The 144179-nt window shown below is 43.5% G+C and overlaps 4 protein-coding genes and 1 pseudogene across 18 annotated transcripts in view; 3 read left to right on the forward strand and 2 right to left on the reverse strand.

Annotated features, from left to right (window-relative positions):
- Positions 1-14020: 14020 nt before the first annotated feature.
- Positions 14021-46782, forward strand: LOC112301438 (adhesion G protein-coupled receptor E2). Of its 4 annotated transcripts, none has more exons than XM_045192606.2 (16): positions 14021-14185; positions 16047-16100; positions 18040-18189; positions 25676-25729; positions 26021-26155; positions 29906-30058; positions 30312-30434; positions 30607-30714; positions 31722-31771; positions 33875-34072; positions 34333-34568; positions 38172-38238; positions 38650-38741; positions 39718-39886; positions 39972-40082; positions 46326-46782. In XM_045192606.2, the coding sequence occupies exons 1-16, from the start codon at positions 14155-14157 to the stop codon at positions 46332-46334; spliced, it is 1740 nt and encodes a 579-aa protein (XP_045048541.2). In that variant the 5' UTR covers positions 14021-14154; the 3' UTR covers positions 46335-46782. The 4 variants fall into 4 exon arrangements, with proteins under 4 accessions (XP_045048541.2, XP_045048542.2, XP_053766434.1 ...); XM_045192607.2 differs by having other exon boundaries at positions 30342-30434; XM_053910459.1 differs by lacking the exon at positions 29906-30058.
- Positions 46783-59756: 12974 nt separating this feature from the next.
- LOC112301379 (adhesion G protein-coupled receptor E2) lies at positions 59757-84695 on the reverse strand. Of its 4 annotated transcripts, XM_053910454.2 has the most exons (19): positions 84630-84695; positions 81516-81569; positions 81096-81230; positions 80754-80909; positions 78745-78891; positions 76028-76174; positions 75302-75345; positions 75137-75214; positions 74052-74229; positions 73864-73971; positions 73474-73697; positions 72557-72736; positions 69623-69820; positions 69118-69353; positions 66080-66146; positions 65721-65812; positions 64251-64419; positions 64058-64168; positions 59757-60140 (listed from the first exon to the last, which is right to left on the reverse strand). In XM_053910454.2, exons 1-19 carry the CDS (start codon positions 84658-84660, stop codon positions 60132-60134), a joined length of 2364 nt encoding a protein of 787 aa, XP_053766429.1. In that variant the 5' UTR covers positions 84661-84695; the 3' UTR covers positions 59757-60131. The 4 variants fall into 4 exon arrangements, with proteins under 4 accessions (XP_053766429.1, XP_053766428.1, XP_053766430.1 ...); XM_053910453.1 differs by lacking the exon at positions 59757-60140 and having other exon boundaries at positions 63592-64168; XM_053910455.1 differs by lacking the exons at positions 59757-60140; positions 78745-78891 and having other exon boundaries at positions 63592-64168.
- LOC112301388 (small ubiquitin-related modifier 2 pseudogene) lies at positions 62579-62867 on the forward strand (annotated as a pseudogene).
- A 9064-nt stretch (positions 84696-93759) lies between the features above and the next one.
- Positions 93760-111867, reverse strand: ZNF333 (zinc finger protein 333). 7 transcript variants are annotated; one of them, XM_045192602.2, is made up of 12 exons: positions 111697-111867; positions 108898-108941; positions 107735-107858; positions 107188-107283; positions 106499-106581; positions 103203-103319; positions 101201-101288; positions 97972-98060; positions 97231-97357; positions 96738-96851; positions 96129-96205; positions 93760-95252 (listed from the first exon to the last, which is right to left on the reverse strand). In XM_045192602.2, the coding sequence occupies exons 2-12, from the start codon at positions 108934-108936 to the stop codon at positions 94158-94160; spliced, it is 2049 nt and encodes a 682-aa protein (XP_045048537.2). In that variant the 5' UTR covers positions 108937-108941; positions 111697-111867; the 3' UTR covers positions 93760-94157. The 7 variants fall into 7 exon arrangements, with proteins under 7 accessions (XP_045048537.2, XP_045048540.2, XP_045048536.2 ...); XM_045192605.2 differs by having other exon boundaries at positions 111523-111867; XM_045192601.2 differs by having other exon boundaries at positions 96753-96848; positions 111523-111785.
- A 17507-nt stretch (positions 111868-129374) lies between these two features.
- The window catches only part of LOC112301382 (adhesion G protein-coupled receptor E3-like), a 51977-nt gene continuing 37172 nt past the window's right edge, over positions 129375-144179 (forward strand). For all 3 annotated transcript variants that reach the window (XM_024556831.3, XM_053910457.1, XM_053910458.1), the window contains exons 1-4: positions 129375-129480; positions 133062-133112; positions 134842-134964; positions 141096-141251. In XM_024556831.3, the coding sequence (XP_024412599.3) occupies positions 129435-129480; positions 133062-133112; positions 134842-134964; positions 141096-141251 (376 nt within the window). In that variant the 5' untranslated portion in view covers positions 129375-129434. The remainder of the gene's footprint in view (positions 129481-133061; positions 133113-134841; positions 134965-141095; positions 141252-144179) is intronic.

Consider the following 144179-nt stretch of genomic DNA (forward strand, 5'->3'; position numbering starts at 1 on the left):
AAAATAAAAAATCCAATTAAAAATTGGGCAGAGGACCTGAACAGACTCTTCTCCCAAAAAGATGTACAACCCTATACAAAAAGATGCTCAACTTCACCAGCTGTTAGGGAAATGCAAATCAAAACTGTAATGAGATATCACCTCACACCTATTAGAATGGCTATTATCAACAAGACAAGTAACAAGTGTTGGAGAAGTTGTGGAGAAAAAGGAACCCCCATTCATTGCTGGTGAAAATGTAAACTGGTACAGCCACTATGGAAAACAGTATGGAGGTTTCTAAATAATCAAGACTACAGTTACCCTATGACCCAGCAACTCCTCTTCTGGGTATCTACCAAAAAAAAATTTTTTTTTGAAGCATTTACTCCCAAAGATATGGAGACACCTATGTTCACTGCAATTTTATTCACAGTGGCCAAGACATGGAAATAACTGAAGTTTCCTTCAATAAATGATTGGATAAAGAAGATTCCATTGTATATATGTGGGACATGTATACAATGGAACACTATTCAGCCATCAGAAAAGATGAAATGCTGCCATTTGCTACAACATGGATGGATCTTGAGAATATCATGCTAAGGGAAATAAGTCAGACAGAAAAGGTCAAGAACCACATGACTTCACTCATCTGTGGGATCTAAAACTGAAAGCTACAAGTGAACAAACAGTATAAATAAACAGACAAAAACTCATAGACACGAACAACAGTATGGTAGTCACCAGAGGGAAAGAGGCATTGGGGGAGGCAGTAAAGGGGATCAAATATACAGCAATGGATGGAGACATGACTTTGGGTGGTAAATGCACAATGCAATATATAGATTATGTATTACAGAATTGTACACTGGAAACTATACAATTTTGTTAACTAATGTCACACCAATAAATTTAATTTTTAAAAAGTGAAGGCAAGAATACAGATACTGAAATGCAAAGTCTGAGACATGGGATATTCCAACTTTAATTCCTAACTTGTGGACTGCCTGGAACACTTCTTGAAATTCCTTCTGCATACAGATCATCTTGTATCTTTTGTTAAATTGATTCAATAACCACTGGGCCTTTCCCTTTGGTTATGTAGCAAGGTTTACTGTGCGGCAACCTCATGGTCCACATGTTAAATATTCATTTCAAAAACTCTCAAAATTGATACCTGAATTGGCTCACAATTCATCATTCCACCTCCCATATCAACCCAATCCAATGAAAAAGAAAAAAAGATACAAGCAACAAAAAACAGTTATTATTTGCAAAAGGCATCATTGACTACCAAGAAAACTTCAGAGTTCACCAGAAAATATCGAGAGTTCTGTAAGATGTCTAGATAAACATCAACATTCAAAGAGCAATGGTTTTAAAACAAAAACAAACTCATAGATACAGACAACAAATGGGTGGTTACCAGAGGTGAAGGGCTGGGGAGAGGACAAAATGGGTAAAGGAGGTCAAATATATGGTGATGAATGAAAACTAGAATTTTGTTAGTGAGCACACTATGGTGTATACAGATATTACATTTATTTTAATTTTGAATTGAAATTATATTTTTATTTTTGTTCAAGTAAATTGTCTCCATTTTCACCCCATCACACCCCACCTCACCCCATCTCCCACCTTCAAACCTACCTCCTTTGACTTTGTCCATGTGTCCTTTATACGTGTTCCTTGATGGCCCTCCCCCTATTATCCCCTATTATCCCTCTCCCCTTCCTCTCTGGTTACTGTCAGTTTGTTCTTTATTTCAATGTTTCTGGTTGTATTTTGCTTGCTTGTTTGTTTTGTTGATAAGGTTCCACTTATAGGTGAGATCATATGGTATTTGTTTTTCACCGCCTAGCTTATTTCACTTAGCATACTGCTTTCCAGTTCCATCCATGCTGTTCTGAAGGGTAAGAGCTTAATGTTGCACACTAAGAATTATATAATGTTATTAACCAATGTTATCTCAATAAAAAAATAAAAACCAAATTTCTTATTTAAATTTTTACAAAACAAAATGTGATGATGTTTTATCAAAGAAAAACCCACAAACAAGCAAAATATAACCACAGACATTGAAATTGAGAACAAACTGGCAGTAACCAAAGGGCAGGTGGGAGGAGATAATGGGGGGACAAGGGAGAAGGGTCATCAAGGAACATGTATAAAGGATGCATGGACAAAGCCAAAGGGGGGTGGGATCAAGTATGGGTAGGGATGCCTGGGTGGGGAGAAGTGGGTGGGGGAAAATGGAGACAACTGTACTTGAACAACAATTTTAAAAAAGAGGGGAAAAAAGGAAAACCCAATTTTAAAACACAATAGGAAAGCCATTTAAAATTTTAAAACAAAACTTCAACAATACCTAGCAACATTCTACCAAAAAAAGCAGGAGAAGGAGGTGGGGATAGCTGGGCTGGTGGGAAGGGTTGGGGGGGAAAAGGCAGAAAACTGTACATGAACAACAATTAAAAATAATTAATTAATTAATTTTTTAAAATGCATAAAATTCTCAAGGACAATACTATGTAAAGTACCTGCTTCTCAAACTACTTCATAAAATTCAAGAGGAAGGAAAGCTCCCAAACTCATTTTACGAAGCCAGCATTATTCTTACTACAAAACCAGATAAAGATACTACAAAGAAAGAAAATTATAGGCCAATATCTCTGATGAACATAGATGCTAAAATCCTCAACAAAATATTAGCAAACTGAATACAGCAATGCATCAAGAAGATCATACACCTTGATCAAGTGGGATTTATTCCAGAAATGCAAGGCTAATACAACATTAGCAGATCAATAAATGTGATTCACCACATAAATAAACTGAAAGATAAAAACCACATGATAATATCAATAGATGCAGAAAAACCATTTGTTAAAATCCAGCACCCATTTATGATAAAAAAAAAAAACCTCTCAGCAAAGTGGGAATAGAGGGAACATACCTAAACATAACAAAGGCCAACATGACAAACCCACTGCCAGCATCATACTCAAGAGGCAAAAACTACAAGTGTTCCCCTTAAGATCTGGAACAAGACAAGGATGTCCGTTCTTATTCAGCATAGTACTGGAAGTCCTAGCCACAGCAACCAGACAAAAAGAAATAAAAGGCATCCAAATTGGACAGGAAGTAGTAAAACCGTCTTTATTCACAAATTGCATGATTCTTTACATCAAGAACCCCACAGAATCCTACTAGAACTGATCAATGAATTCAGCAAAGTAGCAGGATACAAAATTAATATCCAGAAATCAGTTGCATTTTTATATGCCAACAATGAACTAACAGAAAGGGAAATCAAGAAAACAATCCCATTCACAATTGCTTCAAAAAGAATCAAATACCTAGGAATAAACTTAGTCAAGGATGTAAAAAACCTGTACTCAGAAAAATATAAGACACTGAAGAAAGAAATTGAAGAAGATACAAATAAGTGGAAGCACATACATATTCATGGATAGGAAGAATTAACATCATTAAAATGTCCATATTACCCAAAGGGATCTATAGATTCAATGCAATTCCTATCAAGATTCCAATGACATATTTCATAGAACTAGAATGAATATTTCAGAAATTTATATGGAACCACAAAAGGCCCTGGCATAGCAACAGCTATCCTGACAAAGAAGAACAAAGTTGGAGGAATCACGCTACCTGATATCAAACTACTATAAAGCCATTGTAATCAAAACAGCATGGTACTGGCATAAAAACAGACACATAGATCAATGGAACAGAATACAGAGCCCACAAATAAACCTACATCTTTATAGTCAATTAACATTTGGCAGAAGAAGCAAGCACATCCAATGGGCAAAAAAATAGTTTATTCAATAAATGATGTTGGGAAAATTGGACAGTTACATGTAGAAAAGTGAAACTAGACCACCTTTTCACACCACACACAAGAATAAATTCAAAATGGATCAAAGACTTAAATGTTATACCCAAAACCATAAAAATCCTAGAAGACAACATAGGCAGCAAAATCTCAGACATTGCTCATAGCAATTTTTTTATCAGATATACCTCCCCAGGCAAGGGCAACAGAAGAAAAAAATAAACAAATGGGACTACATCAAACTAAAAAGATTTTGCACAGCAAAAGAAATCATCAACAAAATAAAAAAACAACTCACAGAATGGGAGGACATATTCATTGATACACCTGATAAGGGGTTAATATCCAAAATTCACAAAGTACTTACAAAACACACAAAAAAAACTAAAATAAAAAATGGGCAAAGGACTTGAATGGACAGTTCTCCAAAGAGGACATACAGATGGCCAATAGACATATTAAAAGATGTTCAACATCACTAATTACCACAGAAATGCAAATTAAAACCACAATGAGATATTATCTCACACCTGTCAGAATGGCTATCATCAGTAAATCAACAAACAAGTGCTGGTGAGGCTGTGCAGAAAAGGGAACACTTCTGCACTGTTGGTGGGAATGCAGACTGGTGCAGCCACTGTGGAAAGCAGTATGGAGATACCTCAACAAATTAAAAATGCAACTGCCTTTTGACCCAGCAATCCCACTTCTGTGAATATATCTGAATGAACCCAAAACACTAATTGGAAAGAACATAAGCACCCTCTGTTCCTTGCACCATTATTTACAATTGCTAAGATGTGGAAGCAGCCCAAGTGTCCATCGGTAGATAAATGGATAAAGCAACTATGGGACATTTACACAATGGAAAATACTACTTGACTGTTAAAAAGAAGAAAATTTTTCTCTTTTCAACAGTATGGATGGACCTGGAGAACATTATGCTAAGTGAAATAAGCCAGTCAGAGAAAGACAAATACCACATGGTTTTACTCATATGTGGAATCTAATGAACAAACAGAACTAACAAGGAAAATGGGGACAGACTCATAGATGGAGAGCAGGATGACGGCTAGTGTGGAGAGGAGGTTAGGGGATGGAGGGATTGAGCAAAAAGGAAAAAGGACTCATGGACATGGACAACAGTGTGGTGATTACTAGGGAAAGGGGGTATAAGGGGACTAAAAGGTAATGTAAAAAAAAAAAGATTAAATTTTTAAAAAAGAAAGGAAGAAAAATCATTACCCACCTAAAGATAGAATTTTTCCAATGGGGTGGAAGAATCTCAATGTTATATGAAAGCTATTAACTCCAAAATAGTCTACACAGGCAATGCAATCAGAATCAATGTCCCAAGACATTTTTTTCATGGAACTTAGTCACCTACCTATAAAGTTCATGTAGAAGAAAAATGTAATAGAAGAGACAGCACAATTGTGGAGAGTAGTAAGCGATCAAGTGTTCACAAATGCCTATTTCTTACCTTTGGCTTACCCCCAAGTCTGAGCAAGCACACACACACACAAAGTGTGTGAATGCTCCTTTCACCAGCAGCTGTTGGGAAAGAGCTGACCACAGAGGCACCCATTTGCGTCACCACCCTGTGGCAGTCCCCCACTTGTCCAGTTTCCCCTCCAAAGACTCTGCTCATCTCTGCCTGTTTCCTCCTTCACCCTGTACAGGAAATATCTTTTTCTCCACAATTTTGAGATACCTACAGATTTCTGAGATCAGAGCATTCTCCCTATTAAAATAGTTTTTCTAATTAAAGTCTCTTCTTATCCAAGTCCAGATTTGAGTTTATATGACATAAAATACAGATTTGCCTTATAACATCTATAAAAGCTCAACCATGGCATTTTAAAAATATAGTATTGTTTCAGGAATTAAAAAAATGGATCAATGAAAGAAAATAAAAAATACATCATATATAACAATATAATATTTAACAGAAATGGCATTTTGAATTAATGTGTGAAACTTTACATATGAAGTAAAGAAAGACAATATAGTCTACCCCCAAAATGGCGTCAGGGAAACACTCTACTCATTTAAAAATAGTATTTAGTAAAAGTTCCAGGCATATTAAAAACCTACTAAAGTTAGTTTCAGGTGTACAGCTTAGTGGTTAGACATTTATGAAAGCAGGGGAGGGGAGCCCAAAAACCCAGAATTTATTTATAAAAAATCGTGTATTTATTCTTAACATGTTCAAACTTCAATCACCTTCAGAGTACTCTCCATTTGATGTAACACACCGGTGGAGACCTTTTCTCCACCACTCAAAACAGTTTTTGAACTTTGTTGCCTTGTAGTGTTTCTGCCATTTTTTGTTTCACTTCTTTCACATAGGCAAAACGTTTCCCCTTTGAGGATTTTTTTCACCCAAGGAAACACATACAAAAAAGTCTCTCAGGGTGAGATCAGGTATATAGGGAGGGTGTGGCACAGGGAGGGTGTGGCACAGAGGTCATGCCATTTTTTATCAAAAACTGCTGAACACTCAGTGCAGTGTGGGCAGGTGCGCTCATAATCACCTGTCATGAAATGGGCAAAGATGTTGAGTCTCCAAAAACAATTCACTGAGACCAAACACAGCCTCTCACAACACCACCAGCTGACACACTGTAACAGATGGTTTCCCAGAACACTCACGTAGTGGGGGAAGCCTGTACTACAAGGGGTCCACCCTCCAGAAGATAATTCCAGGGTTTTGGGGGCCCACCCCTCATATATAATTTACAAAGTGATACCACCATAAGTCTAATATTCACCTGGTACCATACATAATTTTTACAACATTATTGACTATTATTTCCTTAGCTATACTTTAATCCTCATCACTATTCTGAGACTACCAATTTGTACCTCTTAATTCCTTCACCGTTGCACCCAGTCTCCAAATCCCCCTCCCCTCTGTCAACCATCAGTCTGTTCTCTGATTCTGTGTGTCCATTCCTGTTTTGTTTGTTCATTCACTTCATTCTTCAGATTCCACATCTAAGTGAAACCACATGGTACTTGTCGTTCTCTGATTTATTTCACTCAGCATAATACCCTGTAGGTTTATCCATGTTGTTGCCACAGTCGGATTTCATTGTTTCTGTGGCTGAGTTATATTCCACTGTATACATGTACCACATCGTCTCTGTCCAGTTGTCTATCGATGGGCACTGAGGTTGCTTACAGTGCATGGCTATTGCAAATAATACTGCAATGAACACAGGGGTGTATATAGCTTTTTGAATCAGTGTTTGGGGTTTTTTCAGATCAATACGCAAAAGTGGAACTTCTGAACATAAGGTAGTCTTATTTTTAAAATTTTAAGGACCCTCTTTACTGTTTTCCACAGTGGATGGACCAATTTGCAATCACACCAGCAGTGCATGAGGACTTCCTTTCCTCCACATCCTCGAAACATTTGTTTGTTGATTTATTGATGATAGAAATTCTGACCGGTGTGAGGTGATATCTCATTGTGGTTTTAATTTGCATTTCTCTGATGATTAGTGATTTTCAGCATCTTTGCATATGTGTAATGGCCATCCGTATGTCCTCTTTGAAGGAGTGTCTATTCAAGTCTTCTGTCAACACATATAATAAAATGTCACACAACTAAATGCACACATTGTACCAATACCAATTTTTTTGTAAATATTTGATTCTCATTACATAACAAAGTAACCTTTGCAGAAAACTGGGTGAACAGGAAACACGGCATCATGGTGTCGTTTTGCAACCCCCTGTGAATCTATGTTATTTCAAAATAAAAACTTAAAAATGTGAAGGTTCCAAAATTAAAAATAAAATTATCATATCATCCAGCAATTCCACTTCTCAGTAATGATCTGAAGAATATGAAAATGCCAGCTCAGATAGATACATACACTCTAATGTTCATTGCAGCATTATTTATAACAGACGGATGAGGAAACAATCTAAGCATTCGTCCAGGGATGAGTGGATTTTTAAAATGTGTTACACATACATTGGAATATTACTCATCAATTAAAAAATGAAATCTTGGACTTCGGAAGATGGCGGCAACATAGGTGGGAGCGGAGTCCACTTCCCCTCAACGCCAGGGAAATACCTAGCTGATCTGAGGAGCAGAGCGAACAGCCAACAGTATTCCAGCATATACGAAGATCAGAGACCAAAGATAGAGGACACTGAAAGATCTGACGGTGAGACAACAAAACCTGGAGTGCTGAAAAGACTAGAGTTAGACCGTGTTAAACACATAAACGTCAGCTCAAGACCGGTGAGCACAGGAGAGTAAGGAGACAGCACCACCGAATCCCATTGGCATTCTACCATAGAAGTTCATATCATAAATCCAGGGAGTCAGAACAAAGCAATTTAAGACACAGAGGCCAACAAGAAGAGCCTCACAAACAATGGGAAGACAAAGAAACAATTCCCAAATGAAAGGAAAGGAGGAAGCCTCAGAAAGAATACTAACCGAAAAAGAGGCAAGTCAACTATCAGATACTGAGTTCAAAGCAATGGTCATCAGGAAACTCACTGAGCTCTCTGAGCTCAAAGAGAACTACCAGAAACTACAAGGAAACTACAATGAACTCACTGCAAACTATATCAACATGAAAAAGGAAATAGAAAATATCAACAAGAGCCAAGAGGAAATGAAGAATACAATTTCTGAATTGAAGAACACAGTAGAAGGAATTAAAAGCAGACTTGACGAAGCAGAGGATCGGATCAGCGAGCTGGAGGACAAAGTAGAAAAAAATACCCAGAAGGAGCAAGAAAAGGAAAAGAGGCTCAGAAAGAATGAAGAGGCAATCAGGGAAATGCAGGACAACATGAAACGTAACAATATCCGTATAATAGGAATACCAGAAGGAGAAGAAGAAGAGCAAGGGATAGAAAACCTGTTTGAAAAAGTAATGATGGAAAATTTCCCTAATCTGAGAAGAGAAAAAGTCACCCAAATCCAGGAATCACAGAGAGTCCCAAACAAGAGGAACCCAAAGAGACCCACTGCAAGACACATCATAATTAAAATGGCAAATTTCCAAGACAAAGAGAGGATCTTAAAGGCAGCAAGGGAGAAAAAGGAAGTAACATACAAGGGAGCCCCAATAAGGTTAGCAACTGACTTCTCAATGGAAACGCTCCAAGCCAGAAGAGAATGGCAAAAAATATTCCAAGTACTGAGAACCAGAGGCCTGCAACCAAGACTACTTTACCCAGCAAGGCTCTCAATCAAGATAGAAGACCAAATAAAGAGTTTCCCAGACAAAAGAAGTCTAAAAGAATACAGCTCCACCAAACCAGCTCTGCAAGAGATGCTAAAGGGACTGCTTTAAGGAAAGGAAGGAAAAGAGAAAGACAGAGGAACACAGGTAGGAAATAATGGCAATGAATAACTACCTATCGATAATAACCTTAAACGTAAATGGATTAAATGCTCCAATCAAAAGACATAGAACAGCTGAATGGATAAGAAAACATGACCCACACATATGCTGCCTACAAGAGACCCATCTCAGGACAAAAGACTTACACAGACTGAAAGTGAAGGGCTGGAAACAAATCTTCCAAGCAAACGGACAGGAAAAAAAAGCAGGGGTAGCAATACTGATATCAGACAAAATAGACTTCCAAAGAAGGGCCATAAAGAGAGACCCAGAAGGTCACTTCATAATACTCAAAGGAAGAATCCACCAAGAAGACATAAACATTGTAAATATATATGCACCCAACATAGGAGCACCCAAATACATAAAGAAAATCTTGGAGGATTTCAAGAAAGATATTGACAGCAACACAATTATAGTAGGGGATTTTAACACCCCACTATCAAAAATGGACAGGTCTTCCAAACAAAAGATCAACAAAGATATTGTGTCACTTAACAATACCTTAGAGGAAATGGACTTAACTGATATATACAGAGCTTTTCATCCCAAAGAAGCAAAATACACATTCTTTTCAAGTGTCCATGGAACTTTTTCAAAGATAGACCACATGATAGGACACAAAGCAAGCCTCAACAAATTCAAGAAAATTGAAATCATATCAAGCATCTTCTCTGACCACAAGGGTCTGAAACTAGAAACCAACACCAAGGGTAAAAACCCAAAACACTCAAAAGCATGGAGACTGAATAGCATGCTATTAAACAATGAATGGGTCAAGAACGAGATTAGGGAAGAAATCAAAAACTTCCTGGAAACAAATGAAAACGAACTCACAACAACCCAAAACCTATGGGACACAGCAAAGGCAGTCCTGGGAGGGAAGTTCATAGCAATACAGGCCTACCTTAAGAAGTTAGAAACAGTTCAAACAAACAACCTAACCCTATGCCTACAAGAACTGGAGGAACAACAACAAAGACAGCCCAGAGCAAGCACAAGGAAGGAAATAACCAAGATCAGAGCAGAACTAAATGACATAGAGACCAAAAGCACAATTGTAAGGATCAATGAATCCAGGAGCTGGTTCTTTGAAAAGATAAACAAAATCGACAAGCCTTTAAGTAGGCTCATCAAGAAAAAAAGAGAGAGGATCCAAATAAACAGAATTAGAAATGAAAGTGGAGAGATTACAACTGATACCACAGAAATACAAAGGATCGTAAGAAATTACTATGAAGACCTGTATGCTAAGAAATTTGAAAACCTAGATGAAATGGACACATTTCTAGAAAAATATAATCTTCCAAAACTGACTGAAGAAGAAGCAGAAAACCTGAACAGACCAATATCAGCAAAGGAAATTGAAGCAGTCATCAAGAAACTCCCATCACACAAAAGCCCTGGACCAGATGGTTTCACAGGAGATTTCTACAAAGCATTTAAGGAAGAACTAACCCCTATCCTTCACAGACTATTCGAAAAAATCCAAACTGATGGAAGACTCCCAAACTCTTTTTATGAAGCCAACATCATCCTAATCCCAAAACCAGATAAAGACACAACGAAGAAAGAAAACTTCAGGCCAATATCGCTGATGAACATAGACGCTAAAATTCTCAACAAAATATTAGCAAACCGCATCCAGCAATATATTAAAAAGATCATCCACCATGACCAAGTGGGATTCATCCCAGGGATGCAACGATGGTACAATATTCGCAAATCAATAAACATAATACATCACATCAACAACAGCAAAGACAAAAATCACATGATCATATCAATAGATGCGGAGAAAGCATTTGATAAGGTACAGCACCCATTTCTGATAAAAACACTCAGCAAAGTGGGAATAAAGGGAGCAGTCCTCAACATAATTAAGGCCATATATGAGAGACCTACAGCCAACATCACACTCAATGGACAAAAACTTAGAGCTTTCCCACTAAGATCAGGAACTAGACAAGGATGCCCTCTCTCACCACTCCTATTCAACATAGTATTGGAAGTCCTAGCCACAGCAATCAGACAAGAAAAAGCAATAAAAGGCATCCAAATTGGAAAGGAGGAAATGAAACTGTCACTGTTTGCAGATGACATGATAGTGTACATGGAAAACCCTATAGACCCCACCAAAAAACTACTCGACCTAATAAATGAATTTGGCAAAACAGCTGGATACAGAGTCAATACCCAGAAATCAAAGGCATTCCTGTACACCAGCAACGAAACTGCAGAAACAGAAATCAGGAAAAAAATCCCATTCGATATAGCTACAAGAAAAATAAAGTACCTAGGAATCAACCTAACCAAGGAGGTAAAAGACCTGTACTCAGAAAACTACACAACATTGAAGAAAGAAATTAAGGAAGACACAAACAAATGGAAGCATGTACCATGTTCATGGATTGGAAGAATCAACATTATCAAAATGGCCATACTACCCAAAGCAATTTATAGATTCAATGCAATCCCTATTAGAGTACCCATGACATATTTCACAGATATAGAACAAACATTGCAGAAATTCATATGGAACCATAAACGACCTCGAATAGCTGCAGCAATTTTGAGAAAGAAAAACAAAGCAGGAGGTATCACAATACCTGATATCAAACTGTATTACAAGGCCACTGTAATCAAAACAGCCTGGTACTGGCATAAAAACAGGCACATAGACCAATGGAACAGAATAGAGAGCCCAGAAATAAACTCAAGTCTATACGATCAATTAATATTTGACAAAGGAGGCAGGAGCATAAAATGGAGCAAAAACAGCCTCTTCAACAGATGGTGTTGGGAGATCTGGACAGCTACGTGCAAAAAAATGAAACTCGATCACCAACTTACGCCATACACGAAAATAAACTCAAGATGGATAAAAGACTTAAATATAAGCCATAACACCATAAAAGTCCTTGAGGAAAACATTGGCAGGAAAATCTCAGACATTCCACGCAGCAACATCCTCACAGACACATCCCCTAAAGCAAGGGACATAAAGGAAAGAATAAACAAATGGGACCTCATCAAAATAAAAAGCTTCTGCATGGCTAAAGAAAACAGCACCAAATTACAAAGAGTACCAACAGTATGGGAAAACATATTTGACAACGATACCTCAGACAAGGGCCTGATCTCCAAAATATATAAAGAACTCACTCGACTCCACTCCAGGAAGACAAACAACCCAATTAAAAAATGGGCAAAGGACTTGAACAGACACTTCTCCAAGGAAGACATACAGAGGGCCCAGAGACATATGAAAAGATGCTCAGCATCACTAGCCATCAGAGAGATGCAAATTAAAACCACAATGAGGTATCATCTCACACCAGTCAGAATGGCCAACATAAACAAATCCACAAACAAATGTTGGAGAGGATGCGGAGAAAAGGGAACCCTTGTGCACTGTTGGTGGGAATGCAGACTGGTGAGGCCACTGTGGAAAACAATATGGAATTTCCTCAGAAAACTAAAAATGGAACTGCCCTTTGACCCAGCAATTCCACTGCTGGGATTATACCCTAAGAACCCTGAAACACCAATCCAAAAGAACCTGTGCACCCCAATGTTCATAGCAGCACAATTTACAATAGCCAAGTACTGGAAGCAACCGAAGTGCCCATCAGCAAACGAGTGGATCCAAAAACTATGGTATATTTACACAATGGAATTCTACGCAGCAGAGAGAAAGAAGGAGCTTATACCCTTTGCAACAGCATGGATGAAACTGGAGAGCATTATGCTAAGTGAAATAAGCCAGGAAATGAGGGACAAGTACCATATGATCTCACCTTTAACTGGAACATAAGCAATAGAAGAAAAAAGCAAACAAAATATAACCAGAGACATTGAAGTTAAGAACAATCTAACAATAGCCAGGGCGGGGGTGGGGGGTGGGGGCGGGGATAGTGGGAAGAGGGTATTACAGGAACTACTATAAAGGACACATGGACAAAACCAAGGGGGAGGGTGGAGAGGGGGGAGGGAGGTGGGTTCACCTGGGGTGGGGTAGAGGGATGGGGAGAAAAGGCATACAACTGTAATTGCATAACAATTAAAAAAAAAAATGAAATCTTGCCATTGTGACAACACAGATGGACCTCAAGATGCTAACGGAAATAAGTCATGTAGACTAAGAAATATAAAGTATGATCTAACTTTTATGTGAAATCTAAAAGATAAATCAAACCCACAGATACAGGGAACAGACGGTGATTGCCAGAGGCAAGGATAGGGGGTTGAAATGCATGAAGGGAGTCAAACCTACAAACTTCCAGTGATAAGATAAATAAATCATGGGGATACAGTGTAAAGCGTGGTGACTACAGTTTATAATACTTCATTAACATGTTTCAAAGTTGATAACAATCTTAAAAGTTCTCATCACAAAAAAAAATTTTATAACTCTGTATGGTAATGAATGTTAACTATACTTACTGTGTTGATGATTTCAAAATATAAACAAATACCCAATCATTATGTTGTACCCCTGAAACTATATAGTGTTGTAGGTCAATTATAACTCCTTTAAAAAGTCTGCTAATAGAACAAATAGATAATTCTGTTCACTCTGACTTAAGATCCTCATGTGGGCATAAAGTGAAGTAAAGTGATTCTTCATTTGGGGAAGTGTTGGAGTGCAGGGTATCACATCTTCCTATGTAAAAGCATATAAAATTGCCCACAAGGAGGGGAGGCTTCCAGTACAAATACTTGTTACTAAGCAAATCCTTAAAAAGAAGAAGTGGTGTCTCTAAGAAGTTCATTATTGGGCAGATTTGGGGAAGAAAGCACCCAGACCAGAGGTTTCCTTAGCCACCTCCTCCAGGGCACAACACATACTTAAAACAGGGAGTGTGTTTAACACACACAGACCAAGATCAGACGTCCTCTGTGGCTGGGCTTGCTGGTGTCTGAACCATGGGAAACCAATGTCTAGGGCTGCTGCCAGGTAGGTAGAATTATAACGGTGATGATAGACAGTTAAAGCTATCTGGGAACTCTCTACCCAGTTTGAATATGTTCCCTGTTCTTCTTCATATCTAGCTTGTTTTCCCACTGTTTTTATAAGAAACAAAAGAAAGAAATTTTAAGAAGGGTATTGGCTCATTTGTATTAACTCTCAAAGGAAAAGTCAGTGAAAGCCACTCCTAGGGGAAGGTGGGGATGTAAGAGTTCTGATTTTACTACCTGTATTAGCTCAGTTCTCCAGAGAAACAACCAATAAGATGGAGGGCATGCAGATTTACATCACCATGCTTCACATTGATTTATATCCCCATGGATTTAAAAGCATTGGTTCATTAAATCTGCAGGACAGGCTGGCAGGCTGGGAACCCAGGGAAGAGTTTCACGCTGAATTCAAATCCAAAGGCCGTCTTGAGGTTGAATTCCCTTTTCCTCAGGGGAGGCCAATCTTTTTTCTCTTCCACTGATTGGATGAAACCCACCCAGGTTATGGAGGGTGATTTGTTTTATTCAAAGTCTACTGATTTAACTGTTGATCTCATCTAAAAGGAAAAACCTTCACAGCAACATCTATCTACAATAGGGTTTAAACAATTATCTGTGTGCTTTGGCCTAGCCAAATTGGAACATAAAATTAACTATCATACCACTTATATTATTTTCTTCAGAAGAATAAACAACAAAACCATATGAAAACTCTACTACACCAAGAAAAACATCATCTTTTGGCCTATAGATTTTGTGTGGGTCATGGAGTGATTTAAAGGGCAATAACAGTGAATCGGTAAAACCAGTGTCAGTGAGATCAGCTGGATTCTGATTGGTGTTTATTTCCTTTAACGCTTACATGTTACCTAGTCAGTTAGGTGTTCTTTCATATTGTCTTCATTAGTTGTAATTTGTTTCCTGGTTTTTATAAAAATAGCCACATTTCTTATCATCTGAATTTGGAACATTATCATTGTTTTAATGCTGGGCAGGTTTGAGGAAAATTCTGTAAAGACGCACAGACCTAAAAAGACTTTCCTGAGGTTCATGGCTCACCAAAACGGGCACAGGCTCTAGTAAGTGCTCCATTCACTGCCTGTAGGGAACATTTCGTTCCTTTGCACCTGTCATGGCTTTCACACCACAGGGGGTGAACCAAGGCTGAGCCCTCCGTGCACCATGGGGGGCCAGGAGCTCATCTGGAAGGAGGCATAGAAGCCATGGTACCATACCTGGAGAGGCCACTGACCCAGGAGATAGTGGCTCTACCTGCAGGGGCCTTAGTTCCCCCTCCTCACCTCTCATCAGCTCCCCTCTCTCCATTCCAGGACCCAATGCCCTGCTCGTCATCATTTGAGGACTCACTTTAGGCTGTATGACTCTAATGCCTATGCTATCTTTGTATACTCTGAAGCTGTGTGGTAAACAGAAGTGATCCTGGAAGAGAAATCCTCAAAACAGATTTCTGTCATTGCCAGAGAACACAGAACCCAGGTCTAGGCAAAGGCACACCAGTCTGAGGACTTTCTCCTTTAAGGTGTAGCACCTCCACTGGGAAATATTGGAGTGTCTAGGATATGTCCCTGTTACCAGCCATGTGTGTGCCTTTTGTCCCCTTACCTGTAGCACCTGATGTTCCATGAGGACTATGTATGTTAATGACTCCTAAGGGAGTCTTGGCACATGGAGGGGAAAGGCCTATTCCTCCATTCCTGGCAAGGTCAGGAGCCTCTAGGAGCTGCTGGGAGCTGCAGGGCCAGAGCCACCTACTATAGGGGCAATGGCTGGGCTGACAGGGGTTGATATTGGAACTCGACTGTCCTCTACTTTGTCATCTCTCTGTGTTTCTCCCCCAGGACTCTTGGTGCTGCTGTTGTTGACACCAGGAGCTGCAGCCCTGAACCCTGGAGGTGAGTCTCCCCAGGCATCCCGTTGGTGACATAATCTGGGGAATCGTGCTGGGGTCTGGGGCCTCTAACCAACCAGTGAAAGAAAGGAGGCTTTTTCTGCAAGTGAGGAACAGAGATGGTCTTCTGGAGACAAGAGTGCATAGTTGTTTCTTCCTCCCTGAGTGCCCAGAGTTTTGTGCCATTTTCTCTTCCAGTGGCATCCATCTCTTTCCCTCCTCTACTATGGACCCCTGGCTGACAGCTGGCTTCATCCATTCCTTGAGCCTTTGACTATGGCCACCATTCACACTGCCTTTGTCCCCACACCCATGCTCCATGGACCCCTCCAAACTTTATATGTCAGTTCTGCCACATTCCCAGATTCAGCTCTTGACCTGGGCACCTGTCAGGTTGAGGAATTTCCCATCCTCGTTTCCTCCCATTCCATACACCTTATTCTCAACTCTCTTCCGCTCAACTCCACCCCATCCAATCAACCTTTAAGACTGATCTCCACTCATTGCCACCACCTGAGAACAAAAGAAGAAGCCCTGTTACCCAGGTATGGACTAAACACGAATCCCTCAGATATCTATCCCTCCTGCTTCCTCTCATGTGCTCATGCTGACACCCACAGCCAGGCTCTGGCCCTTAGAAAGGAAACATACAGGTGCAGAGAAGAGAACTCTGATCTGGGGAGACCAGTTGCCTGCCTTGACTCATCATGACGCTGGAGACCTTTCAGGCTCTGAAAGTCTTTGGTATGATCTCACCTATAAGTGGAACCTAATCAACAAAACAAGCAAGCAAAATATAACCAAAGACTTTGAAATAAACAACAAGTTGACAGTAACCATAGGGGAGGGGAGAGGGGGGTATGCAAGGGAAAGAAGGGGAAGGGTCATCAAGGAACATGTATAAAGGACCCATAGACAAAGCCAAAGGGGGGCAAGATTGAGGGTGGGAGATGGAGGTGGTGGGGGAGAGTGGTGGGAAGAAAATGGAGACAACTGTACTTGAACAACAATAAAAAAAAATAGTTTAAATTGAAAAAGAAAGTGAAAAAAAAAGAAAAAGAAAAGAAAAAGAAAGTGAAAAAAAGAAGTCTTTGGTCCCCTGATTGGAATGTACAGGACCATACATTCTTCCCTTCATTTTGATTCATTCTTGTGTTGCTGATTCTTATTAAGCTGTTGTGTAAGCCAATAGTGTCCAGCCTCTGCTCTGGGGGTCTCTGATCTATTCAAAGGGGACCTGGGTCATTGGCATCTCTCTTTCTCTCATGTTTAGAGAACAGGGAGGTAAGATGCCAGAAGCACTGCTGTGAGCAGTTTTGTGCCACTTCCTCATTACACATCTACGATGGGTTCTGATAAGGGGTAAAAGTAGCAAGACTCCCCCAGAGACAACTTGGGGCATCTGGAACAGACCCGACATTAAGAGCTGGGGGAGTGCCTGACGAGGAGTGTGGGGTGTACTTGGACTGCTGTGGGATGGAAGCCATCAATGGACAGGAGCTCAACCACCTGGCTCTAGCCTTGGGTGTGAATGACAATGTCACCCTGGAGATACCCCAGCCATGACTCCCCCTATTATCTCAGCATCAAAGAAGGACTTCAATGCCTTGTCATACTGACTAGAGCCCACCCCTAAGTCCCCAGTGGTGCTGTTTGGAGCTGAGTCAGTGCTTCCATGTACCCCTCAAGGCCTGGGAAGAGGATGCAGCCCTCCTCCCCACCCCATCAAGACACAACAGAGTGTCTGAGTCTAGGTGCCTTCAGGGCAGCCAGACAGCAGAGATGAGCAGACAGGTCAGAGTGCTCTGAAGCAGCTGGTTCTGACCAGCTCAGCCCCAGGAGTGCCACTTGGAGCTAGTTCTGTTCTGTCCCCATGGCAGTGTCAGGCTGGAGGACAGGGTTTCTGCCTTTTGGAGGTGACACTTTACCTTGTTGTGTTCCAGACATCAATGAATGTGTACCGAACTCAACAGCGTCCTGTGGAATGTACGCAGAGTGCAAGAACGGAGAGGAAAGCTACTGCATGTGTAGCCCAGGATATGAACCTGTTTCTGAGGCAGGGTTCAGGAATGAGAGTGAGAACACATGCGAAGGTAAGAAGGACACTGCATCTTCTGTTTCCTCATCTGTGGTGTTTGGGGCCACTCACCCCACTTTCCCCAGGCATCAGAGGACTGCCTGGTGTCCCAAACCCCAAGGCTTCACACCTTACACAGATTGCCAGTTCTACAATTTTGGAACATTCCCCTTGCCACCTGCACCTTATTTTGGTAAAACAAAGAAAGGGGTGGAACTCAAGATAGTTCTAGAACTTACAGTGCACTGCATTTCAACACAATATTCATCCTCTCCTTCATCACTGACTGTCAGAATTAGAGCTTCCCTCACTGGAACCCCCACGGGCTTGACCATGCAAGGAGCCCTCTCAGACCCAGGGGCCATGATGAACCCAGGAACCCTGTGCAGAAATGTGAGAGTGGAGAGATTGGAAGGGGGGTCCTACCTTATCCAGGCTGCCTTGCCACTGGCCAGCAACCCCACCTGGAGAAGACACCTTCTGGCTCCCCAACCTGGTTCCTTGGCTGCTAAGCCTCCAGTTATTTTCCCTGACCTTCCCAACAATTCAGTTCATGGGCCTGTGGGCAACTCCAATGAGTGGGACCCAGGAGGATGTTGTGTCAGGGGTGGCAGGGTGACGTGGATCACCCCACATACACTCAAGAGTAAGATGAATGGAAGATGCTCCCATCTGGGCCAAGCAGAAAGAGAAGGCATCATTGCCCCAGGCTGGACCCTCTCCCAAGGAGGTCAGCCCAGGCCCCATGATGACCCAGGTGACACAGGTACAGAGATGAAGGCTAAGCCCCACTCAGCAAGGCCCACAGGACTGCATCCCTGATGAGAGGCCATAGGCTGAGATGACAGTAATGCCTGCCATCCGTTCCCACAAGCACATGCTGTCCCTTCCAGCCACCCAGCCCTCACCCAAGGTTGGCCTTGCTCAGATGTAGATTCTCACCAACTCCTGCCAGTCCAGGGGATGTCTTTGTAGGGATCAGGAAAGCACCTTTACAACCCCAAGCCTGCAGGACCAGATGTGAACCTCCCTGTTCATTCCAGCCTCACATTCACTGTCTTAGTGGCCATTGCCTATCTGGCTTATTGGTCACTCTCCACACCCCTTGAAGGGCCTTTGTCAGGAGTGGGTTTTGGTACAGTTCCATGGATGGGAGAGCTCTGCCTCCCAGAGTCTCTGGGATTACCAGGGCTCAGGCAGTGATCAGCTTCCCTGGGGAAGGCAGGACACAGGCCATCACTGGGAGCCAAGATGGGTATTGCTCAGGGAACACAGCATTTCTCCTGCACTTGGTTCCAGGAAGACCCACCTTGGCCTTTGTCCAAATCCTCAGGCTAGGACTAAGGTGGCCATAATGTCCCCACCCCACCTGGGAGTTGCCCAGGTAAGCTGAGGGTAATGGGGTTGACAGGTGGGGAGACTCAAGCCACTTTTGGCCACTTCTAGACAACACAGCATTGAGGCCACCACATTCACCCATAGAGTGGATCTCCCTGTGAATAAGAAAAGGCACTCACTGGGGAAGAGAGAGTAGAGTGGGGCTTTCACAAAGCAGACCTGTGCCATTGCCAAAGAACAAGAACCTGGGTCTGGGCAAAGACACACCAATCTGAGGACTTTATTCCTTCAAGATTTATTCCCTCCATTGGGAGAGTCAAGAGTTTCTGAGATGTGTCCTTGTCAGCAGCAGTCTGTGTCACACGTTTAAGTATGACCACACATATGATGGTGGTCCCATAAGATTATAACGGAGCGAAAAAGTTCCTATCACTTAGTGACATGGTAACTTGTGGTAACATCACAGAGCAACGCATTACTCGCCTGTTTGTGGCGATGGTGTAACCAAACCTACTGCACCTCCAGCCATGTGAAAGTGTAGCACGTACCATTACATAAGTACATTATACTAATGGTGATAATAAACAACTGTTTCTAGTTACGTATTTACTAGTCTATAGTTTTTATCATTATTTTAGAGTGTACTCTTTCTACATAAAAAAATGTTTGCTCTAAAGCAGCATGCCACGTTATGCCGGCAGCAGCCTCGTACATCTCGTGTTCAAAGTCCCTTGACTGCACCATTAGCTCTGTGCTTGATGTAATCCCGTGTTGTTGTTTTGTTCATCGTGGTCCCTAAGTATAGAGGATTCACTGCTCATGTTGTCAGTAAGAGGTCACCTTGAGTGACAGATCTGGAGATGAAATTAAAAGTCAATAAGGACTAGGAATGTTGAAAATCAGTGATGGTTATTGCTCGCCAGTCAGGCATGTCCCCGTCCACCATGGCTATGATCTTAAAGAGCAAGAACTATGTGATAGGAAGCTGTTAAAGGATCTGCTTTATTGAAGGCAACAAGACTAACAAAAATTCAAGAAGGGCCTGTATCAGACACAAAGAAACTTCTAAAGACTTGGTTTGAAGATCAGACAAAAACTGTATCTCTCACAGCACTCTGGTGTTCGTGGACAAAGCAAAAATTTTGTTTGCAATACTGAAAGAAAAGGCTGGACTGGACTTCGATGTTAAATTTGCTGCCAGTTGTAAGTGGTGTAAGTGCTTCCAGAATCACTATTCATTATGTGACGTAATAGCAAGTGGTGAGTCTGAGTGCAGATGTGAAGGCAGCTGAAGAACATTTTGGAGACCCCAGATAAACTGACTGTGGAAGAAAATTACCTGCCAGACCAAATAGGCAAAATAGATGAAACCTCCCTGTTCTGGAAATGAATACCTGAAAGGACATTTATCCATAATAAGACCAAGTCAAGGTCAGGGCTCGAGGCTTTTAAGGACAGGATAAAGGTCATGCTTGAGGGCCATGCTGCAGGCTACCCTGTGTGACCTGGCAGTGAGAGAACCCCAGGGCCTTCCAGCACATCAGTCAGCACACACTGCCAGGGCACCGCAGGCGGTACGAAGTCACGGATGACCCAGCTCCTCTTCCATGACTCCTTCGTAAATTGCTGTGCCAGTAAAATGGAGGAGTATGTTAGGAGAATAATACTAAAACAGTAATAGAATTTAAGATTTTGCTTATTGTTGATAATGCTCCTGGGCATACCATATTTTGCCATGTATAATGCCCTCCCATGTAAAATGTACACCCATGTTTTTGGCCCAAACTTTCAGGAAAAATATCTTTCATTTTAATTTTTAATTCAGTTTTGTATTTATTTATATTTAGAAACAAAAGCAATTATTGCATTCCAGGGTATCATTTTGCATAAGGATGTCCTTATGGTTTTCTAGAGTTACACTTTTAACACATAAGCATAAGTAAAAGAATTAAAGACATTTAAATAGATACGGAATTAGTACTATCCATGTATAATGTGCATCCTTATTTTTCCCTCAAAAATTTGGGCAAAAAAGTACACATTATACATGGCAAAATACAGTAGTCCCTTTAATGGTGATCTTCTTAAATTTAATGTGATATTTTTTCTCCCAACACCACCTCTTTAATTTAACCAATGGATAAAAGAGTTACAGCAGCTTTTAAGCCTTGCTGCCTGAGGAGGAACTTTGCCCAAGTTATTGCTGCAACTGAGGAAGACACTAAGGAGACAACGATGCAATTGTAGAAGGGATACAACACCTGTGACTACATCGAGAACCTTGCATGGGCTTAGGGTGATGTCACTAAGGAGCGTATGAATGGCATCTGGAAGAAGACATCAAGAGGTTTGTGTATGACTTCAAAGGACTTACCAAGAAAGAGGAGGCTGCAGAATCAACAAGGCTGTGAATGAAATGGCAAACAACTTAACCTGGGTGTGGAAGAGGAGGACTTGGGGGAGCTCGGAGCTCCTAGAGGTAGGTTCCGAGAACTGACAAATGAGGGGGTTGGGGAACTGGAACAGTAATGCAGAGCTGAAAAAGAGTCAAGAGAAAGGAAATGGAAGGAGAAAAAAAAGAAGAACCCCTAAGAAGATTTACATAGAAGCATTTAGCAAAAGATTTTACAGATCTCAACAGCTTTTTATTTTTTTAATTGAGATATCTTTTTATTTTTTTATTTTTTTTAATTTTTATTGTTATTCAATTACAGTTGTCCGCCTTTTCTCCCCATCCCTCCACCCCATCCCAGCTGAACCCACCTCCCTCCCCCACCTCCACCCTCCCCCTTGATTTTGTCCATGTGTCCTTTATAGTAGTTCCTGTAATCCCCTCTCCCCACTTTCCCCTCCCCACTCCCCTCTGGTTATTGTTAGATTGTTCTTAACTTCAATGTCTCTGGTTATATTCAACAAGCTTTTTAAAAATCTTTGAAAATATGGACTCCCAAGACCAAAAGGTTTTCATCAATAGAGAGCAAAGTTCAAGGTGAATTTTCTGTTACAAGCAAATCTGGAATGAAAAAAGAAACAAACCAAGCAAGCCACTGAGAACATATTTCTGAACAGAGTGACACCTCCTCCAGAAGACCCTCAGGCAGGTCCTTCAGGAGGTGCTCCAGAAGAGGACACTGTTATCCCAGAAGATGACAACTCCATGCGTGTCATTTCCCCTGAAGACCTCCCAGTGGGAAGGGATGCGGAGTTGGAGGCAGTAGTGTTGATGATCCGGACCCCGTGCAGGCCTAAGCTAATGTGTGTGTTTGTGTCTGAGTTTTATAAAAAGTTTAAAATAAAAAGAAAAATTATTTAAATAGAAAAAATGTTTATATAATAAATATATAAGAAAAAATATTTTAACAGAGAAAACCAAGATGGCGGCGTAGGTAGACACACTGCGCCTCCTCGCACAACCAGAACTGACAGAAAATGGAACAGCAAGGAAGTCCAACACCAAGGAAATAAAAAATAAACATTCATCCAGACCGGTAGGAGGGGCAGAGACGGGCACCGGGGCAGAGAGGACTCGTGTTGCCGTGGCGGGACCAAGACTGGCGGATGTGGGACCAACAGGGCAGGCAGTCTGACCACTAGCAGACCCTGCGGCCCCACATTCGCACAGATAAACCGAGAAGGCCAGACTCAGAGTGGCGGAGAACGGGGCAGGCAGAGCGGCAGGTAGCATCCCGCACCCCACATTCGCGCACAGGTAAACTGGACAAAGGGCAGGGAGCAAAGCAGACTGCACAACCCAGGGCTCCAGCGTGGGGAAATAAAGCCTCAAACCCCTGATTGAAAACGCCCATGGGGGTTTGAGCAGCAGCAGGAGAGACTCCCAGCCTCACAGGAGAGGTCGTTGGAGAGACCCACAGGGGCCTAGAGTGTGCACAAGCCCACCCACTCGGGAACCAGCACCAGAGGGGCCCAGTTTAATTGTGGGTAGCGGAAGGGAGTGACTGAAATCCGGTGGAGAGTGGAGCGAGCGCCATTGCTCCCTCTCGGCCCCTCCCCCACATACAGCATCACAGCACAGCGACCAGAGTTACCCCGCCCTGGTGAACACCTAAGGTTCCGCCCCTTAAAGAAACAGACAAAAAACAAAAATGCCCCAAATGACAGAACACTTCAAAGCTCCATAAAAAATACAACTAAGCGAGGAAGAGATAGCCAACCTATTGGATGCACAATTCAAAACACTGGTTATCAAGATGCTCACAGAATTGGTTGAATTTGTTCGAAAACCAGATGAAAAAATGAAGGCTATGCTAAGAGAAACAAAGGAAAATGTACAGGGAACCAATAGTGATGCGAAGGAAACTGGGACTCAAATCAATGGTGTGGACCAGAAGGAAGAAAGAAACATCCAACCAGAAAAGAATGAAGAAACAAGAATTCAGAAAAATGAGGAGAGGCTTAGGAACCTCCAGGACATCTTGAAACGTTCCAACATCCGAATTATAGGGGTGCCAGAAGGAGAAGAGGAAGAACAAAAAATTGAAAACTTATTGGAACAAATAATGAAGGAGAACGTCCCCCATCTGGCAAAGGAAATAGACTTCCAGGAAGTCCAGAAAGCTCAGAGAGTCCCAAAGAAGCTGGACCCAAGGAGGAACACACCAAGGTACATCATAATTACATTACCCAAGATAAAACAGAAGGAGAGAATCTTAGAAGCAGCAAGAGAAAAGGCGACAGTTACCTACAAAGGACTTCCCATAAGACTGTCAGCTGATTTCTCCAAAGAGACCTTACAGGCAAGAAGGGGCTGGAAAGAAGTATTCCAAGTCATGAAAGGCAAGGGCCTACATCCAAGATTACTGTATCCGGCAAAGCTATCGTTTAGAATGGAAGGGAAGATCAAGTGCTTCTCAGATAAGGTCAAGTTAAAGGAGGTCATCATCACCAAGCCCTTATTATATGAAATGTTAAAGGGACTTATCTAAGAAAAAGAAGATAAAAAAATATGAACAGTAAGAATGACAGCAAACTCACAGTTATTAACAACCACACCTAAAACCAAAACAAAAGAAAACTAAGCAAACAACTGGAACAGAAACAGAACCACACAAATGGAGATCACATGGAGGGTTATCAATAGGGGAGTGGGAGGGGGAGAGGAGGGGAAAGGTACAGAGAATAAGTAGCATAGATGATAGGTGGAAAATAGACAGGGGGAGGGTAAGAATAGTGTAGGAAATGTAGAAGCCAAAGAACTTATAAGTATGACCCATGGACATGAACTATAGGAGGGGAATGTGGGAGGGAGGGGGTGGGCAGGATGGAGTGGATTGAGGGGGGGGGAATAGGACAACTGTAAGAGCATAATCAATAAATATATTTTTTAAAAAGAAAAAATATTTTTGTACAGCTGTACAATGTGTGTTTGAAGCTATGTTATTACAGAGAAGTCAAAAAGATTTTAAAAAGTAAAAAAGTTACAGTAAGCTAAGGTTAATTTATTATGAAAGAAAGAAAAGAAATTTTATCATTGTAGTGTAGCCTGAGCGTACAGTGTTTGTAAGTCAGCAGTAGTGTGTGGTGATGGCCCAGGCCTTCACATTCTCTCACCACTCACTCACGGACTCACTCGGAGCACCTCCCAGTCCTGCAGGCTCCACCCATGGTAAGTGTCCTCTTCAGATGTACCATATTTTTAGTCTTTTATGTCATATTTTGCCATACCTTTTCTATGCTTACATCTGTTGAGACACACAAATACTAACCAATGTTGAATGTATTGTTTAGTGTAGTAACATGCTGGACAGCTTTGTAGCCTGGGAGCAATAGGCTGTGCCATGTAGCTTAGGCTGGACCATCTAGGTTTGTGTGAGTGCACTGTATGCCATTGACACGACAAAGTTGCCTAAAGACACTTTTCTCAGTGTGTATCCCCATCTTAATTGGCACATGATCGTATCCTGTCCCCATATTTGTCCCACCTGAGGTTCCATGAGGGCTGTGGCTGAGAGTAGAAAGTCTGGGATGAAGGAAAAGGGCTAAGTATTCAATTCCAAGTAAGCTACAGGAGCCTTGGGGAAGCTGCTAGAAAGCTATGAGATGCAAGTCCAGAGCCATCTACTAAGGAGGCAATGGCCAAGTGTACAGGGCTTGAAATTAGAGCTCAACTCTCCTCTCCTTGTCACTTCTCTGTCTTTCTGCCCCAGGATTCTTGGTGCTGCTGCTCTTGACATTGGGACCTGCAGACCAGAACGCTAGAGGTGAGTCTGCCCAGCCAGAGGTGTTAGTGATGGAAGACAGGGAGTGCATTCCAGGGTGTGGGTCCTCTCACCCAAAAGGGGAGAAGGGAGACTGTTTCTCAAGTGAGACTGAGATGGTCCTCTAGAAATGTGAGAGGCTATTTCTTTTTCCTTATATGTTCAGATTTTCTGGAGCTCTCTCACTTCTAATGACAACTCTCTCTCTCCCCCAACCTCTACTCTTGAACCTCCAGCTAACAGCTGGCTCCCTCCATTTCTTGGGCCTTCTGACTATGGTCCCTGTCCCCACAGCCTCTGCCCCCACAGCCTGTGCTCCATGGTGCCCTCCACACTCCATATGTGTCAACGCCACTGCCTGTCACTGCCTTCCAGGATTCAGCTCTTCATCTGGGGAGATCGTCACAGACTCCATGGAAACCTGCGATGGTACAGAGCCTTGGGGGGTGGAGGGCATGCAGAAATTGTGGGAGGAGGTTGTGGGGCACTCAGAGCCCTCATCCCTGAGAGCAGCACAGGAGCACTTTGTCAAGGATACAAGAGAGGCAGCAGGGCAGGGGAGGGGGGAAGTGGGCAGTCAGGTTTTCATGATCAGTAGGTAGAGTGCTGAGAGCTCACACAGTGGAGCTGGGTGGTGTTGATTTAAAGTCTAGCTCTGCCTCCAACTAGCTCTCTGACATTAATGAAATTATGTGTCCTCTCATTGCTTCAGTTTGCTTGTCTGTAAACTGGGGATATCACTGTACCCTCCCTACATACATGGAGATTTAGTATTTACCTGTGTAAAGAACAGGTAAAGACTTGTACAGAGAAAATTGTCAACAAATGCAAGTTATTATCACTGTTACTCTTATTATCACTGCACCACAAAAGGGAAGAAATAATGGAAGCAATGGGACGAGAGAAACGCCAGGGCCTGGAATCTCAAGCTCCCCCACCAGCTCAGGCTCACCAGGAATCCTGCCCACTCACGGTCATGGTTGCCCACTCAGACTCTTTTTTAGATCCCACATGTGAGATTATATAGTATTTGTCTTTCTCCATCTTATTTCAGTTAACATAATGCTCAAAAAAATGTATCCATGTTGTTATAAAAGACAGGATTTCCTTCTCCTTTATGGCCGAATAATATTTCACTGTATACATATACAACTTTCGAGTTATCTATTCACTCATCGATGCACACTTAGGTCGTTTCCATGCCTTGGCTATTCGAAATAATGCCGCAATGAACATGGGTATGCAGGTATCCTTTTAAGTTAGTGTTTTGGATTTCTTCAGGTAAATGCCTACAAGTGAAGTTGCTGGATCTTGTAATAGTTGTATTTTAGTTTTCTGAGGCATTTCCATACTATATTTTCCACAATGGCTGCACCAGTTTACAATATACTAACAGTGCACAAGCGTTCTCTTTTCTCTACATCCTCACCAACACTTATTATTCCTTGTTTTTTTTTTAATAACAGTCATTATAAAAGGTTTGAGGTAACAAATATGTGATTATGGTTTGGGGTTTTTTTATTGATGTTCAAATACAGTTGTCTCCATTTTCCCACCACCACTTTCCCACGCCCACCTCCCACCTTCAATCCCACCCCTCCTTGGCTCCATCCATGGGTCCCTCATTCATGTTTATTTACGTCCCTTTCCCTTCTTTCTTATGTTATTATGGCTTTAATTTGCATTCCCCTAGTGATTAGTGATGTTGAGCAACTTTTTATTTACCTGTTGGCCATTCGAATGCCTTCTTTGGAAAATGCCTATGTGATCCTCTGCCAATTTCTATATTGGATGTTTAAGGATTTTTCTATCGAGTTATATGAGTTATTTATATGTGTTGAAGGTTAACAGTTATCAGATATATGATTTGCAAATACTTTTCTACCAAATTGTACATTGCCTTATCATTTTTTGTTGGTTTTGTTGCTGTGCAGAAGTTTTTAATTTGAGACACTTCCACTTGTCTATTTATGCTTCTGGAGGTAAATCCAAAAAATTCTTTGCCAAGACCAATGTCAAGGAATTTAACCCCTATGCTTTCTCCTAAAAGTCATACAGTTTCAGGGTAGCATCCTTTTTAAAAAGATCATAATTGGGCTCAAGAGATTGAGTGATTTATCCAAAGTCACAGAATTAAGAAGGTGGTACAACTCAGATGTCAGTCTAAAACTAAAAGGTTTTTACTCTTCAACAGCACGGCATCATAAAAGGAACTTATGTTATTAAAAATGGTTACAATAGTCTTCCCGGCTAATGTGGCTCAGTTGGTTGGAGTGTTGTCCTATAAACCAAAAGGTTGCAGGTTAAATTCCTGGTCAGGGCACATGCCTAGGTTACACATAGGAGAAGCAACTGATTGATGTTTCTCTCCCTCTATCTCTTCTTCCTCTCCCCTCTCTCTAAAATCAATTAGCATGTCCTCAGGTGAAGATTTTTTTTAAATGGTTATAATAGTAAATTTTATGTTATGTGCACATTTTACCTCAACAAAAAAAAGATGGAGGGGAAGGAAATTACATGATTTTTACACCAGAAAATACCATTGGTATACTCAAAAAGGTCTTAGGTAAATATTTACTACTAATAAAACATTCCTAATATATTTGAAGCAATGAGAAAAAAAATCCCTAAAATTTCCCAGGACTCTGTGTGGTGGGCTCATGGGTAATTTTTTTTTTTGTCTTCAATTTGTATATTTTCTTTGTTTTTCTAAGTATCATGTTGTTATTTAACAGGAGAAAAGTTGATTTATCAGATAAAAAGGTGGTGTTGTGACTAGTACCCAGCCCATCGGTGACCCTAGAGATATTCCTAAAGGTCCTTTGTGTATTCGCATGTGTGCGTCTCATGGAAACTGGTAGACTGGATGCACATGGAGAGGAGATCCTGCTACTAATGTGCCTGGGTTCCACCTCCTTGCTGGGAGCACACTTATTGGGTTGAGGAATTTCCCATTCTCATGTCTTCTCCTCCACAAACCTCATTCCGAGCTCTCCTCCACTCTCTTCCACCCCATCTTATCAAACTTGAAGACAGATCTCCAGCCATTGTCACCAACTGAGAACAAAGGAGGGAAGTCTTATTGCCCCTGTATAGAATGCACATGAATCCCTCAGGTGTTCTTCCCTCCCACTTCCTCTTGTAGCCTGGGCCTGGGGCCTTAGAAGGGAAATCTGCAGATGTGGAGAAGAAACTCTGACCTGGAGGAGACCAGTTGCCTGCCCATCATAACACCACGAGAGTTCTCAAGCTCTGAAGTCCTTGTCCCCTTGATTGGAATGTACAGGGTCAAACATTCTGTCCCTGCGTTCTTTATTCATATTATGTCCCTGGTTCTTACTGAGTTGTTGTTATTATCGTTACCCAGTGGTGTCCAGCCCCTGCTCTGGGGGTCCCAGAGCTACTCAAAGGGGACCTGGCTCATGGGCATCTTTCCTCTCACTTTCAAAGAGCAGTGGAAGGTAAGATGCCAGAAAATACACCCAGTGACTCACCTGTGAGCACTTTCATGCTGCTTTGCTGTTTCCTCATTTCACATCCATGATGGGCTCTGATAAGGAGGGACTACCCTCAGGGGTAGAGATAGTAAGACTCCCCATGAGACATCTGGGCATCTGAAAAGGCCTGACATTGGGAACTGAGGGAGTGTCTGGTGAGGAATGTGGGGTGCACTGAGGTAGCTGTGATTAAAGGAGAATGGGAGCCATCAATGGGCTGGTGTCTGGCAACCTGACTCTCCCCTCAGGTATGAATGTTGATGTCACCCTGGACAGCCCCCAGCCATGCATGACTCCCTGCTCTACCTCAGCATTGAGGGCATTCTTCAATGCCACTGCCACCCTGACTGGAGGTGATGCCTATGGTCCTGATAGTCCTGCACTGTAAGGGATGGTCTGGAACCTGAGTCAGTGCCTCTGTCTACCCCTCAAGGCCTGAAGAAGGGGATACAGACATCCTTCCAGCCCCATCTTAACACAGAAGGCTCCAATCAGAGAGCAGATATAACCACATAAGTCACCAGGCTTTCTGGAGCATCTGGCTCCAGCTCAGCCCAGCTTCCAAAATGCCAGGCAGGATCTGAGTTCTGTCCAGCCCCCATGGTGGCATCAGGCTGGAAGCTAGGTTCTCTGCCCTGTGGGAATTCATGACTTTAGGATGCTACCCTGTGTCCTGTTCCAGACATCAACGAGTGTGAACTACCCTCGGTGTCCTGTGGAAAATTCGCCAACTGCCAGAACACAGAGGGGAGCTATTACTGCAGGTGCAACTCAGGATATAGGCTTCATTCTGGGGCAACAGTGTTCTGGAATGAAAATGAGAACACATGTCAAGGTAAGAACTTCCCCATGTTTTCCACCTGCTTGTCTGTGAAGTTTTAGGTCATTTGCCCCCCTTTCCACAACAAAGAGAGTGGTCCTACTTAGTCGCCTGCCCTCTCCAAAATCCAAGGCCCAAAACTCTCCACAGAAAGTCATTTCTGGAAGTTCAAAGTATCCCTCCTGCCTTTCTGGCACCTTATTTCCATAAAACAAGAGAGGGATGACATTCAAGACTCTTCAGGAGCTCATAGTACGTTGTGTTCCAGCACAATATCCATCCTCTCCACTGGTACCAGTGACTGCCAGACCGGGACCTTCCCCTACTGCAGCACACGTGAGCTCGGCCACACTGTACAGACTCTCAGACCTCCTGGCCTCTGATAGACCCAGTAAGTTTGTCCAGAAACACAAGAGTGGGGGTTCTAGGGCAGGCCCATCTTCCCTGGCCAGCTCTGTTCCTGACCAACAACCCCCGCACCCTGGCCCCACTTCTCAGCTGCTCAGACTCCATTTACTTTACCACATAAGTGACTCCTTGACTCCCCACCCCAATAATTTCAGCTCACCACATGAGGACAACGCAGATGATGAGGACCCAGAAGAATGTTGGGTCGGGTCTGGGCAGGACAACATGGACCCCACCACACACAAGCAAACTTGAAGAGTCAGGTAAATGGAAGAGGTTCCCATCTGAACCAGGCTACAACAGAGGGCACCATTGGGGACAACTGCCTCACTCACAGGGATAAACAGGTCTGTGTCCCTGGTGGGAGACCAAGGGGCCAGAGCAAAAAAACGTCTGCCACCCATCACACCCACTCCCCTCTCCAGCCAGCCAGCCCTCACTTCCATGGATCTTCCTCAGACATGGATTCTGGCCACTCCCTGCCAGTCTAGGGGATGTCTTCTTAGGAATGAGAAAAAGGCACCAGGGATGCCTGGCTGGACATCAGCCCCCCATGACCAACCAGACTTGGTGCCACTGTCTGAGTGGCCCTGTGTTGTCCAGCAACTTCTTCCTTCTCCCTGCCCCTGTACTATAGCCTCATCTGTGGAGGGCTGCCTCAGGGATGGTTCTTGGGCCATTTCTCTTGAGATTTCTCAGGGTTGGCATTGAGGTGGAACCACTGTCCTGACAGCATCAATGGGAATCCAAGGAGAACACAGCCAGTGAGCAGCCACTCTTCGGGAATTAGGACAAAGGCCATTATGGAAACCCAAGATGGGTCCTGCTGGTGAAATGCAGCATTTCCTTTCTAGTCAGTCCCCAAGAAGACCCACTCTGTCTCTGTCCCCAACCCCAGCTGGGAGCTTCCCAGGAGAGCTGAGGGCACTGGGGGCAGCAGACAGGTAGGACTCAGGCTGATTCCAACCACTTCCAGACAACAGAGCATCTAGGCCACCACATTCACCCACAGGACGCTAGGAGAACTCCGTGGAATAAGAAAAGGTGCCAACTGGGTGGGGGAATTTCCATATTCTTCTATTCCTAAACCAGGGTCCCTGAGCTACCAAATGACAGTCTAGGAAGTTACCTGGCCTGACCTGATCCCAGTCCCCACCCCAACCCTCTGTCTCTCTCTCTCTCTCTCTCTCTCTCTCTCCCTCTCTCTCTCTCTCTCTCTCTCTCTCTCACACACACACACACCCCTAACAAACCACTGTTTTGTCTGCAGAAGGATTCTCCTTCCCCACCTGGACCCCACCCTCTGGAATGAAGAGCAAGGTGAGTTGTCCCCTGAAGAGACCAAGAGGCAGGAAATACTGAAGCTATTTTCCCCAAGTTTCCCCACCATCTGTGAGGCTCTTTCACCCCCTCATTTCACCTCTCCCCAGTGGCTTTCCTGCTTCTTTAAAAAAAAAAATTGTTAATCTGGGGAGACTTCACATCAGCCTCAGCCCAGGACATCATCCCTGTAAGCAGAGGACCCAGGGAAGGAAGGTGGAAGAGCCCTATAGAGCATTGGTCCCCAACCCTTTTGGAACCAGGGATCTGTTTTTCTACAGACAGGGCAGGGGTGGAGGGGTGGGGACAGGAGGCAGAGCTCAGGTGAGCTTCCCTGGTAGCCTGGTTCCTAACAGGCCAAGGCCCGGTACCATCCTGCAGCCCGGGGTTTAGGAAACCCTATCTAAATCCCAACCCCAGACACCTAATTCTTCTTGCTTCAGACACCCAAAGTTGTTAGTTTCTCCTGCACTTTTCTATGGATATTTTATGCATATAAAAGTAATGCATATATTATATTTGCCCTTTGTCCCTCTTCTTTTCACAGACATACTGTTTTCTTCAGTGTTATGCATTTTGTGTTTTTATTTATTACATCTAAGAAGTTATTCTATCCCAGTCTACAAAGAGACACTCCATTATTTTTATTGCCACACAGAATATCATTGTGTGGATGTGCCATAAATTATACATCAAGGCCTCTCATAGTGAGTGTTTTGTTGTGATTGTTAGTATACATATAATACAAATAATGTTTCAATTGTTTACACACACTTCATTGTTCTCACACTTGAATATGCAGACAGGACAAATACTGAGTTTAATTCATAATTGTATGTTGGTAGATATTTCCATATTTCAAAATATAGATATTGTACCTGTGAACACTTCCACCAGCATATTATGAAGATGAGTGATTCCTCACACCTCACTACAAGGTTACTATCAAATTTTTGGATATTTACCTGTCTGAGAGGTGAATATGGAATCTAGAAAAATTTTTATATCTTTTTATATATGAGTGAAATGAAATATGTTTAAGAGTGGTTCTTATTTCTTCCTCTGGAAACAGTTTGTTCACATTCTTAGTTTATTTTTCTATTGGCCTGTTGGTATAGTACACATGGATTTGTGAGAGTGTTTTTTATATAATAAGGAAATTTGAGGGTTTTTTTTATTACACCAAAGATTCTCAAAATTTAGTATGTATCAGAATCATTTGGAAGACTTGTTATTTATTCATTAAAATTTTATTAAGAATCAATTATAAACTTACAGATAAGTTGCAAAAATTAAAAAGGCAAATAATATATATTGCTTTTTATTTAGATGCACCAACTTTAAACACTTATACCTGCACTTCCTTTATCATTTGCACATTTCTCTCTTTCTTCCTCTTTCCTCTCTCCATTCTCCCATCCAAGTACTAGCCAGGCCCAACCCTGCTTAGCTTCCGAGATCAGACGAGATCTTCTCCTCCCTCCCCTAGGTACACTGAAGTGGAATTGGTGGAGAGGGTGAGGTTCCTTCTCCTCTTGAATTTATGATTGGTAAAATGAGGCAGAAAATATGAATTTTAAATTATCACTATTAAAGACATAGTAGCTTTCCTTCATTAACTCAGGATCAAGCTATAAATCTGTAAACATTAGTGACCAGCAAGAACAGGTGTTGGAGGGGTGAGGTGAGTGAAGTCCAAATGGGGAGTTGATACCGGGACATCGAGTCTCCAGGTACAGAATCAGCCACACAGCATCACATAATGGGGATGGCAAATGGTGCTCAACATGGAGCTTCTGTGCCTCAGTGATCCTCACAGGGTAACGTATGTGCTTAGTCATGCCCAAAAGTCTAAAGGAAAATAAACCCTATGAGTTCCAGGAATTAGTCTTGAGTAAGGACTATCCTATTCCTCAAATTTTTGAGACTCTGAATCAGTTAAAAGCCCCATAAAATTCTACCATTACCCATAAACATCACAAATCTACATGGCTCCTCCATTCCTGATTTTGTTACACCAAAAAATTAAAGTAAAAATGGTGGAAGGGTCATTACCCCAGAGCAGGAAAGTGTGACTGACATCTCCTCTTTGCTGGGTCCCAGAAGGAGGATCCTGCCCTGGCTGTGATCACCTACGTGGGGCTGAGCCTCTCTCTGCTGTGCCTCCTCCTGGCGGCCCTCACCTTCCTGTTGTGCAAAGCCATCCAGAGCCCCAGCACCTCCCTCCACCTGCAGCTCTGCATCTGCCTCTTCCTGGCCCACCTGCTCTTCCTCACAGCCATCAACAGAACTGAGCACAAGGTACTGACACTGTCACAAAGGACCCTCTGAACTTACAGGGGATGCAGGTTCATGGGGGTGTGCTGTAACCCCTTAATAAAATGTCCTTGGGTTATGGGAAGGTTAGAGGGGTGAGCTGCCAACTAGAAGACACACCCTCTTTTGACAATTCCTTCATATACAACACAGGTCTTCCCAATGGCAAGGTATAGGACAGGTCCTAGGGCCATGCTCCCCCTTGAAAATCCCACCTGGTGACTCTGACACCTGGTGACCCCCAGGTGCTGTGTGCCATCATCGCGGGTGCCTTTCACTACCTCTACCTAGCCTCCTTCACCTGGATGCTGCTGGAGGGCCTGAACCTCTTCCTCACTGCACACAACCTGACTGTGGTCAACTACTCCAGCATGAGCAGGTTCATGAAGAAGTTCATGTTCCCTGTGGGCTACGCAGTCCCAGCTGTCATTGTGGCCATTTCTGCAGCGTCCAGGCCTCACCTTTATGGAACACCTGCCCGGTAAATTAAAGTTCACACTGGTCTTATCTTCTCCGCATGACCAAGGCCAGCAGAGAACCCATGTAGCACTGTACTTTCACTGGAATATGATAAACACAGAAAAACACAGTAATCTCCCAAAAACATCTTCCTGGTTTCATGATTGTATTCCTTGAAAGAAATGTTTCTAAGAACTTAAAATTTAATTGTTGTAAATATTAGTGATGTAGTATGTTAGTTATAATTTATATAATGTTGATTGTATTATATTAAAAACTAACACTATCATAATAATGAACATTAACAATTATAAATAATATATTGTTAAAATAAATTAGCTGATATATATCTTTTAGATTTAATTATTTTAAAAATCAATTCTATGTGAGTGACTCTATTACATTAACAAACATGGTACATAATATTAACCCCACCTTATGTATTAGTAAAAGTATATTAATATAATATTCATTGCATTTAATGTTTGAAATCATCCAGAAAGCAAACTGGAAATGAGGGAATGGCATTGGTTGGTGTAACTTACTTCTCTCTTTAATTTAAAAGAAAAACAGGAGGATGATTTAGAAAATGAAACTGTGATGACCAGAGCTAAGATTTAGAGATCGCTTCTGGCATGCAATCATTGTTCTGGACAGTTTTCACATATCAACTCAAGTCGTCCTCCCAACAGCCCACTGGGGTAGAAACCAGGGTTGTACAAGTTTCACAGATGAGGAAACTGGGGCACGGAGATGACTGACGTGACCCAGATCACACAGCTGGTTAGTGGAAGAGCTGGGACCAAATCCAGACAGTGTGTCATTTACATACTCCTATGCTGATAAAATTAATGTTTGCTGACATCAGAGGAGTCCTGGTCAGCTGGTCCTCCTATATAACTTGCATCAAAGTCAGCATATTTAATCTCCAAAGGACCACAAAGTAAATATTGCAGCTTTGTGGACCATGTGGTCTCTGTTGCAACTACTCACCCCTGTCCTTGTAACACAAGAGCCACCGTAGACAACATGGAAAGAGAATGAGTGCAACTGTGTTCCAGTAAAACACATTTACAAAGTCAGGTGGTGGCCCCATTTCCCCACAGCCTCAGTAGTGTTCGCTTTGAGTCTTCTGGTGAATCCATCTAACTCCATGGTCCTCACACATCCCAAATCATTCACAAGCATCTCACTTGGGATCACTTCCACTTCCATCATTTCTACCACTGTGGCCTTGAGTTACTATGTTTTCTTAAGCATCATATGCCAACCTGTGATCACTTGAGTCTCAGTGTTGTCATGAGGAATAAATTATACAATGCACATGAGCCTGAATTAATACTATCAGTTTATTGTTATATTTTTTATTGTCATTTGGCATGTCCCCAAATTTTCTCACCTTCTTTATACCTGCTCATCCTTCACATCTCAGAATGAACACAATCGGTTTTCTCACAGAACCTTCCCAACTACCTGAACATCCTATAGCCCAGACTAGGCTATTGCTCCAGCTACCTGTTCTCATAGCTCCTCACACTGGATCACAAAACTCATCATCTTGATTGTTCCTATTGTCCAATTGGTGACCTTCCCACCCAGCTGGGGCCTCCCTGAAAACTGAGACCAGTCTATCTTAATTGCAATTGGTACTTCACGTCAATCACAGGTGCTAATACAGAGGAGACAAAATATTCATCCAATAAATTATAAATTAATTTATTGATTAATTCTTGATTTTTCATTTAAAAATATGTATACTTTTCTGCCAGCATATCTGGGGTCCAAGACTTAAAAAATCTTTTTGAAAGCATGAAACCTGATAAGTTTGAAGAGAGGTAAACAGCCAGGAACATCACATACATCGAGGGCATACCCAAAGTTTCAGTTATGAAAGATAAATAAGATAATGAGATCTATAGAACATGGTGACTATAATTAATAATACTGTACTCTATACTTAAAGTTTACTAAGAGGGTAGGTCTTAGTGTAAATGTTCTTACCAAAACAAGAAATATTTTTTATTATCAATTCCCTTTTCTTTTTTCATTATTTTTAATATATCTTATGATTATGTTATTACAGTTGTCCCATTTTCCCCCCTTCACTCCCCTCTGCCCTGCACACCCCCTCCCACACATATTCCCCACATATAGTTCATGTCCATGTGTCATACATATCAGCTCTTTGGCTTCTACATTTCCTATACTATTCTTACCCTCCCCCTGTGTCCTTTTCTCTTGCTGCTTCTAAGATTCTCTCATTTTTAATATTAGGTAATGTAATTATGATGTGCCTTGGTATGTTCCTCCTTGGATCCAGCTTCTTTGGGGCTCTCTGAGCTTCCTGGACTTCCTGCAAGTATATTTCCTTTGTCAGATTGGGGAAATTCTCCTTGATTATTTTTTCAAAGAAGTTTTTAATGTCTTGCTCTTCCTCTTCTCCTTCTGGTACCCCTATAATTCAGATGTTGGAACATTTAAAGTTGTCCTGGAGGTTCCTAAGCCTCTCCTCATTTTTTTGAATTCTTGTTTTTTCATTATTTTCTGGTTGGATGTGTCTTTCTTCCTTCTGGTCCACACCGTTGATTTGAGTCCCAGTTTCCTTCTCATCACTATTGGTTCCCTGTACATTTTCCTTTACTTCACTTAGCATAGCCTTCATTTTTTCATCTAATTTGTGACCAAATTCAATCAATTCTGTGAGCATCCTGCTTACCAGTGTTTTGAACTGTGCATCTGATAGGTTGGCTATCTATTCATTGTTTAGTTGTATTTTTTCTGGAGCTTTGATCTGTTCTTTCATTTGGGCCTTAGTTTTTTTTGGTCTTGGCACTCCTGTTATGTAAAGGGGTAGGACATAGGAATTAACCAGAGCACGGTAACCCTCATGGCTGATCTGTGACATTGTATATGGAAGAGGAGTCCTAGAGGGAGCAACGGCACTTCCTCTACTCACTGCCAGTTTTCAGTTACTTCCCCCATTACCCACAATCAAATTGGGCCCTTCTGGTGCTGATTCCCAGGTGGGTGGGTTTGTGTACATTCTAGGACCCTGTGGCTCTCTCCAGTGAACTCCTGTGAGGTTGGGAGTTTCTCCCCTGGCACCCCAACCCCCACAAGTGTCTTCAATCAGTGGTTTGAGGCTTTATTTCCCCACACTGGAACTCTGGGTTGTGCAGTCTGTTGCTGGGTCCACCAGTTGCTGCCTTGCCAGCCAGCTGCAGCCTTGCCTGCCCCACTCCACAATCCCCCGCCTCGCTGGGTCCACCAGCCACCACCTTGTCACGAGTCCTCTCTGCCTGACTGCCCATCTCTGCCCCTCCTACTGGTCTGAATGAATGTCTTCTTTATTTCCTTGGTTGTCGGACTTCCATACAGTTCAATTTTCTGTCAGTTCTGGTTGGTTTTTGTCTTTAAATTGTTGTTGTCCTTCTTTTGGTTATGAGAGGAGGCACAGTGAGTCTACCTACACCTCCATCTTGGCCAGATGTTTCAAAAAAACGATATTAATATTAATAATAAAGGAGGCAGAAGAAACTGTGGGACGTGAAGTTTATGTTAATTTTTTCATTGTTTATCCACAACAGCAAATACATTCTTCAATCCCGTTCCTTCTCTCTCCTAGATGCTGGCTCCACACACAACAGGGATTTGTATGGACCTTCCTTGGCCCCGTCTGCATCATCATCTCTGTGAGTAAAGGATGGCATCAGAGCATCCTTCCTGCTCAGCTGAGGGTCAGTCAAAGAGCAGGTGTATAAAAGGGTAACGGGCAGGATGAGCAAACATTATGATATTCCCAGGACCAAAGGGGCTTACAGAAGGCAAAATTTCTGGTTTAAAACAAGGATGCAAAGGTTGCCTGAGACATTGGACTTTTAGTGCTGAAATGTGGAAATTCTGCTGTAAACTGTATAAACTGGAAGTTGGTCACCCCAGTTACAGGACAAGAAGGACCAAGAGTTACTGGATGGTTGGTCACTTTTTCTGTGACTGCTATGAAATGCAAAAGCTTCTTACCTGCTGGGTTAGGTGTTCCATGACCTAGGAGGAAGCTATACAGATGTGGAATGTATTCAATATGCCTTGTGGGGTCTCTGCAGATTAACTTGGCTTTCTTTCTGATGACCATCTGGATTCTGAAAAGCAAGCTCTCCTTACTCAACAGTGATGTGTCCACCCTCCAGAACACGAGGTGAGATGGGCCAGAGGGGCACACTGCCCCATACAAAGCAGGGTCCAGGAGCAAGGCCCTACGGTTCCAAGCACCTGATGTCCTTTCACAGGGATCCTGAGGGGACAGGCGGAGAAAGGTGGCCACCCTCCCTGGAAACCTGCTCAGATACTGTGCTTTGCTGCCAAACGCAAGCCAGAAACATGTCATTTCTCCATAAATCCAGCATGAAATTACCTCACCTACAGAGAGCTGACTTTGTTCTCTTAAATGTGGATTACTTCCATTGCCCCCTATGAAAATGTCCAAAGAATGTTTACATCTTTATAAAACCCTTAGGGTATCACCTACCTGTTCCCAGAACCCAGCACACACCTTCATGGAGGCTCTTCCCTCTGTCCTCTTCACTCCTACACCTGCTAAAATCAGGTGATTTCATCCACATGTCACATCTCTGAAAGGCTAGGGGTGTCCTTTGCTTTCCTCAACTTTGCACAGAATGAATGGCCTCTATTCTGAGCAAAGCATATCTGGGGGCAGTTCACAGAGAGGGAGAAGACAGGACCAGACCTGGATGGGACCTGGCCAGAGGTAGCTCATACATCACAAATATTATAAGTGACTGTTTCAGTCTTTCCATGAGACTGCAAATTCTGTGAAGACAGAAATTGTCTTTCCTGTTTTTAAACCCAAGACCCAGCACAGAGTCAGGTACATCTTATTGTTATAGAACATCTTCAATAATGTCAGTTGAATGAAATTAGGGACATTCATGACACATCACGATCATTTTGAAACCCACATTATGAATTATCACTACTTCAGTCCAAGTCATAATACCATCACAGTTCCTAATAGCATATTTTTAAAGAATCATTGAGAATAAAAACCAAAGTGGGTCACAATTCAGTCACATGTGTCCATGGGGTGCAGATGAGAGTGGCCTTGATTCTGTTGCTCTTGGTGCACCATGGGTCTCCTTTCTCCTCCTACCCAGGACTCTCACATTTAAAGCAATGGCCCAGCTCTTCATCCTGGGCTGCACGTGGTGTCTGGGAATCCTGCAGCTGGACCCAGCTGCCCATGCCATGGCCTATCTCTTCACCATCATCAACAGCCTGCAGGGAGTCTTCATCTTCCTGGTGTACTGTCTCCTCAGCAAGCAGGTACCACAGTCTGACTCCCAGCCAGCACCCTTTCCATTCTCACTCCTCTCAGTGAGCTGACTCAGAGCATGCTTTGTCTCTGCAGGTCTGGGAGCAATACAGGCAATGGTTTAAAGAGATCAAGAAAACCAAAGTGGACTCTGAGAAGTACACCCTCTCCAGCATGGCCATGTCTGAAGCTTCCAAAGACAATGTGGTAGGTCCCACATTGCTCTCAGAGCCCTTCATGAACTGATCCACTCAAGTAGCTCATGCCCATCACACTGGACAACCTGCATGTATAGCAGGAGATGCCCTAGCATGGCTCCCAATGCCCTCCCTGGTGGACTCACTCCAAGGCATTTCCTTCTCATGGATAGAGGTCTTCCCGTACTTTCACTGTGTTTCTGTGCTCACCTTAACCTTGCAGACGATTATCTTCTCACTCCCCGTGTGTGTAGAACACCCACTTTGTGTGACTTGGTGCATGTTGTTTTTAATCTTACCAAGTGAGAAGACACAAAAACCTCCTCATAAGCAGAGAGAGAAGCTGCAGTCAGCTCAGCAAGTGGGAACTAGTGATGTGAAGCTGTGATGCTCAAAGTGCAGTCACAGCACCACCCTTTGTCCCAAGTCATTCCAGGCTCCTCTCTATAGAAAGAACAACAAACACGTGGTACACATCGTCCTAACAGTCAGGGATGTAAGTGTTAGGTTGGATTTCAGACTTTCCATCAGATTCTGCTACCATTTCTTGTGTTTTCAACACACACAAATAATGCAAAGCCAGGAAGGAGAATCACAGAGGGCTGAGGGGAGATCCTGGCAATGACAATGAACATTTGTACATTCTGGTTAACAAAGCCTTGTCTCATGCTTTCGTTCACATGTTCCTCATATCTACACTTGGCAATAAGTATTACTATGTTCCCACTTGGTAGGTGAAGAAAGTGGCACTCACAGGGTCTATATGAATTGTGCGAGGTTTTCAGACAATTCATTTTTTCTCCCAACTTTCATGGGCCCACCATGATGCCTGCCAAGCCTTATGCATTTTTTTAAATATATTTATTGATTATGCTATTACAGTTGTCCCATTCCCCACCCCCTTCACTCCACTCCATCCTGCCCATGCCCCCCTACATTCCCTGCCTTTAGTTCACATCTATGGGTCATACATATAAGTTCTTTGGCTTCTACATTTCCTATACTATTCTTAACCTCCCCCTGTCTATTTTCTACCTACCATTTATGCTACTTATTCTCTGTACCTTTCCTCCCTCTCTCCCCCTCCCACTCCCTTGTTGATAACCCTCCATGTGATCTCCATTTCTGTGGTTCTGTTCCTGTTCTTGTTGTTTGCTTAGTTTGCTTTTGTTTTTGTTTTAGGTGTGGTTGTTAATAAGTGTGAGTTTGCTGTCATTTTTACTGTTCATATTTTTTATCTTCTTTTTCTTAGATAAGTCCCTTTAACATTTCATATAATAAGGGCTTGGTGATGATGAACTCCTTTAACTTGACCTTATCTGAGGAGCCCTTTATCTTCCCTTCCATTCTAAATGAAACCTTTGCTGGATACAGAAATCTTGGATGTAGGTCCTTGCCTTTCATGACTTGCCAGTGCCTTCTTGCCAGTGCCTTCTTGCCTGCAAGGTCTCTTTTAAGAAATCAGCTGACAGTTTTATGGGAACCTCTTTGTAGGTAACTGTCGCCTTTTCTCTTGCTGCTTCTAAGATTCTCTCCTTCTGTTTTATCTTGGGTAATGTAATTATGATGTGCCTTGGTGTGTTCCTCCTTGGGTCCAGCTTCTCTGGGACTCTGAGCTTCCTGGACTTCCTGGAAGTCTATTTCCTTTGCCAGACTGGGGAAGTTCTCCTTCATTATTTGTTCAAATAAGTTTTCAATTTTTTGCTCTTCTTCTTCTCCTTCTGGTACCCCTATAATTCGGATGTTGGAACATTTCAAGATGTCCTGGAGGTTCCTAAGCCTCTCCTCATTTTTTTGAATTCTTGTTTCTTCATTCTTTTCTGGATGGATGTTTCTTTCTTCCTTCTGGTCCACACTGTTGATTTGAGTCCCAGTTTCCTTCTCATCACTATTGGTTCCCTGTACATTTTTCTTTGTTTAACTTAACATAGCCTTCATTTTTTCATCTAATTTGTGATCAGATTCAAACAATTCTGTGAGCTTCCTGATTACCAGTGTTTTGAACTGTGCATCTGATAGGTTGGCTATCTCTTCGTTGCTTAGTTGTATTTTTTTTCTGGAGCTTTGATCTGTTCTTTCATTTGGGCCATTTTTTTTTTGTCTTGGTCCGCTGTTAGGTAAAGGGGCAGAGCCTTACGTGTTCACCAGGGCAGGGTAACACTGGTCTCTGTGCTGTGACGCTTTATGTGGGGGAGGGGCCAAGAGGGAGCAATGGTGCCTGCTCCACTCTCTACTGGATTTCAGTCACTCCGTCCGCTACCCACAGTCAAATTCAGCTCCTCCAGTGCTGACTCCCGAGTGGGTGGGCTTGTGCACGCTCTAGGCCCCTGTGGGTCTCTCCAACGAACCCTCCTGTAAGGCTGGGAGTTTCTCCTGCTGCCACCGCAACTCCCACGAGTGTTTTCAGTCAGAGGTTTGAGGCTTTATTTCCCAGAGCTGGAGCCCCAGGTTGCACTGTCTGTTTCACTCCCCCACCATTCCTCCTGATTTATCTATGCGCGAATGTGGGGCCACAGGGTCTGCCAGCCACCACCTTGTGGGGTCTGCTAGTTGCAGCCTGGCCTGCCCCGTTGCACAATCTGCCACTTTGCTGGGTCCACCAGCAAACCTTGCCGTGAGTTCTCTCCACCCAGCTGCCCATCTCCACTCCTCCTACCAGTCTGGATTAATGTTTCTTCTTCATCTCCTTGGTTGTCGGACTTCCATACAGTTTGATTTTCTATCAGTTCTGGTTGTTTTTTGTTTTTAGATTGTTGTTGTCCTTTTTTGGTTGTGCGAGGAGGTGCAGTGTGTCTACCTATGCCTCCATATTGGCTGGAATCCTGCCTTATGCATTTTTCTCATCCACTTCTTTGTCCAACACTCTACCACTGCTCCTTCCAAAATTCTTCACTCCTCAAAAAAGCCTCATTCCTTTAATTCCTCTTCCCAGCAGAATTCCTACGAGCCTCTTTCACAGCAAATCAAGTCAGCAGGATGAAGCAAGTCAACTTTGTGCTCTCAAAACACCAGGCACTTCACACCTGGTTCATTCTCTCCTCATGCAATCCTATTGCCAGACAAAATGTGCTTCCAGATATTAAGGCCAATCTTTCTATTGCATTTTGGTTCCCAACATTCTTGACTTCTCCATTACTTTATTTTACTGTTAATACATTCTCTCTCTGATCCTTGCACAATCTCACATTCTCAACAGCATCCTTTCCACCTTTATTGCAACACAGGAAATCTCTCTTATTGAAAATTATTAAAGTTATACATTTGATTCCTCCCTCTCCTTCCTTACACACTCAAAACTGGCATTTTCCTCCACCATTCCTGCAAAACAGCGTTCTCTTAAGCCTCCGATGATCCTCAGATCATTGGATAAAATAAATATTGTTTGTCCTCTTGTTACTGGAGAAACCCTGGTTCTTCTCACCAACACAGCAAAGAATTACAGGTCAGTGAGCCCATTACCTTGCACGCAAAGTTTATTAGTGCAAAGTTCTAGTGGGAAAGCAAGAACAAGAGTGCCAAAAGCAGGGTATGCAGAGATTGGGTGACTGGCACCCAGGTGTCCAGAGGCCAGATGGCCAGGGGCCGGGTAGCCAAAAAGGGTTGAGTCTTTTGTTCTTAAGATTTATATAGTTGGCAGGGTGGGGGTGAGGGTGTTACATTTCAACTGGTGGTAAAACTGGTTCCAGTTTTCTGTGACTACCCAAACGTAGGTATGGGTGGGGACCTGTTAGCCTGAATCCTTATCTTGCTCTAGACTCTATTTGTTCCTTTTATACATGATGGGAGGCAGACAATTAACCAAAGTGATTTTAGGGGCTTTTGGGGGGCACTGTAGTTCCCTTCCCCTTACCCCTTCTGGGATTTGGGATGAATACACAGTCTCAAGGTTTTCCTTTTCCCAGTTAGTGGAGATGATACACACAGACTTTCAAGGGCTCCCCCCTGCATTATCATAGTTTACTTGTGTTGTTCAGAGTGCCTGGCAGCCTTATTGGACCAGACTCAGGATTACTGGGTTATAGGGTGAGACACGTCTTCCTTTGCTTTTAGCCACCTGTGTTAAGTTCTTTGTTAGATTGCAGCAGTGAGGGCCCTGCCTTTATTTACCCTCTGGCCGCTCATTCCACCTTAACAGTACTATCGGGTGTTGTGGTCACTGCCTCTACCACGGAACTTCTCTTTTGTCCCTAGCTCCTATATCACAACATCCCTGGCATTCTCCATTTCTGGATGAGCTTTGTTCATCTTCTTTAGATTGCATTTATTCTACCTAACTTTGTTTTAGTAGCACTTCCATTATCACCTTATACCCTCCTTATAGACAATCTTGTCTACAACGCAAGGCACTCAATGAGCCATGAGGAAGGAAATGATGGCCAAATAAATATACTTCTGTAGCTCTGAATTACCTAGATCCCCAGACCACTATTTTCAACTGTCCGCTTGACATCGCTACTTAGATATCTCAGAAGAAGCCCAAACTGGTAATGAAAGAATTGATCTTTTTTTTTTTAACCAACTTACTCCTCTTCGGGGTTTCTCATCTCTTTGAGTGGCATCTCCATCCATCTCATTGTACCAGTCAGGACCTGGAAAATCCTTACCATTATCCTCTCCCCTAGCCTGTTCTGCACCAAATCGATTCACTGCTAAACTGTGCTAGTGTTTCCTCCTCAGCAGTCACCGATCTGCCTTGTTGACACTGACTCCAACCCTCCTCCCTAAACCCAGCTGTCATCTCCGCTTGGCTGGTCTCCCCCATCTACTCTGCTCCTTCCTCTAGTAGTTGTCCACATAAAACTCAGAGTTATCTCCTCAAAAAAGAAATTTGATATTCTACCATGTTGCATAAAAATCTCCAAAATGGTTCCCAATTCTACTAGGAGCAAGATAGATATATAAGGGTTCTAATTTCCTCCACATCCTCCTCAAAACTTCTTGTGGTTAGTTTTTTATTTTTTTAATCTTCACATAAGGACATGCTTATTGATTTTACAGAGAGAGGAAAGGAGGGAGAAAGAGAGGGAAAGAAATATCATTGTGAGAGAGAAACATGGATTGGTTGCTTCTCTCACATGTCCTGACCAGAGGTCGAAACCACAACCTTTTGGTTTACGGGACATTTTAATCAATTGAGCCGCACCAGCCAGAGCTGGTTTAGATTTTCATCCCTTAGTGCATGTAAAGTGTTTTTTCATGAGGCTTTTGATTTGTGTTTCCCTAATGTCTAATGATGTTGAGCATCATTTCACATGGTTATTAGACTTTTACATACCTTCTTTGGGGAAATATCTATTTAAAGTCGTTTGCTATTTTCATTTGAGTCATTTATCTCTATTGATAAGTTGTAAATATTCTACATAGGTTCTGGATGCAAATCCCTTGCCAGACATATGATTTTTAATTTTTTTTTATCATTCTGCTGATTGATTTTTCATGTCATTGATAATGTCCATTGATACACAAAAGTTTTTCAAATTTTAGTAAAGTCCAATTTATCTTTTCTTGTTTATTTGCATGTATGTATTATATTTAAACAAGAACTGCTTAATAACTATAAGATTAATACATGTTTTCTTTCTAAACACTTATAGTTTTAGTTATTACATTTAGGTATATGATTTATTTGGAATTAATTTTTTTTAATTGTTTGAGGTTTTAATATAGTGTGAGGTGTGGGGTTTTTTAATTGTCTTTTTGTATTGTTCTTCAAGCACAGTTGTCCCCACTTCTTCCCCCATCACCCTCCCTTCTGCCTCCCATCCTACCTCCCACCCTCAATCCTACCCACCTTTGGCTTGTCCATGGGTCCTTTATACTTCTTCCTTGATGATCCTTCCTCTTCTTCTTCTTTTACATTTGGATATTCAAATGTCCCATCATCACTTATTGAAAAATTGTTCTTTTTTTTGTACCAAGTTTGAAATTGGGGCAGCAACTTTACAAATTTGTTCTTCTTTTGCAAGATTGTTTCTGCTATTCTACACCCTTTGAAGTCCCATATAAATTTTAAGATGTGCTTGTCAATTTCTGAGGAAAATTTAACTGAGATATTGATAAGGATTGTGTTGACTCTGTAGATTGATGTGGAGGTACTGCCGGCACAACTACATTAAATCCTCTGATCCATGAACATGCAGTATTTTTTCCATTTCTTTTGTTGCTTTGCTGTGTTTTGACACTGTTTTCTAGTTTTCATTGTACACGTCTTGCACTTTTTAACACGGTATCATTTTTACTCCTTCCTTCTCAGGAAGATTAAATTAACAACTAAACCAGATGATCCTGTCTCCTGGAAAATGAGGAAAACACTGAGCTGCCATCCTTTGGGCAAAGAGTATAGAAAATACTTTTGTGTCTGTTACAAGTAACTGATCCTGGCACCATTGTTGGAGAGAGCATGCACAAAATGTTTGACATTCAATTGCGACAGAATTGGGGGTTTCTGATCCACACAGCATGCTCAGCTCACTCCCAGAACAGTCAGGAAGCTATGACCCAGTTCCTCGGTTTTCTTGGGTTAAGCCCTGCACTTCAACCTGTTTTTCTACAAAAATGTCCCTCAAGCATAACAAGGAAAGCAAGCCATCCTCAAACATCTTTCTTATAACAGCATGAACAAGGAAAGTAATGTTCAGTAAAATACCTGTATTTGTCTCCCTACCTGCATGCCTTGACTTCTTCACTCTTCATGTCTAGAGACTTACTGATTTCTCACTCAAAATGTAGTTTTCTTACTCACCACATGCTTCACAGAGATCCCAGTTCCTGATTTCACTCAGCTTATATGTAAAAATAATGTTAGAGTAAAATCAATAGAGTCTCTACATCCTTACATTTTACAAACAGAGCTGTGGAAAAGGTGTATATTCCTACAGCACATCATGTAAGATGTATTTATACATATTAATGCATCCAAAGCATGTGATCTAGGCAAGATCTAATTCCAGAGCAATATACCTGAAAGAAATGTCCTGTGACTTTCCACAGACCACATTTGTATAATTTGAACACCATAGAAAATGACTGTAAATGGTTATAACATTACAAACATTCAAGAGGCCATAGTAATACATAAAAATATCAGCCAATAGTTGTAAAAGACGAGATAGAAGTAGAAATTCGTGGTTTTTCAATGCTGAGTAAATGGCACCAAACACAATGTGAAAGCTACTGGAGAACAGGCTAGTCCCACAGTGCCAAAAAAAACACCTCACAGATGACTAATTACAAGGGCCAAAGTGCACATTTGCAATAGGGAGATCTGAACTTAATGATGAGCTGCACATTGTCAGTAGTGGGAAACCTTACTTTGTATATCTCCTGATGAGACGTGAAGTTACAACACCCCATGTGTGGTAAATAAAGAATTATGTGCAAATCAGTCTACCCTAAATCTAACCCAGCCTTTAGACCAAGGGTTGGAAAACTATAACATGCAGGCTAAATCTGGGCATCTGCCTGCTTCTGTAAATAAAGTTTTATTGGAACACATCAGTCATTCACTGAGGAGTTGTCTATGGCTCCTTTCATACTACAATGTCAGAGAGGATTGAGAAAGTCACTGCAAGGCCACTGCAAGAAAAATGTTTACTAACTAGCGCATTATAGAAAAAGCTTGCCGGATCTGTTCTTTCAGACCTAAGTATCAGTCAGTACACCTGGAATATAGGGAACAGAATAAGAAGTTAACTGACATCATGAGGAAGCAATCAGGCAAATCACCAATGTAGGGCATTCAACAAGCCAGGTGGTGATCTGGACTCTTGCTAAATCAGTATCATTTTAAAAAGTAGTTACTATCACTTGAAAAAGTGATTACAGGCTAGTCTACAAAACAGACAAAAGCAATATAACAATCAAATTCAACGTCAGTTATATTGGGATCTGATTTAGAGACACAACCATGAAAATATTTTGGAGGCAATTGGGAAATCATCTACATGTATCAGATATTACAATTATTATCAATAAATGTCTAATCACTATATTGTACACTTGATACTAATATTGTATGTTGACTATAATTTAAAAATAAATTATTAAAAACTTATTACAATTGATAATTTTCTTTGGTGTAATAATAGTATCATAGTTATGTAGAGAATATTATTTAAATTCCTCAATATTTGATAAATATTAAAAAATGAAGTGTCATGGTATCTGCCACTGTCACAGCAAGAACGTGTATACTTGTGCATAAACATTAAGAAAGAACTTCAGTGTGACTCTAAATTGTTGCAATTGTTGACTCCAGATGAAGAGCATATGTGTGTTTATTGTATTGGTCCAAATTCATCTTAATTTGAAAATTGTAAATAAAAGGTAATAGAAAAGTAAATAAATCTATCAATGGGTTATATATTTATTAACATAATCCCCCCATAAATTCCTACATGTGGAGAAAATGCCTCTTTCTCTGCACAAGTCTCTTCCAATGCAAGTCAATTCCTATCAAGTCCCCTCATCATCTTCCCAATTTTCCCGTCTTCATTCACAAAATTTTCCACCCAGTATTTTCCAGACCCCTGTCCCAGTCTCCCTATCAGTCTTTCAAATCCCCACCCCACAATGCCCCAGGGCAAGACTGACTTGGCCCAGCTCAGCTCCGAGCCACCCCTAGAGGTCCCTCCATTCATTCCATCCCTGCCTTCTTCTCCAGGGTGCCTGCCAACGTTTTACCTGAGGCCGCCCCTCTAACCCCGAGGAACTTCCATAACCCAGACTCACTCCAGAATGCTTGGACCACTAGGACCCAGATCCATCTTCTGCATATCAAAGTCACCCCTGGGACCTGAGAACTCCAAGTCCGCATGTTCCCCTGTTGGTAGTTTTGGGCCCCTGACCTTAACCTTACTGTTCTGGCTCTGTGATGGGTGGCCTCCTGACTTTGGGTTTCTTGTGAGGCACTCCTGGCGTCCAGATCCTGTGTTCTCCACCAGGGGGCTCAATCCTGAATGAGTTCCTATTTGCTCACCCACACAGTGACCATCAGGTCCAGAAAGGGGGCCCTCGGTGCGATGAGCTATCATAGCAGACCACCAAAGAGCAGCTGGAGGGAGAGGCCTCTCCACCCTTGTGCCTTAGCCCCTCCCCGCTCCTTTTGATGTGCATGGGATTGTACTGGGGCCCCAGTGTGAGAAGTAGAACTGCACTTCAGAGCCGTGTCTCATGGCAGTTTCTCACTGGGTGACACAGTTCTGGAGCAATGAGCTGGGAGATCCCCAAGCCCACTTGCCCTGGTTAACTCTCGTTTGTCTTTGTGGCTCACACTATAACTTAATCTTTATTTCCCTCCCTTCCCCTATCTAAAAATAAGTAAAATCCCTTTTTTAAAAAGAGGGCATTTATTTACTCATAACTGGCAAAGCCAAGTGGGAAAAAAAATGGTAAAATGCAGGCTTTTTCAAAAGAACAAAATCTAAGCACCTTTACTGCTCACAAACTCTCTCTGGGGAACATGTAACAGATAAACTCCAGGAAGAAAGTAATCAGATTATGAGCTATGTAATGAGACCCAAGAAAAACTGCTGTTCAAAGAAAGTGTTAAAATTTCATTAACCCTCAAGAGAAAGACAGAATAAGACAAGGCTCTTTATAAAGACTAATTTAGGGAGGGGTTTTTTTTGTGTGTGTTTTTTATTGTTATTCAGTTACAATTGTCTGCATTTTCTCCCCATTCCTCCACCCCATAAATTTAGGGAGTTTTAATAAAAATACGTAATCATGGCTTTTGGAGGGAAGATGGTGGCAACATAGGTGGGAGCGGAGTCCACTTCCCCTCAACGCCAGGGAAATACCTAGCTGATCTGAGGAGCAGAGCGAACAGCCAACAGTATTCGAGCATATATGAAGATCAGAGACCAAAGATAGAGGACATTGAAAGATCTGACGGTAAGAAGAATGCTTAAGGACAATAAGGTCCCCGGGACCCGGGACCCGCGCGGGGACAAGGGCAGCAGAAGCCCTAGCCCAGGTGCAGGGGCTGCTGCAGGAGTCTTCGGAGAGGACCAGGCTGAGCTGCGAGCAGCCAGGTGCTTGTTTGGACCAGGGGGGCTTGACTAGGAAGAATTTCTCAAAAAGAAAAAGAAAATAGAGGCACTCAGGGGCTAGTTAGAGAACTCTCGGCAGCAGCCACGGCCCCTGGCGCCCCTCCCCCCTCCGCCCCTGGACTGCCAACACGGGATAAGCAGCCCCTGCACTCACCTGAAGCCCAGTTGCGCACACGCAGATTAGCGAACTGGGGGCCCACACATGAAACCCCGGTGGGACAACCACACCTGAAACCTCAGGTGGGACAGCATCTGGAGCAGAGGCTAGCTGCTCCACCCACAGGCCCAAAACAGCGGACCCAGGTGCCACGTGACTCAGTCCCAAAGCGGCCCCACCCGCCAGAGAGACTCAAGCCCAAAGTGGCTGGATTGGCTGATCAATGGCCTGGCTGCCTGCCAGGGACCACACCTACAATGCCTACCTAACACCTGCACACAGAGCCCTGCAGGGCCTACTGGCTCTCTAGGACAAAGGCAGAACACCCAGCAGAGGGGAGCTGCAGGGCTAGGGGAGACTGCATTCCCCAGAAAGACTCAACCCAGTAGGGGGCTGAACTACCCCATAGCAGCACCCAGAGCCCCTAGCATCTAAGACAGCAAAGAACAAGAAGGTAGAGTGTGAATTGCCCCTAATTGGTGCAACTCAAGGACAGCACAACTGGTGAACTAAAGGCCTACTGGGGAGCAGAAGGACCATGAGGAACTGGACTGCAGGCTGAACAACAGCGAAGAGTGTGGCCCAGGAAGGGAGAAAAGTGAAACCAATCCTTCCAACCACCCCCTCCCATTCCACAGACAGGACGACCAGCAGAACTAACCAGACCAGTTTAAAGCCAGCAGAAGATTTTTTTTCCCCCCTTTCCTCCTTTCCCCCTGAATTCCTTCTTCCTTTCTTTTTTTTTCATTCCTTCTTCCTCCCATCCTTTACCTTTTTTATGCCTTCTTCCTGCCTTCTTTTATTTATTCCTATGTTTTAATTTTTGTTAAAATTCCTTCTTATCTTGCCTCCAATCTTTCTTTATTCCCTCTTCCTTCCTTCCTTTCCTTTTCTATTCCCTTTTTCCCTCCTTCCCTTCTTTTTTTTTTCTTCCGCCCTTTCTCTTTTTCCCAGAGGTGAGACAACAAAAACTGGAGTGCTGAAAAGACTAGAGTTAGACCGTGTTACACCCATAAACGTCAGCTCAAGACCAGTGAGCACAGGAGATTAAGGAGACAGCACCACTGTATCCCATTGGCATTCTACCATAGAAGTTCATACCATAAACCCAGGGAGTCAGAATAGATGAATTTAAGAAGCAGAGGCTAACAAGAAGAGTCTCACAAACAATGGGAAGACAAAGAAACAATCTCCAAATGAAAGGAAAGGAGGAAGTCTCAGAAAGAATGCTAACTGAAAAAGAGGCAAGTCAACTATCAGATACTGAGTTCAAAGCAATGGTTATCAGGAAGCTCACTGAGCTCTCTGAGCTCACAGAGAACTACCAGAAACTACAGGGACACTACAGTGAACTCACTGCAAACTATATCAACATGAAAAAGGAAATAGAAACTATCAACAAGAGCCAAGAGGAAATGAAGAACACAATTTCTTAATTGAGAAACACAGCAGAAGGAATGAAAAGCAGACTTGATGAAGCAGAAGATCGGATCAACGAGCTGGAGGACAAAATAGAAAAAAACACCCAGAAAGAGCAAGAAAAGGAAAAGAGGCTCAGAAAGAATGAAGAGGCAATCAGGGAAATGCAGGACAACATGAAACGTAACAATATCCGTATAATAGGAATACCGGAAGGAGAAGAAGAAGAGCAAGGGATAGAAAACCTGTTTGAAAAAGTAATGATGGAAAATTTCCCTAATCTGAGGAGAGAAAAACTCACCCAAATCCAGGAAACACAGAGAGTCCCAAGCAAGAGGAACCCAAAGAGACCCACTGCAAGACACATCATAATTAAAATGGCAAATTTCCAAGACAAAGAGAGGATCTTAAAAGCAGCAAGGGAGAAAAAGGAAGTAACGTACAAGGGAGCCCCAATAAGGCTAGCAACTGACTTCTCAATGGAAACTCTCCAAGCCAGAAGAGAATGGCAAAAAATATTCCAAGTAATGAGAACCAGAGGCCTGCAACCAAGACTACTTTACCCAGCAAGGCTCTCAATCAAGATAGAAGGTCAAATAAAGAGTTTCCCAGACAAAAGAAGTCTAAAAGAATACACTTCCACCAAACCAGCTCTGCAAGAGATGCTAAAGGGACTGCTTTAAGGAAAGGAAGGAAAAGAGAAAGACAGAGGAACACAGGTAGGAATAAAGGCAATGAATAACTACCTATCGATAATAACCTTAAACGTCAATGGATTAAATGCTCCAATCAAAAGACATAGAACAGCTGAATGGATAAGAAAACATGACCCACACATATGCTGCCTACAAGAAACAATTCTCAGGACAAAAGACCTACACAGACTGAAAGTGAAAAGCTGGAAACAAATTTTCCAAGCAAATGGACAGGAAAAAGAAGCAGGGGTAGCAATACTCACATCAGACAAAATAGACTTCCAAAGAAGGGCCATAAAGAGAGACCCAGAAGGTCACTTCATAATACTCAAAGGAAGAATCCACCAAGAAGACATAAACATTGTAAATATATATGCACCCAACATAGGAGCACCCAAGTACATTAAGAAAATCTTGGAGGACTTCAAGAAAGATATTGACAGCAACACAATTATAGTAGGGGACTTTAACATCCCACTGTCAAAAATGGACAGGTCTTCCAAACAAAATACCAAGAAGGATATTGTGTCACTTAACAATACCCTAGAGGAAATGGACTTAACTGATATATACAGAGCTTTTCATCCCAAAGAAGCAAAATACACCTTCTTTTCAAGTGTACATGGAACTTTTTCAAAGATAGACCACATGATAGGACACAAAGCAAGCCTCAACAAATTCAAGAATATTGAAATCATATCAAGCATTTTCTCTGACCACAAGGGGCTGAAACTAGAAACCAACCCCAAGGGTAAAAACCCAAAACACTCAAAATCATGGAGACTGAATAGCATGCTATTAAACAATGAATGGGTCAAGAACAAGATTAGGGAAGAAATCAAAAACTTTCTGGAAACAAATGAAAATGAACACACAACAACCCAAAACCTATGGGACACAGAAAAGGCAGTCCTGAGAGGGAAGTCCATAGCAATACAGGCCTACCTTAAGAAGATAGAAACAGTTCAAACAAACAACCTAACCCTACGCCTGCAAGAACTGGAGGTACAACAACAAAGACAGCCCAGAGCAAGCAGAAGGAAGGAAATAACCACGATCAGAGCAGAACTAAATGACATAGAGACTAAAAGCACAATTCTAAGGATCAATGAATCCAGGAGCTGGTTCTTTGAAAAGATAAACAAAATCGACAAGCCTTTAAGTAGGATCGTCAAGAAAAAAAGAGAGAGGATCCAAATAAACACAATTACAAATGAAAGAGGAGAGATTACAACTGATACCACAGAAATACAAAGGATTGTAAGAAATTACTACGAATAACTGTATGCCAAGAAATTTGAAAACCTAGGTGAAATGGACACATTTCTAGAGAAATATAATCTTCCCAAACTGAATGAAAAAGACAGAAAACCTGAACAGACCAATAACAGCAGATGAAATTGAAGCAGTCATCAAAAAACTCCCAACACACAAAAGCCCTGGACCAGATGGTTTCACAGGAGAATTCTACAAAGCATTTAAGGAAGAGCTAACCCCTATCCTTCACAGACTATTCGAAAAAATCCAAACTGATGGAAGACTCCAAAACTCTTTTTATGGACCCAGCATCATCCTAATCCCAAAACCAGATAAAGACACAACGAAGAAAGAAAACTTCAGGCCAATATCTCTGATGAACATAGACGCTAAAATTCTCAACAAAATATTGGCAAACCACATCCAGCAATACATTAAAAAGATCATCCACCATGACCAAGTGGGATTCATCCCAGGGATGCAAGGATGCTACAATATTCGCAAATCAATAAACATAATACATTACATCAACAACAGCAAAGAGAAAAATCACATGATCATATCAATAGATGCGGAAAAAGCGTTTGATAAGGTACAGCACCCATTTCTGATAAAAACACTCAGCAAAGTGGGAATAGAGGGAGCATTCCTCAACATAATAAAGGCCATATATGAGAGACCTACAGCCAACATCATACTCAATGGACAAAAACTTAGAGCTTCCCACTAAGATCAGGTACAAGACAAGGATGCCCTCTCTCACCACTCCTATTCAACATAGTATTGGAAGTCCTAGCCACAGCAATCAGACAAGAAAAAGCAATAAAAGTCATCCAAATTGGAAAGGAGGAAATGAAACTGTCACTGTTTGCAGATGACATGATAGTGTACATGGAAAATCCTATAGACTCCACCAAAAAACTACTCGACCTAATAAATGAATGTGGCAAAACAGCTGGATACAGAGTCAATACCCAGAAATCAAAGGCATTCCTGTACACCAGCAACGAAACTGCAGAAACAGAAATCAGGAAAAAAATCCCATTCGATATAGCTACAAGAAAAATAAAGTACCTAGGAATCAACCTAACCAAGGAGGTAAAAGACCTGTACTCAGAAAACTACACAACATTGAAGAAAGAAATTAAGGAAGACACAAACAAATGGAAGCATGTACCGTGCTCATGGATTGGAAGAATTAACATCATCAAAATGGCCATACTACCCAAAGCAATTTATAGATTCAATGCAATCCCTATTAGAGTACCCATGACATATTTCACAGATATAGAACAAACATTTCAGAAATTTATATGGAACCATAAACAACCCCGAATAGCTGCAGCAATTTTGAGAAAGAAGAACAAAGCAGGAGGTATCACAATACCTGATATCAAACTGTATTACAAGGCCACTGTAATCAAAACAGCCTGGTACTGGCATAAAAACAGGCACATAGACCAATGGAACAGAACAGAGAGCCCAGAAATAAACTCAAGTCTATACGATCAATTAATATTTGGCAAAGGAGGCAGGAGCATAAGATGGAGCAAAAACAGCCTCTTCAACAGATGGTGTTGGGAGATCTGGACAGCTACGTGCAAAAAAATGAAACTTGATCACCAACTTACGCCATACACAAAAATAAACTCAAGATGGATAAAAGACTTAAATATAAGTCGTAACACCATAAAAGTCCTTGAGGAAAACATTGGCAGGAAAATCTCAGACATTCCACGCAGCAACATCCTCAAAGACATGTCCCCTAAAGCAAGGGACATAAAGGAAAGAATAAACAAATGGGACCTCATCAAAATAAAAAGCTTCTGCATGGCTAAAGAAAACAGCACCAAATTACAAAGAGAACCAACAGTATGGGAAAACATATTTGCCAATGATACCTCAGACAAGGGCCTGATCTCCAAAATATATAAAGAACTGACACGACTCCACTCCAGGAAGACAAACAACCCAATTAAAAAATGGGCAAAGGACTTGAACAGACACTTCTCCAAAGAAGACATACAGAGGGCCCAGAGACATATGAAAAGATGCTCAGCATCACTAGCCATCATAGAGATGCAAATCAAAACCACAATGAGGTACCATCTCACACCAGTCAGAGTGGCCAGCATAAACAAATCCACAAACAAATGTTGGAGAGGATGCAGAGAAAAGGGAACCGTCGTGCACTGTTGGTGGGAATGCAGACTGGTGAGCCCACTGTGGAAAACAGTATGGAATTTCCTCAGAAAACTAAAAATGGAACTGCCCTTTGACCCAGCAATTCCGCTGCTGGGATTATACCCTAAGAACCCTGAAACACCAATGCAAAAGAACCTGTGAACCCCAATGTTCATAGCAGCACAATTTACAATAGACAAGTACTGGAAGCAACCGAAGTGCCCATCAGCAAACGAGTGGATCCAAAAACTATGGTATATTTACACAATGGAATTCTACGCAGAAGAGAGAAAGAAGGAGCTTATACCCTTTGCAACAGCATGGGTGAAACTGGAGAGCATTATGCTAAGTGAAATAAGCCAGGCGGTGAGGGACAAATACCATATGATCTCACCTTTAACTGGAACATAATCAACAAAAGAAAAAAGCAAACAAAATACAACCAGAGACATTGAGGGGGGGAACAGTCTAGCAGTGGCCAGGGGGGAGTGGGGTGGGGACAGTGGGAAGAGGGGATTGCAGGAACTATTATAAAGGACACATGGACAAAATCAGGGGGGATGGTGGGGGTGGGGGAGGGAGGTCGGTTCAGCTGGGGTGGGGTGGAGGGAAGGGGAGAAAAGGCATACAACTGTAATTGAATAACAATAAAAATTTAAAAAAAAAAAAAAAAACACGTAATCATACAGCCAGACCAAAATATCTTGTATGGGAGGAAGGGTTTCAAGTTAAAATATTCTAAGATTGTTTAGGGGATAGGCTGTCATAGTGATTAATGTTGGCTTTGGAAGTTTCATAGCAATGTTTTGAAATGATGAAAAGTAACTATTATGGTAAAGAGCCAGATATAGAATGTAAAATCTCCTTTTAAAAAAAGGAGCATATAAACACTTGTTATATCCAAAGGAAAATTAAACATAAACAGCAAATACAAAAGAAGGAGCAAAAAGGAAGATGCTTAAAAGCCATCCAAACATACCAAGAAACCCAACAACTGAAAATGAACTAAAAGTACTAGTTAAAAACAGACATTTTAAGAATAAGTAGAAGAAAGTATTAGACAATAATTCACCTATATGAGAATTTCCTGAAACAAAGGGTGAAGTAACCTTAAAAACATTAAAAAGGATTAGTCAGGACTTCTGGCCAAGATGGAGGTGTAGATAGATATACTTTGCCTCCTCACACAACCAAAAGAAGGACAACAACAAATTTAAAAACAAAAAATAACCAGAACTGCCAGAAAATCGAACTGTATGGAAGTCCGACAACCAAGGAGTTAAAGAAGAAACATTCATCCAGACCAGTAGGAGGGGCAGAGATGGGCAGCTGGGATGGAGAGGACTCCTGGCAAGGCAACAGCTGGCAGACTGGGCAACACAGTGGCTGGCTGACCAGGCAGTCCCACATTTGTGTACAGATAAACCAGGAGAAACAACTGGGGATCAAGACAGACCTCGCAAACCCAGAGTTGCAGCACGGGGTAAAATAAAGCCTCAAAACCTCTGACTGAAAAAATCCGTGGGGGTTGAGGTGGCAGGAGAAACTCCCAGCCTCACAGGAGAGTTCACTGGAGAGACCCACAGGGTCCTAGAATGCTCACAGAACCACCCACCTGGGAATCAGCACCAAAAGGGGCCAAACTGCTTGTGGTAGGAGAGGAAGTGACTGAAAGCCAGCCAAATGCCAAGCAAGGGCCTTGTTCCCTCTTGGACCCCTCCCCCACCTATAGCACCACAACACAGTGACCTGGTTGCCAACCCCTGGCAAATACCTAAGGCTCTGCCCCTTACAAGGCAACAGGCGCACCAAGACCAAAAAAAAAATGGTCCAAATGAAAGAACAGATCAAAGCTCCAGAAAAAAATATAAGCGATGAAGAGATAGTGAACCTATCAGATGCACAGTTCAAAACACTGGTAATCAGGTGCTCACAGAAATGGCTGAATATAGTCACAAAATAGAGGAAAAGGTGAAATAACGAAAAATTTACAGGGAACCAACAGTAAAGAGAAGGAAACTGGGACTCAAATCAATGGTTTGGAGCAGAAGAAAGAAATTAACATTCAAACAGAACAGAATGAAGAAACAAGAATTCAAAAAAAATGAGGAGAGGCTTAGGAATCTTTGGGACAACTTTAAACATTCCAATATCCAAATCATTGGGATGCCAGAAGGAGAAGGAGAAGAGGAAGAGCAAGAAGTTGAAAATTTCTTTGAAAAAATAATGAAGGAGATCTGGAGAAGGAAATAGACTTCCAGGAAGTCCAGGAAGCTCAGAGAGTCCCAAAGAAGTTGGATCCAAGGAAGCACACACCTAGGCACATCATAATTACATTAGCCAAGATTAAAGAGAAGGAGAGAATCTTAAAAGTGGCAAAAGAAAAGAAGACAGTTACCTACAATGGAGTTCCCATAAGACTATCAGCTGATTTCTCAAAAGAAACCTTACAGGCAAGAAGGCGCAGGAAAGAAGTATTCCCAGTCATGAAAGGCAAGGATCTGCATCCAAGATTACTCTACCCAACAAAGCTATCATTAGAATGGGAGGACAGATAAAGCACTTCCCAGAAAAGGTCAAGTTAAAGGAGTTCATCATCACCAAGCCCTTAATATATGAAATGTTAAAGGGACTTATCTAAGGAAAAGAAGATCAAAAACTATAAACAGTAAAATGACAAGAAACTCACAACTATCAACAACCGAACCTAAAAAAAAAAAAAAAAAACTAAGCAAACAACTAGAACAGGAACAGAATCACAGAAATGGAGATCACATGGAGAGTTATCAGTGGGGAGGGGGTGGGGGGAAAATAGGGGATAAGGTACAGGGAATAAAAAGTATAAATGGTACGTACAAAACAGACAGGGGGGAGTTAAGAAGAGTATGGGAAATGGAGAAGCCAAAGAACTTATGCGTACAAGCCATGGACATGAACTAAAGTGGGGGAATGATGGTGGGAGGCAGGTACAGAGCAGAGAGGAATAAAGGGGAAAAATAATGGGACAAAATTAATAGCATAATCAATAAAATATATTTTAAAAATTAAAAAGGAAAAAGATTATAACAGAGCAAAGTTTCTATACCAATTAATGTTTAAAAATTAAGATAATTTTAACTAAAAATATGTTATTTCATCAGTCATCTCCTGATTTTATATCTAAAGAACATGTTTCAGAGTGAGAGAAGCCACTGCTAATAATTTCTCAGGACAGTAAGCATACACCAGGACTGTCGTTGGAAAATCAGAATTATGGGAAGTAAATAAGATCATTACAAGAGACGAAAAGGAAAATTTTAAAAATCTAAAGGTGTGTGAACACTTCTTTTTCTTAGCTTAAAAATACAAACAATAGGATTATATTAAATAACCAAGAAATACATCAATAATATTGCTTCAGAAAACCATAATGAACTAATACACTGGCCCACAAAGGCTAACAGGGGTGTGCAACCTGCAGCCCATGGGCTGCATGCATCCCAGGATGGCTATGAATGCAGCCCAACACAAAATTGTAAATTTATTCAAAACATTGAGATTTTTTGTATGATTACATGTTGCAATGTATTTAATGTGTGGCCCAACACAACTCTTCTTCTTCCAGTGTGGCCCAGAGACACCAAAAGTTTGCACACCCCTGGATGACCTGAGTTGTAAAACGCCTGCATTTTGAGGTGAGGATGAACGATGGAGTCTGTGCCATGGTTGACATGACAGTGGCTCAGGGACACGGACCTTCCACTTCGGAGGCAACTCTAGCACCAGAAATTACTTTAATTCCCCTGAGAGCTTCATAAAGGCAGGACCTGGGTCTCTCTTGATCTCTGTTTAGACATGGTAAGTAAATAATTTTATGGAATGAGTAAATAATTAAACCCATAGAGATACTAAACAAAAAAAATAAGAAACCCAGACAATGGTGTGAACATGCCATTGTTTTTCACATTGTTGGCATGAAAATCCTTCAAGTCTGGTTTTTCTCCTCATACTTTCAGTCTCTGGAAGAGTTTAGCAGAAAGGAGAGGCATCCTGGTAACTTATTTCAAAGTCCCCAAGAAACTGGGCCACCTTCACATTTTACATGCCCAGTTTCCCAGGTACACTGCAAGGCACAGAAAAATTCCAGATTTTGCAGGAACTGAGTTTCCGGCATATCCACCACGACTTCTTTCACGTTGCTGATACAATGAACTTCTTGAAACACACCACAAAGTCGTTTTACCCTCTCTCAGTGGCTCACAGAATGACAGTTCTGAGTCTCCATGGGATAAAAGGAGATAGATCGAAAGATCTTTTCAATTAACCTAGAAAGAGAACATTGTAGAAATGAAATATAAGACTATAGAAAGACAACTTAAAACTTTCCTCTGATGAAAGAAATAAGAAATTTAAGAAGATTTTAATCACAAAATTACCTTGCCAGATGGATTGGTCAGGGTAAGAAAAGGCCATATCAATTGTACTAGACCTGGGCTTCCTCAGAAGTTTCATCTCCCTATAGTTTCTAAACCCCAAATAACAGAGGATAGAACAACTAAATGTGCTACAAAAATGGTCTATCTCTTTCAAAATATGTTCTGATTCCTCTGCTTCAACATTTGTGAAAGGTTACTTTATGTTTGGAATAATAAAAGAGGGCAGGTGGGAAATTAATGTAAGGGCAGAAATGTTATCTATTTTCCATTGCCAAGGACATAAAAGAAGCAGCATTGAATTCTTATGTTTTCCCTTATCCTTTCCATCACCAATATGAGTTACTTATTCCTAGGTCTAGAGAAAGCTCAGTGTAATTGCTAGTGCTTGAGAAGGCCAACTTCATATGCCTCTCTCTACTCAAGAAATTTATAAATGTTGTGCTTAGGAAATTATTCAGAACTGAGCTCAAGACAAAGTACACGTAACAGGTTTCACACAGGGGTGACATGACTTGTGTTTTTTGTTTTGAAAAGATCCCTCTGACTTCTGTGTGAAGAGGAGTTGGAAGGTGAAGAGAGTGGAAAAGAGTGGTCAGTCAGGGGGGTGTAGCAGTAGTTCAGGCAAGTGAAGATGTCAGCCTGGCTCAGGGACGGGGTTCGGATTGGGGAGGTCATGGAGATTGAGTCAGCTGGGCATATTGGGGACATACTGAGAAGATATGAACAACAGGATTGTATAATGGGTAGGTGGTGATGGGAAATAATTAATGAGAGTAACTTTCAGGTTCCAAAGTTGGGCCACACGATGAATGTAGTGCCATTCAGAGAGAGAAAGACATCGTGGAAAGGGTAGGAATAGTGTAAAGACTCTGAGTCTTATATTGGATGGCTGAGTCAAGGTACCTTGGGGATCTCAATGGGGTCAGGTAAGTAACTGGAAATGCTCTTCTAGTTCTCAGAACAGAAGCCAGAGCTAGAGAAAAACATACATGGCCATCATTGGCATCTAGAATGTGATTGAATCTAAGAAATGAATGCTATTGCCTAGGAAGAAAGAATTTAATGAGAATTGATGTTGTTCTGGAACCAATTCATTGAATGGAGGGATCAAGGAAACAAAGAGACAAAAGAACAAAGAGATGAAGGAGGGTCTTGGAAGTTCAATCAAGGCAGGATAAGGATGGAGTGTTTCATGAGAAAGCAGTGATAAATGGTGTAAGGAGTTTCTGGGAGGCCCTTTAGGGACATGGGGATCATTGTAACCTAAGAGATATTTGCTTTGGTGGAATGATGGGGGCAGAGAAGCCATATTCACATGGGTTGAGAGAGTAAATTTAAAGCAAGGAAATAGAGAAAAGTCAAGTCTTGGTAGGTAAGTAGCTACAAGGAAATGGTAGGCCAAGTGGTACATGTTTGTAAGATAGAAAAGAAACAAACATGTTTCTATGACAATGGGAAGAATAATTCTGAGAAGGTGAAAGAAGGATGAAGGGGGAAATGGATGGAGAAAGGGAAGGAGAGAAGAGAGAGAACGTGTGAGAAATATGTAAGGATAATTGATAGGGCACGAATAGGCTCGAATGATGGGATTCAACATGCCGCTGGAAGCGCTGTCTTCAGAGAACAGGAAATAGAGTTGATGATATGGCAACGTGGGGAGGATGCACACTAATGGTGGTGAGGTATGGTTGAGAGCATGCAGTTCACAGTCATTGTGATGACTTGGGTATTCTCTGTGAAATAGGTGGTAAGAATATTTGCTGAGAGAGGGAGAGGAAATAGAACATTCAAGCGTGAAATCAGTGCTTCTGGAGAATGGTGAACAGGTGAAAGAAATGCAACACTCTCAGCTTAGTAGGCACTAAGAGAGCATAGTAGGGAGCATAGTAGGCTCCTTTAAATGGGAAAGAAGACTCAACAGGTTCAATGGAAGATGGAAGAAGTGAGAAATGTAAGTAAAGAACGTTCCATGTTGAAAAAAATTCTTTAATTAAAAAAGACCTTTTTATCACTGCCTGGTGTGATTCAATGGATTGAGTGCCAGCCTGTGAACCAAAGGTTCACTGGTTCAATTCCCAGTCAGGGCACATGCCTGGGTTGTGGGCCAGGTCCCCAGGAGGGGGTGTGTTAGGGGCAACCACACATAGATGTTTCCCTCTTTCTCTCTCCCTTCCCCTCTCTAAAAATAAGCGAATAAAACCTTTTAAAAATTCAAAAATAGGCTGCCACCTCCTTCTTCTGCCATTCCTGGTGCTGCTTGTGTGCTCCTTTGGTGCGGACCTGGTACCTCTTTTGTGAAGCATCAGCTGAGAAGACTCTGACGCTCACCATGGCCAATGAAAAGCCCAAGGAAGGAGTCAAGACTGAGAACAACGATCATATTAATTTGAAGGTGGCGGGGCAGGATGGTTCTGTGGTGCAGTTTAAGATTAAGAGGCATACACCACTTAGTAAACTAATGAAAGCCTATTGTGAACGACAGGGTTTGTCAATGAGGCAGATCAGATTCCGATTTGACGGGCAGCCAATCAATGAAACAGACACACCTGCACAGTTGGAAATGAAGATGAAGATACAATTGATGTGTTCCAGCAGCAGACAGGAGGTGTCTACTAAAAAGGGAACCTACTTTACTTTAGAACTCTGTTCCTTCAGACCAAGAAGACACTCTCAATTAGAAAACTGCAATTTGGTTCCACCACATCCTGACTACTACAGTAGTTTTCTCTATTCTTTCATTTCCCTTTCCCCATTCCTTTATTGTACATAAAGTAACTGATGTATGTGCACAAGCATTTGCTTTTTTTTTTTTAACTAATGGCCAATGGTATGTTTTGATTGACATCACATGGAGATGGGACGGGGAAAAATACTGGTTCTGTGAAGATACCCCCTTTCTCCATTAGTGGCATGCTCCTTCAGCTTTTATCTTTATATTCTAGTAAGTTATTTTGTTCTCGCTCTTTAACAAAAAAAAAGTCATAAAAATCCTTGCATATCTTGTTTGATTGGAGAATTTTAATGTTTTTCATTTATCATTGTAAAACCAAGGACAATTTTATAACTTTTTTGTACATAGCTATTACATGTAGGGCAATCTGTCTTTAAGTAGGGGTAAATTACTCTAAAAGAAATGAATCCTAGGTAGTTTTCCCTTCAAGTCAAGCATCTTGTTGTTTAAATAAACTTCTTGTTTAAAAAAAAAATTCAAAAATAAGAAAAGGCACTTTTTAGATCTAAACCAGTGGTGGTTCTTAGTAATCACTGCCAGGAATTTTCCCATGCACTTATGGCTTGTCCTTTCTGGTTTTGCAGTGGGTGGAGGGTGCTGAAAACATCAGGCAATCGTACTAAGTCTGAAATGCCAGCTAACACTGATTTCTGTTTACTTCTTAAATACGTACATCATTCTCCCCATCTTTGCCTTTTGGTTGTGTGGTGCCGAGTGACTGTGAGATGGGGGTGGGTGAGGATAAGATAATGTGGCTCTCTGAGTGGCATGTGCATCTCTGCTTCAGGTCATTGATTCTCAGTCATTTAGTTAACCACGCATGGCATGCAGCGGGCATTCAGTAAGCGTGCTGATATGTAAAAGTCAAGATGAACACAGTTCCTGAAGAGTAACAGCAAAATAAATGTTTTTTAACTGAGGCTAATGCTAATGGTTAAGGAGTCAATGAGTGAAGCCCGTGGGAGCCATATTGGGACATCCCCTGCTGTATTCCCAGGTTGTCCAGTGTGAAGGGCATGAGCTACTCAAGTACATCAGTTCAAGTGAAGGGCTCTGGGAGCAATTGGGACCTCACCATACTGGTCTTGGAAGATTCAGAGGTGGCCCTGCTGGAAAGGGTGTACTTATCAGAGTCCACTCTGATTTTCTTGATCTCTTTCAACCATTGCCTATACTGCTCCCGGACCTGCAGAGGCAAAGCATGCTCTGAGTCAGCTCACTGAGAGTGAGAATGGAAAGGGTGCTGGGTGGGAGTGGGACTGTGGTACCTGCTGGCTGAGGAGACAGTACACCAGGAAGATGAAGACGCCCTGCAGGCTGTTGATGATGGTGAAGAGATAGGCCATGGCATGGGCAGCTGGGCCCCGCTGCAGGAGTCCCAGACACCACGTGCAGCCCAGGATGAAGAGCTGGGCCATTGCTTTAAATGTCAGCATCCTGAGTAGGAGGACAAATGAGGCCCATGGTGCACCCAGAGCCACGGAATCAAGGCCACTCTCATCTCTACCCCATGGATGCTCCTTCCTGCCTTCCCGATGGTGATGAGTTCACAGACTGAGTTGTGTTCAGCTCTGACCTCTATTGTCAATGATTCTTCACAATAGAAATGCCACTCTGGTTCAAGGTGGTTTTGACTATATTGAGTAGGGCTGTGACACTTCAAAATGTAGGTTTCAAAAATTTTATGATGCTCCTTGGAGATCCCTGATTTTATTAAACGAACATTTCTGAGGCTGAACTGTGTATCAGGCAGGCTCTGTGTTGGGGCCTTGGCAGTGAAAGTGACAGAGGCAGAATCTCTCTTCTCACAAAGCTCATAGTCTATTCAAATGACTGATACAACCAAACCAGGAGGTGAGGGACAAATACCATATGAACTCACCTTTAATGGGAACATAACCAACAAAAGAAAAAAGCAAGCAAAATATAACCAGAGACATTGAAATTAAGAACAATCTGACAGTAACCAGAGGGGAGGTGGGAGGAGACAATGAGGGGAAGGGTTTTCAGGAACTACTGTAAAGGACACAAGGAAGAAACCAAGGGGGAGGGTGGCAGCAAAGGAGACAGGTGAGTTTGGCTGGATCGTGGGGAGAGTGGTGGGAGAAAGTGCAGACACTGTAATTGAACAACAGTAAAATAATTATTTTTTAATAAAGGGTCTCCAGATCAAGTTCCAGTCTGGACACATGCCTGGGTTGCAGGCCAGGTCCCCAGGAAGGGGCGCGTGAGAGGAAACCACATATTGATGTTTCTCTCCCTCTTCTCACTCCCTTCCCCTCTGTCTAAAAAAATAAGTAAGTAAAATCTCACAAAAACAATTGCACAGGGAATCCTGGAACAAAGCAGTGCCTGTGCCTCCTGGAACAGAATTTTTTCCAGACAGAAATGGAGAGGGCTGAGAAGGAGCCTGAATAGAGGACGGTATGAAAGTGTAGGCTGGGTGCATACAGCTTCTTTGTACTTTTCTCATAGGACTGCTGACAAAAGTCCAATGAAGGTTCATGAACCAACATAAGTTCTTCCTGCTGCTGAGGGAGTCACAAGCTGGGGTTAGAAACAGAGCTTTGGGTCCGGGGAGTCAGCCGCATACCACTGAATCTGAGCCTGCTGCCACACAAGGATCACTGCCTCCCTGTACCCGGGGTTCCCTCGGCACACCCTGAGTAGGGAAACACATGGATTTGCTCTTGGGGCCACACGTGACTGCAGGGATGTCACCCTCTTCTCCAGCTTACCTTGTATTCTGCAGGGTGGACACATCAGTGTTGAGGGAACAGAGTTTGCTTTTCAAAATCCAGAGTGTCATCAGAAAGAAAGCTAGATTGACCTTCAGGAACACAGAGAGTTAGTGAATATGCTTTTAATTTGTTATCCCTATCCTAGCCTGTCCATCAGCAATTCCCCACTTAAGTAGTTTTCATACTTAGTAACAGTGTCAGAGTTTGTCGTTTTAGGAGCAGTCTTAGAAAACCAAAGCAACCCTATCAGAACCCAGGAAAATTCCTGCTCCTGCCATTCCCCCCACACCCTTATAATTCTGCTCTTCTAATGACCCTCAGCTGAATGTTAAGGATGCCCTGATGTCATCACACACAGAGATGATGGCGCAGACGGGTCCAAGGAAGCTCCATAGAAATCCATTTGTTGTGCTTAGCCAGCAGCTAAAAGAAGAGAGAGAATTAAAAATACATTGGTCCTTGTTAACCAATGTCACCTCAATAAATTCATATAAAAATAAATAAATAAATAAATATATGTTTATTGATTTGAGAGGAAGGGAGAAAGAGAAAAAAAATACATTGGTCCTTAGAGATATAGAACAATTATGTAAACCTATTCACCAATTCGTTCATCCACAAATACTGAGTGTCTCTTCTGTGGTAGGCTCTGTGTTTGGCTCTGAACATTCAGTCGTGACGAAAGCAAACACGGTCTTAAATCCCACACATCTCACGTCAGGCAGGAGACACAGAGACTCGACACAACAACAAAACAAAATGGGTGGCTAAGAGAATGTCATTGGATGTCATGCTTAGTTTGGGGTCTAGGAAATTAGGATGTTTGGGGAAGATTCCACAAGGAAGTATTATTTGAGCTGAGACTGGAGCAGTGAGAGGGTGTTACTGAGATTGTGTTGAGGCACAGGAGAAGTCTGTGTATGTGTTAACAGTTTTTGAGAGTCCTGTGAATCTCACGTGACTTAAAGGGCTGTTCCTGCCCTAGTCGATATGATTATTTTCATCTGCTGCAAAACCCATCTACTGAGTATTTTTAATTATGGCTTTTATGAGATGTATTTCACATACCATAAATTTCACCCACTTAAACTGTACAGTTCGGTAACCTTTAAAATACTCACAGATTTGTGCAGTCATACCAATCTAACTAGAACATTTTCAACTCCTCAAAAAATTCACATTAGCAGGCAGTCCTCATTCCTGCTTCCATGCACCTCACCGCCCACACAGCCCCACAGCACCATTGCTCCACTCTCTGTCTCCATGGACGTGCCTGTTCCGGACATAAATGGCATCATATAATATGTGGTCTTTTATGACTGGATTCTGTCACCTAGCCAAAAGTTTTTCAATCGAAGTTCACCATGTTGCAGCATGTTTTATGGCTGAATTATATTTGTAATTCCTTTTTAATGGGTAAATAATATTTCAGTATATACATGCCATTCTTTTATCCATTCATCCATTAATGGATATTTAGTGCGTTTCCAGTTTCTGGCCAGTTTGAGTAACGCTGCTGCGAGCATTCATGTACAAGTTTTTGTGTGGACATGTGTTTCTATTTGCTCTGGGTATATGCCTAGGAGTGGAATTGCTGGGTCAAGTAGTAGCTATGTGTGTTCAACATCTAAGAAACTATCAAACCATTTTCCAAAGTGGCTGCAATAGTTTACATTCCAACCAACAGTGCATAAGGGTTCACATTTTTCTACATCCTTGCACACATTTTTTACTCTCCATGTTTTATTTTAACCATTTTACCTAATTGCTATGAAGGGACCTCTCATTTTAATGTTTTTGATTTTCATCCCCTGAACAACTAAAGAAGTTGAGCATCTTTTCATATCTGTGCTGGCAATTTGTATGTCTTCTTGGGAGAAGTATCTGTTCAGGTCCTCTGCCCACTTTTTAACTGGATTGTTCCTTTTTCTTTGTTGTGGAATTGTGTTTTTTATTTAATTTATTTTTTATTTTTTTATTTTTTTAGATTATTTTATTGTTGTTCTAGTATAGTTGTCTGCATTTACTCCCTCTACTCCCCCACAAACCCAGCCATCCCCACATCCCTCCCCTGATTCCACCTCCCACCCCTGTTGCTTTTGTCCATGTGTCCTTTATAGTTGTTTCTGAAAACCCTTGTGGAATTGTAAGAGTTCTTTATATATTTTGGATATTGCCCTTATCAGAGGTGTTGTTTGCAAATACCTTATCCCACTCAGTAAGCTGCCATTGGTATCTACCTGAAAATTTTGAAAACATTTATTCACAAAGATATATGCATCTCTTTGTCCATTACAACATTACTCACAGTGGACAAGACATGGAAACTACCCAAGTGTCCTTTGATAGGTGGTTGAATAAAGATGCGGTACTTACATACAATGGGACACTAATCAGCCACGATGAAAGATGAAGTATTGTCTTTGTGACAATATAGAAGGACCTAGAGAATAGCATGCTAAGAGAAATAATTCAGATGGAAAATGTCAAGAATGATTTCACTCATATGTAGAACACAAAACTGAAAGCAACAAATGAGCAAACAAGACAAACAAACAAACAAAAATTCACAGACACAGACAACAGTATCGTGGTAACCAGAAAGGGGGATTGGGAAGAGGGAGTGAGAGTAAAGGTAGCCCAATATATGGTGATGGAGGAGATTTGACTCTGTGTGGAAAACACACAATGCAGTATACAGTTGATGTATTAGAGAATTGTACACTTGAAACATATTAATATTATTAACCAGTGTCACCACAATAAATTTAATTTTTAAAAGATTTTAACTGGAGAGCATTATGCTAAGTGAAATAAGCCAGGCGGTGAGGGACAAATACCATATGATCTCATCTTTACCTGGAACATAATCAACAAAAGAAAAAAGCAAACAAAATATAACCAGAGACATTGAAATTAAGAACAATGTAACAATAGCCAGAGGGGAGTGGGGAGGGGATAGTGGGGAGAGGCATCTATAGGAGCTACTATAAAGGACACAAGGACAAAATCAAGGGGGAGGGTAGAGGTGGGGGAGGGAGTTGGGACTGGCTGGGGTGGGGTGGAAGGATGGGGAGAAAATGCAGACAATTGTAACTGAATAAAAATAAATTAATTTTAAAAATTATATTAAAAAATAAAATAAAATAAATGTTTAGTGAATGAAAAAAATAAAATAATAAAATAAAAATAATAAAAATGAATAAAAATAAATTATACCTTTGTTATTTCAAGGAGAGGTTTGAAGACATTCTCCTTAGTCATTATAAAGATGCATTAAGGATTACCACTTGTTGACTCTATTAATATGACCTGGCATAATCAAATGCTACGTTGGTTTTACAAAGATCATAGACATGGTGAAGAAGATAAAGAAGTCGGAATTTGTTCTTACCGGGCAGCTGTTCCATAAAGGTGAGGCCTGGATACTGCAGAAATGGCCACAATCACAGCCGGGACTGCGTAGCCCACAGGGAACATGAACTTCTTCATGAACCTGCTCACGCTGGAGTAGTTGACCACAGTCAGGTTGCGTGCAGTGAGAAAGAGGTGCAGGCCCTCCAGCAGCATCCAGGTGAAGGAGGCCAGGTAGAGATAGTGTAAGGCACCCGCGATGATGGCACATAGCACCTGGGAGAGAGGTCAGAGTCACCAGGTGGCATTGTCAGTGGGGAGCACGGCCCCAGGGACCTGTCCTATCCCTTGCCACTAGGCACAACTCTGTTGTATATGAAGGAATTGTCAAAAGAGGGTGTGTCTGCTAGTTGGGTCAGTCAGTGTGAAATTGGCTACTCACCCCTCTAACCTTCCCAGAACCCAAGGACATTTTATTAAGGGGTTACAGCATAGCATCCATATTCTATGGCAGGTTAGAGGGTCTTTTGGGACAGTGTCATTACCCTGGGCTCTGTTCTGTTGAAGGCTGTGAGGAAGAGCAGGTGGGCCAGGAAGAGGCAGATGCAGAGCTGCAGATGGAGGGAGGTGCTGGTGTTCTGGATGGCTTTGCACAGCAGGAAGGTGAGGGCTGCCAGGAAGAGGCACAGCAGAGAGAGGCTCAGCCCCACATAGGTGATCACAGCGAGGGCGGCATCCTCCTCCTGGGACCCAGCAAAGAGGAGATCTCAGTCACACTTTCCTGCTCTGGGGTAATAAAACTTCCTCCATTTACAGTGTTCTTTCTTTCTTTTCTTTCTTTTTTTTTTTTTTTTTTTTTTTTTTTTGCTGGTGAGGGTGGTGGGAGCAGAGAGTGTACAGCAAAGTTAGGAATGGGGGCAGAACCAGGTAAAATAGTGATATTTATGGATACTGTTAGAATTTTCTGGGGTTCTGAACTGATTAATTCAGACCCTGGAAACATTGAGATATGGGAGAGTCCTCACTCAAGACCAGGCCTTGGAATTCACAGGGTTTATTTTCCTCTAGATTTGTGGGCATGACTAAGTGGTAGAGTACCATGTGAGGGTCGCAGAGGCGCACAGCTCCAGGTTGCTGTGTGACCGAGTCTGTGCCTGGAGACTCAATGTACAGGGATCAACTTCCCACCCCGGACTCACTCACCTCATCCCTGCAACACCTCTTCCTCACAGGTGAGATCCTTGGTTAAAGAAGGAAAAGTACTATGCTCTGATGCCTTTGTTTTTAAAGATTAAAAATTTTCCTGCCTATTTTTTCAAGTCACCTTAAAGCCATGAGGAGTACTAAAAAAAATAATTAATTTTGGTATAAGTAGGTGAGAAAAAGAGGGAGAAAGAGAGAGAAAAACAAATGTAAAAATAATAGAGAAAATGGAGGTAAAATGTTTAATGTTGGTGCATCTGGATAAAGAGCAATATGGTGTTATTTGCACTATTTCTATCGTTGCAACAAATCTGTAAGATTCAAATTGTTTGCAAATAAATAGCAAGCCCTCCAGGTGATTTTGATGCATACTAGCTTTGAGAATCTTTGGTGTAATGAGATAAAACTAATTCCTCTACCACATAAAGAGCTCCCAGATCCATAAGAAACTTATCGACAGACCAAGAGAAGAGTGGACCAAGAAGTGAACAACTTGTTTCCAGACACACACATACAAAAGGCTCTTAAATGATGCTCCATTTCACTCATAATAAAAAAGACACAAAATTCTCCTAGATGTTATATTTAACTCTCAGATGGATAAAAGATCCAAAACTTTGGCAATGACCCTGTGCTAAGGGTCTGAGGAATCACACACCCTCATGTAATGCTGGTGGGAGTGTTCTCATATGTGACCTCTGTATGTCAACCATGGAAACACCTACCCACATACAGTTATGAATTAGATGCAGTATACCTCTTAACCAGATATCAAACAAGAAAACAATGAAGTGTGTGTGAATCATTACAACTTTACTTGTATTAGGAAATGATCATGGAATAAGATGCGCACTCTGAGAAGAACTGATATGTAATTTAGGGCACGTTCGTGCAATGGAATGCACTGGAGGTAAAAATAACGGTGTGTCACTTTGTAGATTGGAATAATCCCTTCAGTGTAATAAATAAAAACACAAAAGGCACAATAGTGAAAAATGTCACTATGTGAGTAAAAAAAAAAAAAGCAGTGACAAAAACCAAATGCATGTATTCTTTTTAGATGTATAAAACAATCATAAAAACATATAAGAGAAACTAACAACTTTGAGGCAAGAGGAACTAGGTGTCTGGGGTTAGGAGTGAGACAGACAATCTGCAAAGTTTCTCTTTTATTCTGTTTGAATTTGAAACACATATTTTAAGTCTTCAGTAAAATGGAGTAAAAATACCCTCTTCAATAAGTGCTGCTGGGAGAGCTGGACGGGCACATGCAAAAAGGTGAAACTAGACCACCAACTTACACCATACACCAAATTAAACTAAAGGAAGATAAAAGACTTAAATATAAGTCATGACATCTAAAAGTCCTAGAGGAAAACATAGGCAGGAAAATGTCAGACATCTGACACAGCAATATCTTCACTGATATGTCTCCTAGGGCAAGGGATGTAAAAGATAGAATAAACAAAGGGGACTGACTACATCAAATTAAAAGGCTTCTTCACAGCTAAAGGAAATATCAGCAAATCAAAAGGAAACCACCTGCATGGAAAGACATATTTGCCAATGATACCTCAGACAAAGATTTGACCTCCAAAATATATAAAGAACTCACACAACTCAACACCAGAAGACAAGCAATCCCATTTAGAAATGGGCAAATGACCTGAACAATCACTTCTCTGAGGACATGCAGAGGGCCCAGAGACATGTGAAAGGATGTTCAGCATCACTAGCTCTCAGAGAAATGCAAATTAAAACCACAATGAGATATCACCTCACATTGGTCAGAACAGCCATCATAAACAAATCAACAAACAACAAGTGCTGACGAGGTTGTGGGGAAAAGGGAACCCTAGTGCACTGTGGGAATGCAGACTGGTGCAGACACTGTGGAAAACAGTATAGAATTTCCTCAGAAAACTAAAGATGGAATTGGGTTTGATCCAGTGATCCCACTGCAGGGATTATACAATAAGAGTCCTGAAACACCAGTTTAAAGAACCTATGCATCCCATCGTTCATAGCAGCACAATTTACAATAGCCAAGTGCTGGAAACAACCAGTGAGCTTAGAGGTCTCCAAGCCTCAGATAAGATTGTAGTTATTCCAGCCTTGTTAGACCCTGAGAGGAAAACTCAGCTACACCATGGCAGATTGGTGACCTGAAGAAACTGCAAAATAACAAGCACATGTGTGTTTTTAAGGTGCTGCATGCACAGGTATTTACTACAGAGCAATAGACATTGAACAAAGTCCCTTCTTGGGGCTCTCACCTGCACATCATACTGGGCCATGAGGACAGCAAAGCTGCTGAGGTGGGTGCATTGGCAGATGGTGCTGGTGTTTCCAGTCCCCACCATCCTGCAGCCTTTGGTAGCCCAGTGACCACTTCCATTCGGGCCATGCTCCCAGAAGACACAGAACACCTGCTGCCTTGGCCAAGGTGTCACCAACTGTAGGAACAGGGCACAGGTGTGAGCTGTGGTTCTGGTGCCCAGAAATGCTGACCCAGATCTCGCTTGTGAAGGGCTTTCCAGGGGAGAGGATGCACCCATGGGAGAGCCCCTGAGCCCCAAGACTGTGCACAAAACTCAGGCCTCTTCTGTACCCACAGCCCCATTCCACAGGACTCACACGCTAGAAGACAAAGGTGACCGGGGAACTGAGGCGAAAGGACTGCTTTGCACTGACAAGTATTTACTGAGCACCTACTGTGTGTGCCAGCCAGGGGAGCAGAACAGAACAAAGCAGACACAAGTCCCTGCCTTCGTGGGGCTGATATGCGCATGGGGAGACAGGTAGTACATAGTAAACCTAATAGATAAGTAAACTAGATAGTGTGGTACAAGGTGATCAGTGCTATTGGAGAAAAAAAGAAAAGAAAAAGGAGCAGGAATGGAGAAAGGTAGGGCATGATTGATTACGGGTTGTAATTTTAAATAGGGAGGTCAGAGAGAGCCTAAAAGAGAAGGTGGCATTAGAACACAGACTAGAGACAGGGAAAGGGCTGAGTCATGTGAGGGAAAGCTGTCCCAGGCAGAGAGCACAGTAAGGGCAAAGGCCCTGGGGTACATGAAGGAAGCAGCAGAATGGGCGGAGGTGGGGAAATGGAGACTGCGGAGGGGCCACCATGGCATTGCCTACGGGGTGGACTGAGGGGCAGATGCCCCTTCCCCACCCAAGGACTCACAAGGTGGGAGAAGGAGAAGTTGACAGGGGAGCCTAGTTTCTCCGTGTTCTTGTTGCTCAGAAAGACCGTGTTGACAGCGGAGAGGAGCCTGGGCTGGCCACCACCAACAGGACCTTCATGTCTGTTTTCCAACTGGGCTTTCGTCTCAGGGTCCAGCTTCAGTGAAGCATTGGCCAGCAATTTCTGCATGTTGTGGCTGGAGAATAAGCCTGCCAGGGTGGGGCCTGGGGGACAGACAGGCTGGCTGCCTTCTCCTGCCCTCCCTCCTCCCCCCTCCTAAGAACTATAAATTCGGCATTTCCAATTGTTACATATTTGGAACCTCACCCCTAGCCACACCCAGCTCTTTCTTCCCTCTCCCAGGCGCCCCCTCCAGCTCCCTGCTGTTACCCAGCTCCCCGACTCCAACTGCCTCAGCCCAGTTCAGCTGCATCCGTGCGTGGCTCTGGCCCATGGTGATGGTTCCATTCCCTTGCTCCTGGATCACCAGGGACAGCTCTGAGGGGAGAGAGGCAGTGACAGGGGCTCCAGTTGCAGGGTGGGTCCCAGGGCTGGGGCGGGGCAGAAAGAGGACTGACCTGTGTCTGAACGGGAAAGGTAGGTGAAGGAGGGTTCAGGTATGTTCATGGCCAGGGTCCTCAGGACTTCTTTGAGGAACAACAGCAGGTAGGTGGCCACGCAGTGCTGGGCAGGCAGGGTGAGGGCCTCCAGGTCCCCAGGGACTTCCAGTAGCTCATCCAATGCTGTGATGACATTCTAGGGGTGAGGGGTGACAGCTGCTGGGTCACTGCACCACAGGAACCTCCCAAAGGACCTTATCTCACACCCTCACTAGGGGACACACCAGAGAACCACGAGGGTGCATGGGGGATAGGCACAGGGGAATTATCCAGACACAGCGGTAGCCAGAAGATAAGTAGGGGGATGAATGGACGCCTGAGAGCACCTGTAACAATGGCTCTTAACATCTCTCAGTCACTGAGGCTCTGCGGGGTCCGTTCTCAGTCTGTGCTGTCCAGGACAGTCGCCGTGAGCCACGTGTGGTGCCATGTTGAAGTTGCCCTATTTTGGATCTATTAGGTTAATGCAACCTTCACATTAATTTCACTTGTTTACCTGTACTTTTTTTAAAATAAAGCTACTGGAAAACTTAAACTGACATAAGGGGCTCATATTTCTGCCAGGCTAAGTGCATATGCTAAAACTTCAGTCTAATGCTAACTGTGCCGGGCACGAATCTCTGAGCTGTCTCTTAGTTCACTTAACCCCTCACAACCGCTGTATGAAGTAGGAGACTGAGCCCCGCACAGGGGGAGTCACTTGCCTGAGGTCACAGCAGGAAGTTGGGGGGGGCGGGTTTTGGAACCTTTGTGGCTCAGCTCCAGAGGCAAAATTCTCCCTTGTTCCATTCTGTAGCCATTAGATCCCCCGTAAGTGTGAGTGTGTGTGTGAGGGCCCTGCTCCGCTGTTGGGGGACCAGGAATAGGGGGTGTGCACATCTGTGCTTGTGTGATGGGGATATCCATGGGGTGTGGATGCTGTGCACACAGCCACACGTGCTTCTCCCGTAAGAGGCCCTTGCTTGGGCTGCCTCCACTCACCCAGAAGTGTCCTCCAGCCAACCCCACACTGTCCTGGGGTTCCCCCCAGGTCCAGCCCTTACCTTGATGGTGTCCTTGGCCGAGGTAGGCCTGAAGTCTTTGCCCAGATCCTGGACTTTTTCAAAAAAGCGGGAGAGACTCTGGGAGAGAGGAGAGGAGGGGTCAGAGAGCCTCACCCAAAGTTGGGGAGCAGCTTGGGGGAAACAGACCCTGCCTGAGTCACTCACCTGGCTCTTGATTCCAGGGGGAGGGGTCCAGGTGGGGAAGATCTCTGCAGGGGACAGAACAGAGGCTCATTAGGTGAGAGAGTGTCTGTGTGTATTGGAGGCGGGGTCTTGGGTCAGGCCAGGTTCTTTCACACTGGGGAGTCCTTTGTTTATGCAGGAATCCGGGTTTGGGCACCCAGCCTGGGAGGCAGTGGCACACGTATGAGCCTGGAGTGTTGATGCAGAAGGTGGAGTTGTCACACTGATGCCCCCTGAAGCTGTATTCATCCACATCTGGGGACATGAAGAAGCGGATGGGCCCTCTCCTCTCTGTGCCCCACCCCTTCCCCCATGAAAGTGCCCCCTACACCCCACTTGGCTGGAGGTGATGACACCTAGTGACTGCAGGTCCCTGAGTGGCGGACGCAGAGACTATGGGAAGTATGCAGGGGCCTGACACGAAGCAGGTGAGCCCCGCACAGATGTACAGGTTGTGAGGTATTGAAATAACCTCATCCCAGTTGGTGATTAGCTGCTGCCTGGGGTCCCCCAGGAGCCTTCCCTTGGATACCCCAGCTCTTTCCTCAGGACCCCCCAGGTCTTCTCCCATTTAGCTTTAAAAGAATTAATGCCAGGACAGCAGGGAACCCCCAGCATTCATTCTGCTGGGTTCCTATGGGTGCCACTGAGTACGTGATCAGAAGGTGTCACTTGTGGCCTTTGGAGTGTGGGATCTGAACTCCGAACCTTCACAGACAGTGTTGTTTGGGCCATTGGGGGACCCAGGAACTGGCTTCCAGCCGCGGCGGCAGCGGCACTCATAGCTGCCCTGGATGTTGAGGCAATGGGTGGAGTTGTGGCAGGAGTTTTGCCCCGAGGTGCATTCATCCACATCTGAGGACAAAGCCAGAGCGTCAGGCCCTCCCTCCACTCACTGCACGCATCCTTCCTTCCTCTTCTCTCAAATTCCTAGTGGTTCCCTCTGAGGACACCCCACTACACCCCACTTACCAGCCACCTAGCCCGTCAGATACAAATTTGTGGTCACATTTTTCACTGTAAAAGCACCATAAGCTCCCAGTGTCCCTGCAAGGTGGACAGGGCAGGACCGCGCCTGTGCAAGTGTCATACCAAAGCCGTATCCCCTCATGGACTGGGCAGGGGCACCTGTGATGGACTCTGACTGGGGAGGCTGAGGCACTGATGGCTCTTCCCATGTGGATGCTGTGGGTTGGAGTGCTGCCACCATCCAGAGCTGCATCCTGCACTTGTTAGCACAGAACCAGAGGTCAGCCCTGTCCAGCCAGGGCACCCTCCCTTCCCTGCCTGCACTAAGGTCACACCATCGCTGAATGTGCTCTGCCTCTTCTCTGCCAAAACTTGTTATGGCAGCTTCTTTTAAGATGGCTCAGCAAAATAAGAGGATGTGGATACCAGCTGGGCTTCCGGCCAAGACAGAGACGTAGGCAGACACACTGTGCCTCCTCACATGACCAAAAGAAGGACAACAACAATCTAAAAACAAAAAACAACCAGAACTGACAGAAAATCAAACTGTATGGAAGTCCGACAACCAAAGAGATAAAGAAGTAACATTCATCCAGACTGGCAGGTGGGGTGGAGACGTGCAGCCAGGCAGAGAAGACTCACGGCAAGGCAGCGGCTGGTGGACCCAGCAAAGGTGGCAGATTGTGGAACAGGGCAGGCCAGGCTGCAGCTAGCAGACCCCACAAGGTGGTGGCTGGTGGCCCCTGTGGCCCCATATTCATGCATAGATAAACCAGGAGGAACACCAGGGGAGCGAAGCAGACCAAGCAACCCAGGGCTCCAGTACGGGGAAATAAGCCTCAAACCTCTGATTGAAAAAACCTGTGGGGATTGAGGCAGCAGCAGGAGAAACTCCCAGCCTCACAGGAGAGTTCATTGAAGAGACCCACAGGGGCCTAGAGCATGCACAAACCCACCCACTCAGGAATCAGCACCAAGAGGGCCCAATTTGACTGTAGGTACCAGAGGGAGGGACTGAAATCTGGCAGAGAGTGGAGCAAGTACCATTGCTCACTCTCAGAACCCTCCCCCGCATACAGCGTCACATTGCAGCTACCAGCATTACCCCCACCCTGGTGAATACCTAAGGCTCTGCCCCTTTACGTAACAGGCAAGCCAAGACAAAAAAAAAAAAAATGGCCCAAAAAACAGATCAAAGCTCCAGAAAAACTACAACTAAGCGATGAACAGATAGCCAACCTATCACATACACAGTTCAAAACACTGGTAATCAGGAAGCTCACAGAATTGTTTGAATCTGGTCACAAATTAGATGAAAAAATGAAGGCTATGCTAAGTTAAACAAAGGAAAATGTACAGGGAACCAATAGTGATGCGAAGGAAACTGGGAGTCAAATCAATGGTGTGGACCAGAAGGAAGAAAGAAACATCCATCCAGAAAAGAATGAAGAAACAAGAATTCAAAAAAATGAGGAGAGGCTTAAGAACCTCCAGGACATCTTGAAACATTCCAACATCCGAATTATAGGGGTACCAGAAGGAGAAGAGGAAGAGCAAAAAATTGAAAATTTATTTGAACAAATAATGAAGGAGAACGTCCCCCATCTGGCAAAGGAAATAGACTTCCAGGAAATCCAGGAAGCTCAGAGAGTCCCACAGAAGTTGGACCCAAGCAAGCACACACCAAGGCACATCATAATTACATTACCCAAGATGAAACAGAAGGAGAGAGTCTTAGAAGCAGCAAGAGAAAAGGAGACTGTCAGCTGATTTCTCCAAAGAGACCTTACAGGCAAGAAGGGGCTGGCAAGAAGTATTCCAAGTCATGAAAGGCAAGGACCTACATCCAAGATTACTGTATCCAGCAAAGGTTTCATTTAGAATGGAAGGGCAGATAAAGTGCTTCTCAGATAAGGTCAAGTTAAAGAAGTTCATCATCACCGAGCCCTTATTATATGAAATGTTGAAGGGATTTATCTAAGAAAAAGAAGATCAAAAATAGGAACAGTAAAAGTGACAGCAAACTCACAGTTATTAACAACCACACCTAAAACAAAAACAAAAGCAAACTAAGCAAACAACAAGAACAGGAACAGAACCACAGAAATGGAGATCACATGGAGGGTTATCAACAGAGGAGTGGGAGGGGGAGAGAGGGGGAAAGGTACAAAGAATAAGTAGCATAAATGGTAGGTAGAAAATAGACAGGGGGAGGTTAAGAATAGTATAGGAAATGTAGAAGCCAAAGAATTTATATGTATGACCCATGTACATGAACTATAGTGGGGGAATGTGGGAGGGAGAGGGTGGGCAGGATGAAGTAGAGTGAAGGGGGGGGAAATGGGTCAATTTTAATAGCATAATCAATAAATATATTTAAAAATAATACTAGCCAACACACACACACACACAAAAAAAAGAGGATGTGGCACATTTATGAGATATAAACTCCCAACCTTCACAGACGGTGTTGTTTGGGCCATTGGGGGACCCAGGAACTGGCTTCCAGCTGCGGCGGCAGCGGCACTCATAGCTGCCCTGGATGTTGAGGCAATGGGTGGAGTTGTGGCAGGAGTTTTGCCCCGAGGTGCATTCATCCACATCTGAGGACAAAGCCAGAGCGTCAGGCCCTCCCTCCACTCACTGCACCCACTTCTCACTACCCAACACTAAGCACCCCACTCTTAGTACACAGGCCACCACCTGTGACCTTCAACTTCACCCTGAAAGCACCTTATGGTGGTGTCCCTACAAGATGGACACAGCAGGGACCTTAGTCTCCGGTTTATAGGTGGCAAAACCAGGAGGGAAACTGAGTTTGTGGCCAGACTTCCTGACCAAACACTCCTGCCTACTCCCTCCTGGGCCCCGGGACATATTGCCTTTCTGGGAAGAGGAAGTGACACCTACCTTGGCTTGTATGTGACACAGGAGAAATGGGAAGTGTCGGGGGGTGCTCACAAGGGCTCCACAGAAAACCCTGGCACATAAGGCCCTACCACCTCCTTGCTCTGTGGCAGGACCTTCCAGGGAGGCAAATCCTTGGGCAGGGGCTAATACACAGCAATAAAAATAAAAATAAAATCTTGCCATTTGCAACACCATGGATGGACCTAGAGGGTATTATGCTGAGTGAAACAAGCCAGAGAAAGACATACCAGATGGTTTCACTTATATGTGGAATCTATAAAACAAAACAGCAAACAAACAAAAGGAAAGAAAAGCAGGCTCATGGAAACCAAGATCACATGGATGGTTGCCAGAGGACAGGGGGAGGGGAGTGGGTGAAAATGGTGAAGAGGAACCTGGTCAATGTTGTGTGAGAAGTTCACACTGTGACAGATGGTTCCTAGACTTAATGTGGTGGGCACACTGTAAGGTATATAAATGTGGTGGGAAGTAGGGCTGGTGCACAGTGATTCAGCATTGAGCAGTGAAGGAGCCTCTTCTGATTTTTTTGAAGGCATCCCCTGGACTGGCAGGAAGTGGTGAGAATCCACCTGTGAACAAGGCCAGCAGTGGGCAAGGGCTGGGTGACTGGAAGGGAAAGTCAGTGCTGACGGCCAAGGGGTGACAAGTGTTTCTGTTATCTGGTCCCTTGGGATCCCACTGGGACACAGACCTGGGGACCTGAGTGAGACTCAGTCTCTATCTTCTGTTTGCCAGAGGTCTGGGCCCCCATGGTGACTGGGTTGACAACCTCAGGAGAGGGGCCAGCCTGAGACAGTGGTCCCCTATGATGCCCCCCCTTGTCATCTGGTCCAGATGGGAGCTTCCTTGTTCACTCAACAATCTGAGTTTGGAGCAGGGGTTGACGTACCCTGCCCACCATGAACACAGCAACCCCCTGGGTCCTGGTCGTCCCATCTGCCCTCAAGTCTGTGAATTGAAACTGTTGGGGAGTGCCAGGGTGGGTGGGGCCTTGCTCAGGGGAATGGATGGAGGCAGAGCAGACATAGTGCCAGGAGGCATCTTCTCAGGTGAGGTTGTTGGCAAGGGGCACAGCTGGTCCAGCACAGTGGGTCTGCCTTTGAATCTCCCTTCCTCCCATGATGCTGGGTGTGATTCCAGGGCCCATCAAGGCCTGGGTGGGAGGCAGGTTATGAGAGAGCTCCCAGTATGACCAAGTCTATGTGGACTCCAGCCGGGACGGGGGGTCTCATCCTGCCAGTCACTGACCATGGTGGAGAAGATGGATGTTGCCCTGGAACCCAAGGTGCTGGGAGCTCATGAAGTATCTTAATACCACTCCCCATCTTGTTTCATAAAAATAAGATTCCAGGTTGGCAGGAGGGATGTTCTGAACATCTGGAAGTGGCACCCTGTGGAGGGTTCTAAGCCTTGGGGTTCAGAGAGGGCGCATGGCCAGGTAGGTGCCCAGGATGGTGCTCTAATGACTGAAGAAAGTGGGGCAATTGACCCCAAACTGCAGGGACACGGAGAGGGAGGATGCAGGGTTTCTTACCTTGACACGTGTTCTCACTCTCATTACTGAAATTCGTTGCCCCAGAAACAAGCCTGTATCCCGGGCTGCACATGCAGTAGTAGCTCCCCTCTGTGTTCTGGCAGTTTGCCAGTTTTCCACAGGACACTGGCACGGGTAGTCTGCACTCATTGATATCTGAAACAAACACCTACTGATCATGAAATTTTATTGTCCACTTCCCTCCTCATTCCCTGCCCTGCCACCTCTCTCTTATCCTTGACAAGGTGTTGCTGTGCAGATCTCAAGGATGAGGTCTCTGGATGCCCCACAACCTCTCCCCACAATCTCTGTATGCCCTATCCCCTCCCCAAGACTCTGTACCATCACAGCTCTCCAAGGGGTTGGTGATGATCTCCCCAGATGAAGAGCTGAATCCCGGAAGGCAGCGACAGGCAGTGGCATTGACACATGTGGAGTGCAGAGGGCACCAGCGAGCACAGGCCATGGAGGCAGAGGCTGTGGGGACGGAGATGACAGTCAGAAAGCTCAAGAAATGGAGGGAGCCAGCTGGGGTCCCAGAGTAGAGGAGGGGAGGGAAGAAGAGATGGCTGCCATCAGAAGAGGAACAGCTAAGAAAACTCTGGACATTTAGGGGAAAAAATAGCTTTTCTCATTTTCAGAAGACTTTCTGAGCCTCACTTGCAGAATAAGCCTCCTTTCCTTCACCTGTGGTGAGAGGCCCCAGACCACAGCACGACTCCCCATCTTACATCACTAATAGGGATGGCTGGGCAGACTCACCTCCAAGGGCCTTGTCTGCAGGTCTTAATGCCAACGACAGAAGTACTGAGAGTCCTGGGACAGAAAAAACAGACAGGAGAGTTCCAACCCCTATCCATGTGGTCATTGCCCCCTTAGCAGGTGTCTCTAGCCCTGCAGCCCACAGCCTCCAGCATATCTCCCACGCTCCTGTACTTCCTGAGACCTGAGACTCCATCTTTCCCCTCCATCTCCTGGGACCCCCTGAGAAATCAGTCACCAACAGACACAGTCCTCATGGAACCTCAGGTGGCACAGGTAAGAACACACACACAGCTGATGACAGGAACACATCTTAGAAACCCAACCTCTCCCAATGGAGGGGGTACATCTTAAAGAAGAAAGTCCTCAGACGGGTGTCCCTTTGCCCAGACCCAGGTTCTTGTTCTCTATCAATGGCACAAATATGAGGATTTCTCTTCAATGACCATTTCTCCTGATTAAGGTACCCTTTGAAGGCATACAAGAAGAGTGCCAATTTCGGAATTGGAGAGCCCAAAGTGTCAGCCCTATCTCATAATTATCAACAGGGATCAGAGCCCTGGAATGGAGAGAAGGGAGCTGATGAGAAGTGAGGAGTGAGAACTAAGGCCCCTGCAGGTACAGCCACTATCTCCTGGGTCAGGGGCCTCTCCAGGTACAGCACTGTGGCTTCTATGCCGCCTTCCAAATGAGCTCCTGGCCCCATGGTCATGCACTGAGGGCTCAGCCTTTGCCCTTTATACCCTGAGAAATGGGGCACAGAGCAGGCTTTATGGTTTGAAAATTACTGTGGGTGCCAAGGAATACAATCTACTGTACAAGCAATAACCAGTCTACCTATTAGGGTCTGTTAGCCCATGCATGTGAGCCATGATCCCTAAGAGCATCTTTCCTGATCTCTGTGCCCCCTGTACAGGGTCTTTCTTCTCAGGAGAAGGCAAAGATGAATTCCACCTCCAGGCTGTACTGCCAGTTCAACACTCTGTAAGGTGACAGAGGACACTCGTGGAGAACAAATTTGGAGTCACACATGTCCAAGACTGCATCCCAGACCCCCACCCAGTGGCTGTCAGACTTTAGAAATGCCACCTAGTCTTTGAATCACAATTTTCCAATGCTAAATGGGTACAGTGGTCATTATAATAGGATTGGCATGGTTACGATTGCACATTAGTGAAGACTAATAAAGGGCTAGCACAGTGCCTGGCTCAATATAAACAGAAGTCAACAGAAGTCAGCTAAGGGAAAGAGTAAAAGAAGAAAACGAAGAGCAGAGTTCCTTCCTGTTCCTGCTTTATCTTCCTGTTACCTGATACATGCCTGTGTCCAGCTCAGATCCAAGGTCACGCAGAATTACATGCTCACTTTTCTTCTCCCAGGGGTCACAATCCAGACTTCTATTTTTGCCTATTGCCCACAAAAATGCTCCTTTCTCTTACAGCCATGTGCAGAGGTGAGGAGAGCCAGGCTTCAGGGCCAGACTGCCTAAGTCCAAAAGCCAGCATGGAGCCACCCCTCAGGAAAGTTGTCTAGGCGTTCCTTGCCTCCGATGCCCCATCAACTATGCTTCTTCCATTTTCTAATATGTGGCACCCAAAGAAGGATGAAATGAGTCTTAATGTCCCATATGTATGAATGAAATCATTTGTTCTTCTGAGTATATAATACGAGTACATGCACACCTGAAAGTGTTAATATCCTCAAGAAACTAAGCCTGTTTCCCATTTTCTTTTAACTTTTTTTAATCCTTACCCAAAGACATTTTTTCATTGCTTTTCGATTGAGAGCAAGAGAGAGAGAAACACCAGTGCGAGAGAAGCATTGGTTGGTTGCCTCCCATACGTGCCTAGACGGGGGATGGAACTCACACCTAGGTATGTGTCCTGACCTGGAATTGAACCCACAACCTCTCAGTTATGGGGTGACACTCAAAACAACTCAGCCACACCAGCCATGGCTTGTTTTCCATTTATTTTCAATACCCACTGCAAATGCAACAACCTTCCAAAATGTTCCCAGCTTTAAAAAAAAAAAAAAAGACATGTTCCACAAATCAGATAAGAAATACGGATATTTTCATTGAAATGTTAATCAAAATTAAGATGGCCTTGATAATATCAGTTTTTACTCTATCACTGTTATTATCCTTTGAATCATTCCATGACACACACAAATTCTATAGACTAAATGACAGTGTTTGCTTTCGCAAATTAGAGTTTTTCAGAAAGTTTGGGTGTGTACACTCCTGAAAAAAATAAATGGGTATGTACACTCCTGAGAACATAAATTAAGTTGTGTTACAGTTAATTTTATTTGTCAATTTGGCTAGGTCACAATTCCCAGATGTCTGGTCAAACCTTAGTCTAGATGGTGTTGTGAAGCTGTTTCTTACATGAGATTAATATTTAAACCAGTAGACTTTGAGTAAAGCAGATGACCCTCCATAATCTGGGTGGGCCTAATCCAATCAGTTAAAGATTTAAGAGGAAAAAAGACTGACCTTCTCCAAAAAAAAAGGAAATTCTACCTCAAAACTGCCTTTGAACTTGAGATGCAACATGAAGTCCTCCCTGGGTTTTCAGCCTGCCAGCCTGCCTTGCATATTTTGTATTTCACAACGTCCAGTATTTCATAAGCCCATTTCTCAATATAATATGTACAGTAAATTCTTACTTAATGTTAGTAATAGGGTCTTGTAACTGTGGCAAAATGACTTATAACAGCCATTTTCACCACAGGCTAATCTCTCTAAACAAGAGTTAGTTTCCTAGAACATCTCATCAATGTTATAATTAAATGACATTGAACAAAATGATGTTATTCAAGGGCCACATATTCTGTTTCTCTAGTGAATCTGGTGGTAAAATGAGAAAACTCTGTTAAGGCCCCAAGTTCACCCTAGGAATAAGTTTCACTGACTTTCCCTTTCAACATTTAGTGTAATTGAGTTAATATCCTTCTTAAAATTTCTTCCCTGTTTTCCTTTGTAGAGGTAGTAGGAAAACCAGAAATAAATCAAAGAACGGAGAAAATTCTCAAACTGGAAGCAGAATTCCCAGATAGCTTTAGAGTTCCCAGATAGTCGTCCATTGCCATTGTTGTAAGTCTACCTACCTGGCAGCAACCTTAGACATCCCATTCTCATGGTGCAGACACCCGCAAGCCCAGCAGCAGAGTGCCTCTGACCTTGGTCTCTGTGTATTAAAAAGACTTCCTGTTTTAAATGTGACTGATGCCTTAGATTATCTGATTTATGAAACAGCTAATCTAGATGGTTTCTTCCCCATTTTGTCCACTGACTAACTTCCTTAAAACTCACAATTCTATTTCTTAACTATTTGCATGGCATTACTCACATTCTTACGGAAACCTCCTTGAGAGTGGTGGCTACATCTTTTTGATATAGAAAGAACTCCCCACCATGAAGAATCACTCTACTGGTTTTTGCCCCTACAAGGACCTTAGTTCAGAATAGAGAGATTATCTTTATCTATTAGCAAGCTTCTTTATTTTTAAGTTTTTACTTTGACATAAATATAGATTCGCAGAAAGTTGCAAAAACAATACCAAGAGGTCCTGTGTGCCCCTCACCCAGTTTCCTGAAAGGGTTATATTTCAGTGTAATGACAGTCCAACATCTAAACCAAGAAACTGACACTGGTACAATGTGTGTTCAATCCATGGCATATTATCATGTGTAGATACCTGTAGCTGTCACTGCCACCAAGATGCATGAACACTCCATCAGGAGGTCCAAGATGCAGGCCTAGATAAACCCAGCACACCTCCTTGCACAACCACATCAAAATAACAACTGAACTAGAGAAAAACCATCATTCAGAACCGTCAGAAATCAAGCTGAATGGAAGTCCTACAACTATAAAATTAAAGAACTACATCCAGACTGGTAGGAGGGGAGGAGACTTGTAATGTGCTGGTCCCACACCCACGTGTGGCAGATAAAAATTGGGAGGGATATCGGAGCGAGGGGTCCCAGCCCAGGGTTCCAGTGCCAGGAAGGTAAGTGTCAACTTCTGACTGTAAAAAGCAGTGGGGATTGAGGCTTTGGAATACAAACTGCTAGAGTTTCAGGCAGTTCCTCTTAAAGGGCCTGCACACAGACTTACTCAGAATCATTCCCTCTGAGCTCCAGCACAGGAGCAGCAGCTTGAAAGGCATCAGAGACATACGGGGAGAAACTGAATTGTCCAGCGCCACGTCAAGAACTGGGAGGCAGAGATCTCCCAAAGTGCTGGCAGTGGTCATTGTTCCTTTTCTGAGCACTCTCCCCACAAAACCAAGAGCCAGCAGGTGGGTACCATATCTGACACTCCATCAACCTGGCAGTTTCCCAACCACCCCCCACTGCCTTGGTAATTTCGGCTATATGACCCACCCAAATTTGGGCCCATCCAGTCTGTTTCCAGTGGCTTTTCCATACAAATGGCTTGTCTTGGTTCATGCTTCAGATCCTCCCAATTTTTCTCAAGCAAACAGCATCTGACGTCTGCATGGCCTGTGCCTATTGTTAAGTGGCCCCAAGCCTGGCACTAGCAGCAGCTAGATTGGTTTACAGCTTGGACTCACTTGGGCACCTCCATGACCAGCACAAGTAGCAGCCAACAGTAAACTGCCTGGTAGATTTGGGTGGCCCCAAACAGAACACGGGTTGGATTACCTTGGCCTGCACCTCCTAGAAGGCCCCAGAACCTGTGCATCCAGTGGACAGCTACAGATCACGTCGGAGCACCACCACCAAACCACCTCCACAAGTGACACACTCAAGAGGTAGACTCAGCAGGCACCAGAACTTTGCTGAAGTCCTGCTCTGTGGAGTGGGTCCCTGCACAGCTGATCCTCCACAGTGGTCAGAGGTTGGTAGTCAGTGGTCACTGCTAGTCCTTGCAGCTGTGTGTGTGTGGACAAGGATAGAGAGAGACAGAGAGGCAGAGAGACTGAGAGGTTGATTTGGATTACTGGTGTCCTCTAGTTTCTTTTTTTTTAAGTATTTTTTATTGATTATGCTATTAGTTTTCCCAATTCCCCCCCCCCCCCCCGTATCCCCTCTCCACCATGCCCCCTCAATCCTCCGGCATTCCCACACACACACACTTAGTTCATGTCCATTGGTTGTACATATAAGTTCTTTGAATCCTCTGTTTACTATACCACTTTTTATCTCTCCCTATTTTATGCCTACTAATTATGCTGCTTCTTCCCTGTACCTTTTCCCCTCTATTCCTCCCTTCGCCCTCCCCATTGAAATCCCTCCATGTAATCTCCATTTCTCTGATTCTGTTCCTGTTCTAGTTGTTTGCTTGGTTTTTGTTTTCATTGTTTGTCTTTTCTTTTAGGTTCAGTTGTTGATAGTTGTGAGTTTGTTGTCATTTTACGGCTCATATTTTTTATCTTTTTCTTAGATAAGTTCCTTTAACATTTCATATAATAATAGCTCAGTGATGATGAACTCTTTTAACTTGACCTTATCTGGGAAGAACTTTATCTCCCCTTCCATTCTAAATGATAGCTTTGCTGGGTAATCTTGGATGTAGGCTCTTGCCTTTCATGACTTCAAATACTTCTTTCCAGCCCCTTCTTGCCTGCAAAGTTTCTTTTGAGAAATCAGCTGATAGCCTTATGGGCACTCCTTTGTAGGTAACTGTCTCCTTTTCTCTTGCTTCTTTTAGGATTCTCTCCTCATCCTTAATCTTCGGTAACTTAATGATGATGTGCCTTGGTGTGTTCCTCTTTGGGTCCAACTTCTTTGGGATTATCTGGGTTTCCTGGACTTCCTGGAAGTCTATCTCCTTCACCAGATTGTGGAAGTTTTCCTTCATTATTTGTTCAAGTAAGTTTTCAATTTCTTGCTATTGTTCTTCTCCTAGCACCCTATAATTTGGTTATGGAACATTTCAGGTTGTCCCAGAGGTTTGTATGGCTCTCTTCACTTTTTTCAATTCTTGTTTCTTCATTCTGTTCCAGTTGGATGTTTATTTTTTCCTTTTGTTCTAAATCATTGCATTGACTCCTGGTTTCCTTCCTGTCACTGTTGGTTTTTGCTTTATTTCATTTTGGGTATCTTTCATTTGTTTTTCCATTTTTTGACCAAGATCAATCAGATCTGTGAGCATTTTGATTACCAGGGCTTTAAATTCTCCATCAGATAGGTTGGCTATCTCCTCATCACTTAGTTCTTTCTGAGGTTTTGCTCTGTTCTTTCATTTGGGCCATATTCCTTTGTCTTGGCACACCTGATAAATTGTAAGGGGGTGGGGCCTTAGGTATTCGCCAGGGCAGGGCAACCCTCTTTGCTGCGCTGTGGCACTGCCTTTGGGGGCGGGGCCAGAGAGGGAACAATGCTCTCCCCTGCCCGTCTGTAGTGCAATTTCTAATGGTCTCTCATGTGAAACTGGGAGTTTCTCCCACCATGGCAACAGCCATAGCCTAGTCAGCTCTGAGTCTCACTTTCCCCTTAAGTCTGGTGTCCTCTAGTTCTAAAGCCCCAGCTCTCCACTCTACATTTCTCGGTCATGACACCACCACTGCCCTGTTCCTTTCACTCTTCCTTTCACCTGTGTTTCCTTGACAAAGTGCTTCTGTGCTGCTCCCAGTGCTGAGGACTCCAGAAATCCCAAAACCTCTGGTGCACCCCTCCACCACACTGAAGTCTTTGCACCCTTGCCACTCATCATGTGACTGCTGGAGATCTCCCCAGATGGAGATATGAATCCTGGATAACAATGACAAGCAGAGCCACCAAAACATGTAGTGTAAGAAGAGTCCCTCCAAGCAGAGATACTGTTGGGATAGAGATTGGTCAGAGCCCCAAGGAATGGAGAACACCAGCTGCCAGCTGCTGTTGGGAGAAGAAGTGCTCAAGAATGTCTGGGTATTTGCAAAGGAAGAAACAAATTCTATAAACCCCAGATGAATACAGTTTCTGAAACTCACTTGCAGGAAAAGCTTCCTTTCCCCACTTCCCATTAGTTGGTGAAGGAATCCAGGCCCTGTCATGTGCTCCCCAGCTAAGGGGGCTGGCTGGGCAGCCTCACCTCCAGGGATCAGGGTTACAGAGCCCAATGGCAACAGGAGCAGCACGGAAAGCTTTGAGGCGGAAAGACAGAGAGGTGAAAAGAGTCAGGCTCCACATGGCCACTGACTCCTCACTAGTTGTCTATGATCCTGCAGCCCAGAGGGACCAGCAATGACCACCAGGCTCCTTAACCAAGCTCCTGCACTTCATATGGAGTCCGAAGTTCATTCAGCTTTGCCCCCACGATTTCCTCAGACTTGCCTAGAAATCCTGAGACTTAAAGATGGCTAGAACATTGGCAGGGGCTGGGATTCACCCTACATTGGAATCTGTCAACCTGGGGATTCAGGAGTCAGAGGGCAGGACTTAACTAGCCCTGGATTGGGACTCCTGGAGTCTGAGCATCCCTGAGGGCCAGGCTGTATTCCAACTGCTAGTTGATTTGGGGAATCAGCGCAATAGGAGCCAAAGGGTGGAGGGACAAAAAAATGTAAATATGAAGTGGTCAGGTGACCAAACGACTCTGAGAGACCAAGAGGAAAAGCCTGGGCAGACTGGCCCCCAACCCACCATTCTTCCAGTGAAAGGCATGGCCTCTTCCTGAGGTATCCTATTGTGGGAAACACAGGGACCAAATCCAGGACAGTTCCCCCCACCTGGCACTGCACAGGGCTGGTGTGAAATCCCTATGATGAACGCACTTGCTGCCTACAGTCTCTCATCTCGACTCCCCTCAGCCATCCACTTAGGGAAGCAGCACCAACATCCCAGCCTTCATGAGAAGTAAGGATGGCTTTTTTTTCTGATTGAAGAACCTTAATTAAAATACTTTTCAGAGAAAGATACTGTGAATGGAAGCAAAAAGACTATGCATGAACATATTTGAGCTGACATACACATTTTGATTTTAAAAACATAACCGAGAATAAATTCCATTAGTAGTATTTCCTCTTAGCTACCATGTACTTCGGTAGACTATCATCGAATCTAGTAACATGGATCAACCAATAGCTTTTCTGATCAGCAAAGTTTTTAACTTTCATTGAAAAAAAAAAAGGAATAAACATAATACCACAATGTGGGCTGCAAACATTATCTAAAACCCTGCTTACCTTGGCTACCACCTGGTGCCTGCCCTTCCAGTATGCTTCCCTACTTTCTAGTTCAGATTGCAGAAGTACCCCTCTTGGGACTAAGTGTCCTTTGAAGGTCTGACAGGTGGAGCAGTCTTTTAAGATAATCTTTGATCCTCACACACATCCCTTTGTCCCATCCCAGAGTCTAATAAGAGTACAGCCTTGGGCTGACCCACATGCTTAGAAACTACCTAGTATTAAATCCCTGGTGAATGCCAGGCACTATGTTCTCTCCACTCTGAGTAGAGGCTGCTGGCGGTGGTGGATTTCAGAGGTAGCAGCTTTGACTCTGAGGGTGAGAGGAAGCAGCCCACAGAAACCTGCAGCCAGTTGGGCTCAGAGACCACACATATTCCACCTGGGAGCATTTCCAGCACACGAATTCATATAGACTTAGCAAGCATAGCAAAAGCCTATTTTCTATCCAGCACAGAGCTAAGCTTAAAGGAAGTCACACTGAACAAGGTTCATGCATTCTCTGACCTCAGGGAACTTACAGAAAGAACATCAAGTCCAATAAACAATTCTAAAAACAGTGTAATTTAGAAAGAACCCCATCTCTGATTTCCACTTTGGATTTAGAAATGTAGTGGATATTGCTGCCACCACAGGAAAAAGAAAAGGCTGAGTAATTAATAAAAACATAACTTTCTTGGCACCAGTAGAGAGCTCAAGTCACAAGCAACGGAGTAGCCTGACACCTAGGGGAAGAGAGGTGGACAGAGTGCTGACTCACCTGTAGCACAAGATGAAGACAGCACCACCAGACAAGAGGGCAAGATTTCTGCTGAAATTCCTAGCCAGTTGCTAAAGGCCAAGTGCTGGCTGGTGTGAGTTCTCCCCCACTCACAGGCTCTTCTTAGGCCACCATTGAGCACCCATGAGGAAGACCGAGCGTAGCGCCAGAGGTGGGAGAAAGGCTCCTCCCGCTCAGCCAGATCCACATGATTATCAAATGCATGTTGTTTTCCAAGTTACCGCAGACATCTCTGCCAGTGGTTCCCCTACTATGTAGCCTTTTCCTAACATTGAAAAGCAGTTTGTTCACCATATTTCCAGCCATTTTCTTCACTCCTTTTCAGCTGCTTTCTTGCTGCCAAATTCTAAAGTCAATGCCACAGTCTAAGTTTTCTTACAGTGGCCTCCTCTTTCTGACACTAACTTCTGTCAGTTACCTATCCCTACCTGACCGCCGCATGTACTCATAATCCTGAGTCAGCAATTTGAGCTGCGCACAGCTAGGCAGTTCTGACGGCCTCACATAGGGTCGCTCATGCAACTTCAGTCACCTGGTGGTTTCCCTGGGGCTGATGATCAAACATGGCATCACTCGCAAGTCTGCTGGTTGGTGCTGACCACCAGCAAGGCGCCCCTTTCCATGTGGCCCCTCAATGAGGAGGCCTACCCAGGCTTCTTCACACTTTGCTCTCAAGAGTCTTAACCACAGCTAAAAGAGGGCAAACCCCAACGTGTGTTTTTCAAGCCTCTGCTTCCCTCATGTTCGATAATGTTCCATTGGCCAAACAAATCATGTCATCAAGCTTACCTTCAAGGAGTAGAGAAATAAACTCCATCTCCTGATAGGAACAGAAAAGTCACATTGAAGAAAGATTTTCAAGGAGGGATGGAAGAAATTGTGGCAACCGTCTACCACATCATTATTCACCCACCCCCATAAAATTGTGAATTAGAACACAGGAAACCACTTACTTATTAATACAGCTAAAATTACATGGACTGACAGCAGCATGTGTTGCCAAAGATGCACAGCAAATAAAACTCTCCTTCACTGATGAGGGAAATATAAATTGTTTCAACCATTTTTGGAAAACTGTTTGGCAGTATCTACTCAAGCTAAAGATATGCCTACCAAACGACCCAGCAGTGCCACTCCCAGGTTTCTACCCAAGAGAAATGAGAACGTGACCACAATGAGCCAAGCACGGGAACATTCACAGCAGCGATATTCACAACAGCAAAACCTGGGGATAACCCAAATGTCCATAAAGACGAACTTCAAAGTTCTCGTATATTCACATGATGGAATATTACACAGCAATTTTTAGAAAGAATAAAGTACTTATAAAGTGACAAAGATAAATTTCATGGACACTAAGTGAAAAAAACTAAGTATAAGAGGGCATACTGTGAGGTTTCATTTCTGTGAACAGGGAAAACAAATCTATGGTGATGGAAGTCAGAACATGGGTTACCTCTGGGGATGGGGCTCATGGACTGGGAGAGAAAATATTTTATGTCTTGATGTGGGTGGTACAGATATATGTAAAATTCATCAAGGTGGGCACTAAAATGTATGAACCGTTATATAAGTTACACCTCAGTTAAAACACAAAAACAGAACTCTGTGAGAACAGGTGAAAATGAAGAATAGCCACCTTGGGTAAAGCACTGTGGAGACTGGGTGGATTTGGAGCCAGACTCTGTCACTTACCACCTGCATAACCTTGGTTCATTCACCTCATCTGCTGGGCCTCAGTTTCCTCATGTGTGAATTGAAGATAATAAAAGACCTTCCCTCGGTATCATTGTGGACACTAAATATCTTAAAAGATACAAAGCTTTGGGAAATACTATCAATTAATATTAAGGTCTGAATAATTATTTGCTATTATGTTGATGAGTAGTTGAATATTCATTGCTAGAGAGAAAGATGGTCATTTTATAAGAAACAATTTGCTAGAACTTATAAAATATCAAAAATCAGCACTGCCTGGTTTGGCTCAGTAGGTTGGACATTGTCCTGCAATCCAAAAGGTCACAAAATTAATTCCTGATCAGGACACATGCCTAGGCAACCAATCAATGTTTCTCTTGTGCATCAATGTTTCTCTTTCTCCCTCCCTTCCCTTCTCTCCAGAAAAATAAATACAATTTTTTAAACATCAGTTCATTTAATCTCTTTGCTCCAAAATATATGAATTTAAAGTGACAGAATAGAAACCCACGATCATCGTGGGAGAGTGCACCGTAGCTCTCTCAGTGAATGACTGATCAGAGCCTCCTATGGACTGATGTGTATGTCCCCCAAATTCATAGGCTGAAGCCTACCACAATGTGATATCTAGAGGTGGGGCCTTTGGGAGGTGATAGGGTTATGGAGATGGACCCCTTATGGCTGAGGATTAGTGCCCTTACGAAAGGGACCCCAAAGAACTCCCTCGCTCCTTCTGTTATGTGAGAATGGAGAGAAGCTGGTCATCTGTGAATCAGGAAGCAGGTCCTCACCAGACACTAAATCTGCCAGCATCTTGATCTTGGACATTCAGGCTCCAGAGCTGTGAGAAATAAATTTCTGTTGGTCATAAGCCACCCAGTCTATGGTATCTGTTATTAACAGCAGCCCAAACTGACTAACACAGAGACCAATATTTATAAACGTGGAAAAGATTTTGGAAACACAAATAATATGCTCAATTTAGTACACATGTGAATGCAATACATTGATTTCAACCACCCATGAAGCACTTATAAAAAATGACCATGTACAGTGCATCAGATAGAAACTGCATTCAACTGTAATCAGCCCATCCCGGCCTTCCCTGGTCCACTGCTCTCGTCCCTAGATGAGCCCCTGTCACATATCGGTAAGGAGTGCATCCTCTTCATCTAACATGTTCAGAAATAAACAGTCCAGGGCTGGTGCAGACACATAAAGACACCAACTGGGGAACTAGAATGGTTGTGACCTCTGGCCACACTCTCTTTAGCTGGTGGCTTTTACCTTCTAGCATTGGACATCATGTCTGTTTGCACAAAAGGCAAGTAGAGGCATCAGGCTCAATGACACCACTCCTTTCCCAACTCTTTCCCGGGAGTCACATGCAGCAACTTCTCATGCTGATCAGCACTGGGGGGCATGGCCTTTTCTGACTGCAGAAGGGCTGGGAGATGGAGATTTTTTCATAGAGCACATTACCAATCTGAACAAAAAACACCTAAGTTATATTGTAAGGAGGAGAGGCAGTTTTGGTTAGCAACTACTAGAATGTGCCATACTAAACCAAACAACAAATCTCAACAAATACCTAAGATTCAATACACAAAGACCACATACTCAGATCACAACATAATTGAATTAATTATAAGCAGCAATAAAAAGGCAACTGTAAAACTCCCAGATATATGCAGGAACTTTCCAGAATGACAGAAATAATCTATATCTTCAATGGGGTGTTGGTTACATGTACGTATACATCTATCAAACTCATCCAACTCATAGGTTTATGTATTCCACTATAAGTAATTATCTCTCTATGAAAATATAACCACGTACAGTTATTTTAAAATCTAGTTCCAAAAAAGTGTCAAAGATTTAATCATAATGGCAACTAAGACAATATTTAGAATTTAACAAAAATGAAATTAGACACCAAAACAAGTGAAGTAGTAGCTAAACAAGTACTATGAGAGATGATCACAGGCCCAAATGTTTCTCTTTTTACAAACTGGAAGTTAATTAGCAAAGGGCCCACCAAACGAATCAGACGCTGATAAAGGCAGGCCACCATTCCTGACATTTTCTCTCCTGGCGTGGGTCCTCTTATGCACAGTAAGTGAAGAACTGTGCCTGAAGGCCTTCTCGCACTGATTACATTCATAGGGTCTCCCTGCAGTGTGGGTTCTCACGTGCACCATAAGGTGTGAAGACTGGCCAAAGGCCCGCCCACATTCCTGACACGCATAGGGCTTCTTGCCAGTGTGGGTCCTCGCATGCTTCCTGAGGGATGAGGGCTCACCAAAGGCTCGCCCGCATTCCTGGCACGCATAGGGCTTCTCTCCAGTGTGGGTTCGCATGTGACTCTTTAGGGTGGAGAGACGACTCAACACCTGACCGCAAGTAGTACACTCATAAAGTTTCTCCCCTGTGTGGATCCTCTTGTGAACGTTCAGATGGGTGCTCGTCCGAAAGGGCTTCCCACACTGGCTGCATTTGTACGGTTTCTCTCTGGTGTGAGTCCGCAGGTGAGTCTTCAGGGATGAATGCTCCCTGAAGGCTTTCCCGCACTGACTGCACTCAAAGGGCTTCTCTCCAGTGTGAGTCCTCACATGGCTCCTCAGAGAAGACGGCTGGTTAAAAGCTTTCCCACAGTCCTTACATTCATAGGGCTTCTCGCCCGTGTGGTTCCTCTGGTGCAAAATCAAGTTGAAGTTCCTCGTGAAGGTTTTCCCACACTGACTGCACTCGAAGGGTTTCTCTCCTGTGTGAGTCCTCATGTGGCGCCGCAGATTTGAGGAGTACTTGAAGGCGTGCCTACACTCCTCGCATTCAAAGCACTTCTCTGAGGTATGGGTCTTCTCGTGCCTGACAAGGTCAGAGCTGTATCTGAAGGATTTTTCACACCTGTTACATGCATAGGTTTTATCTCCACTATGGATCTTCTCACCCACTATTAGGTGAGTAGTCTGGAAGGTTTTCCCACCCTCTTGGCACTTGTAGGGGTTGCCTCCAGCATGAATTCTCTCATACTGAAAAAGTTGTTTAATGCTGTTGAAGGGTTGCCCAAGTTCATTATATTTGCAGAGTTTTTCTCCAGGTGGAGGCTGCTCCTGTCAAGTGAGGAAAATGCAAAGACCAAAGACTTTGTTACAATCAGCATTCTCCTCCAGGTGAACTGTGTGTGTGGAATCAAGGCATTTCTACAGCTGAAGCTTTCACTACTTTCGTGTGTCTGTACTATTTCTACCTACGTTCTGTCAAGTGGATGCGACACCACAAAGAGCCATCATTTTCATTTCTTTCACGGGGCTTCTTAGATGTAGACTTTTTCTGAATTGCTTAAGGCTATACTAAGTTTGTTTGTGTGTTTGTTTGTTTCTTTATAGAGAGGGGAAAGGAGGAAGAAAGAAAGGGAGAGAAATATCTATCAGTTGCCTCTCACATACCCCCAGCCAATCTAACCCACCAGCCCACACCATTCCAGGCGTCACTTAGTTTTAAATGCACTATGTCTGTGTCCCATTCGTGAACATGGTTAGGTGTGAGAACTCTGTCAATATGAGTCTTGATCTGCACTTCAAGTTCTCACTTCATGACTCACAGACTCTCTCCCAAGAAACAGGTTTCTCCTGGGTGAGCACCCCTTGCCTTCAATCTCTCTCTCTAGCCTCTAGTGCTGTTTGTCTTTCTTTTTCTTTTTTTTTAATATTTATTTATTTTTAAGAGAAGGGCAGGGAGGGAGAAAGAGAGAGACATGAAATACCAATATGGAGAGAAATATCCATTGGTTGCCCCTCCCATGCCCTCAGCTAGGGACCTGGCCCACAACCCAGACATGTGCTCTGACTGGGAATTGAACCAGCAACCTTTCGGTCACAGGCCAGCACTCAATCCACTGACCCACACCAGTCAGGGCTATTTTTCTGACCAAGAACAACCCCAGACTTTTCCTACTGTAGAGGGCCAAGAGTCTTTGTGTACCTTACCTTTCTCAAACCAATGGATGGGATCTCTGCAAAAATATCTTGGTTAAGAATGGACTCTTGGGGTTGAAGCTGAGGTTCTGAAATGAATTAAGGAGGAAAAACAGTAAGTGTACAGAGAAGGAAACTGTAGGACCAAGTGGACCAAAAACTTAAGCCAGGCACATGCAGAGTATTTTTTTAGATACTGATCTTAAATATGGAAAAAAATGGTGAAAAGGAGGAATGTATCAGAAAGTAAAGGAAAATTTTAAGGCATTTGGCTGTGCGAGGAGTCATGTAATCACAGAAACAAAGGACAGAAATAGTAGTTAATTTAGTAAGATTGGGACTGATGTTGAGAGAAAGTATTAACAACCTACAGTGGGGAGGAACTGCATGAACTCTACACATGGAAATGCTAAATGTAAAGAGCAGGTAGGATAAATCCTTCTACAGAACCTGAGCAAAGTAGTGAAGATAAAAAGAGGAAAAGGGAAAGGAAAAAAGGTAGAACTCACTAAGGAAGCTCAACCAACAGCCTCTTCTGTCAAAGGCATTGAAAGTATTTCCCTGACTGACACTTTCCAAATCTAACATTCATCTTACTGATCTCAGCAGCGCTCCACTCACCTATCTGGTGTTTACCTGTTCTGGCTCCTGGGAAGATCCCTCTCTCAGCGGTCCACATGTCTTCTCTTTGCTCCCAATAGGAAAAGGTAGTGAGTGTGCATAGTTGACCTCCTGCTTGTGGGGAAAGACGCAGGAGGTGGGTGGACTGCGCCTGCCCCAAAACAGGGGCTGACAATCTTTAGGGGCGCTGAGGTAGGAGCAGTGAAGTGAGCATGCCTAAATCCCGATGGGCACAGCAGAGCTTTTCCACTAAGAAACAAGCTCCCTACTGGGTCTCTGGGGACACTGTGACATTCTGGTCCCCAAAACTGAGGGTCTAGCTCAGGGATGTGTGTGAGAAGCCTAACACAGAAGACAGACCTTCATTTCCACAGGGAAGCCACTACACTGTAAGCACCACGATGGCAGGACTTGTCTGTCTTTTCACCTCTCGGTTCCCAGAACCCACACTTGCTGGGTGTGTGTATGGATGAAGCGATGAGTCCAGCCTTACCCACTGAGGCCAGGTTCCTGTAGTTCTCCAGCATCACGTCTCTGTACAGGCTTCTCTGCGCAGAGTCTAGAAACCTCCATTCTTCAGGGGTGAAGAGCACGGTCACATCTGCAAAGGTGACTGGTTCCTAAAATGCACACCCACCAGGCTCAGTCAGGGGCCACCTCTGCCAATACTCAAGAGGATGATGGGGGGCGGACAAGCCTGGGGCAGGGAGCCACCATGCAGAGGATTTTCAGATGAGGATCTGAAGTACCTCAGAATCTGCCCCTTGGCTTTGGCCTCAAAACTAAAATTCTTTTCTCTCTACTCTTCCCTCCCAGAGGGAGAGCATCCAAAGGCATAGTATCAAAGGACCTCAACTTCATGACAGGACTTAGCTATTGACAACTAGCCAGGAAGCCCTTGCAGTTGTATTCCACACCAGCCCCAGGGTCCAGAAGAGCTGAGCCTCCTGCAGGCAAGAGAGAGATGTTTGCTCCAGGAGACCAAGAAGGTTATAAGAAGAGGGCAGCTCACACCCTTGCTTTGTTTTCCCTCCTCACACTTAGCAGCACGACACTCGACAGCCTGAGGAGGGTGTGACTGGGGCTGGTGTCACTGCCTGAGCTGGCCTCCACCCGCTGAGAGAGGCCCAGTGCCTGGTGCCTGGATGCCAGCTCTGTGGGGTCGAGAAGCTCCAGGCCATGCAAAGGGGACAAGGAGGCAAAGCAAGAAGAGTGAGAAGGATGTCTTCCTTACCTGTACACAGGTAGGTGGCACCCCGGGAACCACAGCTTCTTTATCCACACTCTCCTCCTGTAGCCACTCGGGGTCCTGAGCAGGCAGAGCTAGAGGAGAAGAGGTGAGCTGTGAGGCCCAGTGAGCTCACTCGCAGGCCCAAGGGCTGCCCACCCTGATAGTAGTAACCACATGTGTACACACATGTAAGCACACACTCACAGGGACACGCAGTGCTCACACCCTCAGTCCCCTTCTCAGTCTTTTGTACAAGCTCCTCCTCCATCTCACCTCTGGCTAGCATGCCCATGTGGCAGACCTTCCTCTTCTCATCCCCATCAGTCCTCTCTGCTTCAGCTGGCAACCTGCCCCTCTGGGCTTCAGTTCCCAACTCGACTTCACAAGGCCCAAATCCCCAGGCTAACTCACATCTGAACTCCAGACCCAGACACCCAACCCTTGGTTCCAGTCTCTCTACCTACATATCTGGGGGGACCAGAACGGAATATCCAGAATGAGCCAGATGGCAGGGCTATCGCCCCAGCAGGCAGAGGACAGAGCCTCGAGCCTCAGAGGATTATTCGCAGGCCTTGATATTGCCTTGCTCTGTTTTGAACTGGATTACGACTCAGGATCCCTTTCTTCTCTTCCACTGGGAATGGAAATGTCTGTCCTGAGCCTGTCCTGCCCTTGTATTCTGGACACAGAGATCCCCTCTTCTGGTTTCACAGGTTCACAGATAGAGAGAGTGTGCCCCCAGGGTGGACCACACTCTGAATCTAACCCTTGTACCTGATTTGGGTGATTTGCGTGATGAAATTTGTGACTTTCTGAGTTGATGATATAGATGAAGTTTTAGACTTGGAGTTGATGCTGGGATGGACAAAAATTTGAGGAATGTTGGGATCACGTGAATGTATTTTGCATGTGGGGAGGACATAAATTTGGGGAAGCCAAAGGCAGACTGTTATGGGTTGGATTCTGCTCCCCAGTAAAAGAGGAAGTTCTAACTCCCGATACCTCAGAATGTGACCTTATTTGAATTACAGGGGTTTTGCAGATGTAATTACTTAGGATGAAGTACAGTGGAGTAGAGTGGGCCCTCAATCCAATGACTGGTGTCCTTAAAGAAGAGGAAAAGAGACACAAAAACAGGGACACATGCAGGGAGACGGCCCTGTGGCCATGCAGGCAGATACTGGACCGATGCATCTACAAGCCAAGGGACACCAAGGATGCCAAAAGCACTAGAATCTGGGAGAGAGGCAAGGAAGGACCAGATTTCACAGGAAGTACAACCCTGCTGACACCTCGATTTCAGACTTCTGTGCCCTTAGAACTGTAAGACCTAAATTTCTCTTGTTTTACTGCCCCCCCCCCATAAAAAAGCATGCACTCACCACCTTCTTCCCAAAGCCTGTTCCTCCTCCAGCGTTCCCAATCTCAGGAAATGACATCCCCACCTTAGGTGAGAAATCTCACCCCTCTGACACTCGAGAGACCCCAACAATTAATCCACAAACAGTAAGTGGTGACCTCTCTACATGAGGCACCCACCGCTCCCCAACCCCACACGCCCATTTCCTTTCCTCCTAACAAGGCCCTGTCCATGGCTAATGCCAATCACATCTTCCTCCCTCTTGGATCCACTTAAATGTCACTCCCTCATGACTTAGATGTCACAACCCATCCCCCACACCATGCTTGGCACAGAAATACTTTGTATCCTCTGCTAAATGTATAGACACACAACTCACCAAAACTATCTCAACTTGACCTCCTGCATGTCTCAGAATGAATATTCCATCCTTACCTACCATGCAGATAAGAATTAACACAGCAGCTTTGACTGTGCTCTTTAGCAAGGCTGATGGCAGGGTTGGACCCTTGGCTGTGGTCTGGAAACTTGGATTTCAAGAGGGTTCCCACCACTCTCACTGGTAAGAAGAGTGCAGTCTGCTTAAACTGTTTGTAGAGTGTAGTCTGTGCTGCATGCCTGCTTTCCTTCTATGAGTCTGGAGTGTAGGCACGTTCTGAGCAGAGGACACACACATGCCCAGCCTTGAGTGAAATCCCTGGGTGCTGAGTCTCCAATGAGCCTCCTGGCAGACAACACTTCACACATGTTGTCCCTGAATGTTGTGGGGAATTAAGTGCATCCCATATGATTCTGCTGGGAGAGGGGTCTGGATGCTTGTGCCTGGTTCCCTCCAGGCTTCACCCCATGTGCCCTTTCCCTCGGCTAATTTTGCTTTGTATGCTTTCCCTGGAACAAACCATGGCCATGTGCACAACTATATGCTACGCCCTGTGAGGCCTCCTAGTAAGTCCTCAAATCTGAGAGTGGTCTTAGGGACCCCCACCACATTGACTCCACACCCACCCCAAGTCTAGGCCACCACCACTCCTTTCCTAATGCCTTCATCCACCACTCACATCGTCCCTGAGGCCCACCATCCTTCCAGGTGCTGGAGGCTTCTGTTAGAACCACAGGTGCATGGGCCCACTCACCTAAATGAGTCACTAACTCCCAGAAGCCTTAGGACATGAGCCAGGGTTCTTTGCCCACACTCCCAGGCACTGAAGGATCTGCAGCCCACTCACTTTCCAGGTAGCTCACCCCACTTCCCTGTGCCCCCTCCTCACAGACTGCCATGGGCCCCTGGGCATGCCAGGCTCTCTCCCCCGAGAGGTTTTCCAGAAGCTGTTTCTAGGCCTGAAATTCTCTCTCCAAACCTTTCCAAACATCACATCTGGCTACCTAAATGATACAGTAACTATGATCTAATGCACAGCCTGAAATTAAAGCTAAGATGTTATCTGTCCTCCAGAATTTTTCCCCTACATCTCAGTAAATATGCCTTTTAAACTCATTTTTTTAAAGTTCGTTTAAAACATGTGCCATGTATAGGAACTCAGCTATAACCATCATTGTCATATTTGTGTTGTAAAGAATTTAATCTCTCCCAAAGAGAGGACTGGCCTTTTGCCACAGCTCAGTGGGGCCTGCTCTTTCTTAACAGAAAGATCTGGGACAAAAAAAGGCTGATGGCAGGGTTGGACTGTGAAAAAGTCTGAGGACTGTGAAAGTGCCTTCCCCCCCAAATGCACAGACCACAAGAGGCCTTCATGTATTTTCTCCCAGTGGTGCAGGGTAATGCCGGCAGTCAGAGGAAATGAAGGCTGCAGGTACAAGTTCCCACAGGAAAGCCAGGCCCTCCAACTGTGACTCCACCTGGTTCTCACTCACCAGAAACCCTGGACCCCCAGGGCTTGGGGATGCCCAGTGCAGGTTCCAGTGTGGCCACCCTTTGAATCTGCACAGCTGCCTTCAGCCCCTAGACAGAGTGACAGGGACAGATTAGAGTCTGGTGGTCCATGGGATCCGTTCACACCTGCTCACTCTGACTGAATCTGCACAACGTGCATTTCCTCATTTGGGGAACATACTAATAAAAGGACATGCCCTGATTACCTGCTCAGATCTACTGAATTCTTCAAGAACTGCAACTCCTAGAAGGCTAGAGAGAAGGGGCCCCAGTGCAGGAGGCCTCCTCTGAGCAGCCTCCAGCTGTGAGGGGTATGCTGGGCAAAGCAGACAGTGGGTGCCAGAAGGCTGAGGGATAGAGGGAGGGTGTGGGGTGGACCCGTGCAAATGAGGGCAGTTAGAAAGTTATTTCTGGAAGGACGCCCCTTTGTGAGAGAAAGGATTTGGATGCTGCTCTACTGGTGGCTGCTCCCTTGGGAATCTGACCTGACTTGTACCTCTAAGGGACACCTCTGGCCTGTGTCCAGGGTGGGACCAGTGGAAGCAGGAGCCTATTGGAAGCAGTTTTGGCTGGGGTGGGTAGGGGTATAACGGTGAATCTGGGCAGGGTGGAGACAGTGGGGATAGGAGGAGCAGTCCAAGGTAGGTTATGGTTTGGCAGAAAAGCTATAGGACTTGGTGATAGGTGGGAAGTAAATCCAATAGGTCCCTCAGGGAAGGGGATGGGCAGGGGGAGGTAGGAGGCCCCTTCTTCTCAGGGCAGGGCACATCCTAAAGTGTCCCTCTCAAATGTTCTCAGTCGCCAGCCTGGATACTCCTCGGGGAGCCCTCAGATTGGGGGGGCTCCGCCCCTCTCCCAGTCCACCATGGATGATAATAAGTCTACCAAGACATGATCTGCTTGGGGAGGAAAGGTAGTCGATCTCTCAAAGGAGAAGGGCCAAGAGCCTTTTCCTCACTGGGCTTTTATTGGGTTCAATTTGCACAGGAATACAGGTAAAGCTCATCAATCATTGTCAGGCAGTAAGGATCAAACAATAGATAACAAACACAGAACTCTTAGGGCTTATTCTGAGTCAGGGTCAGTTAGCTAAAGGGCTATAAGACTGTGGGAAACAAACTCATTTCAGGCTTGGACCCTTATCATTTAAATTGAGGGTATTAGCAAAGCAGGTTTCACAGGATTTTCTGCATTCTTTCTTAGGCCTGATCGCCCCAGGGAATCTGCCCTTTCCAGCACAGGACTGCACAGCCCTCTGTCATTGTTTCAGGTTTAAATCAGGCAGGGGAAGTAAGGCAGCCAAGAGATTAGGAGACTTCTTGCAGGCAGAATGAGGACTCAGGCTATGTCAAAGCCAAGAGGTGAAGGTCCATCATCCCCCTTTTAATAGCCCCCCAAGTCCTTCCCTGTGGGCCTCTTCGTGACCATGCCTGTCTTAGGTCGTCCCTCCCTTGAGGCATCTTACCGGTCATTGGCTAACTGGTCAGGCTCAGGACCAAGCAGGGTAAAGTAAAGTGGGCAGGGGCAGTGCCCCTGCCAGGGAGATAAGCTTTGTCTTCTTAATGGCTTATGGTCCCAAGGTCTCTGACTCAGCCTTAACCATGGGGGGTTACAGCTTCTGAAACCAGGCAGGGCGGTTCCCAACATCAGATCACAGGACCCACTCATTCCTATAGGATTCCTAGCCATGGACAGGGGGGATATGAGGGTAGAAAGTGAAGGAAGAAAAGCTGGACCAAGAGAGGCAGGGCCAGGGTGATAGCTCCTGTCACCTGCCAACTTCTAGGTTTGCCTTCACGCAGAAATGCTAGGGCCTGCTCAGTTCTTATCAGGAGCTAAGCCTGGACCTCTAGCATGTTCTCAGTTCTCAACAGTGGTCCCTGAATGCCTCCCTCCCCTCCAGCCTCCTCATTAACAGAAATCCTGCACCCCAGGCCTTACTGGCTGAAGCCCCTGCAGCATAATATGAATTCCCAGGCTTACTGTGTATCCAGAAGGCCAAGACGACTCCCAGAGAGCTGGCTGGTCCTCAGGAGATGAAAGTATCCCCCTCTCCCCCATCATGGGCCAGGTCTGCATCCTCAAGTCCAGCCCCGGCTCCTAAAAAAAAGGCATGGAGAATGCTGAGCAGGACAGAGGTAGCACTGAGGCTGTTTTCAGCCTCAGAGACCCTTGGTTTAGGAGTAGTGAAGTCAGAAGGGGGAGCACATGGGTCTGGCAGTTCCAGACCCGATGACTCTTTTATTCCACTGAGGGCACCAGCCACCACCGAGTCTCCAAGGGTCCGAGGGCAGATCACGATGGACCTGACCGCTTTCTGGTTCTGGGGGCCTGGATGGAGGTTAGGCCACGAGCCCTCAGAGGGACTACAGGATGTTCAACCACAGAAAGGTTGGAAGCCCTTGGTTCTGAATGTGAACTGTGGTCTGTATTTATCTATTTGGCATCCATCACTCACAGGGCCAAACTATGGTCCACACCTGTTTACGTCTCACCCTGTCACCCAGAACCACCTCCTTAGCGACCTCTCACAAAAGGCAATACTCTCCCATCCTAAATCACCCAGACCAGGTACTAGACAACTAGGGGAGCCCCTGGGCCCAAGGTCCCCCAGAATTATTCAAACTCACCAATCCTGTTTGCCCTGCCCTGTGGAAACCCCCATACAGGCTCTGACCTAAACTCCTCCCTCATCCCTTTCAGCCTCCTCACTGACCCTGACGCTTTCCCTGTGTGGCCCCATTGGCATGGCAAGCCCTCTGCTCCGAAGAAATGCAAGTCAAAAAAAATTGGTGGCACCGCCCTCTCTGAGTAATCAGTCACCTCCATAAATTAAAGCCCCAATGGGCACATTTTGAGACAAATGTTTTCATCAAAGTAATTTTGACACAGATTATTCCTCTTAAAAAATAAGTTTTTTAGGAGTACAGCCTATTTGTTCAACTTACTGACTGAGCACTGTTAGTGTGGATGCTATGGGTCCAGCCAAGAACAAAAGTGCCCAGCCTCCAGGAGCTGGGGGCTGTGGAGAGGCAGCATAGGAAGACTGAGACACCCCTTCCTCGGTTTCCTTTAGGGCTCTTCTAAAAGCAATTCCCAACCCCTCCACTGGCCTTGCTGACCATGAGGGGTAGGCTACAGGGCCTTGGTCTGGCCCTAGCCACTAACACTTACTCCCATGCAACAGGGAGGCCTCAGAACTGCCACAGTGGGCCTCAGTGACTGGGACAAGGCTGGTGACACAGGAATGGTGGAAGGGCTAGCTGAAGAGTCAGCACCATCGACCAAGTGGCAGGTTTTGTGACCTCAGGCAGTATATCCTGGTGGCTGAGATGGTGGTCGCAGGAGTTAGGCCTGGATTCAGGTCCAAATCCAGCTTGACCACTTGCAGGTTATGTGTCTTCGGGAATGAACTGCTCAATTTCTCTACATGTGTCTGGAAGTGGATCTCCTCTGCCCATTTAGAACATTCTGTGGCCGCCTATTTCCTGGGGGATAGATGCAGCAGGAGAGGCCCCTCCTCTCCCACACTCAGTGCTCACTACTGAGCCGGACTAGAGTTCTATGGAAGGTTCTGGAGCCCCATGCTGAGAGGAAAGAGCCACAGAAACCAGAGAGGACCTGTCCACCGTAACACCCTCCCCGCTCCTCCCTTCCCATGGTCCAAATGCAGTGAAAGGTCATCGGTTCAATCCCCAGTCAGGGCACATGCCTGGGTTGCAGGTTTGGTACCCAGATGGGGTGTGTGCGAGAGGTGACCAATCAATGTTTCTCTCCCTCTCTTTCTCCCTCCCTTCCCTTCTCTTTAAAAATAAATAAAATATTTTTTTAAAAAGATACGGAGACAGTTGGGGCCTAGAGATGCCTTCACAAGCACCTACCCGTTCATTCCTTCACTCAGCAAGCCTCCACTGAGGGCTCTATGACATAGAATGCTTTGTAATGGGGTTGCGGCACTGATCACTTCAGATGACAGCCCTATAATCCAGCAGCTCCAGCAACAAATTTGCAGATCTCAAGTCCTCAAAAACCGCATGCCCTTTCCCAAGCAGCTACTAGAAAACATCCTCTACCTAAACAAGAATGTAGACCAAGGACAGCAAGGACCTGGGGAGAAGGAGGGGGTCTCAGCAGCCCTGGAGTCCATTGCAGGGTGGGCAGGGGTGATGATTTGAGCTACCTAACAGCCCCCATCAGGCTGTGCAGGGTCAGGCTCCCTGTGCTCAGGGCAAAGAAAGAGGATAAAATGGACTGAGGTCCCTACAACCTGGGCCACGCCACCCCGTCCACTGGGCCAGCATCTATGATGCCAAGAGGCCAATACCATCCATAACAAAGGCAAGGGTGTACAGACTGAGGCACCCCAGAGATCTCACTGGCTCTGGGACAAGCAGGCCCAGCCCAAGGGTGAAGCTGGGCACTGTGTGTCCCTCTACCCAAATCCTAACCCTCAAAATCCCCAATGGGAAACCAAACTTTGGAAGCTCCAGCAGTTTGGGAAAGCAGGAACTCAGGGCCAAAGTGGGGATGGAGGCACTCCGTGTGTATCTTCTTGTGCACTATAACATACAAGCTGGTTCTGCAGGTTCTTTCCCACTTTGAAAAGGGCTTCTTTCCAGTCTGGAGTCTCGACTTGTCTCTTGAAAAGGGAAGGATGCCTGACAACTTTCCCACATTCTTTATAATCAGACTGGCCCTCTCTCCTGTGGGTTCTCTTGTTCCTGTCCAGGTATCATTCCTCCAGAAGCCTTTCCTGCCACAGTTAAAGCATCAGCTGCCTTCTCTCCTGGCGGAGTTTGCCCCTGGCAAGGGATGAATGATGACAAAAAGCTTGCCAGCATTCCATGCTATGCCCAGGGATGCTCCCTGTTTTTGGCATTTCAAGGTGTGCCTTGTTTATACAGTTCAAGTTCTTCGAGGACACTTCGGGCTCCACCACCAGGCTTTCTCATGTGGGTAACCTTCCTGGGGCTTATCGCCTTTCATACAATCAATGTCTCACTCGCACTGATGGAAATGTGTACTTGGGGGAACCATCCAGGAAGACAGAGTCTTGAGCAACAGGTGGCATTTACCCAAATTAATGAGTCACAGACTATGTGAATAGTCGTATTCATTTATAGTCACAGTGTCCCCTCAGACACTGGGTGGGAAGGGGACACTCTTGAAGACGCGCCCTAGATCAAATGTCTCCCTGGCCCTGGGGTGCATTTTCAACTCACGTATTCCTCAACTTCTCCAATGAGAAAGAATTAAGGACCACTCACTGTGAACCTTACCATTTGCAAATCACGAGATGAATTTTCCTCCAAAATATCCTGCGTAACAGTAGACTCTTTGGATTTACGTTGAGATTCCCAGTCTAAAATAAATTGGAACCAAAAACAAACAAAAGGAATTTTTTTCAGAAAGAAATATTGGTATGAAATTGACAAAGAAAAAATAGGTTTTTAAAAATACTGACCTAAGAGGACTAAAGGGTAATGGAAAAAATACAATAAAAAATAGATATATAAAATAAACTTAAAAAATAAAAATATTGCCCTGGCTGCTGTGGCTCAGTGGATAGAGTGCCAGACTGCGAACCAAGAGGTCTCTGGTTCAATTCCCAGTCAGGACACATGCCTGGGTTGCAGGCCAGGTCCCCAGTTGGGGACCTGCAAGAGGCAACCAGTCAATGTCTCTCCCCCTCTCTCCCTTCCTTCCCCTCTCTCTAAAAGTAAATAAATAAAATAATTTTTTTAAAAAATGTAAAGGGAATTTGGAACATATCTTTTTCTGAGACCAAAGAGCTAGAATATGAAAAACAGAAGAAAAGCTAAAACAACTCCCTTGAGAAATCTCACACCAAATAGCCTTATTTCCCTCAAAATAGAGGACCTTTGAAATGCTCTAAGACTGACACTTTGCAGCACACTGCCCCCACGCCAGGGCAGCTCGCAAGATCCCTGTGTCCCCTGATACTCACCCACACCCATGGCACGGAGAATACCTCGTTCTGCTGCCCTCAACTCTTCTCGTGGCCCCACCTGGGAGGCAAGCCTGGGTTTACATGGTGGTGTCCCTGATCATGGAGAAAGACATACGTGCTGAGGGAGCAAGGGAGCGAGGGAGGACTTGTAAAGGAAAACAAACACTTCCCCATTGGCCACCCAGCTTACACATGGACTTCAGCAAAAGATGCTGAACAGTACAATGCTACAAAGTGATCACACTCAATTTCTAATGAACTCAGTGAAGCTCTTTAACAAGGGCCCAAACCACAAATATCCTCCTCTCTGTCCCATGGGGCTAATGTTCTATCAGCCCTAAAGCCAAGGTCAATGAGATCCACACAGGTCCTGCCTATGGAAAGAATTAAGTCAATGCAATGGATGGAGCTCTATTACCCTGTAGAAACCAGTGAACAGTGAACACCACAAAGCCGACACTATGAAGCCTATACCACATCCTCATGACCATGTGGCAGGCGCTTATCAAGCACACAGGATTTCACCATTTAGAGCCAGCCTTACCCCTAGGAGCCAGGGTCCGACGGTTGTCCAGTATTCCATATCTGTACAGGTTCCTCCGAGCTCCGTCCAGCAACTCCCATTCCTGGACAATCCCTGCTGCCACATCCTCGAAGGTGAATGATTCCTAAGACAGCATACATGTTCTGGCTCAGCAAGGACCACCCCCACCATTCTGGGGAAGGGAAACCTAGCACAAGAACACTGAGACAGGGGTACTCTCCATTCCAGAGCTCAGCAAAGCCCACGTGCCACTTGTCTTTGTAAATAAAGTTTTATCGGCACACAGCCGTGCCCGTGTGTTTACCTATCTCCGTGTGTTTACCTATGGATGTTTTTGTGCTACAAAGGCAGGATTAAGCAGTTGCTGCAACAGAGATCACATGGCCCACCAGGCCAAAAATATTTACTTTCTTTTAACCTTTGGACAAAACCTTTGGACAAATCCAAAAGTATAAGTTTTGGCTTTCTTTATCACATCACCAACCAGTGATGGCAGAGCCTGTACGTCTGAGCTTAGAGTTTTTCCTAATCTCCTTAACTGAGGCATCAGAAGTTTGGATTTGATCACTTCATTTTCGTGCCGCCCCTAGGTCCTCTCCCAAGACTTATATAAGCATATGCTTGGTAAGATAGGACTTCCATTACAACTGAGACACTCTATGGCCTTGTAATGTCACAGTTCTCTCCAGAGGCACTGCCAGCTCTCTGGGGTACTGGGAACGTTCTGTCTCCACTTGCTCAAAGGGCAGCCACCTGCATGTGTGGCCACTGAGCACTGGAGCAATGTGGCTCAGGCAACTGAGAAACTGAATTTTTTAATTTCATTGGATTTTAATTTGTTTAAATTTGAATTTCTACAGTCATGTGTTTACAGTAGGTCTCACAAGACAGAGCAAGGATGGCCCTAGAGGAGCTCTGCAGCCAGCTCTAAACAAGCCTTGCTCTGCAGCCAGATTCCAGAATTAGGCCCAGAGCCTGTCCTCCAAAGCCAGCTCCCTCCAGAGGTCAGGCACTGAAAGAAGTTGCCAGGTCCCCTGGAGCAGGGCAGAAAATCTCCACACTTCCCTTCCCCTTTCTTCCTTAGCTGCTGCTGAGGAGAGAAGGGACAGAGCTCAGAGTACATAATTGTCTACCCCCACCATCCCGACTCCCCAACGCCTCACCATGACACCAGAGCCAGGGTGGAAGGTCTCAGTAGGCATCCTTCCTGCAATAAAAGAGACCAAGTACAAGAAGGGGTGAGGGTAGAAGCAGAACACCAAACAGGGATTTAACTCAGGTAATTCCATTTTGGCAGACCACCAAGGAAAAACCCAATAAGCAACATACTGGGCCCACGCCACCTTCCAGACCATGGCACCTGCCCATTTCTACTACCGCCTCTCACCTAACTAAAGGATCGTCTGTCCTCATATTCCCTCAAAATACCTCTCACAACCTCTACCTTTCCTCCACTGTCTTTATCCAGTTGTGATTTTTATATTTACTCATTTGGGTGATTTTGCCTCTCTCTCCAACCATGATGTAAACTAAGTATAGGCCTATGTCCATTTTTTTTGAGGACCCCAAATTCCACCACCAGCACAACACTTGATGCATCTTTATATATTATATTTATACTTTTTCTGTAGAAGGCCAGATAGTAAATACCTTAGAATTTATGGGCCATGCAGTCTGTATAACAACTATTTAACTACATTTGCGGCATGAAAACAGCCATAAAGAACACAAAAAAACACCCTGGCCAGTGTGGCTCAGTTGGTTGGAGAGTCGTCCTGTACACCACAAGGCTGGGGGTTCAATTCCCCATAGGGCACATATCTAGGTTGCAGGCTCGATCCCCATTCGGGGCATGTATGGAAGACAACCAATCAATGTTTCTCTCTCACATCCATCTCTCTCTCTCTCAAAAAATCAATAAACATATTTCTTTTTTAAAAAAGAACACATAAAAATGTTTCAATAAAACTACTTATAGAAACCAGCATTGGCTCAGATTTGGCTCACAGGCCATAGTTTGCCAACACCTGCTTAATATTATGCAATAGAGAGAATATATCAATTACCAAGCTCTCTCGGCTCTACCTCCCACATGTGTCTCAACCACTGCATCTTTTCCAGTTCCACAAGCATCATCAAAACCCAAATACCATTATCTGAAACCTGAACTTATCCAAGCTCCTAAATATGGACCCTGATCATCCCAAACTCCATGCTCAATCCAACAGCTGACATTTTATCTAAATTACAAACAAACTCACGGCTGTCCCCTACTTAAAACTCTGATCAGTTTCTTCCCAGCGGCCTTAGAACAAAGCCCAAAGTTTACAATGACCTTCAGAGCCATGCCTTCCTCTCCAACCTAGTTCATCCACTCCATACTTTATTTTCTCTGCTTTGGCTTTCCCATTCTTTCCTAGGCTCCTGGAAGGCACGAGGCTTGGTACTGCCTGAAGGTCTGTGCCTGTGAAAATGTTCTCTCAAATCTCCTCTCCATTCCTACTCCACACCCCAAATCCCTGTCTAGCTATATACAACTCATCTTTTAGGTTCAAATACTTGTCCCTTTTAGGATGTTTTTCCTGACCTCCTCCCCAAATTATTCTGTTCCATGTTTCCATATCACCCTTTGCCATGATTAATTTAAAATCTGTCTTCCCAGCTAGAATAAAACCTCCATGGAGATAAGCACTGTATCTATCTTGGTGGCAATATTTCCCCCTGTTCAGGGCCCAGTCCATCCAGGGAACTCCCAGGATATGTGCCAAACTATCAATACTCCCCCAAAACAATTCAGCACAGACACATGAAACAATGTAACACAAAAATCAACATAAAAGTGACTTAAAATGTCTGTTCATATAACACAATCCACAAGAGATTTCAGATGTCTTTAAGGAACGTTAATTCTTTCTAAAAAGGAAAGATGATACTGTTTCTCTTCAGATGGTACAAATCGTTCGCCTTTTACTAAAAAGGCAAGATGAAACATGTATTCTTTTTGCAAACAAAAATTGAAATCTGATGTTTAATTTTCCTCCAGAATTAATTTTCATTTCTCAGTAGAGTGAGCTTTAATCCTATTCTTACAAAGAAAAAATCCCATTTATGGCCAACTCAATTTCAATTCCCACTATTAACTATGTCATCTTTTTCCTAGAGTTCCACATGTTTTGAAGCTCTGTAGTAATTTATAGGCTTGAGGTAACTGAGCCAAAGTGAAGAGAACTGAATAGCTTACTTTTCCTTGATGATAACACCTGTTACATAACTGAGAAATAGCTTTTCTTAAGACACCCTCACCTCGCAGTAAAAAAGAAAAAAAAAAGGCCTGGTATTCACAAAGGCATAAATTAAAAGAGAAATGAAAGGAAAAGGCAACAAAGCTAAGTCAACAGGTTCTAAATTCAGAAACTGCAAGTCGTCAGTCACCAGGGGGGAAAAAAAAAAATCTCATCTAATTCATCCCTTGGTAGAGGATGCATTCCATTTTCTTAATATTTACTTGACAAATCATTCAAACCAATTTGCACATATAGACTTAGACCTAACTTTTCCATTGCAGAATCAGGTAATACGAAATGTTATATTAAATAAAACTTGAATTGCTTATAAACAGTTATCTTGCATAAGGGCCATAGGGCAAGGCCCTACGAATACATCCATCTCTCGAATACAGGAGGACGGGTGAAGGCGGGGGCTGGCCAGTGTCACCATTCCTGAGCTGCAGGACCTGGACTGCACTTCGTCGTTTCCAATAGATGAAAGAGCCGGGTCTGCCAGGTTACCTGAGCGCCAGGTAGCAGGCTGGAGGAGTGCGTGGTGCGCTGCGAGGCAGACGTGTGCGCGCCTCATCCCGGCCCCAGGGCGACCGTGGGGACGAGGGACCTCGGCCAAAGCAGCGTCCCAGGTTGTGTGGCCCCTCCGTGCCCTCCCCGCGCTCCCGAGGGACCAGACCACACCTGCCAATCTTGCAGCGACACTCCCACCGCAGAACACCGTAGGGACCGCAGCACAGCCACCAAAGGCCACGCCGCTGCCGCTGCCCCAGCGGACTTTCCCTTCCGGTCTTGGGGCGGCTGGGAGCGGAAGTAACCGGGGCTCCAGGTTCTCAGGGCCGGGGAAGCTGCGAACGGTGGCCCGAGGGTTGACTCCGTGTAAATCCAACCTCAAAGCAGATATTCTGGTTTACTTACCTGAGGGAGTGAGGTTACGCTCTGGGATTGGATGGGGGGACCGAGAGGGGTTTAGGGGCGGGGTCTAGGCCCCGAAGGACCGGGCTGGGACACGGCTTAGGTCCACTGGGCGGGGATTGGGACGGGACCCGGGCTTGTTTGGGGGGCGCCTCGCTTGCGTGATGGAATGCACAATGTTTAACTTTCCCCTCCCCTTGTCTGGCCTCCACCTTTCTCCTTTGGCTTAACCCAGTCCTCTGAAAAAATATATCCTAGGTAAGATTTATTTTTTCAGTCTTCGTAATTTCTTTAAAAAATAGGATTGAACCCTGGTGGGTGTGACTCAGTGGGTTGAGTGCCTGCCTGCAAACCGAAAGGTCAGGGGTAGGATTCCTAGTCAGGGCACATGCCTGGGTTGCAGGCCAGGTCCCCAGTGGGGGGGTGTGAGGCGCAACCAATCAATGTATCTCTCGCAAAATTTCACGCTCTCTCTCTCCCTCCTGTCCCCTCTCTCTAAATACATAAAATCTTTGAGGGGAAAAAAGATTAAAAATAGGATCAAATATAGTCATGCACTACATAAGGACATTTTAGTCAATAAACGACTCATGTATGTGGATGACACAGGTGTCCTATACTAAACCTGATAAGCTCAGGAGAGGCCTTATAAATAAACTTAGAGACTGAAAGTAACAACATAGGATGGTCTAAAAATAAAACTGTTTAAAGGCAAGTCAGGGCAAGTACTCACATCCTTGCCCAGTATCTTCCTTGACAAAGGTCAATCTTTACCTTAACTAAGCCTATCGTCTTTTTGCATCTAAAATAACATGCCTTTGGAATGTCTGAGTAATCCCTTTTTCCAGACCCCTCAGGGCATAATCTCCCACCGTAGCACAAGAGCACCTAGACCCTCATGGTTTTCTTGTTTCCACTACATACCACCTCCATGTGTTATGTTATTGTTCATTATACTATACCCACCAATGTAAAAGAAGTATTTGTCTCTTCATTTTGCTTTTTATCTAATCCCAGAGATTCCACCCACATACCCCCCTTGCTTTCTCTCTCCTCCCTAATATATCATCACCAAAGAATTTCATTAACCCTCTTTGTGCCTCCTCCTTTAATTGTAATGTATAAAATAAGGTGCAGAATTGCCATTCTCTGGAACATTTTCTCAATCTGTTGAGATTTCATTTCCAGGCAATTGTCATCTGTTTGGCTCAAATACACTCATAAAAATTCTTACAGGTTTGGATGTTTCTTACATTGACGTATACTATAGTAGTTCCTTAAGATTATAATGGAGCTGAAAAATTCCTATCCCTTGTGACCCAGTACCAGTCCCAATGCTATAGCTCAATGCATTACTCAAATACTTTCTATTATATTACAATTGCCTACAGTATTCAGTAGAGTAACATGCTGTGCAGGTTTGTATCTCTAGGGGAATATAATTTGTTACCCAAAAATAATGTCTATTTGGCATAAGGATTATTTTAGGCTGGTTAATTTTAAGAAAGCAGATGTGGGAAAAGCTATGAAAATTAAGTAGAAGTTACCCTTTTTAAGAGATTTGTATTTGTAAGGGAAATCTCCATTTGTAAGGGTGTCTCCCTCCTTATCTCTAGACACTCTTATTAATGCAGAAGATAAAGATAAAGTCCAAATAACAACCTTACCCTTCCTTATTCTCTATGCTTCTCCCAGTAACCTACCATAACTAACTCCCCCCACCCCCAATGTCTTCTTCTGTCTTCAGCTGAGGATAGTATTTAAGGTGGTGGCTTCAGCCATTTGGGTGAGTTACTCAGTTTTCCAGAGTCTCTACCACATTATTAAACTGTTGTTTGTCTTTCTCCTGTTAAGCTGTTTTTTAAAACAGGGATGTCTCTTTTTCAGAAAAAAAGAAAAATTATTTTTCTTCCCCTACAGAGCAACAGGTGTGTAGTAGGCTATACCATGTAGGTTTCTGTAAATGCACTCTATGATGTCACCATGACATGGTTCTCAGAACGTATCCCCATCATTAAGAGGCTCATGACTATATCTCATTTCTTCTACAACTTGCTGTAGAGGAAGTCAGAGGTGGAGTAGAGCTCCAGCAGCAAAGGTGTCTGGGAAATGTTGGACTCTCTGTTTAACCTTCTGTGACTGTTTAACTCTCTGTAGCCTCAGGCTTGACTGACTACCAAGAAAACCAGAATGCTACCCAAAGATAAGCATCATGCCCCCAGGAAGGAGGTTAATGAATGGTTAGAGTGTGGATAACTGCCTGATGTTATCTGATAACTTAGAAATGCATTGTTCTTTCTGGTGGTCTGCTTGACTACCCACCATATGGTTTTACTATTAACTGCCTATAAAAGAGACCCTTGTCCTGGGAGGGGGTGGATTTCTCAGCCGGCCACCACTGAGAGTAAGCAACTGCTTTGCCTGTGTATGTAAGTTTCTCCTATTAAAGCTCTTAGAATTTGAATAATGCTACATGTCAGTTCTTCAGAATCCATCCTGAATTTAAACTTTTAGAACTTTTCCCCAACACTTGCATTTTCTCACTAAAAACAAGATATGAAAATCTGTTCAAGATGATATATAGGAAATCTGGCTGTTTCTTAAAATTATGTATTTGTTAAAGGGAAGATATTAAGTGCAAATTGGTAGTTACAAAATAGTCATGGGGATGTAAATTACAGTATAGGGATTATAGTCAATGATATTGTAATAAGTGTATGGTGTCCAATGGGTACTAGATTTATCAGGGTGATTACTTCATAAGTTACATAAATGTCTAATCACTGGTGTACATATGAAACTAATGCAATATTGTATGTCAACGGTAATTGAAAAAAATTATTCTTAAAAACTATTTTTTACAAAATTGTTATTCTACAGAGCTTCTGAGATCTTGCTCCCTGGCATATTTTGTTAGCTTGGCTCAAATAAACACTTATTAAATTCAGATAAATAAATATGTATTTGTTATGTTGTTTAGATAGCGATATAGTAGGTAGTTAGACAGGAGCAGAGTAGGAACAATAAGCCAGGTATGGAAGGTCACCAGGGCGCAAAGCACTGGGTGCCTAGCAAGGGGCAGTTGTAAGGTGGGACCTCACCTCCAGGGTGACCTTTCTGTCCCTATTATATCACTGGTCATGGGGTTTAGACTCCCTTACCTTTCATACCTCTGGTCATACAGTTCAAATCTTCCCCTGACCTTTCCTCCCCTGGCATGTGGTGGACCCCCTTCAAGGAAGAACAAGGCGGGCCAGAGATAGCCTCATACAGCTCCCTTGTAAGCCTTTGCATGACCACTCCCTTTAGCATTAAACCCTCAGGACAATGAGGTTCTGACTTGCATCAAATAATCTCAGGAACAAAGCCTTGGGTCTTTTGACCACAGAGACAGAGTTTTGGTCAAACTAGAGATGACATCTAGGCCTCTGTTGTTTTATCTCCAGGCCCAGAAAAACAGCAAGGCCAGGTAGGGCAGCACTGTGGCTGACATCAGGACCAGCTTCAGTGATTAATGATCCCTTGCTCTGGCACCAACCACACAGTGGAGACTATCACCCTGAGGAGACAGACCTGAAAAGCTGATAAATATTCTATTGAGATCCTCCCCCTGAGAACTCAAGATAAAAGCCCTTAAGACTGAGGACCCAGATTGCACACACACATGCTCTCTCTCCCTTTCACAAGCCCCATTCCCCTTCTTTTCCCACCATTGTCATTCCCCATCCCTCTCTGTCTCTTTCTCCAGAGCAAGCCTATACCTTTCTTGCCCCCTTCTTCCCTCAAGGAGTGTACCATTGCTTTCTGTCTGCTAAGACCCAAGGGCTCTTCTTTTGCCTCTGTAACTTGCTTCCTGAGCCCTCACAGCACAGCTGTCCCACTTCTACTACCTCTGCAACTTTCTAAATAATCTCCTCCTTGTATTTGAGTCTTGGCTCTGAATTCTTTCTTAGCCAAAACTAAAAGATTGAGGTCTAACATTGGGTGATGTTTGCTGCTAACAATAATACATACACATAAGAAAAGTTCAAACTGGGAGTCTCACTCCATTCCTAAGTTTTTTTCACCAGAAACAACCACTGTAACCAGTTCCCTGATATTTTTTATATATCAAGAACATGTATATATTATTTCTTCAAATAAATATCTGTAAGTCTCCGTTGATTGCTGCATGCTAGGTGCTAAGACTCCAAAGCCCCTCTCTGCAAGAATGCTCCAAATGGAGTCTGGAGAGGAGATAAGGAGAGAGAGATTAGATTGATTCACTTCAATAAAACTATCTCAATACACTGTTCCATATAACATATTAACACAATATTTATTTTTTAAAAAACTATTGGTGATAGTTTTATCATATCTACCCAGCCAAGATGGAGGCATAGGTAGATATGCTTCGCTTCCTCACACAACCAAAAGAAGGACAACAACCAATTTAAAAACAAAAAACAACCAAAACTGCCAGAAAATTGAACTGTCTGGAAGTCCAACAACCGAGGAGTTAAAGAAGAAACATTCAACCAGACTGGTAGAAGGGTCAGAGATGAGCAGCCAGGGTGGAGAGGACACACAGCAAGTAGGCAGCTGGTGGACCAAGTGGTCCTACATTTGCATGTGGATAAACCAGGAGGAACAACTGGGGAGTGAGACAGACCACGCAACCCAGGGTTCCAGCATGGGACAAGAAAGCCTCAAAAACCTCTGGCTGTAAAAACCTATGGGGGTTGCAATGGTGGGAGAAACTCCCAGTCTCAAAGAAGAGTCCAGTGGAGGGTCCCGTGGAATCCTAAAATGTACACAAACTCACCAACCCAGAAATCAGCACCAGAAGGGCACAATTAGCTTGTGGGTAGCAGGGGAAGTGACTGAAAGCAGGGTGAGAGCCAAGCAGTGTTGTCCCTCTCTGACCCCTCCCCCACAATGCAGCAAAGTGGATTGCCCTGTCCTGGTGAACAGATAAGGCTCCACCCCTTACAATGTAACAGGTGCACTGAGACAAAAAAATATGACCCAAATGAAAGAACAGATGGCCCTTCTGAAAGAAGCTCCAGAAAAAGAATTAAGTGATGAGGAGATAGCCAACCTATCAGATGGAGAATTCAAAACACTGGTGATCAGAATGCTCACAGAAATGGCTGAGTACAGCTGCAAAATAGAGAAAGAAGTGAAGGCTATGTAAAGTGAAGTAAAGAAAAATATAGAGGGAGTCAACCGTGAAGGGAAGGAAACTGGGACTCAAATCAATGATTTGGAACAACAGAAATAAACATTCAACCAGAACAAAATGAAGAAACGAGAACTCAAAAAAATGAGGAGAATCTGCAGCCATACCACCCTGAATGCACCCAATCTTGTCTGAAAAAAATGAGAGGCTTAGGACCCTCTGGGACAACTTGATATGTTCCAACATCTTAATCATAAGGTACCAGAAGGAGAACAGGAAGAGCAAGAAATCAAAAACTTATTTGAAAAAATAATGAAGGAGAACTTCCCCAATCTGGTGAAGGAAATAGACACGCAAGTCTAGGAAGCTCAGAGAATCCCAAAGAAATTGGATCCAAAGAGGAACACACCAAGACACATCATAATTAAATTGCCCAATATTAAAGACATAGAATCTTGGAGCTTCCAGCCAAGATGAAGGTGTAGGTAGACACACTGTGCCTCCTCTCACAACCAAAAGAAGGACAACAACAATTTAAAAACAAAAAAACAACCAGAACTGACAGAAAATCGAACTGTATGGAAATCCAACAACCAAGGAAATAAAGAAGAAACAATCATCCAGACCAGTAGGAGGGGCGGAGATGGGCAGCCAGGGCCAAGAGGACTCGCGGCAAGGTGGCAACTGGCAGACCAGTGAGGTGGTGGATTGTGGAACAGGGCAGGCCAGGCTGCAGCTAGAAGACCCCACAGCCCCACATTCACACATAGATAAACCAGGAGGAACAGCAGGGGAGCGAAGCAGACCAAGCAACCCAGAGCTCCAGCACTGGGAAATAAAGCCTCAAACCTCTGATTGAAAACACCCGTGGGGTATGAGGCGGCAGCAGGAGAAACTCCCAGCCTCACAGGAGAGTTCGTTGGAGAGACTCAGAGGGGTCTGGAGCATGCACAAACCCACCCACTCAGGAATCAGCACCAGAGATGCCCAATTTGATTGTGGGTAGGGAGGGAGTGACTGAAATCTGGCAGAGAGTGGAGCAAGAGCCACTGCTCCCTCTCGGTCCCTCCCCCACATACAGCATCACAGCACAGCGACCAGTGTCACCCACCCTGGTGAACACCTAAGGCTCCACCCCTTTACCTAACAGGTGTGCCAAGACAAAAAAAAATGGCCCAAATGAAAGAATAGATCAAAGCTCCAGAAAAAATACAACTAAGCGAGGAAGAGATAGCCAAGCTAGCAGATGCACAGTTCAAAACACTGGTAATTAGGAAGCTCACAGAATTGGTTGAATTTGGTCACAAATTAGATGAAAAAATTAAGGTTATGCAAAGTTAAACAAAGGAAAATGGACAGGGAACCAATAGTGATGAGAAGGAAACTGGGAGTCAAATCAACGGTGTGGACCAGAAGGAAGAAAGAAACATCCAACTAGAAAAGAATGAAGAAACAAGAATTCGGAAAAATGAGGAGAGGCTTAGGAACCTCCAGGACATCTTGAAACGTTCCAACATCTGAATTATAGGGGTGCCAGAAGGAGAAGAGGAAGAACAAAAAATTGACAACTTCTTTGAAAAATTATGAAGGAGAACTTCCCTAATCGGGCAAAGGAAATAGACTTCCAGGAAGTCCAGGAAGCTCAGAGAGTCCCAAAGAAGCTGGACACAAGGAGGAACACACCAAGGGACATCATAATTACATTACCCAAGATTAAAGAGAAGGAGAGAATCTTAGAAGCTGCAAGAGAAAAGGATACCATTACCTTCAAAGGTCTTCCAATAAGACTGTCAGCTGATTTCTCAAAAGACACCTTACAGGCAAGAAGGGACTGGCAAGAAGTATTCCAAGTCATGAAAGGCAAGGACCTACATCCAAGATTACTGTCTCCAGCAAAGTTATCATTTAGAATGGAAGGGTAGATAAAGTGCTTTCTAGATAAGGTCAAGTTAAAGGAGTTCATCATTACCAAGCCCTTATTATATGAAATGTTAAAGGGACTTATCTAAGAAAAAGAAGATAAAAAATATGAACAGTAGGAGAACTAAGATGGCAGCGTAGGTAGACACACTGCGCCTCCTCGCACAACCAGAACTGACAGAAAATCGAACAGCAAGGAAGTCCGACACCAAGGAAATAAAAAATAAACATTCATCCAGACTGGTAGGAGGGGCGGAGACAGGCAGCCCCGGTGGAGAGGACTCGCGTTGCCGTGGCGGGACCAAGACTGGCGGAGTGTGGGACGAACGGGGAAGGCAGTCTGACCACTGGCAGACCGTGCGGCCCCACATTCGCACAGATAAACCGAGAGGGCTGGACTCAGAGCGGTGGAGAACGGGGCAGGCAGAGCAGCAGGTATCACCCTGCGGCCCCACATTCGCGCACAGATAAACCGGACAAATGGCGGGGAGCAAAGCAGACCGCGCAACCCAGGGCTCCAATGCGGGGAAATAAAGCCTAAGACCTCTGATTGAAAACGCCCGTGGGGGTTGGGGTGGCAGCAGGAGAGACTCCCAGCCTCACAGGAGAGGTCATTGGAGAGACCCACAGGGGCCTAGAGTGTGCACAAGCCCACCCAGTCAGGAACCAGCACCAGAGGAGCCCAACTTGATTGTGGGTAGGGGAGGGAGTGACCGAAATATGGCGAGGAGTGGAGCGGGTGCCATTGCTCCCTCTCGGCCCCTCCCCCACATATAGCGTCACAGCACAGCCACCAGCGTTACCCCGCCCCAGTGAACACCTAAGGCTCCGCCCCTTTAAGTAACAGACACGCCAAGACAAAAAAAAAAATGGCCCAAATGAAGGAACACTTCAAAGCTCCAGAAAAAATACAACTAAGCGAAGAAGAGATAGCCAACCTATTGGATGCACAGTTCAAAACACTGGTTATCAAGACGCTCACAGAATTGGCTGAATCTGTTCGAAAAACAGATGAAAAAATGAAGCCTATGCTAAGAGAAACAAAGGAAAATGTACATGGAACCAATAGTGGTGCGAAGGAAACTGGGACTCAGAACAATGGTGTGGACCAGAAGGAAGAAAGAAACATCCAACTAGAAAAGAATGAAGAAACAAGAATTCGGAAAAATGAGGAGAGGCTTAGGAACCTCCAGGACATCTTGAAACGTTCCAACATCCGAATTATAGGGGTGCCAGAAGGAGAAGAGGAAGAACAAGAAAATGAAAACTTATTTGAAGAAATAATGAAGGAGAACTTCCCCAGTCTGGCAAAGGAAATTGACTTCCAGGAAGTCCAGGAAGCTCAGAGAGTCCCAAAGAAGCTGGACCCAAGGAGGAACACACCAAGACACATCATAATTACATTACCCAAGATTAAAGAGAAGGAGAGAATCTTAGAAGCAGCAAGAGAAAAGGACACAGTTACCTACAAAGGACTTCCCATAAGACTGTCAGCTGATTTCTCCAAAGAGACCTTACAGGCAAGAAGGGGCTGGAAAGAAGTATTCCAAGTCATGAAAGGCAAGGGCCTACATCCAAGATTACTGTATCTGGCAAAGCTATCATTTAGAATGGAAGGGAAGATAAAGTGCTTCTCAGATAAGGTCAAGTTAAAGGAGTTCATCATCACCAAGCCCTTCTTATATGAAATGTTAAAGGGAGTTACCTAAGAAAAAGAAGATAAAAAATATGAACAGTAAAAATGACCGCATACTCACAGTTATTAACGACCACACCTAAAACAAAAACAAGAGCAAACTAGGCAAACAACTAGAACAGGAACAATACCATAGAGATGGAGATCACATGGAGGGTTTCAATAGGGGAGTGTAAGGGGGAGGGGGAGGAAAGGTACAGAGAATAAGTAGCATAGATGATAGGTGGAAAATAGACAGGGGGAGGGTAAGAATAGTGTAGGAAATGTAGAAGCCAAAGAACTTACAAGTATGACCCATGGACATGAACTATAGGGGGGGGATGTGGGAGGGAGGGGGTGGGCAGGATGGAGTGGAGTGAGGGGGGCGGGAAATGGGACAACTGTAAGAGCATAATCAATAAATATATTTTAAAAATATAAATGGTATAAGTGACAGCAAACTCACATTTATTAACAACCACACCTAAAACAAAAACAAAAGCAAACTAAGCAAACAACAAGAACAGGAACAGAACCACAGAAATGGAGATCACATGGAGGGTTATCAACAGGGGAGTGGGAGGGGGAGAGAGGGGAAAAAGGTACAGAGAATAAGTAGCATAGATGATAGGTGGAAAATAGACAGGGGGAGGGTAAGAATAGTGTAGGAAATGTAGAAGCCAAAGAACTTATATGTATGACCCATTGACTATAGGGGGGAATGTGGGAGGGAGGGGCTGGGCAGGGTGGAGTGGAGTGAAGGGTGGGAAATGGGACAACTGTAAGAGCATAATCAATAAATATATTTTTAAAAGATATAGAGAGAATCTTAAAAGCAGCAAGAGAAAAGTAGAGTTACCTGCAAATTAAATTATCAGCTGATTTCTCAAAAGAAGTCTTACAGGCAAGAAGGGAGGGGGAGGGATGAGAATAAGGGAAAAGTACAGGGAATAAGAAGCGTAATTGGTATGTACAAAATAGACAGGAAGAAGTTAAGATATATCTGCACATCACGTATAGAAGCAACCAGCTGGTCCTGTAGTCCTGAAGGCAGTGAAAATCCAGTTAGCATTAAGGTATAGGATGTTAATAGTGGTAAAACAGTTGGTTAAATAATGAGCTCTGGTCAACTGGAATGAGTGTTCATTGAAAGTTTTTGGACTAATGGCCACTGGCATTGAAGAGAAAGGAGGGTGTGCATTTCCAACCTGAGTCTAGTGTATGAGTATTAGGGATAGGAACCAGTCCAAGACAGTGACCAGATTGTTCATGGAAGTCAACAATAGCAGTAAAAGAAAAGACTTGGGTGGATAAAATAAAGGAAGTAAGAAAAGGAGGAAGAATGGAAGGAAGGAAGGAAGGAAGGAAGGAAGGAAGGAAGGAAGGAAGGGAGGAAGGGAGAGAGGAAGGGAGGAAGGAAGGAGAAAAGGTAGGTGGGTGGATGAGTACATTGAATAAATGGGTAGATTGGATAAGTGGGTGGTGGATGGATGGACAGAAGGACGAGTGGATGGATGTATGTATGGATGGATAGATGGCTAGAAGGAAGAGCATCTGTAAGATGGTGTGGCAGGAGACTCTCAGGAATAACTGAGAAAACACCTTCAGAGGGTCCGACTTTCAACAAGAAAGCCTCTGCATTTTATGTTGTAGTAACTTGGATACAAAAAGAAATTATGATCTCATTTTGTCATCACAAGTAAAAGGCCAGCGACATTTGGTTTATAATTGTGTGCTCTGATAAGTAGTGTGAGGGTGGTAGAGTGCCAGCTTTGGCTTCTGGTTCTTTTTTGAGTACTTTTAATAAGTAACATGTCGCCATTCTCTTGACAGACCGGAGAACAGTACCATGCAGAGCTGGGCTCTCAGACTTGAGCCTGCATCAGAATCACCTGGAGGGCCTGTTCAACACAACCTTCTGCACCCACCCAAGAGTTGCTGATTTATCAGGCCTGGGCCAGGACCCAAGAATCTGAATTTCTAACAAGTTCTAGGTAATGCCAATGCTGATGGTCCAGTAATCATATCTTGAGAACTACCAGTGGAGAAAAACATGGACATTGATAGCTATGTGTTTAAAGTAATTTTGAAGTTCTAAATGTAAAAAAAAATTCAAAAATATCATAACCAGTTTATTTTCCACTTCTACTTTCCTTTTCCTCCACTCAAAAGAGTGATGTGTGATAAAAAAATTATTCCTAAATAAATTTACAATGTCTCATTCAATAATAATAAAATCAAAATTCTAAAGAACAAGCAAGCATTGTGTCACAGTCGAATTATTAGATTTGGTGATACATAAAATAATAGTGTAGTTTAAAATTAATCATTCTATAAGAGGGTGCAGCCAGGGGGCCTCAAAAGAAGGATTTATAATGTGTCCTGAAACTCAGAGTGTCCAGGAAATATTAAAAATATGGGATATCCTCACCCCCACAAGTCTGAACTGGGGGATGGGACACATGGAGCAGGGCCATTGAGAGTTGTTTTGCATAGCAACAGTTTCACAAATAACTGCTAGAGCGGTCATTTAAGGTATCTATAACATTTGACCAGTTTCATGGATATGTTAAATAGTTGTGGCCATGCTTTGAGCCAGGGAGGAGGGAGTGACTTCCATCCAGGATATAACAACCAGGGCAACTCCCCCTGGTTAAAGGGCCTGCATAACAGCTTGGAAATGATTGGCTCCATGCCACAGGGCCACTCCTGCCTGTACTTACTATGGCAGCCCAGAAAAGCTGGAAAAAATACGGGAATGCTGGCAGGTGTAGCCAATTGTGGGAGTCAGAAATGGGGCTGCAGAGGAAGATTGGCACCAGGATTTAAACCCAGGCTTGGCAGCCATGACAAGAAGAACCACACAACTTTGGGAGAGAGGAAACAAGCAGCTTTGGCAGGGGAGAACCACGCAGCTTTGGGTCTCCCTTTGCCACTCAACTTAGGAAGCCAGAAAACAAGATGTAGCAGTGATGCAGAGCTTTCTCTTAGCAGTTTGGAAGAATGCAGGAGAAACGCTGAGGAAAGGAAAGGGGTAAAAGGACTCTTGCTGGTGTGCCATGAGAAGGTGCCATGTGGTTTTGGATTAAGAACTGGAGACACAGCTGATGGTGCTGGGAACCAAGGGAGGCCTACCAGCTGAGCACGGATTACTGAGAAGAACTAGGGGCTACCTGAGCCATAGACTTCTATATCTTTTCCTGAGATATGGTACCGCGGCCCAGACAAAGAGGGGAAGGAAGGACTGTGTGTGTTTGTGGGTGTTATAAGGACTTTGGGATTTTAATGAAGACATTAAGTCATTACTCTTCAGTCTGTATAACTTTTGAATAAATAATTCCTTTCCTTCTCACCAATCTCTGACATGGAGAACTATAATTCCCTGGCGGTGGGCAAGGTGAACCAAGTACAGGGGGATCCTAGAAGAAGGGGGAGTCCATTTGGTAACATTGTGTGACTCGTTCTCTGGTGGCCAATCAAGGAAAATCATGGGAGACCACATGCACAGTAGCTTTAAAATAACGCAACTACTTGTACATGTGCAATAAAAGCCCACCCAAACTAGCCAGGAGGGATCCACCCTATAAGAATAGAATCCCTCCAGCCCATGAGGTCAATCTCTGCTTGGAGTTGGCCTGTTCCCATGTTCTCTGCTATAAACTCTGTGTGTTCGGTTCAATTCTTTGTCCCGATCACCAAGAACCTGGTTACCTGTGCCCACCTGTGACAATTCCTTCAATTAGATTAAATATGAGACAAATAGAAGAGGGAGATGCTAACTCCACCTTGAAGTAGAGAAGGGGGAAGAGTGGGGCTCTGGTGGGTATACATTAGGGGTTAAGTAAGGATAGGCAAAAGGACACACACTTGAAGGACTTGTCCAGGGACAGAGCAGTGGAGGAAAGGAGGCAATTCCAGGTGATGGGACCACATATGCAAAGGCCTGCAGGCTGGAAAGAGCAACTAGTTCAGGGCAGCCAGTGGAAGAAAGGTGGGAGATGATGCTGGAGAGGTGAACTGGAGTCAGATTAGGTGGCCTTTATGTGTGCAATAAACACACTTAGCCTCCCAAAAATCTGTGGGGCTATGAGGCAGGGTGTGTTAAATTCAGATTCATGTTTCAGAAAGCTCTCCTGGTTGCAGGGTGGGGAATAGGACAGAGGGACACCAGTTAGGAAACTGTTTTAGTTATCCAAGATAAGAGAAGCCTGAGGGACAGAGAAGTTGAGTAACTTTCCCCAAGTCACATAATATTAAGTGGCAGAGCCAAGATTTGAACCTAGGCAACCTGGCTCTAGAGCCAACATTGTAAGAACATTGGCTTGACCATTAGGTGGCACTGCCAGTCTTTCTCAATCAACTCTTGCCTCCAACCCCAGATGACTGCTAGGGAGAAATAATAGCAGTGCTGCTTTGCTACAGAGAAAGGGAACATTGGAGAAAAAGTTGTTTTGAGGGGAAAGAAAGAATTCCATTTTGGAGAAGTTGATTTTGAGGTGCTGTGATTCCAATATATGTTGCACATATAGCCTGGATCACAAAAGAGAGGGTTCTCTGTGTGCAAACACACACACCCAACAGATAATAATTAAAGCTATGGCATATAGGGAAAGATTGCAGAGTGAGAACATAGCCCTGAGTAAGTATTTAAAAATCCACTGGGGAGGAGTGGCTACTAGAGAAGACAGGACAAATGTGGACAGGGAAATGAGGGGAAATGAGTCGAGTATGGTGTCATGGAGGGCAAGGAAAGAGGCCAGACTGAATTAACACTGAAAACTATTCACAGGGCAGAGCATTAAGGAGGTTGCTGGTATTCTTAGCAAAAGCAGTTCCAGTGATGAAGTTGATTGTGGTGCTGGAGATGATGGTGATAAAGATGGTGGAGGTAGTATTGGTGATGCTGATGAAGATGGTGGAAATGGACATGGTGATGGTGGTAATGATGATGACCCACCCAGTTGCCTAAGCAAAAAATAATAACAATAAACTAGGAGTTAACTCCTCTCTCTCACTTAACACCACCCTCCTGCCCAGTTCCAAGTCCTATAGATTCCAACTGATCCATCAATTTATGTATTCAGAAATGATATCATGGGAGGCAAGGTAGAAAGAAAACTTTATGGGTTTACATTCCAGAAGGAAGACAGACCAGAAGCAAATAAACAAGATAGTCACAGATTTGGATAATACAATTACAGAAATAAATAAAGGGATTGAGTGTAATTCAGCAAGACTTAGTAGGGTGGTTAGGGAACAGCAGTCTGAAAGAAATTAGTTTGGGTTGAGACATGAAAAACAAGAAGGAGGCAAATGTGAGTATTGAGGTAGAAAGCATTCTAGGCAGTGTGAAAGCGGGGACTGAGCTCCTAAGGTGGGAAAGTCTCAATGTGCTCAAGGAACAGAAGAGATCACTGTGGCTGAGGTATAGGGAATAAACAGAGGGTCACAACAAACAAAGTTTAAGATGGAGAAGAGGTAAAATCACAGAGGGACTTACAGGCCATAGTAAGAAGTCTGGTTTTTACCCTAAGTGTGATGAAGAGCCTTAGAATGGTTATTGGCAGAGGAGTGATAGAGCATAATTTGTTTTGAATGATCACTCTGGCTGCTTGGTCTAGAATGTTTTCAAGCAGAGTAACAAAGAAAGCAGGGAGACTATACAGAAGATGTTGCAAAAGTGCATTATCTCTGCCTGGATTATTGTCCAGCGGAGATCCCCATGTCCACATCTGCCTCCAATCCATAAAGCATCCAGAAAAACTCCCCCAAAACACAGCCAATCATGTCACCACACTGCTTTAAAACCTCCATTGTTTCAAATTTCCTCTAAACTCCTCTCCAACACAACTCAAACAGAGAAAAGAGAAAAAGAGTTGGGATGTGGCTTCCTTACTTCAGAGACAAGAAAGAAATGACTCTAAAACATTTTTCTGTATATTATGAATGGAATTTCTATTTGCAATTTTGTGATGCTTTAGTAATTGCTTTTTTGTGTATTGTTTGGATCTTGTATTTCTTGGATTGGTGTTCAAAGAAGCACCACCTCTCATGATGAACCATGAGGTAGGTCAGCTCTGTATGAATTGTATGTGTTTAACTACCTGGCTTCCCCACTAGAGTCTAAGTTCTATATAGAGAAGATTGTATTAATTTTGTTCGCTTAATAAATATTTGCTGATGGAGGGAACAACTTAGAGTCCTTTTCTTCCCAATCCTGCTGTTGGTCTGGATTGTCCCATATGACCAAATAATACATCACCTTTACCAGACTTTGAGATTCCAGTAAGATCTGCTGAATGACATCTTCAGGTGGGGTGGAACAGAATCACAATATTTATGAAAATGACTCTTCCAGAAACTTTATATACCAACAGAGTAACCCTAAATTCTGGCTTACCCAGCCCAAAACCATAGGACTATTTAAGTAAGGTTTGTTCTGACTCCAAAGTCACATCCCACTCCTCCAACAATGCTTTGTAACTAAAGAGCGTTCCTTTCCCAGAGTCAATTGATTCTGTCATTCCAAAGCAACCAACAATAACTAGGAAAACCTGCTACTAAGGCAGGACAGTAAGAAACTAGGAAAATTTCTAAGCAAATGGAATGGGGAAACTGAGACAAGAAAATTAAACAAGGCCAGACAGTTTGAGCAATTTACAGCCAGCTGGTGAGTAGCAAGAACTTATCTTCCCTAACCAAGGACACTTCAGAGTAAATGGTTTATACCTCTCCTCCCTAACCAAAGAATACATAGCTTAAATCACCCTGGCCTGGGAAATAGGGAACAGAGACCCAATCAATGTCATTTGTGCCAGCTAAACCCAAGGAAGATGAAGTCAGGGGAACAAATAACAAAAACCCCATTAGAAGCCAGACAGACTCAAGATAAAGATAAAACAGTATAGTGGACTGAAGAATATTCCCAAAACCCCTATGTGCCCTTTTTGACACATCAGCATATTAAAATGCACCTGATAAGCTGATGAATATTCTGTTGAAACCCTCCCTTAAAATTCCCACCCTAAAAAAAGAAAGATTAAAAGCCCTCAGGACAAAGTCTCAGGGTGGGCTCACTCTCAAGCATGCCCATGCTCCTTCTGAGGCATTCACTTTTTTATTTCTTCCTAAACTCTAAGGGTCCCAAGGAGGCTTGCAGCCAGGGGAGCAGTAGGCAGCAGCAGCTCAACCCAGACTTACCACCTGACCTGCGTCCAGGATATTAGTGTGGTCAGTGCTGCAGGCTGTGAAAGAATTCACAAAGAGAAGTAAGTGCAGAGACTAAAGTTTTTATTCATTCTCCAAGAGAAGAGAGGGGGTCTTGGTGTGGAGAGGTACTCCAGCATTGAGGACTTTGAGCTTTTATTGATTTATAATTGGATTTTAAAAGGGTGGAGGGTTTGCTGTTGTGTGGCCCCTGGGCTGTGGCGGGCTTTGCAACACAGGAGGTTTCAGATGATGTTGCCTAGGCTCCAATGTTATCTTTTGCCTGTAGCTACGGAGAGGGTGGGGCAGTTATTCATGTTCTGTTCTTGCTTTCCAGTAATTTCTAGTCCTGGGGACACAAGCTCTGAAGAGTAAAATGGCGGTCATGTTTAATGAGGTCACAGGCCTGCTCAACAAATGGTGCTGAAACCAGAAGAGCCGGCGTCATGCTGCCTGTCACCTACCAGACCCAGTGAGCAGAAACGGGGATCGGATCTTTATGGGCACTTTATTCAGATGGCTGGCGATCTGAGAAGACAGTGGATTTGTACCCTAAAGACCATCTTACATTCCATTTTAAACCAACCCTTTTTATAAGGAGAAGTAATATGTACGTAAGGGGATTGGAATTCAGGGGGAAAGTTAATCAGATAAAAGCTGCAGCATTCTTCCTTCTGTGTCCTGGGCAGTGGACTGTCTCACCCTGGAGTACAATGGCCCAGATACCATTTTGGTTGCTTGTAGTGCTCCTGAGGTGCAAAGGTGGAACTGTTTATGGTTTCCTGGAGCCAAGGTGGGTCATACCTTCAGTTCCTGAAACAATGGCTTTATTACATAAATTGATTATTAAGCTTACTAGCTATTACCTGAAATGAAAATTTTTCCAACATTTGAGTTCCCCATCAGTGCCACAATGGTGAATGGAACCAGCTTTATCCTTTCACAAGGCTCCTTTCTCCTCTGACTTCCACGTAAACTGACAGCAGCCCCACCTAGGCTCATTCCTTTCCTATAACGCATTTCTAGGGAGCCAAAGCAGCCCCGCCTGGGCTCTCTCCTATTACTTCATCTACCCTAAACCTTTGTTCCTTTGTTTTGTTGTCTCCAGCCTTAATAAAGGTAGTCTCAAAATCACCTGGACTCATGTTGTGAAATCTTTCCTACACAAAGTCAAGAACCCACACACTACAGGTTGGCCCGAGGCAGACCGGCTCCCACTGATGCCTGTCCCATGAAACTACAAAGGGAACAAACAAAAAAAGTGCAGAAAAGGCACAGAAAATAAATAAATAAAAAGCAGAACCATGGGTCTGATGGCGAAAGATGAGAAGTTCACTTTTCTGAGAACAATTCCCTAAGTCAGTGCATACAAAATAAACCAAAAAGCAGAACAATGAGTCAGATGGTGAAAGAAGTTCACTTTTCTGAGAACAGTTTCCTAAGTCAGCTGACCTGAGATACCTATGCGAATTCTCATGAAACTTCCTTGGGATACGAAAATTGGTTGGCTTAAAGCATAGTAGAGAGCTTTGAGAGCTGGCTGGCATGGTTCATCTGCATGCAGGAATGAGAGGGCCATCACTTCTTCCAGGTATGTGTAACTTTGACAATGACTGTACCTTAATCGATTCCTTATCAGGAGCTAATCAGTTCAATAATTAGCTGTCTTTCCTTCTCTTTACTCTGCTTTGAACACTCCTAGTCTCTTAAATTATGGTTTCCTACCTCACCACCCTATTTAAACTATGCTCCCAAATATCCCCAAAATTTTCCTTATGGTCTAATTTAATAAGTTGTTCATCTTCTATACAGGTTTTGTTTTCTAATTGATATCCTCTCTTTCTTGATAACTTCTATGACCTAACATTGCCCTGACTCTTTCTCTGCCTCTCTTGTTATTCTTTCCTCCCCCAACCTTTTCCTTTTTCTGTACCAAGAATATAATTAATAACAACCAATATTTTTGAGTACTCACTATGCACCTTATATGTATTAACCCATTTAATCATCTTAATAGGCCCATGAGATAGGTACTATTATTATCCCCATCATATGGATGAGAAAACTGGGGCACAAAGAGATTCTGTTATTCGTCCAAAGTCACACACCTTATAAATGGCAGAGCCAGGATTCTACCCTAGCCACCTGGCTCCAGATCTTTGCTATAATGCCAAGGAATCTTATGATCCTGTGGCTTCAACCACCATTCTTTGCAGATTTTTCCCCAACTCTGAAATCCAGTCCATCCTTCTGGCTCCAGATCAAATAGCTATCAATAGCTACAACACCAACCAAAGCTAACATTCATCAAGCTCCTACTTTAGCCTGGCATCAAGCTGAAATTGTTTCACACTCATTTTCACACAGCATCTTCTTCACATTACAGATGTGAAATTACATCATGGAAAGGTTCTAGCCTTACTTAATGTCTCACAGTTATTTATTTGCAGAAGGAGTGATACACCATAAATTCTATTAAAAATAACATAAGCTACTTGAAAGCAATCCCACAACATCTTACACTGCAGAGGTGTCCATTATATATCTGTGAAATCAAATTAAAGTGAGAGCATATACAATTTAAATGGAAAAAGCTCAAAAAAGATATTTCCTGCTTTGGGGAAACTAGAGGCAGAAATGGATCGGTTGTGAATTTTGGTTATCCATAATCTCTGCCCTCATTACTGGATGGAACAGGCAATGGAATAAAATGAGCATTAGATCAAAAATTAGAAAGGGACTCTCATGCAAATAACATGATGATAGAGGCACCTAGCATTTATGGAAGATTTTTGACAGACAGATGAATGGATAAAGAAAATATAGTATATACATACAATTGAATGTCATTCAGCCTTTAAAAAGAAGGAAGTCCTGCCATTTGTGACAACATGGATGACCCTCAAGGACATTATGCTAAATGAAATAAGCCAGACACAGAGGACAAATACTGCACTATTTATAAGAAGTATCTAAAGTAGTCAAACTCATAGATGCAGAAAATAAAATCATGATTGCCAGAGGCTGAGGGGGTGGGGGGGAGGAGGAGTTGTTTTTTCATGGATGTAAAGTTTTTGCTACACAAGATGAAGAAGTTCTAGAGATCCATTGTAAAATATAGAACCTGTAGTTAACAATGCAGTGTTGTGCACTTCAAAATATGAGTATGTTAAAAGAGTAGATTTCATAAAAAGGGTTCCTACCCAAAGAAAGAAGAAAAACACAAAAGAACACAAGGAAATGTTTGGAGGTGATGGATATGCATTAGTATATTGATTGTAGTGACAGTATTGTAACTGAGCAGACAGGGGCCCAACCACATGTATGACCCAACAATTAATGCTGGAAGAAATAGGTTTTTATTTACAATATTCCAACCTTAGGGGAGCTGGGAGCATTTCAGCTTGGAGCCCTGTTCTCCTGTGAGACCCAACACTTCCCTTGCTCCCCAAAAGGCTATAGACCAAAAGCAAGCCCAATAGTTCCCCATTTTCTTATCTTAAGCCAGGTGTGCAAAGAGTTCTCCATCTGCTCTTGATCAAAATCACCATCCTCTCACAACAGCTCTCTCCTTCAGGATCTAGGTATGTTATCATCAGCCTCCATGTACTAGTCCAGGAAAGACTCTAGTCCTGGGCTCTCCTGAGTCCAGATAGAGTCCAGGTCTGCAAGGCAGCAGGTCAGCATCTTGCAAGGGAGAGTCTTTAGAGTCAGCTACAGCAGGCACAATCAGAGCAGCTGATGTCTTCCTTACTACACCAGGCTGCATGGCCAGATCCTGACTGCAAACTACATAGCTTCTTGATTACTTCTCCCTCTCATGTGGCTGCTACATAATTCTTCCCTCATGGCTCTTCTACTCCTTTCTGAGCCACATGGCCAAATCCCTCACTACAGGCAGCATGCCTCCTCCCTCTTCCTGCTCTCTTCCAAACTGCATGGCAGAATTCCAGACCCCCAAACTACATAGCTGCTATATTATGGCCCTTCTTCCTCACTACTCTACTCACAAACCACATAGCCAAATTCCCTCATGGCTACCTGCACAGAGCCCCCTACATGACCTCGTTTCCAACTCTTTCCACAATGAGCTACATTTGCCAGTTCTCCTATATTGTTAACATTCCCTCAGCTGCCATCCCCAGTCAGGGCAAGAGTGACAGTGATCCAGGGGAACCGCCTTCCTTGCTACATCATGAGTCAGTTGTGAAAGTCATGCTCACCTTGCCCTGAGGTGGTGGCACAGCTATTAAAATAGCCTTTGTTATGGAAAGTATCTTAAGCCATATCATCTGCTCTCCCCATCCCCCAACCAAGGGCTATGGGGCCTTGGGGGGCCCCTCAGTCTACACTCCATTTCAGTATCATGGGTATATGGTATATGCATAAGCCCAAACTCATGAATATGTGTGCACTATATGTGTGCAATTTTTGTATATCAATTATACCTCAAAAAAGCTTTTCTTAATCCTTACCTCGGGACATTTTTTTCATTGCTTTTAGAGAGAGAAGAAGGGAGAGAGTGAGAAAGAGAGAGAGACCATCTATGTGAGAGAGAAATATGGATTGGTTGCCTTCTTGTATACACCTCAACGAGGGATCAAACCCAAAACCTAGGCACATGCCCTGACCAAGAATTAAACCTGTGACCCTTTGGTCTACAGATGACACTCCAACCAACTGAGCCACACTGACCAGGGCACATAAAGCTTTTTAAAAAGTGGGTCCTAGTAATGGAAGGGTCTCTGTCTGCCAAGTGGGGGGATGGGTGCAGATGAGGGTGGACTAGTTTGGTGGAGATGGGATAAACTTTGATTCCTGCACAGCCTGACCAAGGTCGCCATGTTGTGAAGAAGCTCAAACTATCCCAGGCCCTGAAACCTCATGAAGGGACAATAATGCCCAGTTTCCAGCCACTGCAGCCCAGCCACTTTCTAACTGCAACAATATAAGAAACCCTGAGCCAGAACTACCCAGCTAAGTTCTTCCCAGATTCCTGGCCCACAAAAATCATAAGAAAATGAGAAATAATAAAATTAATGTTGTTTTAAGCTACTACATTTTGTGATGGTTAGTTTTGCAGTGGTAGATAACTGATACACAGCCCTTGAATAACTTCTGGGATCTTTCTTCAAGAGTTTCATTACTCTCCCTTCTGCTTCCCTGTTCCAGGACTCTTCATTCTGCTGAGTGTGCCAGGAGTCATGGTTCAGAAAGCCAAAGGTGAGGTGGAGGGGTGGGGGGAAAATGCAGACAACTGTAACTGAATAACAATAAAATAAAAAACAAAAAAGGAAAGCCAAAGGTGAGCAATGAGTGTTCAAAGCCTGACTCTTCCACCATCAGAGACCCAGGAGGGTGTGGACTAAGGATGAAACTGAGGCCACCCACATCTTCCAACAGGCTAGAGAAAAGAAGCTTGTTTGGGGGACAGAAGTTGGGCAGGCTTGCTCCTGTGTCATTTTCTTTTTAATTGATCATTTCATCAAATTTGGATATCTTTTAATCTATCTTTTTCTTTTACTTATATTAGTCTACTTGTTTGCTTTTAGTACCCACAATGTCCCCAATGTGGACACAGAAAAGTGAATAAAACAAAGTCTCATGAAGTGAGACTAGTCAGGAGAGACAGAGCCCCATGGCCACCATTTCATTCTGATCATACACGTCAACACACAATGAACATGACCATTTCTCCTTAGGCTTAATTCCTTGGAGATCTCACTAGTTATGATGCAGCAGGTCTAGAATGGGGTCTGAGATTCTTCATTTCTAGCGAGGGGATGCATTCTGAGTAGCCAAGCTCTGCATTGGGCTCCCCCATTGTGTTCCCAGCACCCACTGCCCATGATCCCTTTATAGCTCCCACATCTCTTCACTACCCCCAAAGCTGGAGATATTTCCTCAGCCCTGTTCTTTCCATTCATTCTCAAGTGACCTCAAATTAATATATTTAGTGTATCTTTGTCTAAATAAAGTTATACATAGAGCTACAAAGATAACATGTACCAGTAACAGAATATACCTCCCATGGTACCCTACAAATTCAAATTTTTATAATATATACCAGACACTTCCCAAAGCACTTTGTATGTATTAATCCACTTCTCACAATAACCCATTTTACATTTTACAGACGAGAAAATTGAGGCACAGAAAGTTTAAGACACTTGTGTAAAGACACACAGGTATTAAGTGGTAAAACCAGAATTGAACCCAGGGTCCTACTTCTTAACCAACTCATTCCCCTTTTATTAAATCTTCAGTGATCTTGAGAATAACACAATTATATTGCATTGAAAGTTTTCTGTTAAAATTAATTTGTTTAATTAGTGCCAGACCCAGTCCTATATCATGCACTCTTCTGTAACTTGGATTTGGTATCTCTAATTTTGGGGGGGGGGTTCATTTATTTTTTAAATTTATTTTTTAGTTATAGTTGACATATCATATTATATTAGCTTCAGGCATACAACTTAATTGATCACACATTTATGAAATCTCACCACTTGTGACAACAGGGAGAAAGGGCAAGTACCATATGTTCTCACTTATATGTGGAATCTAAAAAACAAAATAAATGGACAAACTCATAGATACAGAGAACAAACTGATGGTGGCCACATGGTTGGGGCCTCGGGGGATGGGTGAAAAGGGAAAGGGATTATGGGTTATAAAAACGGGCACAGGGATGTAAAGTACAGCATAAGGAATATAGTCAACAATACTGTAGTAACTAGGTATGGTGTCAGGTATACTTGACTTACTGGAAGGATCACTTTGTGAGGTGTATAAATAGTATCTCTAATGTTTTTACTGTACTGAGATCTCACAAAAGGAAAAAAGTGCAGGCTCCCTCAGCCTGAGAGGTAATGCTCAGAGGCAGAGCCAAATGATAACGGGAGAGTGTTTGACCCAGGTAACATCTGACCTACCTCTCTCCTCCCCGCAGGTACCTGTCCTCGGTGCCCAGAAAATGCTTTCTGTACCAGTGCCACATACTGTACCTGCACCTCTGGATACATTTCTCAGTCTGGGGAGAAAGAGCTCAAGTATCCCTTTGAAATATGTAAAGGTAAAGGGGTAATTTTGAAAGCACCCAGAGTTAGAACTTGAAAGTAGGCAGTGTAAGGGTGTGGGGAGTAACAGTAATGTGCAGTGCTGATGACTATCACTCGGCCTTCACCGGGAAAGAAACGGCAAAGGGGGCTCTTGCAGAAACTGGCTAGTTCTCAGTATTCTCCTCTGCATCGTGAGGATGATAATGCTGACTTCGTGAGTGTGGTAGGGGGATTGAATAAGGTAACGAATGTGACAGTACTTCATGGATTATAAACCATCACATAAGTGTTTCTTTTTAAGTTAAGGAGAGAGAATATACGCTAAAGTCATAGCAAAGAGAATAAAAGCTTGAGCAGAAACTTTTCTAATTCATATGGTTCCTAAGACGCAAAATGAAGTTTCAACTCAATAATTCAAAGGTCCAACCCTATGGAAGAATAAACACTCCAGACTTGAGTTACTGTCATACTGTGTCCCTCCCCTGGTTCAAGCTCTGTCCCTGTTGGAAGCCTGCAGTCAGATCTCTTCCCCACCTGACACTTGTCCTCTTCGCCGGGTCTTGCTGCAGTTGGAACCCAAAAGAAAGAGGAAAAAGAAGCAGGAAAAGTCTGTACTTGGCTGATGCTATTGTTGTCATTTAGCCTCTACATTCCTGAGCTATGACACTTTCTCTCCTAAGAGCCCTTGTGGGTTCTATGAAGATAATTCCCCTCTCACCCTATCACCACCCTGAAATTCCCTTGAAAACAGCAAGTTCCTCCCTACGCCTTCCTCATCCTGGAAGAATCCTGTCATTCCTCCAGCTTCTTCCTGCTGAAGTCCATTTGCCATTCGAGGTGACCCTCTGGGACAGAACCTAAGCAACCCCACACCAGAAATCTCTCACACCTGACCCACCACTAGTTCTTGGGAAATATACCCCATCTTTGCCCAATAAATTTAGGATACACAAGGAGGAGTAGAATCTCTTCTTTGCCCAATGCAAGCCAATGGCTCACCCTTTAGATTTTGGGGGAGGAAATATGCACCAATCAACTGTATCCCCACAAAATGTAGACCATGTATAATTAGCTGAGTGAACTCCTTAAAATCCTTCTCTCTGGGAGTGAGATGAAGAAGAAAGAACTCTCACACATTTCTTCTCTTAGGTGGGAGTGGAAGGACTCACAGGGCAGCATTAGCTCTCTCCAAATAAATCCTCACTCTCTTATTCACCAGCTTCTGATCCTTTAAAAACTTGATATGAGTGAAGGATAGAAGAATCATATGACCAGATTCTAGAAACCTTCTGCTTTGCAAATGTTAGGTCTCAGCCAGTTCCTCACTTGGAAATGTGGTGTCTATTCTAGTGGGTGCCAATGCAGAAACTTCTGCTTTAATAATTGTTACTATGATAACTTAATGTCAAAGTATTGCTTCACCACGTGCATTTTACAAAATCACTCTGTAGAGAATAGAAGTGTATTCAAAAAAACTAGCAAAGGCAATCAAAAGTACAAGATCTTTGGATTGAAATATGTCCAACTGGTTCCATAAAAAGAAAATGAAGTCGTTTCATCCATAGCCTGGTAGACAATGAGACAGTGGGTGGAGACAGTTAGGGACCAATCTTATGAAGCCATCATCATCTTTTTTAATGAGCTTTAATTCACACACCATAAAATTCACACTTTGAAGATACATAATTTAGTAGGTTTTAATATATTCCAAAACAGTGTACCATTGCAACTATCTACTTCTTTCAGGTATATACTTAGGAGTGCAAGCAGTGAGTCACACGATACCTGCACCTAACTTTCTGAGAACTTCTGAACTATTTCTCAAGTGGTTGTGCCATTTTACATTCCCACCAGTAATGTATGAGAGTTCCAATTTCCCACATCCTTCCCAATACTTATGGTCTGACTTTTTTTTATTATTATAGTCAATCTCATGGGTATGAAGTAATATCATATTGTAGTTTTGATTTGCATGTCCCCGGTGACTAATGAAGTTGAGAATATTTTCATATGCTTCCTGTCTTCTTTAAAGAAATGTCTATTAAATTGTTTACCTATTTTTAATTGGGTTCTTTGTATTATTCTGCTATTGTTGAGTTTTAGTTCTTTATATATTCTTTTTAAATATATTTTTGATTATGCTATTACAGTTGTCCCATTTTTATCTCCCCTTTATTCCCCTCTGCCCTGCATCCTCCCTCCCACCATCATTCCCCACCCCCTTAGTTCATGTCCATGGGTTGTACATATAAGTTCTTTGGTTTCTCCATTTCCTATATCATTCTTAACCTCTTCCTGTCTATTTTCTACCTACCATTTATGCTTCTTATTCCCTTTACCTTTTCCCCTATTCTCATCCCTCCCCCTCCCTGCTGATAACCCTCCATGGGATCTCTATTTCTGTGATTCTGTTCCTGTTCTAGTTGTTTGCTTTGTTTGTTTGTTTGTTTGTTTGCTTTTAGGTTCAGTTGTTGAAAGTTGTGTTTATTGTCATTTTACTGTTCACAGTTTTGATCTTCTTCTTTCTCTTAGATAAGTCCCTTTAACATTTCATATAATAAGGGCTTGGTGATGATGAACTCCTTTAACTTGACCTTCTCTGGGAAGCACTTTATCTGCCCTTCCATTCCAAAGGAAAGCTTTGCTGGGTACAGTAATCTTGGATGTAGGTCCTTGACTTTCATGACTTGGAATACTTCTTGCCAGTCCCTTCTTGCCTGTAAGGTCTCTTTGGAGAAATCAGCTGACAGTCTTATGGGAAGTCCTTTGTAGGTAACTGTCTCCTTTTCTCTTGCTGCTTTTAAGATTCTCTCCTTCTGTTTCATCTTGGGTAATGTAATTATGATGTGCCTTGGTGTGTTCCTCCTTCGTCCAACTTCTTTGGGACCCTCTGAGCTTCCTGGACTTCCTGGAAGTCTATTTCCTTCACCAGATTGGGGAAGTTTTCCTTCAATATTTGTTCAAATAAGTTTTCAATTTCTTGCTGTTGTTCTCCCTCTGGCACCCCTATGATTTGGATGTTTCAGTGTCCCAGAGGTTCCTAAGCCTCTCCTCATTTTTTTGAATTCTTGTTTCTTCATTGTTTTGGCTGAATGTTTACTTCTTCCTTATGCTCCAAACCATTGATCTGAGTCCCAATTTCCTTCCCTTCACTGTTGGTTCCCTGTATGATTTTCTTTATTTCACTTTGCATAGCCTTCACTTTTCTCTCCATTTTATGACTATATTCAACAATTTCTGTGAGCATCTGATTACCAGTGTTTTGAACTCTACATCTGACAGGTTGGCTACCTCTTCATCACTTAGTTCTGTGTTTGGAGCTTTGATCTGTTCTTTCATTTGGGCCATATTTCTTTGTCTTGGCACATCTGTTAATGTTGAAAGGGGCAGAGTTTTAAGTATTTGCCAGGGCAGGGCAAGCCACATCGCTATGTTGTGGCACTATATGTGGGGGATGGGTCTGAGAGGGAACAATACCACTTGCTGGTCTGTCAGCCGGCTTGCAGTCACTTCCCCAAATATGCACAAGCGAATTGCACCCTTCTGGTGCTGACTCCTGGCTGGGTGGGTTTGTGTATGTCCTAGGACCCTGTGGGCCTCTCCAACAAACTCTCCTGTGAAGCTGGGAGTTCCTCCCACCACCGCAACACTCACAAGTTTTTGCAGCCAGAGGTTTTGAGGCTTTATTTCCCCACGCTGGAACCCTGGGTTACACAGTCTGTCTTGCTCCACAGTTGTACCTCCCAGTTTATCCGCCCGTAAATGTGGGCCTGCCCAGACTGCCAGCTGCAGCCTCATCTGCCCAGATCCTCCAGTTGCCACCTTGCCACATATCCTCTCCATCCCAGCTGCCCTTCTCCGCCCCTCCTACCAGTCTGAATGAATGTTTCTTCTTTAACTCCTTGGTTGTTGGACTTCCATACAGTTCAATTTTCTGGCAGTTCTGGTTATTTGTTTTTTGTTTTTAGGTTTGTTGTTGTCCTTCTTTTGGTTGTGCAAGGAGGCAAGATATATCTGCCTATACCTCCATCTTCGCCAGAAGTCCTGTTCATAGTAATTTCTTATAATCCTTTGTATTTCTGTGTTATCAGTTGTAATTTCTCCTCTTTCATTTCTGATTTTATTCATTTGGGTCCTCTCTTTTTCTTGATGAGTCTGGTTAAAGGCTTGTTGATTTTGTTTATCTTTTCAAAGAACCAGCTCCTGGAGTTTTGATCCTTTGAATTGTTCTTTTAGTCTTTATGTCATTTAATTCTGCTCTGATCTTGATTATTTCCTTCCTTCTACTCATTCGGGGCTTTGTTTTTTGTTCCTCCAGTTCTTGTAGGCATAGGGTTGGGTTGTTTATTTGAAATATTTCTATCTTTTGTAGGTAAGCCTGTATTGCTATGAACTTCCCTCTCAGGATGGCCTTGCTGTGTCCCATAATTTTTGGGCTGTTGTGTGTTCATTTCTATTTGCTTCCAGAAACTTCTCAATTTTTTCCTTGATGTCATTATTAACCCATTCATTGTTTAATAGCTTGATATTCAGTCTCCATGAGTTTGAATGTTTTTGAGTTTTTTTCTTGAGGTTGGTTTCTAGTTTCAAGCCCTGGTGGTCTGCGAAAGTGTTTGATATGATTTCAATTTTCTTGAATTTGTTGAAGCTTCTTTTGTGTCCTATCCTGTGGTATATCTTTGAAAATGTTCCATGTGCATTTGAAAAAAATGTGTATTTTTCTTCTTTGGGATGAAAGGTTATATATATATATATATATATATATATATATATGATCAGTTAAGTACATTTATACATATGATTACTATACATATGTATACGTACATATGTATATTATACATATATATAGTATATATATACTATATATATAATCAGTTAAGTACATTTGATCTAGTGCATCATTCAGTGCCACAATATACTTTTTGATATTTTGTTTGGAAGATCTATCCATTGTTGACAGTGGGGTGTTAAAATCCCCTACTATAATTATGCTGCTGTCTATATCTTTCTTGAAGTCCTCCAAGATTTCCTTATATATTTGAGTGCTCCTATGTTGGGTGAATATATGTTTATAATATTTATGTCTTCTTGATGGATTCTTCCCTTGAGTATTATGAAGTGACCTTCTGTGTCTCTTTTTATGTCCTTTGTTTTGAAATCTGTGTTGTCTGATATAAGTATTACTACCCTGGCTTTTTTTTTTTTCCTGTCCATTTGCTTGGAATATTTTTTTCCAAGCCTTCACTTTCAGTCTGTGTAGGTCTTTCATTCTGAGGTGGGTCTCTTGTAGGCAGCATATGTGTGGGTCATGTTTTCTTATCCATTCCGCTACCCTATGTCTTTTGATTGGAGCACTTAACCCATTTACATTTAAGGTTATTATTGGTAGGTACTTATTCATTTTTCCCCTTTGTACCTGTGTTCCTCTCTCTCTCACTCTTTTTTTTTCATCTTAAAGCAGTCCCTTTAGTGTATCTTGCAATGCTTGTTTGGTAGAGGTGTATTTTTTTAGCCTTCTTTTGTATGGGGAACTCTTTATCTCACCTTTTTTTTTAATTGAGAGCCTTGCTGGGTAGGGTAGTCTTGGTTGCAAGCCTTTGCTTTTCATTACTTGGAATATTTCTTGCCATTCCCTTCTGGCTTGTAGTGTTTGTGTTAAGAAGTCAGCTGCTAGCTTTATCAGAGCTCCCTTGCATGTTACTTCCTGTTTCTCCCTTGCTGCCTTTAAAATTCTTTCTTTGTCTTTGAATTTTGCTATTTTAATTATGATGTGTCTTGGAGTGGGCCTACTCTTTGTGTTCAAAAAGAGGCATGGATGTATGAGGATGTGATGTTTGGAGCTGTGGCAGCTATTTTGGGACAATGAGGGAAAGCCAACAAAGGTCAAACCAAAGCTCTGCTATTATCAAGATGCTACATTAACAAACTGAGGCACTATCTTGTCTGGGGTTTTGTTATATTGAGATTTACTAATAACCCTTATTGATAAGTCACTTTTAGTCAGGGATAATATTAGTTAAAGCCAGAAATATCCTAACGGATACAAGGTTAGTGGTGGTGAGAAGTATGAGAATACTTTGAGACATATTAGATGCTCAATAAATCTTTGTCAAATGAATAACCAAATTTCTCCTTTGTGTTACAGATGTTGATGAATGTAAACCACCCATTAGTATATATTGTGGACCAAATGCTGAATGCCAGAATACTAAAGGAAGTTTCTACTGTCTCTGTAACCCTGGATATAAACTCCTCTCTGGGGATACACAGTTCATGAATTCCAATGAGAACAGTTGTCAGAGTAAGAAAATTTTTGTCTTCTCGTTGCCCTTTCCACATTTTTCACTGAGTCTAACACCAGAAAACACCAGAAAAGATTTGTTTTTGTGGTGGGGAAAGGACATGTTTCTATTTCCTGGAAGAAAAGGGGTGATGGAAAGAAGGAAATAAGGAAGTTAGGGAAATAATTGCAAGTGGCCTTTAGAGATAGAGGTGGCAAGGTGGTGAATGAGACAGGTTTCCTTGAATTGCAAAGAAGAGAAACTCACTTGGGTTATATTAAGAAGAAAAGATAAGTTAATGATAAGGATGCATGGATATATTGGAACTCAAGGACTAGAACACAGCTGGACTTCTGGAATGAAATGAAACTGGGGACTCATCGCCATCAGGGTGCCCCAGTCTCTGAAACTCTTTGGCGCTGATCCTGTCTTCTCTTTCCTTGCAAACTGGCTTTCTCTGCTTCCTAGTCCATAGGACAGGAAGTACGTACAACAGCTCCAAATCTTACCATTATTATTTATCCAACCACCTAAACAGAGATCAGTTGACTCTCTCTTGGACCTAATTATAAATTCTTGGAAATATACAAGTTGGCCCAGTTTGAGTCATATTCCCACCCTCGGGTCTGTGTCCAGGAGGAGGTGCCATGTTGTATAAGCATGGCCACTCTCATGGAAACTATGTAGATGGGGAAAGTCAATACCCAAGAAATATGGGACTTGGCAGACTTCTCTATGAGGTTTGGTGGCAGCTGGAATGATTAGAGAGAGAATCTTTAAAGCTTAATTCTAAGAAGCTGATTAGTAGAATAACAGTAATACATGTATTAACAGCTAAATGTCTGTTTCATTTATACTATATGCCAGGTGATACACTCAGTGCTTTACATGCATTATTTCTTTTAAAAATAATCATATGAGTTAGGCACTTTTATTACAGATAAAGAAACTGAGGCATCCAAAAGTGTAATTTGCCTAAGATCAGCCAGCTAAGAAGCAGGGCTGCCTGTATTGAGAGTCCCTCAGCCACTTGCTGCATGGCAACATGAGTCTCAGGGAAGCAAAAAAAAGGACAGAGCACTCTTTTTCTGGTGCAAAATAATAATGATAATGTTATGTCTCTTCATCAGTTAAAATTCAGCCTGCAAAATCGAAACCACACTAGGTCATTCAGACATAAAGAATTTTATAGAGAGAATTAGTACTGGTGAAAGAAGGGCTGAGAAGTCAAAAGGAGGTTAGGGGGACAGAGATTAGCAATAGCAGAAATATGCAGCCATCCTAGACCTAGAGGAACAGGGGAGGAAGTAGTATCTCCAGGGTCCAAGACATGAGTCCATCTAATGAGGTAGAAACTTGAAAGAGATGATGCAACCAATGCTGGAGCTACCACAAGCAGCAGAGAGAAAGGGGAGGAAATTCCCTGGCTTCTCCCTTCCTCCCCTCTCCAATATTCTATCAGTAGTTCCCATTGGCTGAACCCATCAGGAAAAACCACAAGGCAAGAGATCCTGGCAAATGGAGTTCTTTATGAAACAGAACAGAGCATGGGAAAATTAGGACCTGAGGAAAGATTAGCAGCTGTTGGGCAATCACTGTTTTCCAAGAATGTGAAGTCTTTTCCTTACAAATAAGTTAAGGAGGGAGCCTGGTAAGACTTAATGTAGAGATAGTTCATTTCAAACTGTGTTGTTTTAATATGGCCAATGGGTCTTAGTCTATGAGATAGTGGAGGGATCACTCCCTTCTTTCCAAGCTTTCTTCAAAAAAATGAAACTTACTTATGACTCTCAGTTTGTAACTCCATGTTCCTAAATTTGTTCTATTCCATTTTTTGCTTCCCTTATGTAGATTCTCAATTTTTCTTTTCGTTGTTGAGATTTTTGGTCACTGGGTCCATATCTGAGCCAAGGTTTATAGTTGATAGCTCCACTTCAAGGGTGGAGAAAACATAATTGGTCATGTTATGAGAGAAGCTGGTGGAAGCATGTCTCAAAGTGTTCTCATCCTTCTCACCACCACTAAACTTGTATCCATTAGGATGCTTCTGGCTTTAAGTAATAATATCCCTGACTAAAAGTGACTTATCAATAGGGGTTATTAATAAATCTCAATATAGCAAAAACCCAGAAAAAGATAGTGCCTCAGTTTGTTAATGTAGCATCTTGATAATAGCAGAGCTTTGGTTTGACCTTTGTTGGCTTTCCCTCATTGTCCCAAAATAGCTGCCACGGCTCCAAACATCACACCCTCATACATCCATGCCTCTTTTTGAAAACAAAGAGTAGGATATTGGTACTTCTCAGCCTCTCTTTCTTTTCACCATAAAGAAAAATTGTACTAAGAAGCCTCCCAGCAGACTTATCTTTGTTTAGCTAGGCATGGGTCAAATTCTTATCAGTAAACAAGTTCCTAGAGTAACAGAATGAGATCTCAGAGCTTGACCCTGATATTAGAGGCAGTTTCAACTTCACCCACCTGAATAAAATAGCTGTTCTGATAGCAAGGAAGAAAAGGAGCATGGCTGCTGGGTAGGAATTCTTCACAGTGTGGCATGACCTCTAACTCTCAGATCCCTCTAATGGTGCATCTGCACCACCATTAGGTCCTGGAATTGATGACAAGAAAAAGGAAACTTCTCTTGTAAAGTCTCATAGATAATCTTGAGAGGAGAAAACAGTATATGTCTCTGGAATGGAGCCTTTTTCCTTAGATAGGTGGGACAATGAAAGGGAAGTTCCAAAAAGATTGTTCTCTTGTGCTCCTCTCTACCCAGCATTAAGGCCATGAGTTTGCAAACCCCACAGCAGAGAGCCTGCAGGTAGGTTGGCAAGGGTCATTGCATCCCAACCACCCACCTCACCCCGGATCCTCTGAGTAGCTCAAGGTTGTGAGCAGCACAAGCACACAGCTAGAAGTCAGGAAACCTCACATCTCAATCATCAGGC

Source organism: Desmodus rotundus, chromosome 9, assembly GCF_022682495.2.
Source record: "Desmodus rotundus isolate HL8 chromosome 9, HLdesRot8A.1, whole genome shotgun sequence".
Lineage (NCBI taxonomy): Eukaryota > Metazoa > Chordata > Mammalia > Chiroptera > Phyllostomidae > Desmodus > Desmodus rotundus.

Coding starts and splice junctions, on each gene's coding strand:
- LOC112301438 (XM_045192606.2), top strand. CDS start 14,155: ATGGGAAACCAATGTCTAGGGCTGCTGCCAG. Junction 18,190..25,675: donor GAGTGAGAACACATGCGAAG/GTAAGAAGGACA, acceptor TTTCTGCCCCAG/GATTCTTGGTGCTGCTGCTC. Junction 34,569..38,171: donor CTTTATGGAACACCTGCCCG/GTAAATTAAAGT, acceptor TCTCTCTCCTAG/ATGCTGGCTCCACACACAAC.
- LOC112301379 (XM_053910453.1), bottom strand. CDS start 84,660: ATGAGAATGGGATGTCTAAGGTTGCTGCCAG. Junction 73,972..74,051: donor CCTTTCCCGTTCAGACACAG/GTCAGTCCTCTT, acceptor CTCTCCCCTCAG/AGCTGTCCCTGGTGATCCAG. Junction 66,147..69,117: donor CTTTATGGAACAGCTGCCCG/GTAAGAACAAAT, acceptor CTCTTCTTTTAG/CTGCTGGCTAAGCACAACAA.
- ZNF333 (XM_045192605.2), bottom strand. CDS start 111,589: ATGAGGCGCGCACACGTCTGCCTCGCAGCGCACCACGCACTCCTCCAG. Junction 103,320..106,498: donor CATCTCGTGATTTGCAAATG/GTAAGGTTCACA, acceptor CCTTTTTTTTAG/GAGCCGGGGCTGGACTTGAG. Junction 97,358..97,971: donor TGCCACCTACCTGTGTACAG/GTAAGGAAGACA, acceptor TGTGCATTTTAG/GAACCAGTCACCTTTGCAGA.